At 52.6% G+C, this 125,082-nt stretch overlaps 42 protein-coding genes across 42 annotated transcripts in view; 22 read left to right on the top strand and 20 right to left on the bottom strand.

Annotated features, from left to right (window-relative positions):
* The window catches only part of BO72DRAFT_135329 (transcription initiation factor TFIID subunit TAF2), a 4,449-nt gene extending 2,902 nt beyond the window's left edge, over positions 1-1,547 (top strand). Inside the window, exons 2-4 of the mRNA XM_040939132.1 lie at positions 1-17; positions 69-860; positions 929-1,547. The exon at positions 1-17 is cut by the window's left edge and continues 352 nt beyond it. Of these exons, the coding sequence (XP_040800447.1) occupies positions 1-17; positions 69-860; positions 929-1,282 (1,163 nt within the window). The 3' untranslated portion in view covers positions 1,283-1,547. The remainder of the gene's footprint in view (positions 18-68; positions 861-928) is intronic.
* On the bottom strand, positions 1,433-2,460 carry BO72DRAFT_448952 (putative small nuclear ribonucleoprotein SmG). Its single transcript, XM_040944908.1, has 5 exons — positions 2,359-2,460; positions 2,213-2,284; positions 1,982-2,056; positions 1,871-1,903; positions 1,433-1,794 (listed from the first exon to the last, which is right to left on the bottom strand). The coding sequence occupies exons 1-5, from the start codon at positions 2,386-2,388 to the stop codon at positions 1,768-1,770; spliced, it is 237 nt and encodes a 78-aa protein (XP_040800446.1). The 5' UTR covers positions 2,389-2,460; the 3' UTR covers positions 1,433-1,767.
* A 199-nt stretch (positions 2,461-2,659) lies between these two features.
* BO72DRAFT_469328 (uncharacterized protein) lies at positions 2,660-6,223 on the top strand (the record flags this gene model as incomplete). The annotated part of the gene is made up of 7 exons (XM_040946952.1): positions 2,660-2,738; positions 2,809-3,957; positions 4,319-4,501; positions 4,563-4,915; positions 4,981-5,262; positions 5,328-6,081; positions 6,135-6,223. The coding sequence occupies 7 exons, from the start codon at positions 2,660-2,662 to the stop codon at positions 6,221-6,223; spliced, it is 2,889 nt and encodes a 962-aa protein (XP_040800445.1).
* Positions 6,224-9,997: 3,774 nt separating this feature from the next.
* Positions 9,998-11,567, top strand: BO72DRAFT_497205 (uncharacterized protein; the record flags this gene model as incomplete). The annotated part of the gene is made up of 2 exons (XM_040948682.1): positions 9,998-11,203; positions 11,343-11,567. 2 exons carry the CDS (start codon positions 9,998-10,000, stop codon positions 11,565-11,567), a joined length of 1,431 nt encoding a protein of 476 aa, XP_040800444.1.
* Positions 11,568-11,874: 307 nt separating this feature from the next.
* Positions 11,875-15,014, bottom strand: BO72DRAFT_486803 (putative bis(5'-nucleosyl)-tetraphosphatase). Its single transcript, XM_040947956.1, has 7 exons — positions 14,619-15,014; positions 14,307-14,548; positions 14,014-14,042; positions 13,736-13,809; positions 13,443-13,457; positions 13,050-13,305; positions 11,875-12,972 (listed from the first exon to the last, which is right to left on the bottom strand). Exons 1-7 carry the CDS (start codon positions 14,693-14,695, stop codon positions 12,010-12,012), a joined length of 1,656 nt encoding a protein of 551 aa, XP_040800443.1. The 5' UTR covers positions 14,696-15,014; the 3' UTR covers positions 11,875-12,009.
* A 12,411-nt stretch (positions 15,015-27,425) lies between these two features.
* Positions 27,426-28,182, top strand: BO72DRAFT_135086 (uncharacterized protein). Its single transcript, XM_040939131.1, has one exon. It carries the CDS (start codon positions 27,521-27,523, stop codon positions 28,055-28,057), a length of 537 nt encoding a protein of 178 aa, XP_040800442.1. The 5' UTR covers positions 27,426-27,520; the 3' UTR covers positions 28,058-28,182.
* A 7-nt stretch (positions 28,183-28,189) lies between these two features.
* On the top strand, positions 28,190-30,204 carry zfpA (putative C2H2 finger domain protein; the record flags this gene model as incomplete). Its single annotated transcript, XM_040941367.1, has 2 exons — positions 28,190-28,694; positions 28,754-30,204. 2 exons carry the CDS (start codon positions 28,190-28,192, stop codon positions 30,202-30,204), a joined length of 1,956 nt encoding a protein of 651 aa, XP_040800441.1.
* Positions 30,205-31,179: 975 nt separating this feature from the next.
* On the bottom strand, positions 31,180-32,494 carry BO72DRAFT_135036 (dihydrodipicolinate synthase family protein). The gene is made up of 2 exons (XM_040939130.1): positions 32,431-32,494; positions 31,180-32,295 (listed from the first exon to the last, which is right to left on the bottom strand). Exon 2 carries the CDS (start codon positions 32,222-32,224, stop codon positions 31,283-31,285), a length of 942 nt encoding a protein of 313 aa, XP_040800440.1. The 5' UTR covers positions 32,225-32,295; positions 32,431-32,494; the 3' UTR covers positions 31,180-31,282.
* An 822-nt stretch (positions 32,495-33,316) lies between these two features.
* Positions 33,317-35,282, top strand: BO72DRAFT_497200 (acetyltransferase SAS4-like domain-containing protein; the record flags this gene model as incomplete). The annotated part of the gene is made up of 2 exons (XM_040948681.1): positions 33,317-34,076; positions 34,141-35,282. The coding sequence occupies 2 exons, from the start codon at positions 33,317-33,319 to the stop codon at positions 35,280-35,282; spliced, it is 1,902 nt and encodes a 633-aa protein (XP_040800439.1).
* Positions 35,283-35,642: 360 nt separating this feature from the next.
* Positions 35,643-38,199, bottom strand: BO72DRAFT_511269 (neutral amino acid permease). The gene is made up of 8 exons (XM_040949394.1): positions 37,549-38,199; positions 37,383-37,469; positions 36,994-37,325; positions 36,788-36,928; positions 36,548-36,735; positions 36,257-36,454; positions 36,039-36,182; positions 35,643-35,975 (listed from the first exon to the last, which is right to left on the bottom strand). Exons 1-8 carry the CDS (start codon positions 37,719-37,721, stop codon positions 35,889-35,891), a joined length of 1,350 nt encoding a protein of 449 aa, XP_040800437.1. The 5' UTR covers positions 37,722-38,199; the 3' UTR covers positions 35,643-35,888.
* Positions 37,637-38,199, top strand: BO72DRAFT_135018 (uncharacterized protein). The gene is made up of 2 exons (XM_040939129.1): positions 37,637-37,765; positions 37,828-38,199. Exon 2 carries the CDS (start codon positions 37,881-37,883, stop codon positions 38,139-38,141), a length of 261 nt encoding a protein of 86 aa, XP_040800438.1. The 5' UTR covers positions 37,637-37,765; positions 37,828-37,880; the 3' UTR covers positions 38,142-38,199.
* Positions 38,200-39,028: 829 nt separating this feature from the next.
* On the top strand, positions 39,029-40,816 carry BO72DRAFT_528559 (putative MFS transporter). Its single transcript, XM_040950193.1, has 5 exons — positions 39,029-39,233; positions 39,322-39,936; positions 40,018-40,254; positions 40,324-40,407; positions 40,461-40,816. Exons 1-5 carry the CDS (start codon positions 39,077-39,079, stop codon positions 40,628-40,630), a joined length of 1,263 nt encoding a protein of 420 aa, XP_040800436.1. The 5' UTR covers positions 39,029-39,076; the 3' UTR covers positions 40,631-40,816.
* Positions 40,817-42,254: 1,438 nt separating this feature from the next.
* Positions 42,255-43,547, bottom strand: BO72DRAFT_431038 (HVSL domain-containing protein). Its single transcript, XM_040943123.1, has 3 exons — positions 43,185-43,547; positions 42,824-43,052; positions 42,255-42,731 (listed from the first exon to the last, which is right to left on the bottom strand). Exons 1-3 carry the CDS (start codon positions 43,453-43,455, stop codon positions 42,302-42,304), a joined length of 930 nt encoding a protein of 309 aa, XP_040800435.1. The 5' UTR covers positions 43,456-43,547; the 3' UTR covers positions 42,255-42,301.
* Positions 43,548-45,773: 2,226 nt separating this feature from the next.
* BO72DRAFT_497196 (uncharacterized protein) lies at positions 45,774-46,534 on the top strand (the record flags this gene model as incomplete). Its single annotated transcript, XM_040948680.1, has 2 exons — positions 45,774-46,352; positions 46,415-46,534. 2 exons carry the CDS (start codon positions 45,774-45,776, stop codon positions 46,532-46,534), a joined length of 699 nt encoding a protein of 232 aa, XP_040800434.1.
* A 1,493-nt stretch (positions 46,535-48,027) lies between these two features.
* Positions 48,028-50,301, top strand: BO72DRAFT_134820 (ER oxidoreductin). Its single transcript, XM_040939128.1, has 3 exons — positions 48,028-48,391; positions 48,485-50,049; positions 50,110-50,301. Exons 1-3 carry the CDS (start codon positions 48,278-48,280, stop codon positions 50,231-50,233), a joined length of 1,803 nt encoding a protein of 600 aa, XP_040800433.1. The 5' UTR covers positions 48,028-48,277; the 3' UTR covers positions 50,234-50,301.
* A 381-nt stretch (positions 50,302-50,682) lies between these two features.
* On the top strand, positions 50,683-52,669 carry pex13 (peroxin PEX13). Its single transcript, XM_040944907.1, has 3 exons — positions 50,683-50,931; positions 50,992-51,489; positions 51,543-52,669. The coding sequence occupies exons 1-3, from the start codon at positions 50,880-50,882 to the stop codon at positions 52,307-52,309; spliced, it is 1,317 nt and encodes a 438-aa protein (XP_040800432.1). The 5' UTR covers positions 50,683-50,879; the 3' UTR covers positions 52,310-52,669.
* Positions 52,670-56,033: 3,364 nt separating this feature from the next.
* On the bottom strand, positions 56,034-57,248 carry BO72DRAFT_361833 (uncharacterized protein; the record flags this gene model as incomplete). Its single annotated transcript, XM_040940749.1, has 4 exons — positions 56,034-56,254; positions 56,383-56,464; positions 56,598-56,841; positions 57,094-57,248. Coding segments are annotated over 4 exons (702 nt in total), but the record flags the coding sequence as incomplete, so codon positions are not given.
* Positions 57,249-59,358: 2,110 nt separating this feature from the next.
* On the bottom strand, positions 59,359-59,780 carry BO72DRAFT_134423 (uncharacterized protein). The gene has a single exon (XM_040939127.1). The coding sequence runs from the start codon at positions 59,687-59,689 to the stop codon at positions 59,405-59,407; it is 285 nt and encodes a 94-aa protein (XP_040800430.1). The 5' UTR covers positions 59,690-59,780; the 3' UTR covers positions 59,359-59,404.
* Positions 59,781-64,514: 4,734 nt separating this feature from the next.
* BO72DRAFT_134256 (beclin 1) lies at positions 64,515-66,622 on the bottom strand. The gene is made up of 2 exons (XM_040939124.1): positions 66,445-66,622; positions 64,515-66,370 (listed from the first exon to the last, which is right to left on the bottom strand). Exons 1-2 carry the CDS (start codon positions 66,527-66,529, stop codon positions 64,821-64,823), a joined length of 1,635 nt encoding a protein of 544 aa, XP_040800429.1. The 5' UTR covers positions 66,530-66,622; the 3' UTR covers positions 64,515-64,820.
* A 178-nt stretch (positions 66,623-66,800) lies between these two features.
* BO72DRAFT_134360 (Myb-like DNA-binding domain protein) lies at positions 66,801-69,108 on the top strand. Its single transcript, XM_040939126.1, has 3 exons — positions 66,801-66,837; positions 66,908-66,990; positions 67,098-69,108. The coding sequence occupies exon 3, from the start codon at positions 67,248-67,250 to the stop codon at positions 68,925-68,927; it is 1,680 nt and encodes a 559-aa protein (XP_040800428.1). The 5' UTR covers positions 66,801-66,837; positions 66,908-66,990; positions 67,098-67,247; the 3' UTR covers positions 68,928-69,108.
* A 263-nt stretch (positions 69,109-69,371) lies between these two features.
* On the bottom strand, positions 69,372-70,915 carry BO72DRAFT_380144 (putative cysteine synthase; the record flags this gene model as incomplete). The annotated part of the gene is made up of 5 exons (XM_040941373.1): positions 69,372-69,553; positions 69,613-70,232; positions 70,285-70,403; positions 70,459-70,518; positions 70,601-70,915. The coding sequence occupies 5 exons, from the start codon at positions 70,913-70,915 to the stop codon at positions 69,372-69,374; spliced, it is 1,296 nt and encodes a 431-aa protein (XP_040800427.1).
* Positions 70,916-71,091: 176 nt separating this feature from the next.
* Positions 71,092-73,045, top strand: BO72DRAFT_448929 (class I SAM-dependent methyltransferase). The gene is made up of 3 exons (XM_040944906.1): positions 71,092-71,524; positions 71,607-72,577; positions 72,639-73,045. The coding sequence occupies exons 1-3, from the start codon at positions 71,185-71,187 to the stop codon at positions 72,846-72,848; spliced, it is 1,521 nt and encodes a 506-aa protein (XP_040800426.1). The 5' UTR covers positions 71,092-71,184; the 3' UTR covers positions 72,849-73,045.
* Positions 73,046-73,106: 61 nt separating this feature from the next.
* BO72DRAFT_406102 (putative acetamidase) lies at positions 73,107-75,812 on the top strand. Its single transcript, XM_040942309.1, has 7 exons — positions 73,107-73,853; positions 73,933-74,045; positions 74,150-74,373; positions 74,472-74,749; positions 74,851-75,029; positions 75,140-75,446; positions 75,554-75,812. The coding sequence occupies exons 1-7, from the start codon at positions 73,340-73,342 to the stop codon at positions 75,664-75,666; spliced, it is 1,728 nt and encodes a 575-aa protein (XP_040800425.1). The 5' UTR covers positions 73,107-73,339; the 3' UTR covers positions 75,667-75,812.
* Positions 75,813-75,860: 48 nt separating this feature from the next.
* Positions 75,861-80,577, bottom strand: BO72DRAFT_469311 (uncharacterized protein; the record flags this gene model as incomplete). The annotated part of the gene is made up of 6 exons (XM_040946951.1): positions 75,861-76,622; positions 76,656-77,033; positions 77,073-77,471; positions 77,626-77,883; positions 78,550-80,286; positions 80,407-80,577. 6 exons carry the CDS (start codon positions 80,575-80,577, stop codon positions 75,861-75,863), a joined length of 3,705 nt encoding a protein of 1,234 aa, XP_040800424.1.
* Positions 80,578-81,050: 473 nt separating this feature from the next.
* On the bottom strand, positions 81,051-82,252 carry BO72DRAFT_448922 (nucleic acid-binding protein; the record flags this gene model as incomplete). The annotated part of the gene is made up of 3 exons (XM_040944905.1): positions 82,173-82,252; positions 81,582-82,106; positions 81,051-81,500 (listed from the first exon to the last, which is right to left on the bottom strand). Coding segments are annotated over exons 1-3 (975 nt in total). The 5' UTR covers positions 82,175-82,252.
* Positions 82,253-82,933: 681 nt separating this feature from the next.
* BO72DRAFT_380186 (uncharacterized protein) lies at positions 82,934-85,829 on the bottom strand (the record flags this gene model as incomplete). Its single annotated transcript, XM_040941376.1, has 7 exons — positions 82,934-83,221; positions 83,278-83,988; positions 84,039-84,815; positions 84,872-84,903; positions 84,958-85,180; positions 85,234-85,648; positions 85,705-85,829. 7 exons carry the CDS (start codon positions 85,827-85,829, stop codon positions 82,934-82,936), a joined length of 2,571 nt encoding a protein of 856 aa, XP_040800422.1.
* Positions 85,830-87,054: 1,225 nt separating this feature from the next.
* BO72DRAFT_448920 (uncharacterized protein) lies at positions 87,055-89,401 on the bottom strand. The gene is made up of 2 exons (XM_040944904.1): positions 88,760-89,401; positions 87,055-88,685 (listed from the first exon to the last, which is right to left on the bottom strand). Exons 1-2 carry the CDS (start codon positions 89,066-89,068, stop codon positions 87,441-87,443), a joined length of 1,554 nt encoding a protein of 517 aa, XP_040800421.1. The 5' UTR covers positions 89,069-89,401; the 3' UTR covers positions 87,055-87,440.
* A 913-nt stretch (positions 89,402-90,314) lies between these two features.
* BO72DRAFT_134034 (DNA-directed RNA polymerase II subunit RPB7) lies at positions 90,315-91,310 on the bottom strand. The gene is made up of 4 exons (XM_040939123.1): positions 90,876-91,310; positions 90,737-90,817; positions 90,503-90,672; positions 90,315-90,442 (listed from the first exon to the last, which is right to left on the bottom strand). The coding sequence occupies exons 1-4, from the start codon at positions 91,122-91,124 to the stop codon at positions 90,433-90,435; spliced, it is 510 nt and encodes a 169-aa protein (XP_040800420.1). The 5' UTR covers positions 91,125-91,310; the 3' UTR covers positions 90,315-90,432.
* Positions 91,311-91,781: 471 nt separating this feature from the next.
* On the top strand, positions 91,782-92,863 carry BO72DRAFT_134012 (2-hydroxy-palmitic acid dioxygenase MPO1). The gene is made up of 4 exons (XM_040939122.1): positions 91,782-91,968; positions 92,041-92,064; positions 92,126-92,185; positions 92,247-92,863. Exons 1-4 carry the CDS (start codon positions 91,936-91,938, stop codon positions 92,697-92,699), a joined length of 570 nt encoding a protein of 189 aa, XP_040800419.1. The 5' UTR covers positions 91,782-91,935; the 3' UTR covers positions 92,700-92,863.
* Positions 92,864-94,622: 1,759 nt separating this feature from the next.
* On the top strand, positions 94,623-96,276 carry BO72DRAFT_448917 (F1F0 ATP synthase subunit alpha). The gene is made up of 4 exons (XM_040944903.1): positions 94,623-94,680; positions 94,740-94,860; positions 94,928-96,181; positions 96,249-96,276. The coding sequence occupies exons 1-3, from the start codon at positions 94,649-94,651 to the stop codon at positions 96,179-96,181; spliced, it is 1,407 nt and encodes a 468-aa protein (XP_040800418.1). The 5' UTR covers positions 94,623-94,648; the 3' UTR covers positions 96,249-96,276.
* An 802-nt stretch (positions 96,277-97,078) lies between these two features.
* Positions 97,079-98,391, top strand: BO72DRAFT_379932 (methylenetetrahydrofolate dehydrogenase (NAD(+)); the record flags this gene model as incomplete). The annotated part of the gene is made up of 4 exons (XM_040941365.1): positions 97,079-97,275; positions 97,452-98,085; positions 98,157-98,246; positions 98,308-98,391. The coding sequence occupies 4 exons, from the start codon at positions 97,079-97,081 to the stop codon at positions 98,389-98,391; spliced, it is 1,005 nt and encodes a 334-aa protein (XP_040800417.1).
* A 161-nt stretch (positions 98,392-98,552) lies between these two features.
* On the bottom strand, positions 98,553-99,839 carry BO72DRAFT_448914 (signal peptidase complex subunit 2). Its single transcript, XM_040944902.1, has 3 exons — positions 99,678-99,839; positions 99,238-99,536; positions 98,553-99,130 (listed from the first exon to the last, which is right to left on the bottom strand). Exons 1-3 carry the CDS (start codon positions 99,721-99,723, stop codon positions 98,831-98,833), a joined length of 645 nt encoding a protein of 214 aa, XP_040800416.1. The 5' UTR covers positions 99,724-99,839; the 3' UTR covers positions 98,553-98,830.
* Positions 99,840-99,936: 97 nt separating this feature from the next.
* BO72DRAFT_448913 (ER membrane complex subunit EMC3) lies at positions 99,937-101,250 on the top strand. Its single transcript, XM_040944901.1, has 5 exons — positions 99,937-100,085; positions 100,160-100,193; positions 100,261-100,624; positions 100,703-100,864; positions 100,955-101,250. The coding sequence occupies exons 1-5, from the start codon at positions 100,036-100,038 to the stop codon at positions 101,146-101,148; spliced, it is 804 nt and encodes a 267-aa protein (XP_040800415.1). The 5' UTR covers positions 99,937-100,035; the 3' UTR covers positions 101,149-101,250.
* A 5-nt stretch (positions 101,251-101,255) lies between these two features.
* Positions 101,256-102,238, bottom strand: BO72DRAFT_448911 (uncharacterized protein). The gene is made up of 3 exons (XM_040944900.1): positions 102,222-102,238; positions 101,560-102,146; positions 101,256-101,497 (listed from the first exon to the last, which is right to left on the bottom strand). Exons 1-3 carry the CDS (start codon positions 102,226-102,228, stop codon positions 101,405-101,407), a joined length of 687 nt encoding a protein of 228 aa, XP_040800414.1. The 5' UTR covers positions 102,229-102,238; the 3' UTR covers positions 101,256-101,404.
* Positions 102,239-102,434: 196 nt separating this feature from the next.
* Positions 102,435-106,111, top strand: BO72DRAFT_430975 (MET18/MMS19 family protein). Its single transcript, XM_040943122.1, has 6 exons — positions 102,435-102,612; positions 102,705-102,978; positions 103,052-103,149; positions 103,212-103,351; positions 103,404-103,592; positions 103,664-106,111. Exons 1-6 carry the CDS (start codon positions 102,531-102,533, stop codon positions 106,052-106,054), a joined length of 3,174 nt encoding a protein of 1,057 aa, XP_040800413.1. The 5' UTR covers positions 102,435-102,530; the 3' UTR covers positions 106,055-106,111.
* A 584-nt stretch (positions 106,112-106,695) lies between these two features.
* BO72DRAFT_486777 (uncharacterized protein) lies at positions 106,696-111,264 on the bottom strand. Its single transcript, XM_040947955.1, has 6 exons — positions 110,984-111,264; positions 110,907-110,927; positions 110,793-110,849; positions 110,635-110,733; positions 110,230-110,547; positions 106,696-110,177 (listed from the first exon to the last, which is right to left on the bottom strand). The coding sequence occupies exons 1-6, from the start codon at positions 111,032-111,034 to the stop codon at positions 107,139-107,141; spliced, it is 3,585 nt and encodes a 1,194-aa protein (XP_040800412.1). The 5' UTR covers positions 111,035-111,264; the 3' UTR covers positions 106,696-107,138.
* Positions 111,265-111,561: 297 nt separating this feature from the next.
* BO72DRAFT_448906 (uncharacterized protein) lies at positions 111,562-113,995 on the bottom strand. The gene is made up of 3 exons (XM_040944899.1): positions 113,621-113,995; positions 112,972-113,106; positions 111,562-112,852 (listed from the first exon to the last, which is right to left on the bottom strand). Exons 1-3 carry the CDS (start codon positions 113,697-113,699, stop codon positions 112,011-112,013), a joined length of 1,056 nt encoding a protein of 351 aa, XP_040800411.1. The 5' UTR covers positions 113,700-113,995; the 3' UTR covers positions 111,562-112,010.
* Positions 113,996-114,586: 591 nt separating this feature from the next.
* Positions 114,587-115,802, bottom strand: BO72DRAFT_133751 (GPI anchored serine-threonine rich family protein). Its single transcript, XM_040939121.1, has 2 exons — positions 115,343-115,802; positions 114,587-115,287 (listed from the first exon to the last, which is right to left on the bottom strand). The coding sequence occupies exons 1-2, from the start codon at positions 115,487-115,489 to the stop codon at positions 114,748-114,750; spliced, it is 687 nt and encodes a 228-aa protein (XP_040800410.1). The 5' UTR covers positions 115,490-115,802; the 3' UTR covers positions 114,587-114,747.
* A 1,742-nt stretch (positions 115,803-117,544) lies between these two features.
* BO72DRAFT_363052 (uncharacterized protein) lies at positions 117,545-118,150 on the top strand (the record flags this gene model as incomplete). The annotated part of the gene is made up of 1 exon (XM_040940757.1): positions 117,545-118,150. A coding segment is annotated over one exon (606 nt), but the record flags the coding sequence as incomplete, so codon positions are not given.
* Positions 118,151-118,641: 491 nt separating this feature from the next.
* noc4 (ribosome biosynthesis protein NOC4) lies at positions 118,642-120,713 on the bottom strand. The gene is made up of 3 exons (XM_040939120.1): positions 120,109-120,713; positions 119,842-120,047; positions 118,642-119,781 (listed from the first exon to the last, which is right to left on the bottom strand). Exons 1-3 carry the CDS (start codon positions 120,514-120,516, stop codon positions 118,746-118,748), a joined length of 1,650 nt encoding a protein of 549 aa, XP_040800408.1. The 5' UTR covers positions 120,517-120,713; the 3' UTR covers positions 118,642-118,745.
* On the top strand, positions 120,668-121,891 carry atp4 (F1F0 ATP synthase subunit 4). Its single transcript, XM_040943121.1, has 4 exons — positions 120,668-120,834; positions 120,907-121,361; positions 121,441-121,663; positions 121,715-121,891. The coding sequence occupies exons 1-4, from the start codon at positions 120,804-120,806 to the stop codon at positions 121,738-121,740; spliced, it is 735 nt and encodes a 244-aa protein (XP_040800407.1). The 5' UTR covers positions 120,668-120,803; the 3' UTR covers positions 121,741-121,891.
* Positions 121,892-122,866: 975 nt separating this feature from the next.
* On the top strand, positions 122,867-124,562 carry BO72DRAFT_380132 (tetratricopeptide repeat protein; the record flags this gene model as incomplete). The annotated part of the gene is made up of 6 exons (XM_040941372.1): positions 122,867-123,499; positions 123,574-123,613; positions 123,686-123,779; positions 123,853-124,159; positions 124,284-124,348; positions 124,532-124,562. 6 exons carry the CDS (start codon positions 122,867-122,869, stop codon positions 124,560-124,562), a joined length of 1,170 nt encoding a protein of 389 aa, XP_040800406.1.
* Positions 124,563-125,082: the final 520 nt, after the last annotated feature.

Here is a 125,082-nt window from a genome sequence, read left to right as displayed (position 1 = left end):
ATAACTCTAATAATGAGGTGAGCCTCCTACCCGTAGTCATTCATATGTATATGCTCATGGTGTCGCAGTATTCGGACAATTTTTACGTCGCGACATTGATGGAGTCGCTTTGCCACGCGATGCTGGGAAAAGTCGAGTCTCGAATGGACGACCTCGATGATTTCGATATGGATCGTGTGCTTGAGACCCAAGCAGAGGATCAATTAGAGAAAGACGCCATTGCAGAGATCGATAGATACAGAAGAATGGACGAATGGTCCAGTTCTTTCCAGAACATCTATTCTCGCGCCGCATTACGTTGTCAGATGCAACTTATGAAAGCCAACATATCGAGTCTCGATATGATGCAGTTCTTGCCTTACACACGAGCTGGCACTTATGATCTTCTCCGCCTCGCCGCATTCGAATGTCTTGTCGAACTCGATCTATTCCGGAGCCCCGAACTTCTGCGGTGGTTCATATTCACCATGTCAAACGATTCTTCCGCTTTGATTAGGCGACGACTCCATGGCTTATTCGGCAAAGCCCTGGCGCCTGTTGCCTTCGGCCGCGATGTGAACCAAGAACAACCCGCTGATGCCGACAACTTAATTATCGAGCAAGAATCCTCAACTGAAGTCCGCCAAGCGGATCTTGCACGGAGACAGACCGTTACCGGAGCCTTGGGGGCTTTGAAAAACGAAGTATCAGGCGATCAGCTCCTGAAAGAATCGCTCTGGGCTGCATGCAACTCTCCATACATTGGGGTACTGGAACTCTCCGAGTTTACTGATCTCTGTCGAGTCTTATATGACGCTGTCACAACCCGTATGGTTACCCTGAAGTATCCTCGTTACTGGGCTGTGAAGCATCTTGGAAGAGTGAGTCCTACCAGCGCGCCAGCACACACCGCGCACAGCGGCTAAGAAGTCCCGCTAACACCACATAGGGTCGATTACACTTCTTCCGGTCGAGCAAAATCCGGACAGCGCTTGCTCCATCGAAAGATTCTACTGCTGCCAAGCGCAAGCGCGAAGACCAGGCGATGGCACCGCCTCCCCCTCGCATTACATTCAAGAGCTCTAAGCTGGGTTCCAGTGCAGCCCCCTTCAGCCCGAGACCGAGCCCGAAACCGAGCCCGAAACCGAGTCCGCAACCGACGCCAAAGTTGCACATTCCAAATTTACCCTCCCCTGCGCCCCAGGCGCCGGCACCGAAGACAGCAACTGCTCCCTCAACACCATCTACGCCCAGTGGTGGGGGGTTCAAACTGAAACTGAAATTCGGCCAGAAGCCGAAATAGTCTTTCCCAAAACAAACTCGATACCATCATTTGCCTAATTCGTTATCTCATTGGGACTTCGGAAAGGGGTCAGGTCAGGAGACGCATGGCGCGGGGTTGCATGGATCATTGTTATCTTTTTTGACAATTCTATATTCTAGAAGAACCATCACTCTATTCTGGATTATTCTTAGGTGATAGATAGTACAGCCGCCTATCTGTTGGATTGGGATTCAGGCTTTGCAAAGGAAAATGATGATTAGTATGGCTGTTAAGGATCATCTCTCCCAGCAATTTTCACCCTCACGAGATTCCACCTTCGAGGCCTTCCAAACATAGTCCGTAATGAAAATTCTCGTAGCCAGAGAGTCAAGTACATGAAATGTACTCGATCATACCATGCGAGCAAACCAACCCGTGAACTCCTTATTGCATTTCAAAACAATCCCACAATGAAGGTATAAAAAGACATTTCAATTTCAGTTTCCCGCCGCCTCTGACCTCTCTCATTTGTCGCTTATACGCTCCAGAGCCTAAGTAACGCACGTAAGTTAGTCAATGCGACCACTGGATGACAAGAAGGGATGAGACGAGGATAGAAAGACCCACCTCAAGCATAACAACGGAGTTGCCGCGGATGACCTATGAAACATTCCCAATATCAGCTTTTCTTCTGGTCCTGATCTAAGTCTTGGAGTCAGGAGGTCCGAGCTAACATACCACCATGCCGATAGCGACCTTCTCACCACCTTGCTTCTCTTCGAAAGACTCATCGAGCACAATGTTCATGAATACCTGCCATGCAGCCCGCCGTTAGCGACATCCCTCTCAAAAATACAAGAAGAGGCATTTGGGACTCCGCGTGAGGAAACAAGCATCCAGGGGTCTTTTCTCCGTGCTCCGTGATGCCTCCACCCCATGATGGAATCAATCAAGAATATAAAAACGCACATCGTAGCCGCGCAGGATACCGATGACTTTGCGGTTGCCGTTCAGTTGGCAGAATACCCGCTTCTCCATGTACTAGATAGAGAAAAAGACCTTGTCAGCAAATCACGATTCAGGGATAGATTGGAGCTCGGAGTAACAGATCATACCTTCTTCAATTCCGGCTGAGCTTGAGGCATTTTGGGCTGATTTGATCGGGTGGATCGTCTATTATGTCCCGCTGTCGCGTTGCGGACTTTTGACGTACAGCGAGCGGGCGGCGGAGGAGGAGGAGGAGGAGGAGGAGGAGGGATAAGCTGGCCCGGATAAAGGTTGTTCCCGGGGGAAGCTTCCAACGAAAGAAACCGGGGGCGGCGGAGGTGGAATCAGTGACGCCAGTGCTTGTCGGAGGCCGCTACTGTTGTTATCCTGGACGAGGGAGAGGACTTATACGGTCGGGATCTGTTTACAATGAGCTCAAAGGTTGCTAATCGCCGAAAACCTCGCAAAATCGGAGGAGATGACGAAGATAGCGATGGCGGGGAGCAAGGTTCGTTGTTGAAACATGCAAATACTGCTTTAACATTCTAGCAAGGACAGTGGGATCTGACTAGTTCTAGACTCCGGACCCGTTGTCAAGCGCCCGTCGGATTTCAAAACGAAACAAAAGTCGAAATTGCGTCTCTCCTTCGGTCCCGGCGAGACGTCGATGACGGACAACAGCGGCGATGGTGAGGATGAAAGTGAGGTAGTAATGCCAAAGCGACATGGCTTGGGCCGACGGGTCTTGGAAAAGAGCGCCTTTCAGAGGTCATTAACGCCGTCTGGGGCTGGCAATCCTCCTTCCTTGAGGGTTGGACCCGAGCAAGATCGGCCGAGCTATAGTCAGGACTATCTAAAGGAGCTGCGCGAGTCGACCCCCTCGACCCCGAAGGCGACAAGCACCGAGGAAGAGGAGAAGAAGGAGAAGACGATTGACGTGGCTGCCAAGTTTGGAGAAGTGATGAAGGTATCAGCGCCAGCGGCCATCCCCAGTGAAGCGGAGATTAGGGAGAAGAAAGCTCGGAGAGCACGTCTCGCTAAGGAACATGGGAGTCTTTCGACCACGGAAAAGGACTTTATCTCTCTTGACGTTGGTGGCGATGATGATGATGATGAATGGGATTTACAGGGTCGACGGGAGCAAGCCGAGGATACCAGATTGGTCCGTGACGACGAAGATTTTGCTGAAGGATTTGACGAGTTTGTGGAAGATGGTCGCATCTCCCTTGGAAGGAAAGCAGAGCGCGAACAGCAGCGACGGCAACGCGAGGAGATGCGAGAACTTATCGAAGACGCCGAGGCACTCTCAGAAGAAGACGATTCGGATGTGGAAGAAAAGGCGGCCTACGAAGCTAAGCAAACACGAGCTGCGATGGGCAACAGTCATCGGGACAGTATTGGTCGGCCAAAAACACCACCTAAAGTTACCTCGCTTCCGCGTCTTGCTCATTCCCTTGAGCGACTACGTATGAACCTCGCCGTCCTGGAAAAGTCCAAAGCCCAGATGGTCGATCGCATGGAAGAGTTGCGGAAGGAGAAGGCCGACATAGCTGTCCGCGAGGTGGAGATCCAGGTCCTGATAAAAGAGGCTGGCGATACCTATGAAAAGCTCAAGCAGGAAGCTGAAGCATCGTCAGGTGTCGAAGGCAATCAATCAGCAGCTGACGACTTTGCGAACTCCCGCGGTTTGGAGGGCCTGGGCACATCAATGGCACCTTCGACGGCAAGTAACTCGGAACAGGAACCCTGAAGGCGTGACTACTTTATTTGTTTCTTCGTGTCTGGATCTCGTCCATTGTTCTTGCCCTGACAGACCGACAAGGCCCTAGCTGCAACACTTCTGTTGTCAAGCCTTTGCTCATTATCCTACTGTCCATCGCATCATGACCGCATGTTTATCTTTCTGTGATACCCACCCGCATGAAAACTACTCTATGCCTTGTTGACCCGGTCGAACATGGCTCCGCCACTCTTTCTCTCTTGGTTCCATCAACCGTTGCGTAAGACCGAGTGTGTTGAAAAAGAAAAAGAAGAAACTGCCCCGTAGGCCAGCCTATTCGCATCTCCGCTTTGCTTCCACTGATTAAGCAAGATTTAGATGTCAGCGAAGTGTTATACCGTTCATTGAATCGCCTATCGACGAGACAGATGGAGAGCTTCCTCACCTCTATCATCATTCTGATGCAACTCCAATTGAATTGTTCCTTGACCTCTTCTTCGTTGCCAACCTCTCAACTTTCACAGCCACGCATGAGATCAACAATGTAGATGGTTAGACTTGAGATTCCCCCTTAACAGCTCGTGTTGACCCTGATCTAATGAGTCCTGGCAGCGTTGGGGGCATATGTTGGCTTTCTTGGGGTGGTCTGGTTCACCTGGCTCCAAGTGACCTTGTTCGATATTCGATTCGCTCGCGACTCGATCTTTGAGCGAATCTGTAAAGCTATCCAAATGGCCGTGATGGTGGAATTTGCGTCAGCAGGGACTCGATTTACCACACAAGTGCAAGACGAGAACATCTGGGCATTCCAGTCATTGAGCCTGATACTCGGTGTCAGTCGGCTTCTACTTTCTATACAATACACTGTCGACGCCGTCTTCCTGAGCAAGCGTATGAGGTCTGCGTCTAAAAGAATTTATTTTATCGCCGCAACCTTATTTATCACGGGTTTCATCTACTTCTGGGTAAGCACTCAAAATATAGAACATGCATCGGCATGAGGATGATTGGGAAACTGACCTGTCACTAGATGTACTTTGCCTTTCGCAGCCGAGGTGTGGACGGCACATATGCCTGGATTGTTTGGTTCGTTCTGTTCGCCATAGAGATGTGGGTAGTCATGGGGACGTCTTCTGTGAAAGCAGGGATCGGTCTTCAGGACACTCATCTGAACGTAAGGATGGGGCTACTAACCCTGATAATTATCGGTGAGGGCGTCATCGCTATCACAAGGATTGTTAACAAGACAGTCGGACCGGGAGGATGGACCAAGTGGTCGTTTGCCCATATTCTCGGCGTTACGACTAGTGTGGTATGGATCCAGCCATGCTCTTCCCCGTCGAGTCCGAGACATGCTAACTACTTGGGAATACTTAGTATTTTCTATGGCAAGCGTACTTCGATCTCTCCCCACGGCGTACCATGGGCAAGTTTTCTCAGCAGATCTGGGCCCAGCTCCACTTTCCGTTCCATGTCGTTCTCATTCTTCTGCTCGAAGGCTCTCAGATCCTTGCCTTGACTCTGGACATCACTCTGAAGCTCAAGTATCTGACTGAGACGATATTATGGACCTGCGAAGAGCCAAGACCCATGGCAGAAGAGGCCATTCATCTGCTGCGCACGACCATTGCCGATATGGAGATCAACTACAGCCGGGGCGCGATCAATGAACAAATCTCGATTTCCCAACTGTTGGACGATCTTCCGTATCAGCCACTGTGCCCATCGGATGGGCCAGATGACTTCCCTGCCACTAGTGACCTTCTCAGTAATTTGGTCGGAAATGTTACAGCGGCTTTGTTCTCCAGCATGGGTATCATGCCCTCCAAGAATGCAGACATTGGATCGATGGGTAGTGATCGGTTACTGCGAATGTACATGGAGCTCCTTAGCTTTGTCTATATCTACTACTTTGCGGTGGCAAGTCTGGCCATGCTCTTCTTTGCTGCATCCGTCTTGTTGACGCGTCGCCATGCCCGCGGTATCTGTGCTGCTATCAGTGTGGCAGTGCGGGTCTGTTTTGGGATATTCTTAGCCGGTCTGATCGGCTTTTCCCGGCACTTTTCGCTCGTTTACTCGTTCATGACATCTCCGGCTATTCTGTATGCCTTCACGCTTATTCTTCTCACTGGTAAGTCGAGATCCCCTCTTTCCGTGCAGTTGATTTACTAAGCCATGTCACAGTGCTCCTAGTTGATCGATTTCTGGACCGTCATGGTGAGCGCATCAAGCCCCAAATGGGATGGAAGCAGTCAATCGAAGCTCTTTGGTAGCCATTTCGGACGATGGAGCTGCAGGAAGGCTTCTGTGACAATCATTTCTACATCATTTCTAAGGATGACTGTGACAAATACAGTTCATCCCCGGCTGTCGCCACTTGTGTTTGCAAAAATCTATTCCTATTCCATTCTATTGTGGGTCATTGTGGGCAAGGGCCACGGGTGGAGCACAATAGGTGCAGTATTGTAGCAGTAGAACCTGTGTCTCAGGCCGTAGTGATTGCACTCATCTGATAGATGACTCCCAACCCGCCGTAACCTTGTCCCTCATGATCAAAGAATAAGATGACACGCCACTCTCGCAATGGTCGCGACGGCTAGGATGAATGATCCGTTAGCAAACTGGGTAGTCACCCACGGGAAGAGACATGAGAGATCAAAACAGTCTCGTTTGAAGTCCCCCCCCCCAACCTCCCCATCAGTGCTCTGCTTCGTAATTTCTCATATCTCGTAGAAAGATAACTGAGAGTTGGGACAAAGGGAAAGCAAGAAAGTAAGAAGCACGCTATCGGTCCGCCTTTCCCCCATCCCCGGAATCATTGGAAAAGCAACCCGAGCAAGAGGTAACAGTCCGATGGGACGGAGAAAGTCCTCCCCAAGGATGAGTAATGGGGAGAAAACGAAAAAGAAAAAAAAGACCACAAAATTAAACACGGAAGTAGCAGGGGTCCCCGGACTTTGGGGTTGGAAATGAAAAAAAAGTACGGTATTGGTTCATTCCCCTGCCATTTCTGTGTTTTTTTGTCTACATTACATAAAAATTCTTCGAACATGTAGTGAATCTGGTAAGTAGGCTTCCAAGTGGACTGGTAGCTATACCCTACGTACAATCAAGAAGTGACCAATCAAATGTCTTCCTCCAGGCATAACGACTATGTCCTACGAGTAAGTACACCTGGCGAGTACTATCATAGGTACTATGTACGACTGTAGACTACAACTACCCATGTACAGATACCCTGGCCGTGTCACCATTGGTACCCAACGCCGAAAAATTGCTCAAGGGAGATTGAAACCAAGAAAAGAATCAAGTGGGATAGGCAATGACAACATAACTGTAAGAGAAAAACAAATGACCCTTCGAAGAAAACGAATCGAGAAGAGAGATACTGGACCCAAGGAACCCCCTTTCCCGGGCCCCGGTGGGGTGGGCTTGTTGGCATGCCCGCGGAAGTTTCTCAAGTTCATCATCTGCAGCACAGGGTTCCTTTACTCGCTTCCGAGGATGGTCTCGGTCTGGGGTCTGGGGTTGGATGATGAATAGATAGATAGATAGATAAAACGTGATCACCAGCTTTATCATGGGATGGTCCCGAGGACAGGGATGGGGGAAGGGGGCCCAGCATGGCCAGGATCAATGATCCTAGAAGCGGAGAAAGAGAGTGAGAATCTATAATTGGTAGTAAGTCTAGTGAGTGAGTACTGGGCGGGGCGAGGATTTGGGGATGGACGAAGGAAGGAGCATAACGCCTACCGACAGGCGCCGCGCCGTGGCCCCATCAGCGCCAGCATCAGTGGTCACTAAGCTAATAACAAAGGTAAATGACGGCGGGTATGTAGAGCGGGAGGGAAGGAAGGAAGGTATGCTGAATAGGGCCACCTACAGGTGAGCAGGCAGGCAGGCAGGCAGGCAGGCAGGCAGGCAGGCAGGCAAGCCAATTCAAGCCACAGACAGACGGGCATCCAGACCGTTCCTTCGCATCGTGAACGGGGGGCGCTGAGAAAGAATCGATAGGCCGAGCGATAGGTCAACAGCATCTCATCTGGACCTTTGGGGGGGGGGGTTAGTCTAGTCTTTCGTGCGTGATCTGTCTATCTGTCTGTCAACCCACCGGGTCGCAAGCTCCGACTGTGTGTATCACCGTTGGATTGTTGCTGATTGGGTCGGGAAAGGCAGGGACGTTTGAGGGCGGGTTGGATGGAGGGATATGGGCTATATCCTGGCTGAATTTGGTTTGGATCACGGGAGTTCATACGCGAAAGAAGGAATCCCCTTCTTCGAGAGAGCTCTGGTTTTTTAGTATCCTGGGTTTGGACCACTCTTTCCCCGTCCATTCCCCTGTCACTGGCCATGGGTTGGCGATCAAGATCGGAATTGACCTGCAGATGCAGGAACGTTTCGTCGTCCGTTGTGGAGTGGAGGGAGGCTTGGGGGAGCAAGAGAGAAGCTAGAGCTGGCCAGTCGACAAGCGACCAGAAAGTAGTAGAAAAAGCAAAAAAAATATCGGATCCATAGAGATCTATTCACAACACAAAGAGAGGGAGACCAGGTACGCTGGCAGATCTACCGGGGAATTGTGGTGAATTCTCCGATCAAACGTCGCGGTGGATGAAGTAAGGGAAGCGGACAAAGCCCTATATGTAAGTATCCGAACTGGTTGCCAGCACAGCCAAACCAACCACACCCAATCACAGATGAATCCCAGGTTAATGACAGTGGAGTCTCATCCTGGGTCCCAGAAACCTTGAAGAAAATGCCCTTGACAGTTGGAAAATCCTGATTCAGATCTGACCAATCGACTATCGATCCTTGCCAGTCCTGTTCTTCGTCGCCGAACGCCACGAGATGATCTTCTATTCGGCTTATGACCCTCCTTCCAGATGAGTTCCATGGTTGAGCCTTCCGTGCGGGAGCTTGATATGAGGAAGAGCTGGAATGAGAGCTTGGTCGTCGAGGTTTTAGGCCTTTTCGGTCGGATTCCACGCCTTTTCGGCAAGCCATTCAAGGGGACATGCTTCAGTCCTCAACAACTAGGCCGGGGAAGCGGAGAGAGGGGACAAGGAAGGTGGTTCCGGAAGTGTGGAGGGACCTCAATACTCATATCGCAGCATCACGACTGTCAGGGATATGGAATTAGAGAAGGACTTAAGGGGCACATCGCTTCTGCTCTTCCTCGATGAGCTTAAAGACTGCCCTGGACATTTCTCGAGAGCTACTATCTTTTTTCTTCAAGTGTCAACGTTCGCGTGTTGGATTAGAGACGGTGTCTTGAGCTGAACGCATTGTATATTGTGACGACCCCATTGCGTCCGCTGTGCTGGAGCCATAACACTTGCCACAAAGAGCGTTGACAGTGGACTGAGACATTGTTCGCTGTTGGACCGAGTGGCGGAAAGTGACCAAGTCTTGGATACCGGGCTGTTCCTTGTCCCTTCCATTATCATTCACGCCCACTGCCATCTTTCTCCGTGCTTTTTGTTTCTTTCGACCGAAACACAGCAGGGGCTAGCCTTTCGATTGGGACTCGTTGAGGGTAAAGGCATTGCAACTGAATCTCGCCTCCGAGTGCGACAGACCAATCGCCTGGTCTATGTTCTGAGTAAGTTGACCGCAACTCTTCAACAACAAGTGAAACCTCACCATATGGAGTTCGATGTGCTGAGTGACTGCATCGCTGCCTGCAGGTGCCCTGACTCGCCCGACAACGCGCATGATACGACATCTAAGTCCAAATCTCGCTATTCCAGGAGAACATACGAGCAGTCAAAGACTGGAGCGGTGAACTGAGCAAGGAAGTGGAGCGTGGCATCTTAAAAAACGCCGCCTATCTTTCCTCGAGAAGCTCGTTAGCTAAAAAGCAAGTCACCTGGCAAGCACCTTCATTTAATGTCACGCTCTGGCAAATCTTGCTGAAGGTAGGTTGAATACACTCCTGTGTTTTGTCAGATATTCTGCGAGTTGAGTCTGATACTGTTACCTGATCAGCCCTGTTGTCGGAGTCGCAGCGTCCAATGAAGGTTGACCAGCGTTGTTCGAAAATCATCGAAATGACAAACACCTATATGATGATCTCAGACTCGATCAAAGAGAGAGAGATCTCCTACTGGTCGATCTTTCCTTCTACACTCGATTCGGCCAAGCGTGAAGAGCCACCTTTTCACGGTCTTCCTCTTCCGACATTAGCGGAAGCCTGTTGCTCGTACATGCCTGCCAAACGGAGTCCCTTGCTAACAGACTGCAATCAACTTGAACACCTTGGGGTTGTCTCAGAGCCGCTGCAGAAGGCACCTGTGGCTTGTTCTCCGGCTGTATGCCTGGACGATGCTTCTAGCGCTGCTAGTCCTCCGAACATCAAATTCGACACGAGCACCGTGGCCAACGAGCCGTTCTTGTTTCCACACAGAGCTTTAAGCTCAAAGCAGGACCTGGTTGCTTCTGGCGTTAGGGGCAGTGAGTGCCTGCCCGCCGATCACCTCATTAGTGTCGCGCATCAAGAGCCTGGAATAGCCACCAGCAACAACGATGCTGAAGTCCCACTGCCGAAAGTCGAAGTACCATGGGATTATAGCTCCGTTGTGACATTCAACGATAGCTTTAGAAGCGCAGAGGAGACGAAAGATACCACCAGTGCTCTCACCTGGTCCATACCTAAAGTTTATCAAGTGGGATGTGCAACGCATTCGAGGGATATCAGCCACGATGAACTGGCATATTCCTCACCTTGTGTGTCCAGCGCAACAGCCCATTTATGCAATGATGACCTGAGTGGTACTTTCGACCAGCTGATTTCAATGCCGGATCACTCTCCAGATGACAGTTTTCAGTCCAGCCATGACGGGTGGTCGGACATTCCAAGTCCATTAGCTGGAGTCTGTCCTGGCAAAACAGGCTATCCTGACATACTTCCGGTCCCGGAGAGACAAATGACAAGTCAGACACCAACCTACTATCAGCCTCTTCCGACATACTCTTATCAACATCAGGACTCGTCTACCTTTGCTCCTTCACATCATCCGCTCCCCCCTCCATTCCAGCCGCAGTTATCCCCAGCCAACGGACATGTAGCGATTGGGATAGGAGGCGCACTCAGAGAATCCACAACGCGCGGATCCGATGCCAAGAACAAGCTCTTGATCAAGTACAAGCAGCAAGGCTTTTCGTACAAGACCATCAAGGAGGTTTGCAACTTCGCCGAGGCCGAATCCACCCTTCGTGGCAGATATCGGACTTTGACCAAACCCAAGCACTCCCGAGTGAGAAAGCCGCAATGGCAAGATAGAGATGTAAAGTTCATTGATCCCCACCCCCCTCCCTATTGTTGGTTGCGTGATTCAACTGTGAGCATAATCCCATATATTGACCTTGAGTTTCTTACGTCCGTTCCTGTTGCAGATTCAACTTCTTTGCGAAGCGGTGACTCGGTTGGGACACGGCCGACAGGTGTCGCAGTGCCCGTACCTCTTCGATTACCAGTCTCGAAATCCCACCCTCGCTCAGCCGCCGAAGGTATCCTGGAAACAGGTGGCGCTCTATATATATGAGAACGGAGGCTCATACCTCTTTGGAAATGCAGCGTGCAAGAAGAAATGGTGTGAGGTGCATGATGTGAAGTGTTGAGTGAGAATAGAAGAAAGGAAGGTTGCCGTTGCCCGGCGGAAGATGATAGATGGCCCGGCTGACTGACTGACCGGCTGGTTTATTGACATTGCCGGTTCGCTCTTTCCCGGCAGGAACATGGGGAAATTATTTCCTGTCTTTCAGTCTGTCTGTTCGCCTTGCTCTGTATGACTGGATTGGAAATAGAAGAGGGGGGAGGGGTCTCAAGTGTAGAACTACGATGTAGAAATCGCTTGCGTGGGCGGTAGGGGGCCATCTATACAGCCAATTTAGCAGTCAATCTACTCTTATATACTACAGTCCCTTTCCGAAAATAAACCAATGGTATTATATCTCTATCACGTAAAAGTAGGTAAGACACAAAAGTTTACTCCGTAGATATGTGCAGATTCACTGATGCATATGTGACTCATCTAACCAAGCTAGCATAATGCTTCACACCTTATAGCTGCGAAACCTCCGGCAGTTTCAACTGCGGAAAGCCAATCGTCGAAAGTACGTTGCTCAATGACTGCGGATTGCGGCGCAACTCGGTCCATTCGGCCTCGGCCTTGACCATGAGGGTTCCGGCCAAGATGGTGCCGTTCAGGGCGACCACTCCAGCCTCGGCGACATCCGCACTGGCGCCAGGTTCAACTGGGACGTGTGCGCTTTCCCTTCTCCGGGGGCAGATGATCATCGAGGACTCGGTCATGGCGAGATTATAGCTGACGGCGGCGGGGCCGGTCGTCTCTTGGACGCGGCGATTGCTGTTGCTGCTGTTTGTGGCAGCTGCTGCAGCTGCAGCTACCGCAGCCCTGTACAGAGAAAGATATGTTGCGAAGAGGGTCTCGCTCGAGGGGTTTGGCGGCAAGGGGAGCGCGAAGTGGGCAAAGGGAACTCGATCCGACCGCCGATAGCCACCAGACCCGCCGGTGGCTGCCGGTTGCGCGGTGGCGGCGACAATATCTATCAGAGGCCGCCAGTCGTCCGAGTGCTCCTGTTGTTGCTCCTGCTGGGCCATCGCTTCCACGGGAAGGAACTGCAGGTGCCTGTGCGGTTGACTCGCGCCACTCTCGTCGCCCGAGTTAAAGAAGGCGAACAGCTTCCTGTCGCGCGCGGAGGACGGAGCCTCTGCTTCGGCCCATGCTTTGACACAGGCGTAGGCGGCTGCGAGGTCTTCCTTCTCCAGAAGATCCGTCTGGGCTTTCCAGGCTTTTGTGGCGATGATGAAGTGGTTGGGAATCACGGGAAATTTGTTGAGGACCAAGAAATGGGTCGGATTTTCGCGGGGGATCTGAGCTATTAGAAGCTCCGGTGACGGGTTCTCGAAGGGATCGAACTTCGGTCCGCTAGGGTTGGCGTTTTCGTTCTTCGGGGTACTCGTTGGCTTCTTTGCGAGAGCTGGACAGTAACGAAGTTGATACTAGGGCAAGATTGGGTGAAGGCGTCAGCAAAGCTTGCGCGTAGCCCAGGGATTGATGGCACAAGGACATGATTTACCGGTACCCCCGAAGCATGGAGTGTCACGAGCTGGGTTGGAGAAAAGAGGAGATGGCCAGCATCTTTGGCGGTTGTGAATCGTCGACTGACCAGAGCCGGAAGACTTTCCGAAAGACCCAGTTGCATAATGCCGAATGTGTGGTGTCGGATGCTGTGTTGCAGCTGCTGCAGTCCTGGCGGAGTGTTGAGTTGGAGAATGGCAATGACGACTTCCTCCAGCGCGGCGGGATGAGGCAAGAATGCGGGGCAGGAACGGCTAGCCGAAAGGAGATGTTTGGATGCAGGCACGGAAATTCAGATTGCGTCCGGTATACAATTATCTACAAGCATGATGCATTGATATAGAACAGAAAAGACTATAATCTGCTTTCAGAGACTGTCATTTCCATCTACCATGTGGTTGCAAACCTAATTTACCTCCAGCATATCTAGCAATCTCCAATCTACAAAGATCGACCACGTGCTCATATTTCGAAGTGTGATAAAAAAACACAGGAAAGACAACTCATAAATCATGAGCGCCATAGCTTGAGTTGCATGTGGGGAATGAATAGAGTCTACACATGTCTAGGCATATCAAACACATTTTATGCAGTGTGGTTATGTGTCGTGGTGAGCACTGGCCACAATATACAAAAAGTGCGGAGAGCACGATCTCGCTGCATAAATCTTGGGCGCTCTTGTACATGACAACTCGATCAATGACAAGGTTGCTATTTACACAAACTCTCGAAGCCATACAGAAGACAGTTCTCCAATCCTATATTTCTGTTTAGAGCACTAGATAAATCTAAAGCCCTGACCAGTTCACGGTCCAGCACATATACAATGACGTCACTTGCATCTCTTCTTTCGACACACCTAGTAAGTATTCCCATGCTTCAACGATATGTCATGTCCTGACTCTATCATCATCAACTCAGATGATGCTGTGATATCTCACCCATCGTAGAGTCCAAACTACCTTGAATGCTTCCAGAACATGGTCTGGAGCTGTTCTCGTAACCTATAATAACCTATACTTAAACCTCAGCAACGGCCCCCACCAGTCACTGTATCAACCACAACTCTACGTGTTAATATGTCCAAGAATCCAGAAACGGGATGCAAAAGGAACCTGAACGCTCTAGCAATGCATCAAGTCATGTAAATACTGCACGTCGTATGTGAAAAGGAATGATCACCTTATGATCTACGATTGGAACTTCACACACATATTGTGTATAGTACAGTACATACAGTACATACAGTACATACAGTAGGCAATGCAGGTCCAATCCGGCGCGGCCGAACCAAGAATTTGGAATTGGCTCAGCCAGCCTCTTCCCACCCCGTCGACTGCACTTAACCCCAACAAGTATGGCTCGTGCATCCTTGCTCCATTTTCCCTATCGGCGCGGCCGGGGCGTTCCCACTTGCCAGTCATTTGCTCTTCCCATCCCAGAGCACGTTTACCGGGGATTAAGCCTAACCCCCCGGGTGCCCGCCCTCTCCCGCGTCTGGTTGCTGATAGTCAGTTAGCTCCCTCTTTGGCCATGTGTCACTCACACTAGACTCGGGATTTCTTACACTTGGAACTGTGGAGAGTCGACAGGTGTCGCTGATCGCGATCTTGGTGATAAGTGGGACCCCATGAACTCCATCATGTTTTCGTCACCATAGTTAGGTAACCAGATGATCCCCGAGGATCTACCTCGATCATCCAAAGAGTGCAGTAGTGAGTGGACATACTTTACTCTTTCGTGTGCTCATGTACAGGACTTGCAGGTATCTGCACCCAGCAGCAGCAGCAGCAGCAGCCAATCAGTCAAAGATTGGCAAGGTATAAAAAGAATGTATGGTTCGGCATCTGCCGTTGCATACAGCAAAGCACTTAAGTCCTTTGCAGTCTCAAAATGGGCGGTTGTGGCAGGGGTGCGGTGAGTTCAGCCACGTCTTCAGCAACCGGAGTGACGTGGTGTCAATCAGTCAGTCAGTCTGGAGCGTTGTTTGTGTGTGGATGAGGCTCTTTGTATGACTTTAATGCTAATGTATCATTGTTCTGAGCCCGCTGCCCCTCCCTCGGCTTCGTTTTGAGAAACAATGCTTTGACCCACGAGTATAGCCCCCTTCAATGGAGACTTTCAGAATTGATCACGAGATAAAGAGGGTCTGGACAGTTCTGCTTCAGTGGGACGGATTTTCGGCCGTAGTTGAGGTTTGTTCTCCTGTTGAATTATTCCACTAGTTTCCCGTACGGGTTCATCATCTGATGCCTAGTACAGCACAATCATGATGGTTTAGTGCCGCTCAGGACTACTAAAGTATGGCAAAGATGGCGCGAAAGTCCAACTCTCTTGCCCAAGCGAACCATGGTTATGGGATCAAGCCTTTACTTTGTCAACACCATGCACGATCAATCCCAACCACAGCAAGGAACCTGGCCCCCGTCCTTGTTGCAATCCACGGAGATGATGCAGATTTGTTGATCCTTATTCACCAATCCGTCCCCATCATCCTACCAGAAAGGGGGAGGGGGGTCCCAGGCAGGTAATTATTTTCGGGATCCCGATCGTTGAGTGTTATCAAGTGTACGGTAAGAGAAGTAATGCTGATTGATTTGTTCTTCTGCATCGCTTCCCTCAATCTCCCATTCGCCGGACGGACATTCTGCTGTGACCCTCCTCGTAAACTTGATTGGCCTCTCCTCCTCCCCAGTCTAAAAGACCTCGTGGCATTGACAGCTGCGTGGCTTGAAACGGATGGGAGAGGGCCACCCAACCAGTCGGTCATGATTTCCTACTAGCATCGGAATGGGGCCAAAGGCTTTTGCGGCAGACAAGAAGGGGAAACTCGGCCCCGGGGAAATAGGACCCAGCAAAACTCAACGCGAGGGATGAATTTCTTTCGGCCGGTGGATGCCATAGGTTATGTACTCCATACTCCGTAGTGTACCTGACATCGGTTCATACTTTATTCAACGAGCCGAGCAGTCCAAGGGTCGTAAGTCACTCACAGTACTAGTCGCTCACGCGCTGGGTCCCATAATTTCCAGATGTACTGAGTCAAACACATCAGTGCCCACAGATCCATTGTGGCACACGGACAAACCCACCCTGCTACACTCCAGTCTTCACCCCCAGACCCCAGACTTCTTTTGTCTCTCTCCTGATCTTCAACCCCCGATGCTGGTACATGTAGTATCCACCAGGATAAGAATCCTGATAACTTTGTCCTTACCTCACGGAGTAAAGTTTTGATAGAACATGATTCGCTTGTGTCCAGTCAATCCCTACCTACACCTTTGTCTCTCCATGCTTGGGAGGTATATTGCTTTTTATTTCTCCTCTCTAATCGAGGAGAAGAATGAAAGACGATCATGCATGATGTCATGAACACATCTAGAAGATTGCGTGTGGTATACCATGATAAAAAAAACGAGTCCTCAGGACAAGCTCTAATTGTCCCATCCATCACATGGTTGAGGGTCTAGTCTACTCGGTACCTAGGGCCCAGTAGTCTTCACTGGGCATCCATTTTTGACATCCGGCCCTAGCGCCAACCACTGTTCGACGGTCCACGGTGCAGTGGGCGCCTACCAAAAGAAGACCTACACCTACGGACCTTCGGGACCGAGACCCAAGTCCCTGAATCTAGACTCGGTGATGACCAACATACCCATAACACAAAGACCATCCCGCCAATCGTCCCTTCGCGACCCGCGAAAGTTCGCTACTACATAGTAGGTAAATTCAGAATCATACCCTTCTCAGGGTCTTCGCCAAGGAGCGAGCACACAGCCAGTACGATTATGAGTTAGGAGTGGTCCTCGCTTCGAGGTTCACCCATAGTCCACCATCTGTTATCGAACCATCACTAAGGCGATTTAGTTAACTAACGTCAACTGGTACCTTGGCTCTCAAGCCAAAACAAGAACAAGCTAACCTTGAAGACACTGATTGATACCAGATTTGGGGCAATGATTCTGAATCCCGCGCTCTTTTTAGTCTTCTAAATTAGGGTTAGCGCGTTGAGTCTCGGGGATGCCGAACAACAAAACCCAGAGATACGGACGAACGTATTTCTGACGTCCACCATAGGGGAGGGGGGGAGGAGGGGGGCCCGGACCGCAGATCCTTCATGCTCTGCCTTTTCTTGTTATCACGATCGCGACGAGTAGACTATAATCACTACCTCTCTTGAGGACCCGCGAGTTCAGAATTTGTTGAGTTTAGTACTAGTTTCCGGGAGTTTCAACTCCAAAGCTCCCAGCAGTTCAAGCGGGTAGAGAGAGAGAGAGAGCCAGAGAGAGAAGACAGGATGGTGTGGGGTGGGGGGGGGGGTATATGGGTGGTTCGGGTTCCACAGGGCAGGATTTCTTAGTGCAATACCTCCGGGTGACACCGCTGGCCTCTTGGTGTAAAATACATGCCGCCACTAAGGTTAAGACTTAAGAGACAAAACAGACTAGAGAGGTCCAGCCAAGTGGTGTGGCAGTGTGGCAGTGGTGGCATCTGCTTTCTCTCAGTAACTTGACTTAGCCTCGCTCTCTCGCTCTTCCTTTCTCCGAGAATCTCTCCTCTCGCGAGATCTCGGCTATCCACAATCGGAGTTCGCCAGACTCGTGGTCTGTAGACTAAACTACACTATACACAAGTCTTAGACGCAAAGGAGAAAATGGGTCCCTGTCCCACGCTCCGTTATCCACCTTATTCCCAGCGGTCTAGCCCGCCACATGGTTCCTGTGCTTTGTTGAGTACTCCGTACACTGCTCGACTAACTGAATCTAGAGCCGTAGCATTAGCACTACCTCATCACTTATGGTTTCCCATCTCTTCTTCCCTTATCTCAACAACCAAGCCACACATGTACTGTACAGTCCATACGGTAACGTTAATACATTTATGCCCGGTATTAGACAATACATGGTACCATGCATACGCTGCATCATGCGTCTAGTATGCATGCATGACCTTGTGCTTGTATAGCTCCTGCTCCCCTGAGTACTCCCACACCAGAAGGGATTGGATCTCCATAGTACATACAGTACATATGGTATTTACAGTATTGTGTAGTTCTTCTGCAAAGAGTAAGTTGGTGGGCGGGGGCTGGGAATGTCACTCCGAACCCTAACCATGGTTCGAGTCGATTCTCGCATAAAATCGCGTAAAGGCCGGGGGAGATGTACAGTACACCAACTAACGATTGTGATACACCAACCTCGTATCTTGGGACTCGAAACCCTTGAAAACAGTGTTGGGGCGAGACAGATGGACGGCAGGTATCGCCATTACCAGATAAATGATTCAAAGGGGAGGGATCGGTCCCTAGTAGTCACTGACACCATCTAGATCTCCGGTGCGAGCGCATCGGGCTCAGTCTGGAGGATGCAGCAAAGAGCCAAGTGTTCGTACCTGTATTAGCGCGTGAACTATGAGCTCCGCAGGAGGCTGTGGGGGGGAGGGTCGATGATGGGCTTTGGTCGGGAGTCGAAGCGAAGCTTGAGCTTTGTTCGTTGTCTGTCCTTGCCACGGAAGAAAGCATTGGACATTGGCGCTTCTAGAGGACATGGAGCCCTAAACCCCGAGTAGAATGGCCTTGCGCGGCTTCTGCGCTGATGATGGTCTGGTGTCCTACTTTAAGGGAGTCAAATCGGCATACCAGAGCCTATGGGAGAAGCGCGACCGAACACGCAAAGGAGAATTCCATGATGTAGTTTATAGCTAATTAAGCCCAATTCCCAGGTTGTACTGTGCACCTCGAGGAGTGAGACACTCTTCCTGCAAAGGGCAAGCGAGCAAGGGGAGGCTAATCATGGTTCCTACAATGATCAGCATTTCATCCCATCTGGAAAGTATGTCGTCACCTCGCTTTTGCACAAGGAAAGCCTGGTTATACCCAGCACATTACCACGATCTACGGAGGCAATCCAATCTTGCCCTGCAGAGGGAAATAGAAACGCAATGCACAGAGAATCACACAAGAAACCAACCCGGGGCAAAAGGAGACCGACAATTGAGGGTTGGTTGTCCGTACTCCCCTCCCCCACTTCCTAGTACAGTGGAGACTTTGCTAGCTTCAGAGTAACATGCATCCGCATCGTTGGTTCTCACCTAGAGGAGGAAGGGGACTTTTGTACCACGATAGGAAGAAAATTCAACCTATGGACGGTGCGGTAGCGCCTTTTTTCGACGGGCCAGGATTTTAGACTTTCTATTGCTTTCCCACTTTTCTTTACCTGGCTTCCCAAATGGCTGGATGAGACGTTATACTGACAGCTTGTCCTGAGCCCTTTCCTCCTTGGAAGCCCTACGAGATGCGATGCGTGGCAACGATTGCATGGCAAGACATGCGCTGGGGTTACACGGACTGCGATGCGGGCAAAGTGATACAGTACTGATAAGTACAGTACAATGATATTATATGGATGCGTGCAACATCGAACTCCCAGTACCGCATTCTCTCCGCTTACTTTTCTTATTGTTGAAAGGAGGAGGCAATATACGGCATTTCGAATGCTATACGTAGGGAGAGGTTCAAGGAAAACTTGGTTGATGTCTTGCACAAGAAGAAACAAGAGCATACCTTATCACTATCCGTAGACTGGATGACCACGGGACATCTTGTTGATTAGGCCGCTTTCTATATTCGGTAAGATAAACAGCTGCCCGCCGCGGTGGTCGATCTGCCGATTACAGGTTTGCTCAAGCGTGGGGGGGGGGTTACCTGATTATAAGTCAGGGACTCGGTCTGTGCATGATGTGCAGGACCAATACCTACTTAAGGTACAGTACCTAGTAACTTAACCTCTGTCACGGCAAGACAAGTCAATAGAGCAATTGATCGATCGGGCCGCACGCAGGCAATTCAAAGCCCGTGGTCACCGACAGGACCCCGCGAGGGCAAAGAAACGACCCAAAAGGGAAAAAAAAAGGTCCACATGCATGCCTTGGTTGGTGGGACCGCGCGGAGTCCCAACTTGGAGGGACGATCGTCGGACAAGCTGCAGGAATTCAGGCGATGTCAACGCAAGCCCAGACACACAGTGCGTGTATTGGTACTCCATACAGCTAGGTAGCTACCTCTGTATTCTGGAGACCGACCAACCGTGCAACTACCATCAATTTAATTCTGAGACATTCGAGATCGAGATCCATCCGAATCATTTTAGGGGCTTTGGAAAGGACACAATATGGACTCATGGAGGCAATGGAAATCCTGCGAGCAAGATACGGTCGATACGGGGCAGCGCGATACCCGCTAGATTAAGGTGGAGAGAGGGTCTCGGAGTCTTGTCTGGGTGACGGAATCTCATGCAGGGGGAGGATCATGTGATATCATCGTTGTTTGGCATCTTACCCAGAACAGGATCTATAGGCGAGTCCTTTGAGCAACCCTGAAGGAAGGCAGCTGGAACTTGTGTAAGAACCGGGCCGGGTACCTTGACTCTACCAGACATCCAATGGAGATAACTGGGGTTGTTCGGACATAAGGTAAGTAATTCCGCCAGGGAAGAGGTGCGGGTGAGACGAAGGGCAGTAGTCATTGAGGAGATTAGCTCATACTGTAGGAAGTGTGCATGCAAAATTGAAGCCCGATCTTCGCCCCGCTTGAGTCCTGACACTTGACAGGTATAGCACGGATCTTGTCCATGATCCGACGGCGACAACAGCTACCTGAATCAGTCCGTGCTAGACTGCTAATGGCCTCATGAGCAACTGTCTCTAGACTATTTGCCTCTGATCTCTTTTGGGAATGATGTGGTACCAATCAGATTGTCTCATGAGCGAATGCAGGTGGTCCCCTATGATCCCACTAGCTGTCAATCCTAATTACTAACCGACGCATTTTCATATAGAACAATCTAAAATAGATTAACTCAACCCAGTAGTGTACTGCACTAGTAGGCTTAATCAATCCTCCAGAATAGTAATCAGACTGGGAGTGGTGATACGCCAATTGCTCCACTGGGGAACCCCCTAACTAGCGGTAGGCTCCGGGCCTTCCGAGCAGGGAACACTATGATCCCGGGGGGCAGCCTTTAGGCTGCCTTAGCAGCAAAGATGGTGGAGCTTCTTTCGCACTCCAATTTATGAGCCTTGAGCCTATGAGTAAGTCTAGTCAGTCAGTGATTAGTGAAAACTGGAGTGATGGTCGGGGAATCGGGGTAGTCCGTTTGGTTGTTAAGGGGAACGTGGGGCAAGCTTGATCGATGGACATCACGGCCCACTAACACAGCAGACTTTGGTTGAGCAGCTGTCAAAATACCACCCAGAAGTTTATATGGCGACCCTCTTTTTAATCTATCCCTATCGATAGATCCGAAAACGCAATTAAGCGATCGTCCGTGAGTGAGTGTGCCTCTCCCACCCGCAAATCGATCCAATAATCGAGCCGCGTGAGTGTGACAAATCATCTGCCATGAAAAGGCGAAAGCGAGAGAGCTCCAAGTTCTTGCAGTTTGCAATTTGTCTGGCCAAAAGCCCCCGAGTCGCAAAGAGCTTAGCCATCCCATCCGCGCTTCTCAGCGACCAGACCATTGGCAACATGCTTGTCAGAGATACCAAAAGTAGCCCATGCACCTAAGAAAGAATTTTCAGCACTGTGACGTTTCACGTCAGTTTCAAGAGCTGCACGCCCGGTGTTCTGGAAGCCTTTCTTGCGCGCTGACTGGCGATTCGCAGTACTATGTAAATATCAGGGGTCAGCATCCCAGCGCTTGGATAGATGAAGTTCCGACGGAGTATATCCATCCATGCGGATCTGCAGATGTTGTCAACGCGCTGGGTGCCCCAACACAAAGCAAAGAAGCATAACAAAGCCCCCGGGAAAGAACAAGCTGCTAGTCTAGTCTCTGTGAGTCTGTCTCGTTCAATAGTGCTATCTTTAGCCCGGACTTGGTAGCACCAACTAACTAGTAGGAGCTAGCCTTGCGGCGCTCTGGCGCTTGTTTTTTCTTTTTTTTTTCCCTTCCTCTCTCTCATATCACACTAATTGGTTGTCGGGTCGAATTCCGCCCATCATTAATAATCCTGGATCCCTGCAGAGTGCAGCCTTTTCTCCCCCTAATTTACCACTATATTGGCATTCGTATTTGGATACCGTAACCGTAATTGGGGGCCAAAATTCACAATATACTCTGGGATCGATATCGGTCGCCATGATACCGATGGGTATGTCCGGGTCCTTGTCTGCCATAGTGGAACTGGAGATAATTGAGGTGAGGAATGAGGTTGTATGAGGCACTGTCGAATCGGGTGCCGAATTCGGCGATACTGTGGTTATCGCCACAGAACATGAGAATAGGCTGTCCCGTTTTTTTTTTTGTTTCTTGGACATGTCTCAGTTGCAGAATAGCAGTTATTTGGAGTTTGTCCCGGCCAAGTTCTGGAGCGGGGTGGAGGAAAGAGGATCCATGCGACACGATAATGTTGGTCACCTCGTATGCAAACAGCGACCGATAAGCGTGAGGTTGTTTACCAGCAACTCGCGCTTGTATAACCCTTCGCTTGAATAGATTTCGTCATCAAAGGCATATACAGTACGTTACTTGCGAGTTTCATGCACGAATTGAGAACCTGGGGATGATACAGCTTCGCATTGTGGCGATCAATGGTATGACAAGCTACCCCTAACATTCTTCAAACAATGGCGACCTAGACTCTGGAGGTTGCATACAGCCTTGGTTGATGAAACAGATGGAAAGCAGGCTCAAATGGCCAATTTCCTTTTCTGGATTCGAGATAAATCCTGAGCTAGAGATGTGTGCCTGTACCTAGCAGGGAAAGGAATGATGATCTAATCAGGGAGCCGCAGACAGATCATCTCAAATCATAGGCATCTATTTCTACTTGAGACACCCAGCCCTCTTGGTGAGAACGCATATTGATTGTAATATCAAAACTTCATCATAAATAAACCATGGGGTCATATTGTCCAAACAAAGAAAGAAAGCTGCTAAGCTCTTTACGTAGCGTGGAAGCGAGCGGTGATGCACATTTCGCCCCCAAAGTCATACCCCTAACTGATGAGGATCATGGAAGGGGAGGGGAGGAAAGTCCGTCAGCATGGTACCTCGAAATTGTTTCTTCTCCTCCCCCCTGAAGCTGGATCATTTAAGTTACAATTGCGGTCGCAGGTGCCAATGCCACGTGCTGGGAAATTGCCCGAGTTGGCAGCTGTCATACACACCTACCTCGTGTCGATGTTCACGGACACAGCCGTTGCGGTCCACTCTGAAGTAGCGAGAGAGCTCGGGTCTACGATGGTCGTTTACTAAACACTTAGCGTAACTAGAGGTCTGTTCAACAGGAATAGAGATTTCCTCCCGTGCGAGAATGAATGCGTGATGATACTCGTACTTTGACGCAGATCAGGAGATGCTCAGGAATAACTTATTTCATCGGATTTACGTTTCAGATCTGCACGCCGCTTGCCTAGTGCAGGAATGACAGATTTGACTGACAGGTGATGCGCGCGGAGTCCGGAGTACAGAGAATGCGACGAGAGAGTTCTGGAATGTTTCAGGTTCGAAATGGCGGACAAGGGGGAGGGGAGGGGGATAGAGAAGGGGCTCAACAAGGGAATATTGAGTGGTTTCACCGAGTAGCAGGCAGGGTATGATTTCTGCCCCGCAGTACGGCTCCATTTTTGGTTTATTTTTTTTTCTTGCCACCAAGTGACCTTCAATCCCTGGGCTTCAAGGGACTACTCAATAGTACGTATTCATTATCTATGAGTGGTATCCTAGCGTGAACAGCATCTAGACTGTTGACCAAGAAGCTTGGCGGTTCCTGGTGGTCACAAAATAATCAAGTCAGAACTTCGGGCAACACCGAGACGAGACTATGGTATGGTGGACTGTATAGTTGCATAACAATGTTATTTATTTGATAATTGAAAAGGATAATATGGGTAATAACATAATAAAGTAACAACAAGGATTATCTTCTCAACAAAGCCGCATGGAAGCGTCGATGATGTTCTAGCGTGCTACTCAGCACCTTCAAAGGATTGGGATGCATGCATGCAGTGAGTGGATGGGGCATTTTGCTGGACCTCTCAGGGCTGCTGTCCGCGGGGCTGGTGAAGCTTCCCCCTACGGTTTCAGATTTCCAGGAAAACACCCCTCCGGGGGGAGCGATGGGTCCATTTCGCGATCAAGCGGTGAGAACAGGCCGACTGCGCCTCAAATGAGAATCCCGGGGCCCGTCATGCACGGGGATCTTCCAATGGTAAGGCGGGGAGATCCGCCGACTGACACATCATAGGCTGTTGAAGTGTGGCTCAACCCAGAGTGTGGCGCTAAATCGGTATCAATGGCACGATCTTCACCGCCGACCCTCCCTCGCTTTGATGCTCTCTCGGAGAAGAGCGTCGGCAACACATCCGCTCGGTTTGAATTTTTGACGATGATGATGATGATGCTGGTCATGATGTAGGTACTATGTCTATTGTCTGTGTGCTAACCTGCACGTGCATACTTGGCAGCAGCTTTGCAGATTGTTGTTTACTTCGTACTTTACCTACTATAGACAGTACTAGTGATACCATCCGGTCGCTGTCGAGGGAAATCCCCCCTTTATCCTGCAGGATGAGTTGATTTTGTTGGATCCCAAGGCTTTGGTAGCTACAAGGGCTGTAATCATCCTTGGTCATTGTTTCTTGTCTTTGATAGTATGACTGTAGTATTATCAACATAAATCATTGAGCACTATTTCCCCTCCAATTTGCATCATAGCGTAGCTGCCCTAGAGTGTATCCTCTCTCTGTGCCGCTTTCCGGACTGACAGTCTGCAGCACTCCTGCTGAGCCACACTAGACCCGCACACCCCGGCAGCCTCAATTTTGACTGCTGAGCATGAGTACGTCTGTCATGATTGCTGCCATGATGTCATTTAGATGATATCACCCCTTGTCTGTTTATTTCTCGAAAAAAAGATATACTTGGCAGAAATACAGTACCAGAATAGAGGAGATCCCGAGTCTATCGCAGTCATAATACCCGTTTTCCTCAAAAGAGTTCGGTTGGGCCCCGCCAGAAGAATCAAGATGAGCATGTGACCCTTTTGTGACGGGCAAATCCTTAGACTGTCAGACCAGTACACTTACAGAGCTTGTTGCGGCTCTGAGGGTAATTAATGGCGGCAGGTTCGTCGGCGTCCACTTTGGGTCCAAAGTGATTCAGAGGTCTGTCCCACGTCCCGGAATCCGGAAGTACTGTCACTCACTCACTGGCACTCTGGGATCATTGCAGCCCGGTGATTGGGCCACTCGTCTGCTAATCCAATGACGCTTCATTTCACCATCCTTCGCAGTCGGCCAATTGAGTGGTCAGGATCCGAGATGCACGTTTTCTTTGTGACGGGGTGGAGCTGAAACTAAGATCGTCGACAGGCCCATGAGTTCCAGAGGTTGGCGAATTGTGCTCGGAATTGACGGCCAAGGCCGAGATCCATCTGCCCTAGTGCTTTGCGACTAGCCTCATTCGAGGAACTCTCTGGACTCGCCCTAGTTAGTTAGTTACCCTACCTTACTAATTTACTAGTGGAGTGAGGATGATCTGAAGTCTGACCCGAGTTGACGGGACGATGTGCCTACTTGTAACATGGGGCCAGGATTGACATGTCAATCACGGGCAAAAAAAAGATTCAGACAGATGACTTCAGGACACGGTGTGAGGGAGAATGTCGCCGGTCAATCTTCTCTTTCGGTTTTTGGGTTGGACAATTCTCATGGACATGGACAGGAAACGTCCGACAACATACAATTTACTCGGTACCATTGTAACGAGTATAATGAATGGTCGACTACCTACAATGAATGAATGCTATTCTCCCCCAGCCGGGCTCCTGTCATCACGATAAATACTCCAGAGCCGACCAGAGCGCGGAGATGTCAGAGATAGTTTAATCTCAACCAATAGCGCGGTCTCCAGGACCATAGTCTATATTCAAACGGGCCATCGGCATAGCCAAGCTCTTGTGAAGGGATGGTACTATCTGTGCCACCACGGACTTCCCGACAACAAGATGCGGATACGAATGTCAAGCCCGCATCCAAGTCCGGCGACCCCGTGTGTGCCTGCAAAATGGGTCTCACCGACTCACTTTTGAATGTTTCTCTCTCCTCATGCTAGAGTTGATAGTCGAAATGCTTCTGCTAATGCCTAGAAGCCTTTTTCGACCCCCAAGGAAAGAAGGTGTAGGTAATCATGATTGAAACAATAAACACATAAGATCTTCAATTAAGCATAACAGATAAAGTGCATGGATGACGATGGATTTGGAAAATACCTGGTAACCACCACCACCGAGCCCAATGATCTTACATAGTAGGAGGGAGGAGGGGATGAATGTTTTGGACGAGTCGAGTTATCTCTCGATGTTCAAGATTGGTGGGTCTGATTTCCATATGGAAATTTTTTCCCTCTCCATCTCTTTCCTCTTTCTCCTTTTGTCACTTTTTGTGTTTGTGAGTTTGTAACCCCAGAAAATTCTCCCTAAATCCGCTTACGTGATTATGAATCTTTTTTTCCGATCCCCCCTCCCCCTCCGATTATCAATCGAGATTTCCCGATCCTATCCACCATTTGCTGCCGGGCTGGCCTACCTCGTTCTACCGAGTATAGCAGGGAAGTACTGATCTACACCCCAACAAAAGTAGACTGGAATTATGGTTCATGACAAGCTCGGATCGTGTCGGGAAAGAAGAGAAACAGGGAGCGGGAAGCAGAAATAATTCAAATTGGATTAATCATGGACCAAAAATCGAAATGACATCTTCTTGGTTGATATGATCGCTAAATGAAGCAAAAAATCATAAATGGTAAAAAAGAAACGAAGATTCGACCCGACGGTGTTCTAGGCAGGCAGTGCAAGAGAGCGAGAGAGCGAGAGAGAGCAAGAGCAAGAGCGTCACAACATGCAGGAAGGCAAGCAAGCAGGCTTAGCGGTAAAACCGGCGTAACGAGAGAGAAGGAAGAAGGAGCCAAAAATACCAGGCTCGGTTCACTGGCTGCCCTGCCCCTGCTTCTTTTTACTGCTGCCCGGCATTCCCCACTCATCCTTCTTGCTTCGATTTACCCCTGTTATTTTTTTTTATTTTTTTATTTTTTTAGTTTTTTTTTTAAATCTTTTGCTTTTAACTTTTCTTTTTCTTTTTCTTTTTCTTTTTCTTTCACATTACTGTACACGGGTTGGTCGGTCTGTTCGGTTTCCTTCCTACCATACTCCGTACTGTCTGTCTGCCGTACTGCCCTCCTCCACCCTCCACTATCCATCATCATCATCGACGGTATCATCCACAGTCCACACGCTCACATCCACCCACTGCACCCACACCCACCCCAGTCACTTTCGATGCGCGCTAAGAAATGACTCCCCTGGCCTATTCTGTATACTATGAATGGTCATGGTTTTTATTTTAGCGTGGTTTCTTAGTTCGTGCGCAGTAGTTGGTCAATCCCCCCCCCAAAGCCAGTCTTATCCACAATGAGCGCAAATAGTAGCATTCAACTCTCTTGTAGGGCCAGCAATCACATAACATTTAACAATGCTTTTACTCCCTCCTTCCCTCGTCAACTTTCTTCTCCAGTCTATATCATTGTTTTCTTTTTCTCTCTCACCCCTCTCTCCCGATTTATCTTTCGGCCCTCGCCCTCACTTGTCTTGAGTGTCGTTGTCAACTTGTTGACATCGTCCCGGTATAGACATACATCTCTTCCCACCACCAACGAACCTTCCCTCACTTTGAACTCGTTGTCACTCCTCACCACCCACCCTGCGAATTGCAGCGAGGTACAAAGAGCGTCTATCGCACATCCTCGCGCATTGTATCCACGGGTTCCGCTCTGTCGTATCCAAGGAAACAGCATCAGGAATTGTAGGTTCCCCCGCGCGGCCCGGTCCCAGTACCGTACCTACCCCGAAACTCAATCACCATCCAGTATGAGACCTCAACAATCAGTGACCTCAACTGACTCAGTTACCCTGCAGACCCAGTGCTCGCTCTTACATACTCGACCCTAGTCGTCGGATTCATTGCCTGCATACAGGCTACCACTGCGCATTCCTTTTCGGACGTGCCTGCACAACATGCAGAGTCAAGATTTCGCCGATTTTGTCCTCTGTCCGGCTCAATTCACCACCGACAACAAGAAGATGCTAGCCCTTGCTCTCGATTCCACCAGACAACGGCAGACTTCCTACGTCCCACAGCTCGCAATGGACTCCACGTTGGTCGACCCGTTCGCCTTCCCAATGGAAGGCATGTGTGATTATGGGCAGACGCACGATTCCTCCGTCGCATTGCAACCACCCTATTATGACACTCCTGCCATGTACTCGGACGCTTTCGCTCCTCTCCCCAAGACCTCCAGCTTCCCTGCAATGCCCGTCACACCTCCTTCTCTTCCTCTTTCCGCCGATCACTTCATTCCTGGTCTCTCTACCGCTTCAGGACCTTCTATCCCGAGTGCCTCATCGTCCGCCATGGGGTCACCCCACTCAGGAACAGCACATTTCATCCAAGAGGAGTGGATCCAGACCACGAACGGTCTGGGACTCGCCGACGCCCTCATGGGCGACTTCTTTCCCAATGAGTATGTCAGCGGCGTGACGGACACGGATGATTTCTATCAGAAGAAGTGGATTGAGAATTGTGTCGGTTCGTGCTTTCCCGTCCACATAGATTTTGTTCCTCTGCTAATCATGAGTGATGAACAGATCCTTCAGTAATTCAGCCCAACTCCCAGCAATGTCATCTTTCACCACCCGCCATCTCTTTTTCAGAGGCCTCCGAATTCATGATCGCACAGGACAGCTTCTTCCCCCAATCTCCCAATCCATCTCACTACCAGCTTGCAGAGCCCTATTCCACTACACAACCCTTTCCCCACCAGCAAGCTGAGTTCTCAGCTGCTTCTCCCGTTTCCACCGTTTCTCGTTCACTTCCCGTCTCCGCATATCAGCGAAGACCATCCGTGGCTTCGGTCCGGTCTCGCCTGTCTCAGTCCAGCCCGGCGTCGAGCAGCCTCGACTCCGATGATGAAACCAAGGAAAAGGGCCGATGCCCTCATCCCGACTGTGGACGATTGTTCAAGGACCTCAAGGCCCACATGCTTACTCACCAGTCCGAGAGACCTGAGAAATGCCCAATTGCAACTTGCGAGTACCACATCAAGGGGTTCGCACGCAAGTACGACAAGAATCGGCATACACTCACCCATTACAAGGGAACGATGGTGTGCGGATTCTGTCCGGGATCTGGGTCGCCCGCTGAGAAGAGTTTCAACCGGGCGGACGTCTTCAAGCGTCATCTGACTTCAGTGCATGGTGTTGAGCAAACGCCACCCAACTGCCGCAAGCGAACCCCCGTGGCTTCCATCGCCAAGAATGTGTCTGGTCATAGTCAAGAGGCTACTGGCAAGTGTTCTACGTGTTCCATCACCTTCAGCAATGCACAAGACTTCTACGAGCATCTGGATGACTGTGTGCTACGCGTGGTGCAACAAGAAGAGCCTAGCGAAGCCATCAACCAGCAGCGCCTTGCCGAAGTCGACTCGGACGAGGAGGTGAAGAAGACTATGGAGAAACACATGCTACTCGACACGGCTGGTACCGTGGATCGATTCAGCGACGAAAATGACGACGATGACGAAGACTTCTACGAAAGCCCCAACCAGCGGTTGGCTAAGAACTTCCTGAAGGTTCCTCGGGGTAATTCCACCGCTCGCGTTATCCTGGGCAGCGGCAATGCCGTCACTAAACCCTCAGCCAACAACAAGATGCGTGCGACGGCGACCAAGCGGCGGAACAACCGTGACCGGTACCCTCAGTCGTGGGGATGCCCCAGCAGCAGCATCAAGACCAAGAAGCGCGTGCTTTGTGTCTTTGATGGTCAGCGTCGTCTATGGAAGGATGAGATGATGCTTGACAACGAGTTCGAAGTCCGGCTCAAGCTCCCAGGTGGCGCCGGAGATGGTACCAACCGGGAGGCATACGTGACCGATCTGGATGTTGAGACTTTGAAGCGTGCCGAAGGCGTGCTGAGTGCCAACGACGAAGAACGTGGGCCGTGGCTCAGCGGCCCAACCACGCAGATGATCGGTCGGCCAGCCGTCCCACTACCCGACGTCGCTTATTCGCATGAGAACCTCGACGAGCTGATGGCCTAAACCCATCCCTGCTTCGTGTTCTTTCCCTTTCCCATTCCCATTCTTATCTTATGTCTTTTGCATACCTGTGTCTCCTGGAAAGCGAGCCGACTGATATTTCTTTTCTTTATGTGGCTGTTTTTGCGTTTCAAACTCTTGACTGATACCATCATATCCATGTTCTTTGAGCCCCGTCTGTTTTGATTGATCTACTCTTTGGATCATGCTGTATTATATATATATCCAAATGGCTGAGAAGCACACCCAGGCTGGGCCGAGGGTCTTTTTGGGACCATGAAATGAAAAAAGAATCGGTGTCCCACTTTTACCACTTTCTCCAGAAAACAGTAGTTCTAGCTGCAATCAAAAATTCCTGCTTACACGGACAGCTCTGTCGTGTCTATAGTTCGAGAATAGCTGCCACCGCGAGGGCTCTGAAACCAACCCAACCCAAGCAAGTATAACTTGACCAGTCTCCCAATTAACTCCCCTCTTTCACCACGAATATTGCGTGCATCTTCGAGATAAGCTATAATGCTGTAAGCATGTCTACTCCACCCAATCCTCCAAAGACAGGGTAGGGTTGGAGTGGAGTCCTCTATCTCCCAAGGTCGCAGAACTTACTTCCACCCTCTCCTTCGCTCCTTTTGATCTTTCCACATCGTGCGATCGAATGACGCTTCGTGTCGTGCCCATGGATGAACACTGTTTCTCCGCTGGGGATTGCGCGCCCCTAAATGAACGTCAGCTTCAGCTTCAGATCACATCATCTCTTACTGGGGTGCACTTAGAAGATTTGGAGTTGGGGAGAGATGATACGATACAATACGAGCTGGGCTTTTGGCTGAGTATCTCGACAGAACTGGAGCGGGCCGTTTTGGAGTAGCACTTTTTACAACTACGATATGTATGTGTGTGTGTGTGTGCATGTGACCATGGGTTGTGGCTACGATGGGAAGAAAGAGGACTCTTGGTTTGAACAAAACAGATGGGGATGAATTGGAATTGGAGGCTTATGCTTGCTTGCTTGTTTGTGTGAAAATTAGGTGTATTGTGTAGGACGGGGGAGGAAGTCCCTGGTTGGACGAACAAATCATCCCTAAGCTTGCTGCTTCTCCAGCTGGCGCTCCAGCTCCATACTCTCGGCAAAGGATTCCTTGAGTGCCGTCACCTGCTCTGCGGCCGGCACGACACACGGCCGGCGGGGGAGGGCGCCGTAGCCGCGGTAGGACTGGAGGGCGCTCTTGACGGCGACGAAGCCGCCCTGGATGGCGTGCCAGTCGGCGCGGGCGACGACGGCCTGGAGGCGCTGGGCATCTTCGACCTGGCCGGCGCGGTACAGGTCGAAGACGCGGACGCAGGCGCGGGGGATCAGGTTGGCGACGCCGCCGATGACGCCGGCGCCGCCGGCGACGAGAGTCTGGAGGGTGAAGTCGGCGGAGCCGCCGAAGGTCAGGAAGCCCGGCTTGGCCTGCGCGGCGACGCGGGCCAGCTTGCCCGTGTTACCGCAGGTGAGCTTCACGCCGACAATGTTGGGGTGGGCGGCCAGGGCGAGGATGTCATCCGACGACAGGTCAAGCCCCGACGAGGCCCCCGGGAAGTTGTAGATGAGCACGGGTACCGGCGAGGCCGCGGCCACCAGCTCAAAGTGCTCGCGAATGGTCTGGGTCGTGAGAAGGGACTTGTAGTACGACGGGGGCAGGACCAGCACGTAGTCGCCCCCCGCTGCGGCGGCGTCCTGGCACAGTTGGATGGTCTCCCGGGTCGAGGCGGCGCCCGTGCCGACGATCAGGGGCTTGGAGGCGGCACCGTGGGCGTCCAGGGCCCGTCGGGTGGCGGCGGTGATCTCGTTGCGTTCCTCTCGCGAGAGGTGGACGGCTTCGCCGTTGCTGCCTTGCACGACGAGGCCGGTGACGCCGGACTGCGCCAGATAGGCGGCGTGCTGCTCGACGGTGGGGATATCTAGGTCTTCATTGGGGCTGAAGAAGGCCACGGTCGGGACGTAGATCCCTGGTGTGAGGGGACGAGGTGTGCGGGCCATGATGTATCGTGTCTGTCTGTAGATGGGGGATAGTTGCGGCGAGAGTTGCGATGAATTAGGTCAGCTCGGGTCTGTATGTTATCGCGCCGACGGCAGGTTAGCTTCCAAGGCGAAATAGATATGAGGGGACGAAACTTCGGAACAACAAGAAGGAGGGTGAAAGGATTTAAGAAGCACGAGAGGGGAGGGGAAGGGAAGAAACTCACATGGATCAGTTATCGGATTGAATGAATGAAGCCCTGATCGCCCTTCGTTGCTTTCTCCATCCACCCCCACGTTCTCCCCCACTTCAAGAGGCCACGGCGCGGGGGGATTTCCTCCTCTAAGCTTCGGACAATTAGGAATATGGAATCCAGTGCGGAAAAAGAATCTTCATCCAGGTCCCTGGAGGGGGTCTCCCCCACGTTTATCCTCGGAAACATGTGCGAGTAGCTCTGAATATGAGCATAAATGCATCATCTCCGCCCACAACTGGAGCGGAGAAGGAGGAGAGACTGGAGGATAATGTGGGGTGCATAGTTTCAATTGGTCCTGGGGGGGAGGGGGGAAGAGAACCCCTGTCTTCCAGGTCATCGAGTCTGTCATACCAGAAGTATTGAGAGAACAAAAAAGCGAATAAATGGATGGGTGAATAGGTGAATGTGCACAGAATGGATGAATTAATGTGTGAGGTGGTGAAGATGGTGAAGATGGTGAAGATTAGATTGAGTGAGAAGCAGAAGAAGAACAATACAGTAACTAAGTATGGTCACGTCTGAGACAGGTCTGAGACAGTACTCCCTCCCTCCCTCACTCCCTCCTTCCTCAATTATTACATACAGTTACTACGTACATTCCTCAAACTCTCTCGCCCTCTCACTTTCTCTCTCCCCCAAATCCCAGACTGCAACCTCCAAACCTTCAACTGCCTCGTTGCCTTTCTTGTTCCCCCCGAATTCTTCCGCAAGCCTACCCACCCTCATAATCAATTTGTCGGGAACGTGGAAAAGAAGGAATCCCAAGCTGCCTCAAGTCCCCCCGATCAGAACATGCTCCTGTCGCATTGGCAAATCTCCTCCTCCCTCTGAGCTCCTCCTCTCCTCTCCTCTCCTAATGTCCGCCCGTGTTTCACTGCCTCGACCACTCGATCCGCCGCCTGCCAAACGAGCTCGACTGCAGGAATCCTCTTCCTCGTCGCGTCGTCGCAAGAGCTCCCCCGATCTACTCGACGTCACCAACTCCCAGTCTCATCCTCGACCATCGCATCTTTCCTCGCCATCGCCCGCGGCCTCGTTGGCTCCTTCCCCGCACGCCAAAGTTGCATCTGGAGCGCAATCCCGGCGGGCGTTGACGCGCCGTCCGCTGGTCTCCTCCAACACGACCACGTCTCCCCTGTCTCCCAATACTCCGCGACACTCCGACCGTCGTCGCATTCTACGCCATGAGACGCCCGTCAATACTCTACCCTCATTCTATCTCCACCAGGAGCGTGAATCGCCCGATCCCCTAGACACCTTATCCCCCTCCGTCTCCCGTCGAATTTCCCCCGCCGGTCGCTCCTCCGCTCTTTCCTCCTCCGCCGCTGCCGCTGCCACCGCCGCTTCATCGGCCCGTCGCCCGCGCCGTCAAGCCCCGCCCTCAGCACCAGACGCAACACCCATTCAGGAAGATTCACCAGCTGCAGTCACACAAAGATCAAATCGTTCCACCCGCAGCGCGGTCGCTTCTCAGACGGCCGCTGAATCTCCTTCCAATGCGCGGGAGTCACGGCGCTCCCTCCGCTCCAACGACACAGGCTCTCGCGCCCGCAGCGAGCTAGCGGCCTATTTCCCCAACTATGAAGAGCTTCTCAGCCTGGAGCCGCCCAAGACCGGTATGTAACGACCGTCAATGATGAAGGTCTCCACGCACATCAAGGCTTACAATACCTGCTCCAGAATTCCTAGCTGGTAGCACCACCATCAAACTCATCGATGACCTTCCTGTTCCGATCGTTGCTCGAATAAAATCCAATTCAGAGTTAGATCTGGACCGTCCTTTCGGGAATCCGCTCGTCAACCTTTACAATTGCGAAGTTATTGCTCTACCCGAACCTCCTTCGTCCCCGTCTCCCCCCTCAGACCCTTCTGCCGACCCGATCCCCGAAGATCCCCTCGATGAGGGCATCTTCTTCCGCGCGCATCGTCGTAACGAGCGCCAGGAAAAGCAGCTCCGGAACATCGAACGCGATCGAGCTCAACATGAGAAGCAACACCTTGACCGTCTCCTCGATGAGCTTCAAGGTCACGACTGGCTCCGAATCATGGGCATCACTAGCCACACGGAGCAGGATAAGAAACTTTACGAGCCCAAACGCGACTACTTTATCCGGGAAATCTCCGCTGTTCTCCAGAAATTCAAGATTTGGAAGGAAGAAGAAAAGCGCCGTAAGGTAGATAAGGATAAACCCGCCGAGCAAATCACCGCCGATGCGAAAGAAGCAACAGCGACAACGACCACTGCCGCAGCAGCAGAAGACCGATCGACAGCAGATGCAGAGGGGGAGGGGGCTGCCGCTCACACCACTGCCGCAGCAGACGGAGGAGGGGGTGACGCCCAAAGCTATTCCGGTGACCCACCAGACCCCAACGACGTCGATGCCTGGGCTGCTCGCCAACTTCTTCAGGAGGCTCGGTCTGCAACTACTGCAACGGGGCCGACAGGCAAGAAACCCAGAACCACCCTCACCGCGCCCAAGCGGGCCACCATCACCGCATACTTCCAGAAGGCCGGCTCGTCCACGACGACAACGACGACGAGCACGACCACTGTTCCGCCTTCTCCTCTTCCCCCACCGCCGCCATTTGAACCCGAAAAGCCATTCACCTCTTTCTTCACCGATTCAGATACTTGCAAAGCAGCCCTCTCGGCCTACCGCACGGGCGCTCGGACGCCGTACGCCTTTGGCCATCGCATCCCGGACTTCCAGCCACGAGACTTCGAGCTGCCGCCAGACATGTTGACGCCCGAGGCCATCGACTCCTGCCGGCGGAAGAAACGGCGAATGAGACGGGCGAGTCGGGGTTCGAATGAATTGTAATTTTACCATACCATTAAGGGGGACTTGTTAGCGTGCTATACATACAACAACCCTCGGAACGCATAGACTGCTGACTCCATGGCCCGGTTTTCCCTCTTTCTTGCCTGACGAGCACATGTGCGATCCATGTAGGATTCAAACTTTCTTAACGGAATAGAACTAATTAATACCTATCTGCTGCGGCAGCCAAACCTGGTATGCTGGCTTGGGGGCGAAAGGGGACTTTTCTGCGTCTTACGACCCGTTTTAAAATCATATTCCCGGGTGTCTAGCGAAGGCTAGAGCTGCAAGGACTATGCAATTTTTTTACCGGAATGTGAATTATGTGCGGAGACATTCATTGACTCGATTCCAGTCCTCATTGCACTTGTGAACCATGAACCCTTATATACAGTACAAGTTCCGCGTGAGCGTCCTCCCTGACAGGGCGCCTCCTTCAGATACTGGCAGTCAATGTTTGGGAAAGAAAAAGAAAACCACGCAACCAAAGAAAATTGTATCTCCGGTTATAAGACGGAGAAGAGGCATCCCACTCGTCCGGCATTGTCGAGTGTAGTCGGATAGAAGTATGAAAGGTTAGTAGTACCCTTGGAAGTACCAGCCCTTTCAGGTCGCATTGTCCGCGCACGAGAAGCTCATACTACTAGGATGATCGTGGATCGCTTTGCCGGAGACATACAATCCCAGAAAGCACTATCGATGAGAAGATTGTCAGCCTGAAGCGTCGCTCGTCCGGGGAGTGGATAGTGTATGTACCAAACACGCAGCCACAATAAAACTAAGGATGTTGAGCATTGTCAGGGCGGTTTTGCGTGGCGATGAGAACCACTGGCCGCGGTTCATGTATAGCCAAAAGACGCCACTACAGCCGAATGTGAACCAGCTGGCGAAGAGGGCAGTCTAACTTGCTTGTTAGTGCTGTGCTTCGTAACGGAACAATGGCGAATTGCTGAGGGGGACAATGGGAGCCGTACGATCAGACCGAGCAAGTTGCTGAAGACAGGGATGGCTTCTGCGATGATCCACGCAGTCACCCACAAGCCCAAAGCAATACCGACCCAGGAGCTGATGGCAATCCAATCGCGCTTGTGGATCCGATCAGTGCCGCTAAAAACGCGCAAATAGATGTACTTGAAGGCGACGTGGCCGTTGATCACGCCAGCAATGATAATCTGGTTCAATCTATGTCAGCGACTGAATACTGCCAATGATCCGAGGCTGGAGCGATAGTCACTCACAGTGGGCAGAGCAACGCCATATGCAACCTTCGACACCATGGGGCTAGCGGAGCTCAAAGCAGGTGAGGCCACCTCTGCACCACCGTACCGATATATCACGACAGCTGCAATGATGTACAGCGAGATATCGAAAGTCTGCAGGAGGCATAGCGCCTTGGGGAAGTCCCGGGTATCCTTCAACTCCGCTGCTAGCCCGAAGTAGGCGGCATGTCCAGCTGGGAAACATGGTCAGCGCAGCTGAGAGGGGCGAGGTGGTCTCGAACTTACAGAAAGCAAAGACAATGTTGGTAATGGCGCCGAAGCCATGAGTGAGGTCAGTAGGTACAGTGGCTTCCACACCTTGTCCGGGATGCAGAATGCCCACGCCAAACATCGTGATAATCACCGCTGACAGAATGCTGGCGAAAGCTATTTCCAGATTAGCTGTCTGACCAGTGACCAGAAAGTCCACCGAGTGGGCACGGGACGCATACAAACGAACGAGAGCCAGGACATCTTGACTAGCGTACGAGGCAGCGAGCAAATGAATGAGATGATCAAGCCGACCAGACCAAAGACAATAGAACATGTCCCGTGGCCAGTGATGGCGTTCATAGCGATGATGAAGGTAAGCAGATGGCTAGCCATCACGAAAACTAGGAACAGAACCTGACCAACACCAAGGACCTCTCGGCCAATCCTGCCGGCGATCACCTCCCCTGCATCGGCCATGTTGCAGACCTGGGGGTATCTCCACTTGAATTGTCCGATCGCATAGCCAGTATAGGTTGCCAGCATTCCCAAGAGGAGTAGCGCAACGATGGAACTGTGTGGACTGTTAGTCGGTCTGATCTCCAACCCCATCTTCGGAGAAGAAACATACGGAGCTAGACCCAGGCTAGCAACAGCAGCAGGCAGAGACAAGACACCCAGGGAGACTGTTTCGGCCACCATGATAACACCGCATTGCCTAGTATGCAGCAGCAGCAATGATTAGTCGGACAAAAGGTGTGTAACGGTGCAGACGGAGATGGCATCATATCACATACCACCATTTTAGGACTTTGTACTTGACCTCTGCGAATTCCTCATCGCCAAAGGCATCCTGTGCCTTGGAGGAAGTAGAGACCTTGGACCTCTCGTCCACTTCCAGCGGTGTATCACCGGCCACATCCATCTTCTCCTGGTGCTGAGGAGTTGAGGTGTCTTGGGAATTGCTCATGGCGAACAATATAACTGATTAGGAAAAGGAAGTAGATTTGGGAAGTGAGTTCAAGAAAGAAGAACCGAGGCAATCTCGTCGAAGAAGCTAATCGAAGAAGCTAAAGAGTATGAACGGCTTGTCGAGTAAGAAGTAGAGAAGTCAAAGAAGTGTTCGGTAATGAAGTTGAGAAAGAGAAGAGGAGTAAGAGAAGAGAAGGGAGAAGGGAAGGTACGCAAGATTGGCCAGGAACCCACCGGGGAAGAAGAGGTCGGTTCCCAATCCAGTCTTTCTTCTCTTCCAATTCATTTCCTCTGCCCATTCATTCATTCATTCATCATCATCATCATCATCATCATCATCATCATCATCATCATCATCTCCTTACTCACACTCACCCTTGCCCAGTGGTCAATATCAGAAGATTCAGCTTGCCTGTGATAGATATACCACTACACATAAGCTTTACGCCCACGCGTGGCTGCAAGCATTGTAAGCCACCACAATGCAGCAACACTTACAGGCAATCAATGTTTGATTCAATCAAAAATCATGACTCAATGCGATTCCCAATTCAACGAGCGATCGCCTCGAGCAAGAACAATCCTGCCCGCACTCAAAGCAAACGACTTGGCATATGGTTCCACAGCATCGGTCCAGCTGCAGCTCAAGGCCGATCTTGAATCTAGAATGAATCCTTGTCGGACCGTTTTCCCGGCCCTCTGCTGCAATTTGGTCATTTGTAACACCGTCGGATGACCTTTCCACACGGGGCCATGCAAATCAGAGTTCTCGATGCAAGCTGCACTGCATCCAGAAGTCACCCGGTCCATTGAAACCCCCGACCTCCCTGCATTTCGACGGACAACACACCTACGCTTGCTGCGTTATGCAACCCATTGCAGTAGCTAGGGTTACGCTCCAATGTATGGTGTCTTTTAGAGAAGATCGGAGGATAAGACTGGCTTGGATCCTTCAATGCAATTGATAAGAAAAAAGCCTTCAAGGCGAGATCTCTTTGATGACCCTGGCGAGCGCTCTCCCGCTCGAGCGCCGCAGCTGCCTCTATCAAATTCAGCCTAATGCTCCGCACCCTATCCCTTGATCACGCTTATCACGCTTCACCGACATCCCCGATGATCCACTCCCTAAACTACCCCTCGCTTGGACTCAACAAAGAGGGATTTTACCCCTCAGTTCGCTTGGCTCTGACTGTCCTAGCCGCGTTAACCCACTTATGAAGCTCACCATGGCCCTGCTGCTGCTACTGCTGTAGCCTTGTAGACTGTGGAGCTTATATATGATCGTACTCAGATCCTTGTGGCATTCTTGACTGTAAGTCTCTGCGAGCTTAGCCATTGCGACAAGATCCCAAAATGAACAATTGCAGAGATGAAGAGCACGGCAAACTCCTCCCCAATGGAGAGGAGAATGCAACATCCCGAACGCCCCTCCTCGGCTCTAAAAGAGCACAGGATAATATGGGCAGGATCATGAGCACCAATTTCAGTGCGCTGACAGCTGGATTCAATGGTACAGTACACACATACGCATGCTCCCTCATACTCATGATTGAAGTATACCATGAATGCTAACACTTTCTTTCGTGGGGACGGCTAAGACGCCGCTCTAGGAGTTTTGATTCCTTATATCCAACTGACCTACCACGTTGGCCTGCTTCAGGTCTCCATGATCTACCTCGTCAACTTCATAGGGTGGCAGCTGGCCTCCTTCACCAACATCCACATCTGCTCACAGATCGGCACCGGCGGCACCCTGGTCCTTGGGGCCACCATCCAATGTATTGGCTATGCGCTGATGTTCTGGGGGCCCCCGTTCCCCCTCTTCGCGGCCGCCTTCTTCTTCACAGGCTGCGGCGTGGCCCTACAGGACGCGCAAATGAATACCTACACGATCACCGTGCAAGACGCCCACCGGTGGCTCGGGATATTGCACGCGGTGTACGGCGTCGGCACGATCCTGGCTCCGTTGATCGCCAATACCATCGCCGCGCGCACTCCGTACTGGCAGCACTACTATCTCGCTACAATGGTGGTCGGCGCCGTGAATCTCTTGTTCCTGGCCTGGACATTCCGACGGGGGCTTTTCAAGCCCAACAGCAGCAGTGCCAAAGGCAGCGCCGCTCGCGACCTGAGAGCGACGTTGACGAACCGGACAGTGTGGATTCTCAACGGGTTTTTCTTTTTGTATGTGGGCGCGGAGGTCACGGCGGGTGGTAAGTATTACATACCCTTTGCTGAGGAAGAGGTATCGTAGTTGCGATAATTATACATTGTGACTAATCTCAATCTTCTAGGATGGCTTGTCCAGTTTCTCGTTTCAGTGAGACACGGTGATCCCGAGAAAGTAGGCTATATAGCCTCCGCGTTCTGGGCCGGTTTTACCGTTGGACGAGTGGCTTTGGCAGACATCACGCACAAGTTTGGCGAACGACGGATGGTCTTCGTCTATATGACATTGGCTATCGCTCTACAGTTGTTTTTTTGGCTAGTGCCAAGTATAACAGTCAATGCCATTACGGTGTGCTTCCTAGGTAAGCATTGATTCATGCCAATTGTCTGCCAGGCATAGACAATGCTGACGCAGACAATCCACTACACAGGGTTTTTCATCGGGCCATGCTATCCGGTCGGACTTTACATTCTTACCAAGGTGATACCACAAGACCTGCACGTGGGAGCCATGGGTAAGTATCATTTGTGCAAGTAAACCATAGACACTAGGCTGATAAGCAAACAGGTTTTACTGCGAGTTTTGGACAGGCGGGATCTGCCGCTTTCCCATTCATGACGGGCGCCATAGCCTCGCGAGTTGGAGTTCAAGTCTTGCAGCCGATCATGGTGGGGTTGCTTGTTGGAGTTATCGCCTTCTGGTCCTTGGTTCCCAGGCAGAGTTCGAGGAGTGCTTGATCGGTTTAGCAAATACAGGAGACCTGAGACATCGCCCATTTGCCTCGTTGATATGTTAGCAGAGTCATTTTTCAAGGCGGTGAAAAGGTTTGTTGTGTAACGCTTAAGCATAGTTCAGTTGTATGCTTACGTGCAACCTGAAATGGAACGGGTCTGGTTGAGCGGAGGCTGTTAAGGCCATCGAACAAGCCGAGGGCTTGCTAGCAGCATGCCATATTCTTTGTACAGGCTGTGCTGACTGAGTGTGTAGCCAACATGATTCGAGTCGTTCGTCATAGGACTAGAGAGTGCTTAGTATAAGAGCATAAATTGACGCGTAACGAGAATTGCGAATGAGGGATATTTCAGAGAGAAGATTTTAGTCGTCATAGCCTCACACATCGGCAGATGGTATGGCGTTCCGACTAAGGATGACTGATACGATGTTTTCATCATAGAAGGTGGATGCAAAGGTAGTGGAACCGAGAAAAGCAAGGACTTACCGGCTTTAACAAGCAACGAGCTGGTTGCCTCTAAAGCGGACGAGCAGGATGTGTGTTGTCACAATCTCCAAGGCAGCTCAATCATCATAGGAAATAATCTTCCTTCCGGTGAACAGAGCCGCCCGCCTGGACGGATCCGCATAAGGATCGGAGGACAAACCACTCCGTCCCGCGGCTCCAGAGGAACCATGCTGCTGCTGCTGCCTCTGCCCACCCCCAGCATCGCCATAATCCATAGGCGAATCACCATCATCTCGCTGCCTTTTCTTCCCGACGGACGATTTCCCATGCCTAGGTGGTTCAGCCTTTTCGCTAGCACCAGCACCAGCACCAGCACCAGCACCAGCACCAGCACCAGCACCAGCCTCAGCAGAAACAGACGCGCTCTGCGCCACATCAGCACCGCGCTCCTTTCCGTCATCATCATCACGCCGATCAAGTGCCCTCTCCGCGCGCCGCGCCTTTTCTTCTGCTTCTTCATCCTCTTGCCGCTCCCTCTCCGCCTCCTCGCGTAGCTCCCTCTGCCGCAATAGCGCATGGATCTCACTATGCCGGAAAATCTGGATCTGCTCGTCCGTGAGGGTCCGTTTGACCCCGTCGGGGTAGTAGCCTAGTCCGTCATCATCTTGTTCTTCTTCTTCTTCATCATAATAGTAATAAGAAGACTGATCTTCGGGCGCGGAGGCGGTGGCAGTTTTTGATTGGGTCTGAGGGGCATGGGTCGCTAGGGGTGTTTGTGCTGCAAAGCCACGGCCTGGGAAGTGTTTGGCCTGGAAGGCTTGGAGGTCTTCCTGTGCGGGTTAGGTTGTTTTCGTTCTCTTTCAGTTTGGAGGACCGGGGGGGCCGGGATGGAGATTACCAAAGTTATGGGCGGTGGGGGGATATGGGATATGGACATTCTGTTGCGGGTTTTGTGTTTGTGTTTGTGTTTGGTGGAGGGCTGGGGGTGAGGGAAGAGTGAGTGATTGATCTTACTATGGTTTGGGTGAAGGAAGCAAAAGCTTACTAGCGCGGCGGGCCCGGCTAAGGAGGTCATTACCGCTTTGGGTGGTAATTTACAGGCTGTATGGTATATGACCGTCTGGTACCGCTTCTACCTGTAGTGCTCGAAGTACGGTATATGCGTACATCATGCATTCATTCACTCATCATGAATATTTACACTCCAAGAATTGATTATCCCAGAAAATCAGTTCAGAGGGATGCTCGAGATCTGGTTGCCTATTTTCACCTTTACACAGTCAAAGCCGACCTTGAGGGTGTGAAGCTCGCGCAGATCGATGTTGGCAAGCTGCTCTTTCTCTGCCGTCGAAGGCTCGGTCAGGCTCCAGGCAAGGGAGATGTGGAAGCAACCCGAGCAGTCGGTCTCGGTCTCGGTCTCAGGCTTCGTCTTCGCTCGCGAAGATTTTGCTGGGGTTGCAGTTTTGGCCTCCGCCGACAACAACGGCACAGCCTTCTCGTACAGAGGCGGCTGGTCGAATCGAGCCAACGCACGATTCGACAGTCTCAGCAGACGGTTCAACTCGTCATCCTCGGGGGTGCGCACCCGCAAGACATGGAACCACCGCGTCTTCTCGTAGTTGGAGACACAGTCCAGACTAATTGCTGTGGTGTCGAACCTGAGCAATTAGGTGAGGGTGTCAGACTGTGTCACAAAAAAAAAAAAAACACGGTATTCCGATTTTAGAACAGAAGGAGAGCAAATACGCACGGTGCGACATTGGACTGCTTCAAGGCGGATTGAAAGACCTCCACGAAGGATTGACGCTGCTCGGTCCGGAGCACCACCGGTCTTGATAGACTGATGTGGAGAGGCAGTTGGGCGCCAAGATCACTATGGAGCAGGCTGTGAAGCTTTGTTTTGCTCCCGCGGAGCAGCTGCTGCTGGATCTGCAGTATCACATCGCTCAGAAGAGTAAGCTCGGCTTTGGACGCGTACCCTGATCGTCGTGGCGCGCGGGGTTTCTTATATTAGCTTTTATGTCTCTCTTTCGTATTCGCAGCCTACAATAGGAGGAAGTAGTGGTGGTGGTGGTGGTGGTTGTTGTTGGTTGGACGGACGGACGACTTACATTCCAGATATAGATGCGTTGGCCAGTTGCCCTCGACATGAGGGATAACCCGTTTACGACCTCCATGAAGACTTGGGTCATCCCTGACACTGACCCGTGTGCTTGAGGCATAAAGGTCATGGAAAGCTGCTGGTAGCGGAGGGAGAGGAAGGGATTGGGTGGGCGGTGGCTTGGTCGTACAGAGCTTTTTGTTGGGTGGTTGAGACGCGTGGACTGGCTCTGAATCGGACCCTGACTCTGATTCTGACTCCGAGTATTGCACTAGGGCCATATCCAGCACAATCCACCGTCCTCCGGCGTGGCGCGACAAGAGTTGATCGGATCTAGCCTGCGAGATGGATAGGTTGTCTCTCAAGGTTTAAGTTTAGTTCACCAGTTCCGTTCAACGCGGGAGAAATAAGCGGGATCGGTTATGATACGTCTATGTAGTACGGTGGTTGATTCCGCAGCGGAAGTAGTGCCATGTCAAAAACCAACGTGCTCTTTTCCCAAGCTAACTTATTGGTGGTGAATAAGCGTGCTATTTTCTTTATCCTGCTTGCTTTTTCTGGATTATGAGGCGTCTGCGATCTCATATTAGGCCACCTTCTTCAACTACCGAGACAGCTTATTGAGGTAAATCAATCTGTGACGGTTCCACAGCGTACATATCACACATCGAGGCTCAGATGCAGCTAAACTGATAGGCAACACGAGTGGGTGCATATACAGTTTAATGTACTTCTTCTTATTGCGAGCGAGAAGCTTTCGTCTTGGGCCCAGACTTCAATCGCCGGGATGGGAGCCATGGAAAGGAGGTTTACCCGCTGGTTCTTCATCAAGCAAGCAATGTAGCTGTCATAAGCGGATGATGCGTAGAGAATATGCAAGGTGTTCTCGACTTGAGTGCATCATGAAAACCCTGCCCTACCCTGTTCCTGGTACCTGGAATCATGTATGATTCATTGGACCGGCCCTGAGCCCGGTGTAACAACGGTTTCCATGCATCATTCAGTGCAGGGTAGAATACGAAGCATGGCTAGACTCCAGACTCCAGACCCTTGAATCTCCACCCCAATGGTTATCGAGTTTGCACTGACAGGTCAGGCATTGACTTAGTGGGAAGATTATAGTAGATGGCGCGTGCATCGCTGCTGTGGCCGAGCTAAATCATTCCCAGGAGTTCCAAAACTTGTTTCAGCCGGGCTTTACTTGTCCTACTTGAGTATGGTTGGACCTGAGCCGCTGACACTACCGGCATACTAGCGATAAGCTTAAGGTTAAAAGCCCTGATGGGCTTGGGCCTGGATCAAGCGAGAGGTTCACTATTCAACCTCGAAGACCTCTTCTCTCGCTGATGTCAAGCTATCCCAACTGGAAGGTAACATCATGGCTCGGCTAGAAATCGAAAATTTTTCTCATGTGCGTCGTGCCCAACATGGCTGGTGATGATGTCAACAGGATTGGAACGTCAGAAGAGGGTCAACGTTAGTCAGCCAGCAATGCCAGTCAGAGCATACGAACGTGACGACAGACGGAAGATCGCACAGTGAGCAGCATTATTGCCACCAAGGTACCACATGAGCCACCCGGAGGAGGAGGAGGAGGGGGAGGGGCTATCCAGAGAGTCCCTCCGGAAGTCCCGTAGAGCCACTAACGCAGCACCGACCACGATGAGTGGTTCATGAAGGCTAGACCGGAGAGGTGCGGCGAGGCATCGGAAATTCGCCTCTGTTCCTTCGTGGGTTCTTTTCATCATCGAGAAGGGTCCGATGCAACAGAACGGGTCTAGTCTTCCGGCCCTATCCTGCAGCTAAACTGGAAGGGGAAGGCTTATCGATAAGCGTCTCCAGGGCCCCTCCCAGATCGCGTGGATCCACGGGAGCACTGCGCAGTATCATACGGAGCATACGCAACTTGTCACGTCATGAACGGCAAAAGAAAAATGATGAGGAGACTGACTGATACTGACAGGCGGTGCTGATGACTCTGATGGATGATCCTTTTCTATGAATACTTATGAGTACTTCATCTTATAGATAGATCGCTTCTTTTCTTTTTGCTCTGCAACATCTTTTTCCTTCTCCCTAAGATTCCGACCACTCCAACGACCACGCATACTCCTACTACTAATACTACGGCCCCTACCTCCACGCCTACAACTCCCATTACGACCAACTACAACCAATATTACTCTCCTGACACAACCTCCTTTCTTCCTCCCACCAATCCCCGTTACTCCTGTGACTCCTGTGACTGCGGGTTAGACAATCGACTCAAGGTTCACAGTCTATTGAACTATACGAACTGCCACGACTTCACCGCTTGCCCCACACCCGTTTTGAGTTGCGGGCTGCATCACGCAAGCTATTCACTAGTGACCAATACTATTAGGTGCCTACATACATTTATAGGCACGCTTCGAAATATTGACCGATATATATTACTCTCGAGCACGCCGGTTCAATATCCTTGAGTGAAGGCTCAAAAATCTCTCTTCCTCTTCATCTCTTTCTCTCTTTACTCCTACTTTTCTCCAACATGGCAGCGGTCATCGCCCCATCTTTTCCTAATCCACATGAGTCTTCCTTCCTTCATCCCAGGCACTCAATGAACCTGCTCGATACGGAAGTTGAGATGGGAAACCTTAATCCCTACCAACAATTCCTGTCTTCCTCCCCAGCCCCCGCCCGGACTCTGAATCGTCAACGTTCTACTTCATTCCCCTCAGTCCATTATTCGGGTTCTCCAGAACATCAGCCTGTCGAGCAACGACGTAGGAAAGCGAGTCCCAGTCGTCGCCATCGCTCGCAACGCCACGCTCGTACCCAGTCGCACCAGCCGAGGTTCTCTCGAAACTCGCAGTTGGTGAACCCCGATATTATTGATCGCCTGGACGACGCCGGAGTATATCAGTACCACCATGAAGGGCCCTACGATGCTGTCTACCCCGAGCGAAATGTGATCGACAAGCTCAGCCCGGTGGCCGCCCTGCGCGAGTCTAACGCAGAGGCCCTCAAGGCTACCCCACACGACAAAATTGTGGACTGCCTTGATAGTCATCGCCCCCTCGATGGTGTGGCTCATTACCCCCCAGGTCACACGGACCCTCAGGGCCATACATACGAATACGAGGAGGGAAACAACATGATGAACGACTACGGGAACTTTATGCGCTGTCCCGGCATGGTAAGTCACTTGTCTTGCGTACCGCGGTGTTGGTGAATGACCAGTCGCTAATCATTGGGCAGAAATTCAAGGATGAGGATTTTAAGAATGACCCCTTTTACAACACTCCTCATCCGAACCCATTTGCGAGTCTGCGCAAGAGATTCAGTCTTCGTCGTCGTAACCGTCGCGGAACGAATTAGAGTCAAGTTACAAGTATTCCCGCCGGACTATACCGGCTGTGACAACTGTGCTCCTGAGTCGATTCCAGGCTGAATCGCGAGCGCGCAAATGTCTGGTGACATGATCCCCAGAGGGAACTTGGATACATTTGCTTCCCCTGTATTTATATATACCATGTTGTCTTCTTTCTACCGGCCATGGCTCCGGTGAACAAGAACGACGACAATCTATGCTTTTTAATCGGAGTTGAAGCACGAAGTTAGCGTTTGGAGGGGCATCTTCAGTCGGTGGTCTTATGATTTAGGACTTTTTTTTTTGGTCAGCATCGGGATGTATTTTCGTTTGTTTTTGTTTTGTTTTAGTTTTATGTCCTGACTCCTGTGTCGGTCTGGTTACTTGACAATTTAAAATTGGACGACGTATCACTTGATTTGACACCGCTCATTCCGGATGGAGAAGTAGTTGATGGAAATGTAGTTAGTCTATAGGCGGGACCAGTCCAAACCTGGAGACACTAGTAGTAACCATACACCTGCCTGACACCTCATAAAGCTTGAACTCGGGGTCGCTCAGTAGCTTTCGTTCCAAGTCGAAGCGGCTGCTGCTATTGAAGGTCATGTAGCTCATGCAAGGTGTACTGTGCCGCATGCTACTCTATTAAGACGGGTCGCACCGGTACATACATACACTGAGCCAGACATGACAACTGCGCCGGTCAATGATCTTCCGTGCCGGGTAATGCGTCAGTCACCATTACTATCTCTGCAGTTTTGTCCTCTCTTTCAGAATTCCTGAAGCTGAATCACGGAATCAAGGAAGACCTTCTCCTCGATCCTGACAATAACCAGACGAGACAATAACTACCAGTCAGTGGTGGGGGCGGGCGTTAGTCTTGGCCCTGAACGCATCCCTTAACAATGGGAATACAATGGATAGAAACGACCTCCTTGTTTTCATGCCCGGGTCGATGCTCGAAAATACCTCCTTTCTTTGTCACAGGATCTCAATCAAATTGATCCATGCGATCGATGTATGTGAGGGTGGCATGCTTGGTATGGGCTGAGGTACGATCCGGGTGGGGTTTGCTCACTTGGCCGGAAGGAACTGCATACTCTAACTCTCTGGTATCAGGAGTCAGGATAATTAATAATGTGAAAATCTGGCAGAGACCAACAGGCACCGGAGTCAGGAGGTTCGAGGCGCAGGCGCAAGGCGATAAACCGATATCGAACCGTCGGAAGGGGACTCACTCTTTATTATGATTATTATGATTATTGATGACTACTTGCGGGTCATGCAACTCCGCGCCGCCACCGAGGACAGCTTGTCCACTTCGCAACAGCAACTGCAACCTCTCTCTCTCATTCTTTTTCTTCTTGACTGACTGACCTCACATCCCTCGTTCTCCCTTGTTTTAGTGATCGCGCACCAGTCCTTGATCTAACCCTCGTTTTGGTGGTGACTTTGATTGCAATTATTTGTGGCTCGGCCCCGCGAAAAGTGTCATTTGGCCTGAAACTGTTTACTTGCTCCCCCGGAGTACTTCGGCTCGACTTGCCCTTGCCGTTGATGATCTTCATGTGAAGGTCAATCCCGACTTCCAATCTCCGCCAACTATAGTCTATCCAAACAAACACATACCTGAAAGCGACCTCAGCACATTTTGCTGGGATCTCGCTTCTGCCTGTCGCTTCGGAAGAGCTCGTGCTCTGCCTCCGCCACACGCCCGTTTCCTGATTTCGGTTGCTTTTGCCCGCAGCAAGATGCGTTCTGCGGCCAAACTTTTCTACCTGGCTGTATTTGCCCTCTCTGCGCACATCAACGCTGAGAGCCATGAGGGCAAATCCGGCCTACAGTATGGCCATGACAAATGCGCGGTAAGTCGCAATACGCTTCTGGATTCTGGCTCATCAGCCGGCTTTTCTCGCGAGTCAATTGAGAGGCGTTGAGACTGATCGTGTTTTGTCTAGCTTGACCCTACCGCTATGGTGTCCGACGCCTGTGTTTCCTATACGACTCTCGATGCCCTAAACGATCAAGTCTATCCTCTCCTCCAGTCTATCACCCAAGAAACCGACTTCTTCTCATATTACCGTCTCAACCTCTTCAACAAAGTCTGTCCCTTCTGGTCGGACGCCAACAGCATGTGTGGAAACATCGCATGCTCAGTGAATACGATCGAATCGGAGGAAGACATCCCCTTAACATGGCGGGCAGAGGAGCTGAGTAAACTTGAGGGACCCAAGGCCGGCCATCCAGGTCGAAGGCAGCAAAAAGAGCGACCCAGTGATCGTCCGCTCCAAGGGATGCTGGGTGAAAACGTGGGAGAAAGTTGTGTCGTCGAGTACGATGATGAATGTGACGAGCGAGACTACTGCGTCCCTGAAGATGAGGGCGCCAGCAGCAAAGGAGACTACGTCAGTCTGGTGGACAACCCCGAGCGATTTACTGGCTATGCTGGTATGGGCGCCCACCAGGTCTGGGATGCGATCTATCGCGAAAATTGTTTCCTCAAGCCAACCTCCCAGCTGGAGCTGTCGCCCAACCCCCAACTGGGCAATCTTGAAGCCATGAACGACTTCCGCAGTGTGCTACAACAGGAATTGAAGCGCCCGGATCGTCTTCCCCTAGACAATGAGTGCCTTGAGAAGCGGGTCTTCCATCGCCTCATCAGTGGAATGCATGCCTCCATCTCGACGCATCTCTGCTGGGACTACCTCAACCAGACGACCGGGCAGTGGCACCCCAACCTGCAATGTTTCAAGGAGCGCTTGCACGACCATCCCGAGCGCATCTCCAACCTGTACTTCAACTACGCTCTGGTGTCCCGGGCTGTGGCAAAACTGCAGAAGCACCTGAAGAGCTACAACTACTGTACCAGCGACCCCGAACAAGATACTCAAACCCGGCAGAAGGTGTCGAGGTTGACTGCCACTCTTGCCGAGCGGCCTCAGATCTTCGATGAGAACATCATGTTCCAAGACCCAAGCGCCCTTGGTCTGAAGGAAGATTTCCGCAATCGCTTCCGCAATGTTAGCCGGCTGATGGACTGTGTCGGGTGCGACAAGTGCCGTCTCTGGGGCAAGCTTCAGGTCAACGGATACGGAACCGCCTTGAAGGTGCTCTTTGAATATGACGAGACCAAGAACGGCGAGAACCCCTTGCTGCGCCGGACCGAACTGGTGGCGCTGATCAACACCCTTGGTCGCATCTCCCACAGTGTCGCCGCAGTCCGGAGCTTTCACCGTGCCATGGAGGTCGGAGACGGCGAGGTGTTCTCGATCCCCGCCAGCATTGCGTCGAAGGACCGTGGCGACAAGAAAACCCGGCGCCTGCTCAAGGACGGTGGCTCGACGTTCTACTACGAGAACGACGATGAGGACTTCGTGTATATCTCCGAGAAGCTTCCTTGGGACCGGGTTCGCGAACGCCGCGATACCGACACCCTCTGGGATGATATCAAGGCCGAATTCTCCCTTGTCTGGGATACATATGTCTATGTGCTGAAGAGCTGGGCCAACGTTCCGAAGACACTGTAAGTAGCAGGCCCTTCACCCTAACAGGCTTGTCCTCATGCTAACTTCGCAACTTTTAGGGTTGAGATTATCGTGATCGAGATCGCCCGTGTGTGGAATTATTGGCTGGGACTTCCGGTGCCGCCACGCGCATGGAAGGTCCGTACTCCTCGAGCGGCCATGCCCCCGCGCGATGAGTTGTAGGCTGTCTTGCTTGTGGTCAATGTTGTAAACATATTCCTTTCTGCCTATATTGTGGGGTGGATGGTTGATTTTGCATCGTTTGGAGTTTTGGATTGGCTGGCGATATGCCACTTACTGTATTATAACTTACATAACTTACTGGGATGGAGCAATTGTTGTTTGCTGGTTAGAATAAGATATCCCTGATTGACCTGTGCCAATGCAATGCAGACGAGATAAATAAATAAATTTTAGAGAATTGAGTATAGAATGAGTAAGTAAACCGTTTGTGGATGAACCGAGACTCGGAGAAAGCCCCAGACTGAGATCAAATCAACCTCGGCCCAGCGGGTGGGCCACCGACCGAGAGACCACATGCAGCGGCAGTTCTTTTCTCCTCTTTGTGACTCCACCTTCTCTTCCCTCCACCTTCTTCCCTCCACCGCCCTCCCAACTCCATCCATCTTTACGTTTGGCTATCTCTCTCTCTCTCTCTCTCCCTCTCTCTCCTTCTCCACCCACTCCCCCCCCCATACTCAAAAACAACTACTGTCTTTTCCATCCTCTCGACTTCGCATCCCACTCCCAGTCTCGCCCCCCCGACCGGCCTCTCGCGGGTTACTGCCCATGCGAGACTGTTGAAGTACCAGCACATTCCCGCTTATCAATGGCCTCGGTTTCGCCACCCAAACCGTGGGAAAGAGCCGGCGCTACGGCTGGTAGGAGCACCACAAACTAATTTTTCCAGCTCGGTGCATTCTTACTGACCTCACCATCAGGATCTGTCGCAACCACTACACCCGCCACGGCTGGTCCAGCAACGATGACGGCCTCTTCGCCAGCCTCGGCCGCAACCACCGGCGCCGCTTCAACCTCCACGTCTGCCACCCCTGATCTCCCATCTCGCCCCGACACTCTGAATGCCGTCGTGAACCGCACAGCATCCAATTACTCGCCATATGGAGCTTCTCGGCTAGGCACCAGTCCCTACGGAGGCTATGGTGGCTACGGGGCCTACTCTTCACCATACTCTCGCTTCGGGACGATGGGGTCAATGTATGGCGGCTATGGAGGCTACGGCGGGATGTACGGCGGCATGGGAGGGATGTATGGCGGTGGCATGCCTGGAGATCCGAACGACCCGAACAGCCTGACCAACTCCTTCAGTCAAAGCACACAGGCGACTTTCCAAATGATCGAGAGCATTGTCGGTGCGTTTGGTGGCTTCGCCCAGATGCTGGAGAGCACCTACATGGCGACCCACAGCTCGTTTTTCGGTATGTTGCATCGTTGTCTTTGTTGGATTTACATATGCTGATGTTATGTGAAGCCATGGTCTCCGTCGCGGAGCAGCTTGGCAACCTCCGCAACACCCTGGGTTCTGCTCTCGGCATCTTCACGTTGATCCGCTGGTTCAGAACCTTGATCGCAAAGATCACCGGTCGTCCGCCGCCGGCGGATGCTACGGCTCTCACGCCGGCTGCATTCGCGGCTTTTATGAATGGCCGTTCCGTTGCCGCGACCTTGCCCGATGGCTCTCCCGCCCCGCCGAAGCCCTCGAAGAAGCCTTTCTTCATGTTCCTGATCGCCGTCTTCGGTCTTCCGTACCTGATGGGCAAGCTCATCAAGGCGCTCGCACGCTCACAGGAGGAACAGCGGCGTCAGATGATGCTCGGTCCGAATGGCGAGCCCGCGCAGCAGGCACCGCTTGATCCCTCCAAGCTCGACTTCTGCCGCGTGTTGTATGACTACACTCCCGAGGCCCAGGAAAGTTCTGGGATCGACCTGGCCGTCAAGAAGGGCGACATTGTCGCTGTCCTCAGCAAGTCGGACCCCATGGGTAACGCATCGGAATGGTGGCGGTGCCGTGCCCGGGACGGTCGTGTCGGATACCTCCCTGGACCGTACCTGGAAACCATTCAGCGCCGTCCCCAGCAGCAGGCCATCACTTCGGGCAGTGAAACCACCAGCCGCAGCAACTCGCTACGAGCTCACGTGACCGACGAAGTGGCGGACGCGACCGTCAAGCCCGAGTTGAAGGGCAAGATGGGCGATATCTCGCCGGAGAGCTTCCAGAAGAGCGCATTCTACTCCTAATCTCGACGTTATCTTCTGCTCGGCATTGTAATCTTTTTCTTCATTCACAGACAGCACGGACTGCGTGGATGCCGGCCCGGGGGCGCAACCCAGGTCGATTGACTTGACTGATTGACGACGTTTCCTCGGTGTCATTCTACGGAATTTCTTTTTTTTTCTAGCGTTCGGCATGGTTCATGGTTCAGATGTACTTCTTGCTAGTTGTTTTAGCGAAACGGAAGAGACGCACCGCACTTGTTTGTGCTCTTCTCGTTCTCACCATTGATTTCCTTGGGTGTTCAGATCGGTGTACAGGGGAGTAAAATTGTGTCTATCTTGCGAGAAGATTCAAACATTTCCATCGTGTTGGATGAAAGCGATGATTAGACTTGTCTTACGGGCTGAGAGCGTATCGGTGCGATGACTGTAGCTGTAGCTGTAGCGGTGCTCGTGGGACCGGTACAGTATAATGAGTGAGCAGCTCATGGAATCCCCCCTAACTACGTACTAGTCTCAAGACCTGGGACTCTGGCATGAAGAAGAAAAACCCTGAGGATGGGCGGGAATGACCAGTACAGATATCCCCAGTCAAAATCCATCCCATATCGGAGTATTCTCCACACTGGAACTGGGTATGAGTACCAGTACCGAAGGAAGGAGGGGTATACTTGGGAAGTCAAGCGGGATGGGATCATCCCACTGCACCCCACTTGACAGTCACAAGTGTGATATCCTCCGATACTGGTGCATGGGTGGTGGCGGTGGCGGATTAGAACCTAAGCCCTGGGGCGGTGCGCGCGGAGGGGAGGAGGGGGGGGCGGGGGTATGGGGTATTGTGTACAACAGTATAGTACAGTGCAGTACGGAGTACAGCCCATACAATCCTGGAAAGTGACTTCCAAGCTACCTAGGAATTAGTACCGGGACATCTCCCGCACTACTCATACTATAGCTCTGGCCATGTCCATGTCCATATCCATACCCATCTCTAACTGATGGTCTGCGTCGAACTACATCTCCAGCTCTGGTCTACTGAGTACAACGCACGCATTAGTTAGCAGTAAGCGCACTAGCCAAGTCAGTCACCGTGCGACGACTTTCGAAGGGGATGTAATCCGAGTCCGCGATGGACATTTACTTGTATTGAGTGGGAAATAGTCCGCCTTGCACGGGATGGAACCTGTAGAATCGAGGGTTTATGGTAGGGTAGGGTAGGCTACCTAGACACAAGTCCGTCAGTCACAATCACAGTATAGTATACAGTGCAAGAAATCCAAGCCCTAGTTATGCCTTTATCATTTCCCCGAACAAGCAAGTATAGTAAGCTACTATGCCCCAGTGGCCGCAAGTGCTGTAACATCTGATTGAAGGATAATGCAACCCATACCCTGGAGATTGGTGGTTTTCCTTTTTGCCTCCTGTCTTGAGAGTGGTTACTTACGCCAGGCCAGGCCAGGTATTCCTAGTGCCTGGTTGATATAGTGGTATCGTAGTGGTGGTCGTGTGGTGGGCTGAGATTCTCTTCCACCCAGGATCTGAAGTGGGCTGGCTCAGAGGGCGATCTCTTGCGTATGGCTTGTTTACTATGTACAGTACTTACTACAGTGGTGGGAGTAACAGCACAATACTAAGTAGGTAGGTAGGTAGGTAGGTAGTTGGGGTGGGTAAAGAATGCAGTCCTTTAATAATAGTACCTACAGTACTTAGTGTGAGTTGTGTTTGTTCGGAGTTCGCAGGATCATCACGAACGATAATTTGTTCATTTAGCAAGTTATGAGTTCTTCTACCCATTCCTTCTCGGATTTATAATCCTCATGAACGTTTTTGTATCAACTGTAATCTCTTTTTGAAAGTAATTTTTTTTTGTGAACGAAAATTCTAGATATCTTTTCTATGCACCCTTTCTCAAATTCATCCTTCCTTGTCCAAGGACTTGTCCGCTAACAACAAGTAGGGTAGTTAGGCCAATCATTCAAACTACGCAAGGCAAATCTAGTCAAGTAAAGTACGATAACTACAGTCACCCACCTCACTTTGATCACTTTGGTGGGATCAAGGTACATGGACCCCCTTTCTACTCCAGACTCTCCCGACACAAAGTACCCTTCCCTGTTCCCACCGAGCAGATATGATTGACCACTGATCGGCAGCTCGGGGCGCGATCAGATCGTCTTTACCTGAATACATATATGGACTGACTGCACGGGACAGTATTCAATTCAGCAGATGCCTTTTCTCTGGCACCAACCATCATTGATTTATCTTTAGCGATTCATTGGAGGTACTCAGGGTTAATCCTCTAGTACAGTATATGTATGTACAGACCGATTATTGCACTTGTGTGGGAGGCAGGCCTTGAGCACCTGCCGCCGGAGCAGCGCAAAAAAAAGTACCATTTTATCGCCCTGTACTTCTAGACTTGCGCACTATCCCACCCCTCCTCCACCGTCCACTCCCACATGTGTAGACCCCCTTTTGCCTTTTTGCTGCAAGCTGATTGGCGGACTTGGTTTATGCGAGAAACCGGATTTCAGGTCTGAATGTACATGCACCCTTGACATGGTTCAGTCTGGAACTATCATGCGTCAATGCGCTCGTCGGACTGACGAAAAGACTTCGGGCATGCTGATTCCGGTGGGTTCTCGAAAAAAGGTGAATGACTCGGCGGTGACCATGTCAATACTATCGCAAAATATTTGTGTAGGTCGAGACGCGAGGTATATTGAGGCGAACGTAAGAAGTTGTTCGGAAAGTGTCGATTGTAGTCTGCATGTCTGCGTTAATCCTTCTTTGCTGCTGTTGTAATCGATCTTCTTTCAGTCCGGGTCGGCTGTTGTCTGCCTATCCTCCCTAACCACCCTTCAATCGTAGCATCCTTCCCCATTCCCTGGGTAGAGTCTAACGTGCGTCGAGACGGCTCGAGCAACTCTCTTGGCAAATGCAGCATGTCTAGAGACTTGGCGTAAGTTGGTGTGGAGCATAAGGCATGGTGAGAAGACTCTCACGCCGGACCCGAACTTTGGCATCTCAATCGGTACGCAGCAAAGGCTGGCTGTCGATTTGAAGAGCCAGGTTGGTCGCTGCATGGCGCTGACTGGTCGGAATGAGTGATGGAGTGGACTGCAACTGTAGCCTTCGCGCGTGCTAGATACTTCACAAGCCAAAAACCTCACGCGATCAAGTTGGGTCTGATGGTGTCCTTGCTCTAGGCTATCCATCAATGGTGGCCGTCAGCTGAGTCGTTGGTGAATCGTTCAACGTGGTCATTAATAGTGCTTCGGTCCAGAGGCGTGAGGTAGAAGGCCGAGGCAACCGTATAGCAGCCAGTGACTAAAGCAGCAACCATTAGATAAACATACCAGCTCGGACCAGATGTCTCCCGTTTATCTTCTTAGGTGTACCAAGTCCTACACTAGACCTTTTCTCCCAATAAAACTAGACCATAGATGCTCTATATAGTAGGCAATTTGCAAAGTAAGAAAAAGGACATGTGAAGTTGTAAGTCTGACAGTGGGGAGTGATGCAGAACGCGAAGTGGCGATGAATTGGTAGTGATCACAACATCATCTGAAGCACAAGACAAGCTAATTGCCTGGGCTTAGAGCAGAAAGATGAGAAACTTGCATCAAGGGCCGGACAGTTTCCAAACATACATATCATACCATCGAAGGTGTGACTGGTGGAAGCGGCAGGTCATCGGCCAGAGGGGTATCGGCGATTCGAAGAAGGGATATTACTGTGATAGATCGTCATGCGGAGAAGTGAATTGAGACATGGTCTGGTCAAGCGTCCTGGACAGAGTCAAGAGTTGGCCTTGAAACACATCGAGCGCCTTCCAGTAGTCTTCGTCAGGGAGGGCGTTGGATAGCGGCTTGGGTGGCGCGGAGGGAGTAGGTGAAACCGGTAGAGGTTGGGCATGGTCCACTTCCGGCTCGGGGAGTGGCTCGAGCTTGAGCTTTTCATCGTCTGCATTTACTTGATTAGTTTAGCTCTCCTACCTAGAAGCGCGATGCTCGTTGAGACATGCAAACGGCATGGCAGGAGCACTGTAGGACAGATGCTACAAGGGCGGGGCGGGGCTTCCTCACGAAAACGAGATGGCGTTTCGGTCGAGGGCGACAGGGTCATAGCTCTCTCATCGGGCTCCGGTGTGTAGTATTCGATGTCTGTAGGGGTCTCTGTGACGCAGCATGAGCGATGCATACACAACAAGTCACTCGGGACCGAAAAGCTTACCTGGCTCAGGGCTGGTGGGAAGATTTTGGTGTAACTCTTGCTGCGTTTGCGGAATCGCTGGTTGATTCTCCACGCTCGGGTGGATGGTATGTGGATGGATGCTCTCACGAGCATCATCCAATTCCCAGTGGGTGCCATATCTACGGACAAAGCGGGAGATGCGCTTCGTGTCGACCGTCTTGCCAGCCACTCGAAACGCCGTCCGCTTGCCCTCTGCAGCTCGCCTTTGTTGCTTGCGGAGCATGATATGGACTTCTTTGGCCTTGATGTTTTTGCGAACATTCCACGCAGCCAGGCGGTCTTTGTATTGTTTTTCTCTATAAGCTTCCAAGTCAGGGGATGGTTGTCAAATGAGTGGTACTCATGGGTGGAGACTTGGGGAGAAAAAGCAAAAAGCGAGGACGATCAGCGCGCACTGTACCATCCTTTCTCTCGATCTTTGTTACAGATGCAGAAAGGGGGGGCTCTTGCACTGGCAGGGTCGGGGAGAGTCAAGACAGCAAGTGGAAGCATGACAGGCAGAGAAGTGTCAGGGGAGAAGACTGAGAAAAGGAAACGGAAGGCTATACGATGCTTCAAAGCTATAATTTTCGAGCATATATTGCCTCACATCACGAAGCTTCAAATGATCATCGCGGTAAAGACTTTGAATGATCTCCCGATAAGAAGTCCAATCCTCGGATTTTCGAGGTTTAAACTTGTTTTTATAGGAAGACGAAGAAGAGATGGTAGGGGTGGGTGTTGTCGTGGTGGTGTTGTTGGCGGTCGTGGAAGTAGAAGAGGTTGTTGCTGTTGCTGTTGTTGTGGTGGTGGTGGAGTTGTTGTTGATGGTGGAGGTAGTCGAGGGAATGGAAGAAACGGGAGGCAGGGAGCCATTCATCCTGAATTGGTGACTGCGTAATTTCTCCGCCTTACATACTCTGGATCCAGTCTGGACCCTTTTCGAATTGATGGACTGAAAGTTGCGCCTCCACCACAGTTAGTTGTCCTGAAAGAACGGGGCTGTTGCGGACTGTGGACTCTGGGACCAAATACTGGGGGGGGGAACGGAGGAGTGGATAATGGTGGTGATGGTGGTAAGGGAGTAGAAGTAGAGGCGTTCAGGAGCGGTAGCGCGGAAATGAGAGCCGAAAGAGGATCTTTTCAGTCGTGGCAGCAGAAGGAAGTAGATACTAAGAGCGATCCTGTAGATGTGGTCCGATGCAATGCCAGAAAGCGTTATCGAGTCAGTTGCGGCCGGGAAAATGGACGGAAGATACAATGATATAGTAGTTTTGGAGGCGATCAAGAGGGAAGCAAGAGGGGGGAGGAGGGGAAGAAGAAAGAAGAGTTGAAGGTGTCACGGTGTCGAACAGTCAAGGCGATGAAGCTTTGCCCCAGTCACCAGCGAGATTGGCTTGGAGGAAACCCCCCAGAGTGGATAGAAATCGGAAATAGTCGTGATGATAGTAGCTGTCACTCCCTCAGCATATAATCCACGAGATTATTGATTATTCCGGTTGCTACTGCTTTCTGAACATGCTGCAATTCGAGAAAACGGAACCAACACCGAAAAAAGAAACAGGAAAAGAGAAAAGCGAAAAGAGGAAACAGAAAAAAAAGAAAAGGAAAAGGAAAATGAAAAAGAAAAAGAGAAAAAAAAGAAAAACCCAGAAAAGCGATGGGAAAAATAGAAAACCAAAAAGAAATTATGACCCCAGTCACTGCAATTGTCAGGTCAGGTCGGGTCAAGTCTGGAGGGAAGGAAGGAAGGAAGGAAGGAAAGTTCTAGGTAGGTATGAACTGTAACTGAACTACCTACTATGGACTGGACTGGACTGGACTGGACTGTATGGACTGAGTGCATGAGTACTAGGTACTGTACCTACTATACTGTAGGTACCGCCCTGCTTCCACCAACTACGAACTGTCTGGAAGGAAGTTCGTAATAATGAGCATCCAGACTTCTCATTTAAGCTACAGACATTGAGCTAGAACTATGATTGTCTATCTTCCACTCAAACGCTGCCAACAAACAAAGACCGGCAACTATCCTTCCCTCCTTCATCCATTTCACGGTGGGAATACAACGGCTGAAGCCAGTGAGTTAGACCCTATTAGGTCCCAGGTGATTTGAGAAGGCTACTAGGTACCTAGTAGGTACTGGACCGTACAATGTTCTTGTAGATGATTGTCATTGGATAAGGTATGTCAGTCGGTATCTCATTGAATACTGGAGTATCTCGAGGACTCAGCTCAGTACTAGGTCGTATCAAGTGGAGGGGAGAGGGGAGATGTGAAAAGAGCATCCAATAACTAACTGACTGATGGATGGAAAGCAAAGAGGCACAGGGCAACCGGGGAGTGGTTCGCCGCCGGGGTAAGATCCACCCCGGGCCACTATTACCCGCGCTAGATAAAAAGTACGACTGCTGACTGGCGAGGCAGTAAAGACATCCGCTTGCCTGATGCGGCGACGTGCTGCTGGTGCTGCTGGAAAAGCCCGCGGATGTTGTGATCCCTGCTGCCGCGCCCCAATCACGGACCCTTTGGACATGGTCCGTGTACTTTTGTCACGTTCCCGTCTGTCTGCGGCGCCACCCCCCCTTTATCCTTTGAAAACATACGTACGTATGTATGTCCACGGTACAGCCAGTACTTGCCTCCTAACCTACTGGGTAGGTACCTAGTACTAACTTATATCCCGCCTACCGTTTCAGTGTGTCGAGCAACTGACAGACGGCAGACCTCTTACCATTTTCGTCCACTCTGCCGATGTCTGAGCAATGGGCAAATAGGTATCCTTAGTGGTGGGAAGAGAAGGAAGGAAGAACAAGAGAAAAGGAAGAAAAAAAAAGGTTCAGACCACCATGAGAACCTTCAAGCTGGGTATCAAACAATTCAAACAACTATTCTCACGCCCCTCCTTTTCTGAGGCAATGCGGAACATGAACCCTCTCCAAAGTGACAGACAAGAATAGACCCAGATGATGGTGATCCCTTCCAGACAGACAGTCCTGCGCCAATTCTGCAGGTGCATCTACTGGGGATCATAGTTCCGCTGCTATAGTTACCTGACTGTTGCTGTTGCTCGTCGCGCGTGCTTCTTCCGCAGATTCCTTTCCCTTGGATGAAAATCCCAAATCCCAAATCCAAAAGAACCAAAGCACAGTGCTTTTTATGCATGGCAGGGATCTGACTACGCTCACGACTGGATCGGCCAGTACTTAACTACTCCTTAGCCTCATCCTGGTCGGGTTGGCGCCAGAATCCAACCTGCGCTCTCGAAACGCTCTAGGGCCCAATCGGGCAAAAAGGGCCTGGACACACGCTGCGACGACCCAGCACTGCACCCACTGTCGGTTTCTATGAATACTCATCCCGAATTCAACCACAAGCATGTTCGGATCTTCATGGTTCTATCATTCCCGATAGATGAACCATCACTGCCAAACGCGAGCTACACAAATCATGGGAGGCTGTCAGGCATGATTCGAGGGAAGCCGCTGACCGGTGTGGCAAAGTGGGATCATGCCCCGATGGGGAGCTAGAATGAGGCCTGAGCTTTGAAGAGCAAAACCTTCAGGTTCATCGTCGCTGTGGCTTGGACGCTATCCAGATCCGGCAGAGACTGATAAGTGAGTATTATTCAATAAAAACTGCTGGTAAGTCATTTTCTTTGTCGTCATCATCCACTCCCCCCCCCCTTCCCCCCCCAGTCATCCCAACCATAATTAGTAACTTGATGTACTGTAACCGCTACTAAATAAATTATTCGAGAACTGGAACAGACCAGGGAACGTTCGGCCCGTCATGTTGGCGGCTCGGATCGGAGGTCCGCCCGTTGATTGAACCAAAAGACTTGACGGGGATGCAAACATACAAGACAGTACGTATGTACTCAGTAAGTTAGTGGATGAATGGACGAGTGGGCCATTCCTGTTCAGCTTACCGAATGGGCCTGAGCACCAATCCATCATCCATTTGGCATTCACCCATTTATCCATCCATCCATGATCCATTATTCTCTAAGTTACTCTTTCCCTCCTCCAGGGGGGGCGGGGGGGTGCAGTGGGCAATCCTCGTTCTTGATCTTCACTAACCGTACCTTACTTCGTACTCAGCAGAAAGTAAGTTCTTCTTCACCCATCATTGTCCTTCGTCTTTCTTCGCCCCCTCCCTCTCAACTCTAGCCAACTTTGGTGATTACCCTCGCCACTAGACTATGGATGAAAGCCTGCTTGGCTGCAAGATTTACAAACAACAAATTGAGAGTTGGGACTTTTGGTACTTGGTAACTGATGACATCAGCCAGGCGCATGGAGGGTCTCCGACCAAAGCACAGGCTAACAAAAGAGGATGGGTGTGGGGATGCCTTCTCCGGAGAACAATGACAGCCCATCGCCAATTCTCACTCACTCTGCGCCTACCTTCATGTCTAGTACCGGTACAAATCAGGAAGAATATTAACGGCTATCCTGTCATCAATCTTCCGATACCGCATTGCAGGAAAGGTCATAGGGTCAGGCCATTCCACCCCCGAAAGCATGGGTCTCGGTCTGCGAGAAGTTAGCTATTGTTTCCCCTGGCCTTTGCTTCCGTTTTACATTCTCCTTCCAACCCTCAGGGGGCCTTTCTTGATGGCGGATGCGAGCTGCCTCTTTCTCTCTCTCTCTCTCTCTTCTCACTGACCAGTCAGAAGTATTCCAGGAATTCGGCCGATGGGCGGCCATGTGCCACACACTCAGGGCTCTCGTACAGTTATACTACCTGTGCTCGCATTCAGAACTCAATTCTTAGAAGGCAGTTGCGGCCGACGGGGCTTCGTCAATTCCCATGAAGGGGAGTTAAATTCGCGCGCATTCACGAATTGACCTACCGGCCGAAGTATCAGTGGCTGGCCAGTAGCTGGCCACGGTTGACGGTAGATGAGATAGAATGGAACCGGGGGTGGGCGGAGGAGGGTAGCGTGAGGTCCTACGCGGAAGAATGCCGTAGAAGCGACCAAGAGGCTATCTACTGGGTGTCTAGTCTGTCGCTCGGCCGCAGGCAACTCAGCTCACATGCTTCGGTCGGTTGTCTCCTGTATCGGCTACACAGGTGTCCATGTCCAGAGTCAACGCCGGACGTTCGGTAAAGTCAGAGAATGCATCCCCTGTATCTGTATGAGGTAAGGTGGTCACCACCGACAAGGTGAGAAAACGCGCAGGTTCCTGATGACGAAGAACTATGCGTCAGCCACAGCGTGTCTCTGCCTTGCATTGATTGTTAGCTGCTGCTGCTGTTGTTGCTGCTGCTGCTGACGGCGATATAGCAAGAGAAAGAGAGAAGAGGGAGAGACTAAAGTACTACCGCGTCGAGTAAATCTTGACGGCGCTCAAGACTGACACTAAGGGCAGGCTGAGTGTACTCCCGAGGGCTGCATGTAGACATCCAGGGCCATGCAATTGATTGGCTCGTCCGGTCTCCTTCCTCACATTGTATGGGGTGCAGTAGATTAAATCCCTCCCTCCCGCCCATTTCCCATCCACGACTGTTACAAGTAGATTTGTTCCTCGCGTGAGATGTCCAGCTCCAGATCTCGACTTTAATTGCCCTGCTCATGTTACCCACCACCACAGTAGGCCCGGGGTACCGTACCTCGTTCGCTTCGTGGAGTACTACACGCGCCGACGCCGTGCGCCTGTCACCAAGTACTAAATCGGTTCTCCGCACTGATCCAAGCACAATCTCAGATCTCATCACGGGCCAATCTACCTGTCACTGAAACTAACCATATACTAACAACCGTCACGTCCGTCATCTCCAACCAACTGAGAACCTTACTCTTGAATACCCAAGTACAGTCCTAAGAAGCAACACTAACCAACCGCATAAGCACAACCCCAGCGTGCAAGCAAAAAGGCCCCCCCCCCATGCCCCATTATACCATCAACACATGCATCATCCTCCACTAAACCACAATCTCCATCCCATAGCACCACCACCGAAACCTCACGACCATCGTACCCAAACGACCAACCAAATACCAAGTAGCGTTTAGGGGCACCAGTACAGTACAGTACACAAACATCTAAAACCCAACCCACCACACCACACCACACCACACCACACCACACCACACCACACCACACCACACAAAAGCACAATCCCAAGCAAGGGCTTCTCACGCTCCCTCTCCCCGCCGGAAGCCAACAAAACATACTGCAGCCAGGAAAAGGCAAACGGCGGAGTCACAGAGGCCAGAGTCTGTCGAGATCGAGATCTAGGTACAGAGTAGTGTGAGCATGCTGATGCTGCCGGGCTACATAGTATGTTAGTATGTTTTACCTTGATTCAGTACATTGACTACGTATGTAAGTCAGTAAAGTCAGTAGGTGGATTTGCATATCGGGCCTTCCGATGGTTCCTCCGCCCATCTATGAGCAGGTCTGGGGAGTTACTCTACCGGGGTAAAGACTGGAATATGATGAGATCCCAGGTCTTAGTTTGTGCACGGCGTGTGTATGGGATTTGACGGGTGGGCTTTTACTCCCTACGTATCCACGGTGCTGTAACTGTACTATATACCTTGTTGTATTTGGGTGGATGAGATTTAGTTCAAACTTGAAACTGTAGTCTACGGTATCTAGTAAGTTTAGTAGTCTAGATCCCTTTGCGCAGTGCCTGCAGTGCAGTGCAGTCTAGACTGATTGTGTATTGAGTGGGTGCACCGGTGCAGGCGGTATGTTATTGTAGCGGGCAGGCCGGATGACCAGTAACTTTTTCCGGACATACTCTAACTTACCTTATCTGCCCTCTCTAGTGGAATTAGGTACTGGATCCCGAGAACGAGAAACAAGAAATGAGTCTATTTCTAACAATGGAACAGAGAGATCAAAGGGCGACTGACCTCGGACTCGGGAATCAAACAAACACCCCCAAAGGGGAAGGTGACCTGATTCGGGCGGTCACTAGCAGATCTCCAGATCGGATTCCAGGGCCGATCAGACCAGTAACTTACTGGGAATAACTTAGTAAGTACTCAGGGCTAAGCACAGTAGTTACCAGAAACACACTTACCAACCATCAGTGGAAGGAACCGCAACAGACTCGCCCTCGTGTTCCCCCCTTCTCTGACGCGGCCCGAAACGTTCATTCCCTTTCTCAATCACTACTTTTACAGAGATGTCCGAATGCCCGACTGTTGGAATTCTTGATTAGGAGTTGGATGATCGCTCTACGTACTGATCCACTAGTCGATCGCGGAGTGTAATATCCCATCTCATCCGAGAGTCTAATTGTGGCTTTGTTATTTTATAGTCCAGTGCTTGTCTTTGTTTTCGGGTTACTTTGTTCTCGTCTTGCTATGCACTAAAAAAAAGAAAAAAAAATGGGACAGGGCTATCTGAGTATACTCCATCTGTCTTCAAAGCGAGCTCTGATTGGAGGGTTACAGGTCCAAGTCTGCAAAAGAAATAATCACCGGGTACAGTGCCCAGGGCTGGATGGAGTGCTGTCCTTCCTGTGGAACCCAGGGAGAGGAGAAGAGTGAGGAACTGAGGCAGAGAGACTATTACTATCCAGACAAAGAAACTCTTGTCTCGCGAGTCGCTACAGATCAAATGTGTCAGGCAGGCAAGCAGACTAGAGGACGATCTCCCGTCCTTCCTCACATTGCTCGACCAAGGCAGCCAGCAGCCAGCAGCCAGTCCCAAGAATAACATTCAGAGAAAAAGTTATCAGCCATGCAGCGGCCCACTGCGTATCCCTGTTACGGACAAACCCTCTCTTCGATCCAAACCGGCTTTTCTGTTGATCCTCCTTTCTGCTGGGAAATTCCTTTTCTCCTTCTCTCACCGGAGCTTGCGTCGAGCGCTTGTCTTTTTCCTATCGAGGAGGACATCCCGCGCGATCTGGCCGTTGGCCAGAGACATAGACCTTAGAATAGTAAACGGTCGACGGAGCCTGACTACTGCGCGGTGGTGCTGATCACTTGCCAATTCGTAATGGGTGCAACGCTCGCTCACGGTGGTGCTACTGGAGTACAACGCAAGGCAGAATAAAATTGAGCCTAAACGCAGCACCGAAGACCCTGTTGCCATTGCCAGTCAGCAGGGGACAAGGGCTAGACAATGACTCGCCAGGCAGGGCGACTTCGTGGCAGTTAATGCGAGCTGGCCAGGAATTGACAAATACCACTTCGCTGAACGTCTGTAGCTAGCACCAGAGACAGCGTTGGCTCGGATGGATGGATTTAGACTACTGCTAGTCACAAAGTGCTTCGAGGGCTGCCCTCGCTTCCGGCCGCGGCGTCGGTCCACTTAGCCACATGGTCTCATTTGGTAGGAGAACTGGCGGCCTGCTCTCCAGCTGCAACGGCCGCAGCGGCCACGACAGCCGAGTTACTGGAGCCTGCACTGGCGATATTACTGGCATGGGCCAGTAAGAACTTGCAGCAGGTGAGGGTATACTTGCAAGCACGCGTCCAAGTCTCATCGTTCTGGTTGAACCCAAGCTTGATGCTCGCATCGCCAATCCGGTCCTTTTTGATCTCATATGGCAGCTTCAGACCGGTCACCGCGGTGGCCGTGTGACCTCGCCGATTCGAGGCCGCCGGCACCGGAGTCTTCTCCACAAACTCGCCCAGTTGACGTAGACATTCCAGAAAAGCCACCATTCCGGCGTCAAACCGGCGGTGAAGCCACGGCAGGTTCAGCGGCAGCTCGCCCGACGAGAACAGGTCCAGCGTGGTGACCTTATGCGCCATCGATGCCCCTGGGTTGCCTCCACCGATCACGGATTGAGCCGGAGATGTTCGGGACGGTTCGAGTCGGTCAATCCGAGACATCGAGCCCATCGGCTTGATTTGATACCCCTGGAACTGGAACCCCAGCTTGCTAGCAATGGTCGCCAGCAGCAGAGCCGTCTGTCCCCAAGCAGCGTTGATCTCTGGCCAGTCGACCGACGGGTTAGCCAAGCGACCGAGTCGCAACCCGTTGATTGTGCCGAAGTAGCCATCGTGCCCGATGCAGAAAGCATCATTGTAGACATTCGTCCTCTGTAGCCTCTCCAGCTGCCGGGAATCATGGTCATACTTCATGTTCAGCGCATCGCGTTCGTTCTGGAACTCGGAAAGCGTGAGGGCGAAGGCATTGCGATCCCGCCAGAACTTCTCTTCCTCAAGATCCAGCTGACGGGATTCATCCTCCAGTCCGGCGATCTCCTCATCTAAGGCGGCCTTTTCCTTCTCGAGGGCCACAAGCTCCGCAAAGGCAGCCTCCTCCGCAGCCAGCGTCTCCTGTAGAGACTGCTGCGCGGCGTCCAGCTCCTCCGTCGTCGGGACCGAGGACTTGAGATCGCGCAGAAAAGAGCTATATGCATCTCGCTCTTTCTTCGCGTCTGCCAGCCGTTTCTCCATCCCCTCCACTAGGAGATCGGTACATTCCAGACAGATAGGGTGATCAATGTCCGAACGGGCGGAGATGATGTCAAACAGCCGGGCGGTTCGTTCGACCTGGTCTGCAAACGACCCGTCGTCGATGTCTCCTCGACTATGGTCATGGTTTGCAGGGTTGCCGCCGGGCCTGATGCCGTGTGACGAGCCGTCGCCGTTCCCATTCGTCCCGGGGATCATCCCGTGAGGCGGTCCGACTTGCGACTCGGTGAGCATCACGAACGACATGTTCCCGCTATCGCCGCGACCGAGTCTCGCAGGATGGGGTTGATTGCGAGCCGCCTGCCGCGGAGGGGGGATGGATCTTCGGTTGTACACGGGGGCCGTGGATTGCTTGGACACCCGGTCGTAGAGCTCCCGTCGTTCTTGCGGGTAGCTCGGCTTGGAAGAAGAGTGGGCGCCATGTTCTGGGACGGATTTACCCGTAGAGCCTACAGAAGGCGTGCATGTTTAGTTAAGTGCTGGAGAGATACACATGGTGGAGGAATGTGATCACTGCACTTACCGACTAGCAGGTCGAAGGCAGCGGGATTGAGCGACTCGAGAGAGCCGTCCAGTTTGAGAGGCGTGCGGCAGTTCTGGCAATACATGGTTGCGAAGATGTTGACCACAACTTCTCATTCATCCTCGTCTGGATAAGTTGAGGGTATTAGCTCAGCGTGGAGAAGAGGAGGTGAAGGGAAGAGGGACATCAAGGGTGTTGTTGTAAGAGTAAGTGAACTGACTGACTGTTAAGTCGAGTGTAACCGTCGGTTCGGCAGGGGCAGACGAGACGTCATGCGGCACCCGGCGGTGGTGGAGGTGGTGGTGAATTGCGGGTGCGCGCGCCGCGTGTTTTTGGCGTCGTCCGCGGGGGCCCTTCAGAAAAGAGCTGGCATTGGTCGTGCTTCACCTCAAGGTAAACCACACCAGAACCCAGGCTGGCGACCGATGGTTTCGATTATCTACCTTCTTTGACCAACAATTAGTCCTCTGCCTTGTGCCACCGATTTGCAACCTCCCTGTCGTTGAATGAAAGCGCATACTCTCACTTGAAGAATTGACCGTCTATGTAGGCCATACTCCCCCTCCTCCTTTCGTTGACTCTTTCCTTATCTTAAACTGTGCACCTTCCCTTTCTAACTACAACCAGAGAAACACAAGCTAACAGTTCATAAGATTGAGCGGTGTTACTTCGAAGTCGCGACTGCACAAACCAAAAATCCTACATTCAGCGTCCCTGCTCCGCAGATTCAACACTCAACACTTCTTCTCATACTCTCCAAACCTCTGATAGCTGATACCAGCTTGCAACCTCTCTACAAAAAAATGGGGAGACCCAACAAGCGCGCCCGATTCGCATTACCAGTTGAACCCGAGGAAGACGGCGGGGGAGACATCGACCTCCACGAAGCACGGGCGCAGAACGACCAACGCCTGAAGTCCATCTTCGAGGGCATTTTCGAGAAATACGGCCGGGACTTTACGGACGTGGGCGATGAGATCGATCTACAGACGGGCAAAATCATTGTGAATAATGGGCATATCCAAGAACTAGAGGCGGAGGAGGAAGAAGCCGAAAATGATGACCCCCGTTCCACAACGACAAAACCAGATTGGCGGCGACTCGAGCAGGAGCGGTCTGTCGCGTCGGAGGAAGGAATCCTACCTAAAACTCGTGGTCATTTGTCGGGTGAGGAGGAGGCCGCGGGATTGGGTAATTATGAGGCTCCGGATGATGATCGCTCACGGCCTGTATCTCCCGTGCTGCCGTCGATCCAGGAACCGCAGGCTGGGTTGCGGATTCAGCACCACCCGGCGGATGGGAATGAAGATGCCGGCAAACGTGACTCGAATCTACCTAGTCATGATGACGACGACGACGACGATGGGGCTAGTGTGGACTCCTTGCTGGATAACACGCTACGCATCGAGAGCATCCTGGATCAATCAACCACCACCACCACCACCAAACTCGTGAGCGAAAAAGCAAAACCTGCGGCTGAAGCAACTGCCCAATCACACGGCAACAGGCGCAGTGAGGCGGTGGAGGAGCTATGGCGGGTGCCTGAAATCAACGCGAGCTTCTCCACGCCGACATGGAACAGGTCACGTCCGGCGGCGTCCACTGTGTATCGCGTTCGCTCGCAGTCTCCACCGGGAGCTGGCTCCCTATGGTCATTGCCTGAGAAGTCGCGACGGGCTCCACGGAAGAGCCAGGCAGGGGCAACGACGAAAATCAAACCGCAGCGGAAAGTCACCCAGTCGAGCCCCGTGGTCTGCGACTGGTCCTTCGCAGAAACCCCCGAAGGAGACGAGTCCGACGACCCGTTGCAGGAAGACTACGAACCGTCGCCGACTCCTAAGCGGAGCATCCATGTCCGCGGAAAGACACCCGTGAAAGAACATTATACGCCGCGTCAATTGAACTATCAATGCTCGGATTGCAAGCAGGTTTTCGTGCGCCACGGCTACATTACCCATTTCAGGGAGATTGCCTCCAGACCCTTCGACGGCCAACACGATCGGGCTGAGGTGACCCGCCGACTCGATACCCTGGTCAAAGAGCCCACTCCGAAGTCGAAGTCCAAGACTACCACATCTATCACACCAAACATTCTAACAGGTTCGCGCGCAAACGAACTAGTGGATGATAACTCTACTCCCACTAAGAAACGTGCTCGAAATGTCATCCAGCCCGATGAAGCGAGACTGATCATCACAATGAGACAAGTACAGGGGAAGAAATGGAACGAGATCCTCGACTGCCTTCCGCACACCAAACTGACCTCGCTTATCCAATGGAATCGCAATCACTGGAGTGATCGCCGGGCCAATCCACCGTCATTGTCCAAGCCTTGGTCGGAGGCCGAGCGGGCCGTTCTGGGCAAATTCAAAGAGCAACAGGGCCTCAGCTGGACCACGATCCGCGAAGGGCTACCTGGCCGACCCCATGCCGAGATCGAATTCGAGTTGTTGCAGCTCTGGGCTGGCACCGATACACTGTGATGCTCTTCAGCAACCATAATGATTGGACGGCAGGCTTGATCGGTCCCGACGAATCGAATAGCAGATGAACCACAACTGACTCAGGACCCCGATTCTGACATGCAGTCCGTCAGCGGGGCCGATCGGACCCGGCACGTCAAGTTTCCAGATCCCGAGATTCGTGTCGTGACCCACTAGGTCGGATGAAGCGAGCGATGGCGTTCTGCTATCATAGCACAACCGGATGAAACCGAGTAGATCTCAGACTGTCGGATTGGGCGGCAGCTGAACAAATTCTACCCCCTGTCAGACACTAGCTGCAGTAACCATAAGTGGAAGTAGCTTTTTGGCCTTCGCCGCCTCTCCAGGGATCAACCTTCTTCATGCTCTTGCCGTGTCTTTGTCCTTCATTGTGGACCCCGGCTAATTTTCGTGGATCAATTGTGGGCTTGACGTATCACGCGCTTACTCCTCATCCGTGGCATCCGTGGCATTTAACACATCTTCAAGCTTGGTATCAACCGCGCCCCCGACGTCTCCTGCCTTCGCCCAGAACCGTGAGAGATGGCGTGACCCTGAGTCGGACAGAACCGTCACAATTCTGTGGCCGGGGCCAAGCTTCATTGCTGTCTTGACGGCAGCGAAGCCTGTAGTGGGGTGGTTTAGCCACAATCCGGTGAACATAAGATCATTGGGAAAGACTTACAGTTTACGGCACTGCTACTACCCACGAACAAACCGTCCTTCTCTACAAGCCATCTAGCCATTGCCAAGGCCTGTGCATCGGTCACCCGAACAGCGTCGTTGACCAGCTCCTTGCCCGCTTCGAAGTTAGCTGTCACTCGGTTGATCCCGATGCCCTCGACAATGGTGTCCACCTGTCTACGTCGCCTGGTGCCTTCTCTTTCTTTGAGGTCGAACATGACCCCGTAACGGACTCTGTTGTACAGCCCACTGCCTTGTGGATCGGCTAGGACCACACTGAGATTGGGGATGCGCGGCTTCAGGAAAAGTGCCACACCGGAGATGGTGCCACCTGTGCCCGCTCCAGCAATAAAGGCGTCTAATTTTCCGTTACACTGAGCATAAATCTCGGGCCCTGTGCCGTTGTAGTGGGCTCGCCAATTGGCTTCATTCTCGAATTGGTCGGCAAAGAATCCTCTTCCGCTAGCGGTGGAGGATGCAGTTTGTTCCTGGGCAAGCGAGCGTGCGCGATTGACGAAATTATCTTTTTCGACAATGGGGGCCGGTGGCACGCGGTCCACTATCGCCCCCAGCTTCAACAACAGATTCGACTTCTCAATAGCCTGGTCGGATGGCATGCAGCTATGGCTGTGTCAGTATATGACTATGCGGTGGCTATCGACTTGATACGAACATATGGGCCAGGTAACCCTTGGCTCGTGCCAAAGAGGCTAGGGAGATTCCCGTGGAACCAGAAGTGCCTTCGTAGATGGTGTCCCCGGAATGAGGTCTTAGGAATCCGTGCTCTTCAGCCTGTATGGAGTGTGAGACATTTATCCCGGTATGTCATGGAAAGGACCTGCCATACAATTTGGATCATGCTCAGCGCGACCCGGTCTTTAGAGCTCTGCCCAGCTCCATTCAGAAACTAGATAACAAGTCAGCAACTTCTTGAGTCATTTTTTCTGTCCCCAAGACGTAGATCTGAGGTAGATAGGCAAATGACGTACTTCGGCCTTGCCTAATATCTCGCAGCCCGTCGCATCGGATAAGGATTTGATACGAAAGAGGGGAGTATTCCCGATGCAACCTTCAATGCCCTCGACGATGGCCGGTGGACCTGGTCTTGCGGCGAGAGTCTCGGTGGAGAGGTCCTCGGTTGAGAGGAGGTCCTCGGAGTCTGTCGCGGGCTGGGATTGACGACGGGCTTGATATTCATGGATGCGCTGTTCTATCTCGGGGTACACCAGATCCTTGAATCCAATGGTAAGAAGAACACCTGCGACGAAGGCAGTTCCAATGTAGAGATGAGAATGATCATCCATGATTGCGAAGAAGAGAGGGATCCAGTCCAGCCAAGAAATGGTGATGGTGATGGACGAGGGCGAGTTAACTTATTGCATTTGATGGCGGGCGGAAGAAAAGCTTGGACCCACCGTTGCGCGACCGCCGCCTCTCCGCCTCTCCGTCTCTCCGTCTCTCCTCCATCTCGTCTCGTGCTCTCCCCGAGCTTTCTCTCTTGCTCCTCTTTTTCGACGGAGTGCATTGTGCTACCGCCCCCCCCGCCCCACGAGCGATCATCTACCTCCTTCCCATGGACTCTCCAGTCCTCAATCAACTGCTTCGGCAGTTATTTCGACATCCCGCCTGTCAATCCTTCAAATCTACTCCTTCCCTCTCCGCGCGCCGACCGGGTTGCGTACGCCTGTCCCCATCCCGTCCGCACCACCGTCAACAATGTCGACCCTTCCTCCGGAAACTCCCCGCCAACAAGAAAGCCTCCAACGATGGCACGATCTGGAACGAGCGTCGCTTTATCACCAGAGACATCTCGGAGGAGTTGCAGAAATACCCGATGGTCACGGCCAAAGAACTCCGTCATCACCGCGAGCGGCCGCGGCAGGTGAAGATGTGGGGACGGGAGTTCATCGATGGTAAGGAAAATCGTCGTCGTGATGGCTGGCTGCTGCGACTGGACAACCGCTCTAACATACTCGGGTGCTCTCTCTCTCACAGACAGTTTGTACAATTTTCAATACGGCTACTTCGCCCAACATGCCACCATCTTTAGCCCCGGGGAGCCCTTCATCTTCAACGACATCGCCGATGGGCCCGCGTTTCACACCATGCTACGGAATCGTTATACGGAGTTCGAGGACCGGTTAGACGCAGCCGAGCCCGACGTCGCCCGCCAACTGTGGCACACCCCGACGGAGCTCTTCCAACCCTACTACGGCGAGACGATTGCTCGGTACCTGGTGTCGAACTATAAACTGACGCTGTACCCGTACCACGATCTGATCATCTACGAGATGGGCGCCGGAAACGGCACGATGATGCGGAACGTGCTGGACTACATCCGCGAGGTGGACTACGAGGTCTACCAGCGGACGAAGTACAAGATCATCGAGATCTCGCCGGCGCTGGCGAGTCTGCAGCTGAAGAACCTGATCGCGTCGGCCGAGTCGGCCGGCCACCGGGACCGCCTCGAGATCATCAACCGGTCGATCTTCGACTGGAACACCTACGTGCACTCGCCGTGCTTCTTCTTGGCGCTGGAGGTGTTCGACAACTTCTCCCACGACATCATCCGCTACGACCTCAAGACGGAACAGCCGCAGCAGGGCGGGGTCCTGATCGACGCGGACGGCGAGTTCCACGAATGGTACCGCGACTACCTGGACCCGGTGGCCGCGCGGTTCCTGCGCGTGCGGCAGGCGGCTGCCCGGCGCCCGTTCCCGTCGCCCCTGGGGCCAAAGTACATGCGGGCGCTGCGGCCGTACCTGCCGGCCGCGGGCCAGTTCTCGCAGCCGGAGTACATCCCCACACGGCTCATGCAGTTCTTCGACATCCTCAACAACTATTTCCCGGGCCACCGGCTGGTGGCGAGTGACTTCAGCTCGCTGCCGGACGCCGTGCGCGGGCTGAATGGACCTGTGGTGCAGACTCGGTTCGAGCGGCGCACCATTCCTGTGACGACCCCTTATGTAAGTCTGGTCTTGAGATTTAGTCTGAAGTTTTGAGGAACGTTTTCTGACTGGCACGCAGGTCCAACAAGGATACTTCGATATCTTCTTCCCGACCGACTTCAATGTGATTGAGGACATGTACCGGGCGATCACCGGCAAGTTGACGCAGGTGGTGAGCCACGAAGACTTCATGCAGCGCTGGGCGTACATTGCAGACACGGAGACGCGGAACGGGGAGAATCCGATGCTGACATGGTACAAGAACGCCAGCATGCTGATGACTGTTTGAGTGAGGGTTGGGGTCAACTAGGAGATGTACGATAGAAGATACCAAGCATGGCCTACTATCTTATCTCGGCGGTTATGGTATCCGGAACTCGGCAATCTGCAGATGATAGATAGCTGAATCTATTGAATGATTGGCGTGCTACAGTGGTTGAGGATACATTCTGACATACTCCAGAGTAGATAGTGATGATGCTGCCAGGAGTGGGGGGGAGGGGGGGGGTGCTGTACCCAATCTGATTGATTCATCATTATCTCCTATCTTTCACGAGTGCGGAATATTCAGATAGTTGTGTATAGCATTCCACTGGCAGGTAACTAACTACCTTATAAACTTCTCCGCATCAACCCCGCTCCCGTTCCATTGATTTCCCCTCGTTCCGCAACCATAACCATAAACTCCTCCACCACCCCCAACTATACAACTTCACTTCATTTCACAACCCAGACCACCCAACCACCAACAAACCCCACCAAGCAACAGCAAAAGCGACAATGACCCAAACCACCCTCCTTTCACCCCCAACAATCCCCACTATCCCCACCTGGAAACCCACCGTCTACGCCAAACGCCAGGCCCAACTCGCCGCCATCCCCGAGGCCTGGCGTCTTCCCCACCCCCCGGCCACCCCAACATCCCCCAAACAAGACCAAGACCAAGACCAAGACCAAGACCAAGATACCCTAACCACCATCCGCACGAGCGGCATCCTCACCGCGCAAGAGCTCGCCTGGACCGAAACCGCCGACACAACCGTGCTGCTCGGCGCCCTCGCGTCCGGGGAAATCACCTCCGTGCAGCTGACGACGGCCTTCTGCAAGCGCGCCGCCCTGGCGCAGCAGCTGACCAAATGTCTGACGGAGATCTTCTTCGACCGGGCGCTGGCGCGCGCGCGGTGGCTGGACGCAGAATTCGCCCGCACGGGCGGGAGGCCGCGGGGCCCGCTGCATGGGTTGCCGGTTTCGATCAAGGATCGGTTTGATCTGGAGGGGGTGGATACGACTGTTGGTTCGTTTTTTTTTTCCCTCCGGGGGGGACGAATGAATGTGGGCTGATTGTTCATGTCTGGGGCTCTGTCTGGGTGAAGGCTGGGTAGGACTGATAAACAAACCCGCCCGGAAATCTAGCTCGATTGCGCGGCTGCTGGAGTCGATGGGGGCGGTGTTGTATGTCAAGACGAATGTGCCGCAGTCGCTTATGGTATGTTCTGTTCTGTCCGGTCCCTTTCCTGGCACGCTCCCGGTTTGTGAGAATGTTGGGAGATGGTTGGCTGATTTAGGGCTGGTTCTGCTGGAACCTGGAAGATGTCCGACTCCTACAACCACGTCTTCGGACAATCGATCAACGCCTTCAACAGCCAACTCATCTCCGGCGGGAGTTCCGGCGGCGAGGGGGCGTTGATTGGCACCCGGGGCAGTGTGCTGGGGATCGGGACGGATATCGGGGGCTCGATTCGCATCCCGGCCAACTTGCAGGGGTTGTATTCGGTGTGTCCGTCGAGGGGGAGGGTTCCGTGGGATTGTTCGTTGTATGTTTCAACTCCCTTCTTTACTCTGCTTGGAGTTTTGTTTCTGGGCATGAGTGTCGGGGCATGGTATACAAAGACTAACAGTATGCTGCAAAAAGCATGCACCAACACTACATGGTGCCCCCCGTCGCCGGCCCGATGGCGCGCAGCCTCACCTCGATCGAGCACTTCATGGCCGCCCTGCTGGCCTCGGAGCCCTGGACCCTCGACCCGGGCTGCATCCCGATCCCCTGGCGCGCGGAGCTGGCCCAGCCCCCCGCCCACCGGAAACTGCGGGTGGCCATCATCCACGACGACGGGGTCGTCAAGCCGCAGCCGCCGATTGCGCGGGCGATGCGCGAGGTCGAGCGGAAGTTGGTGGATGCCGGGCATGAGGGTGTGTCTTGCCCTTTTTCCTTTTCCCTTTCAGTTCAAAACTAGATATCAAGCCCGTACCGTACACACCACCCCGGTCATCATACTTACTGGGAGAAAAAGTAATCCCCTGGCCCGCCACCGCCCTCCACGAAGAAGGCACCGCCCTCTGGACGAAAGCCATCCTGGCCGACGGCGGCCAGCACTGTCGGTACCTGTGCGACATTGTTGGGGAGCCGTTGATCGAGGGGATGGTCGTGGGGACGGCGGAGGATGAGTTGTCGGTCGAGGAGAGGGAGAAGGTAGGCTGGGCTGTTTCTGTTTCTGTTCCTGTTCCATCACCTCACCTATCAACCCTTCCCCCTTGCCCGAATCCCTTCCCATCATACACAAGTAGTAACGAGACGAAAAGCTCGAAGAAACAAAATACACCTACCAAGAAACCTACCTATCGCACTGGACGACCAGCGGCATCGACGCCCTCCTGATGCCCGTGACGCCCTGGGTCGGCTACCGGCCCAAATCCTGGGTCGTCAGCGCCCAGTGGCTCGGGTACACGGCGCTGTGGAATTTGCTGGATTACGCCGCGGTCACGGTGCCGGTGACCTGTGCGGATGCGGGGGTCGATCATCCAGAGAGTAACAGCGACAGCGAGATCAACCGGGCATGGCGCGAGCATGTGCCTCGCAATGAGTCGGATCGGTTTAATTATCTACAGTGTTGGTTTTTCCGCTTTCTTTTCTTGTGGTTCCCTTGGGGGGCTGGGGTTGGGGTTCTGGGGGAGGGCGGGTTAGGGTTTGAGATGGGCTAACATCATTTCTGGCAGACGATATCGATCTGGTCAAGGATATGCCGGTTACGGTGCAGGTGGTTGGGGGGAAGTTCGGGGAGGAGAAGGCGGTTGCTGTGGCTAAGGTTTTGGATGAGCTTTTGAGGTAGATTCTCTGCCTGGGAACTTGGGTATAATTGAGCTGTATGTCAACCTACATACTACATATATGAAGAAGACCGCTAGTATGCGGGATTCAGATTTCGACTTAGGGTGATGATGAAGTAGTAACATCATGAGATACTGCTAATGCGAGATATTATACAAACTATACCGATATGTACTCCACTCCAAAAAGCGCAACCTAAAGTTTCGCCTGCGGCTCACGCTCACGCTCACCATTATTCTGCCACGCAAACCCAATCTTCTTGCCGATCCCCGGCTCGACAATGACATTCACCACCGTGACCTGCTCGCTCGCGAACCCCTGCCGCGTGGCCTCGACCAGCTCCTCCTCCGTCCGCACAAAGAACCCCCGGCCGCCGCACATGGTCGCCAACATCTCATACCGGGTCTCATACAGCAGACTGGTCGACCGCAGGCCCCGCGTCCCCTCCCCGCTCGCCTTGGTATCATTCCGCGCCGTCTGATCCTGCAGCGTCGTCCACTCGGCCGCCGAGGTCGTGTCCCCGTGGTAGATGCCCGAGTTGTTGACCACGAAGATCAGCGCGGGGATGCGGTACCGCGCCAGGGTCTCGATCTCCATGGCGCTGAACCCGAAGGCGCTGTCGCCTTCGAAAGCGACGATTTTCTTTGGCTTCGACGGGGAGCAAGCTCCTGATGCTGCACCGGGCATCGCGTTGTACGCTTCATGCGCCGCGGCGATATACCCCATCCCCACGCCCATCGTCGCGTAGGTTCCTGCGTCCAGTCGCTGGCGCGGGTGGTCGACGCTGAAGATGGACCGCGAGATGTCCATTGTGTTCGCGCCCTCGGACACATACACCACGTCGCTGCCTGCCTTATGAGTCAGCTCGTCCAGCGTCGACTTGATCAGGTGGAAAGCCCGCTGGTACGTCATCGGGGCATCCTTCGGGGTCGGGCGGTTGGCTGCCTGGGCCGCGGTCTGTGTATTCTTCTTGATCGATGCATCCAGCACGTCCAGGAAGGTCTTGTCAGAGGCCCCACCAATACTAGCAACCGGAGCATAGCGCCAATTCGCCAGGGCGGCGACCAGCTGGTCCACGACCAAGGAGATGTCGCCGACGATGCCCAGCTCCGCGGCGCCGGCATTGCGCCCGATCTCCTCGGCACACAGATCGACCTGGATAATCTTAGCCGTGGGGGACCACTTGGGCGCCTCGCCGAAGTGGAGGATCCAGTTGAGGCGCGCGCCGAGCACGAGCACCACGTCCGCGTGTTTCAGCGCCGCGCTGCGCGCGCTCGACACGTTGCGCGCGTGCGAGTCCGACAACACCCCCTTGCCCATCGGGGTCGGGAGGAAAGGGAGCCCCGTGCGGTCGACGAGCTGGCGCAGCTGGGCCTCGGCCCGCGCGTATGCGGCCCCCTTCCCCACCACCAGCAGCGGCGCCTGGGCCGTCTTCAGCAGCTGCGCCGCCTTGAGGATTAGCGCCGGGTCGCCGCTGGCCTTGGGCGGCGCGGGCACCCGCATGGTCTCCGGCGGAGGCAGCAGCAGCCGATGGTAGTCCGCCGCAGCGGTTGCGCGACCCTGGATGATGTCGGCGGGCAGGTCGACGAAGGTTGGGCCCGGACGACCGTACCAGCAGGTCCGGTAGGCGTTCTTCACCGCTCCCGGGATGAAGTCGAGCGAGGAGGCGCGCACCGCCAGCTTGGTGTGTGGCGTCAGGAAGGAGATGGCGTCGAGTTCCTGGAAAGCGCCTTTGGTGATTGCGGTGGTCTCGGCCGAACCGGCCAGCACCAGTAAGGGGAAGTTGTTGGCGGTTGCATTGCCTATCTATTTTGGCGGAATTGGCTTTAGTTAGTACAAGAGGAGAGACAGAAGGGATGGCTTTGTTAGCACGAGAGGATAGATAGATATGAATTCAACAAAGCTAAGAAGTACAAATCACGTAGATAGCAGCACCCCCAGGGCATGGAAAACAACTCACCCCGGCCAAAGTATGAAGAACGCCCGGTCCTCCCACGACGAGACAGACACCGGGTTGTCCGGTCATGTATCCATAAACACTGGCGGCATAGCTGCAAGCCTGCTCGTTGCGGAAGGCCACGAATCGAATGCCCAAATTGATGGCCTCCTCGGCAATCTCCACGACGGGGATGCCGACGATGCCAAAGATCACGGTGACGCCGAGATCGCGCAGCGTCCGGGCGATGATCTGGGCACCGGTGACGGCAGCCATTATTTTCTGGGGAAGGGGGGGGAAGTGTGATTAAGAGCTTGGCAGCTTGGCAGGATGTATGAATGGATTTTAATTAATGTAGGGCTGAATAGTTAGCAGTGAGTAAATAAAAAGAAAAAAGGAAAAGTGACTGGCTGCTCAGCAGTCCAGGGAAAAGGTTGGGGTTGGGGGTGTGGGGAAAGAGAGATAGGCAGCTGCGAAGTGAAGTTGGACGTACACGGTAGTTACGAGTAACTTAACAATGGAAATAAATGGCCGAGGCACAACCCATTCATCGGCATGACGCAACAGCAACAGCCGCTTTCATGCCCGAGGCAGCCATACTTCAACACTTGCTTGCATGCTTAGTTCGATCAGGTCGGTGTACTCTCTTCAATTTAGAGAAGATCAAATCTCATGCATTCCTGATTATCTTCTGCAGCCGCACAACCCTGTATTGTATAGTCTCAATTGTTGCTGCTGCTATGCTGCTACCAATGGTATCTCATCTACCTACCCATCACCTCGTTTCAAAAGAACATACATACATGAATAAATCTTATCAAATTCAAACTCGCTATGCTTCCTGCCAGCAGAATCGCTCTAGAACTCGAATTCCTTCCGGAACACGTTGACGTCCATCCCGGCCACGACTTGATCGGCCAGGTCCCGCCGTCCCATCTGGCTGAACACCCGCCGCAGCGTGTCGTACAGGTTGGTGCTTTGGTTCTGGCTGACATGGAGCATGCGTTCCAGCTGTTCGTCGGCAATGCCTCCCTCGCCGCCGATGATCTCGCGCGCCCGTTCCCGACCCTCTTGCTCGACGACCCGATGCATCGACAAAGCGCCCAAAAGGTGCTGCGCGGCCTCCGGGTAGCAGCCAATGTTGATGCAGGAAACGCCCAGATTGTAGCGAGCCCGGACGAAGTTGGGGTTGATGTTCAGCGCCTGCTCGTACGCCTCGATGGCCTCCTCGGACCGACCGGAGTTGGCCAGCGTGGCACCGAGGCGGTTCCAGAGTAGGTGCAGCTGCTCCTGCTGATTTGTGGTTCCAGACTCCGTCGAGGCCAGCGCAGCCGAGAAGCAGTCGACCGCCTTGTCGTACTCTTCTGCGCAGTAGAACAGAACACCCAGACCCACCTGCACGTCCGGATCCATCTGCTCACCCGACGGAGACAGTTGAGCAGCCTGGATGAAGAGATCGGTGACTCGGTCATGGAGCAGCTGACGATCCGTGAACCCAAGGTCGGCGTCTTCGGATACATCCTTGGGATTGATGATCTGCGGGTACTTGACGGAGAGCCAGCGCTCCAAAGTACGGTAGGCGGTAGAATCGTAGCCCTCATTGGTGTAAGAGACGGCCAGACCCATGAGCGCATCCAAGTTGCCAGCATCGATCTTCAGGGCTTGCTCCAGAGCTCGGATCGCGGGCAATTCTTTCTCGTTCTGGGCCTGCGCGGTCCCCAGCATCGTCCAAGCCTGTACGTGCTGCGGGTCCTTCTGGACCGCCGCCTCGAAGGCCAGCGCAGCCAGAGACAAGTTGCCACCCTCCCGCATAATCTTGACACCTTCTTCGAATGGGTTGTTGACACTCTGGAAAACATTGTCTTCCTCGAACAGGTACTCGCCTAGTTGCGGGTTGCGGAACCGCGTGTTGAGGGTCTCGAATCCATCCCAGTCACCCATATCGCCCATGTGAAGGTTCTCGTCGATGTTGAAATCGGTCTCACCCTCCGCCAGTTTCCTATTTACTGCCGCCTCAGCTTGAACTCTTTGCCACACGTTTTCAAACGCATCGAAACTCTCCTCGATGGCGGTAGTAGTAGTGGTGGTGGAGGTGGTGGTGGGGACTGACCTGTCCAGCTCATTCAGCTCTGCCTCCATGGCTGCGTTGGCCGCATCGTCCAGCGTCTGGGTATCCGCCGTCTCCATCTCCGCGAACTGCGCCTCCCAGTTCTCGTCATCGAGCTCCACCATCCGCCCCTTGCCTTTGTCCTGCGTGACGGCCTCGGCCGGTTGCTGCTGCTGCTGCATGGCCATCGGGCCGAAGTTCTGATGCATCATCCCCATACCCCCAATGCCCATGTAGCCCATAGGACGCTGGTAACCAGCCAGCATCGGGGACGGGGCGGAGGCGACGGAGGGGTGAGCCGCCTGGGGCATGCCAGTTCGACTCTGTTGTTGGAACCGGGCGAATTCGGCCGGGTTGAATCCCGCGGGGGCGTTCATCATCGGACCTTGGGACCCATTAAAGGCGGCCTCCATCCGTGCATGCTCACCGGCATCGAACTCCGCCGCCCAGCCCGGAGATCCTGTCCGCGGGGGTGCGTTCTGGAACTGGTCCAGTTCACGTCTGAGTTGTTCCATGGCGAAGGGCTGAGGGCTAGCGCCCGGTAGTTGGCCGGGTTGTTGAGAGAATTCATCCATCATCTAACACACTCGAAATAACAATCATTAGTTGAATGGGAACCACGGCAGTGGGCCACGCCCTCTTCCCCGCGGGGAGGCTGAGGAGAGGGTGGGGTGTGTTTGGAACATGGAGATACCTACCTGATCTTGACCACCCATCATTCCTCTAGACCGCATGCCTTCCTGCATGCCTCCCGGACCGCGTCCGACGAGGCGATCACGTTGCAGGGACTTGTCATCTTGGACATGCTTTGTAAACTGCGTCAGCGGGTTTCCGGCTGTAGAGCACTCGGCGCCACCAAGGAACGACATGTTGTGGGAATATGTGCAGCGACCGCGCTATTCAGTTCTCACGTAGAACAGTTCATATGTTTTGAAAATAGGACAAGGGAGGACCAGTGGTAGAAGAGAGAGGGAGGGGGGGGGGAGATAAGAGGGCGAGAGAGAGAGAGAGAGAGAGTGGAGAGAGGAATAAGTGAGGAGACCCGCCCCGAAATGGCTCTCTAAGCACAGAGACGTGGGGTTTCGGCGCGGCTTCGCTGCCGACCGGCGGAAAGATACCGAGGCCCCCCGGAAGTCACGTGTGCCCTACTATTTATTTGGTTTCCTTTGGTTTCCATCTGTCTAAGCCTACGTGGTATGTACGGAGCAGGAAATGATGAATGGAATGGACTGTACGACATAATTCTGTAATATACATGAAAAGGATGAACTTGATATACACTCAAGACTATTACACCTCAATATAGGCCAAGTGGAATTAGAATCTGGGACAACAACTCAACCCCTACTCCTGCTGCTCCGGCTGCTCCTGCTGCTCCTGCTGGCGGGATTCAGGGTTGTTGATGCCCTTGTGCTTGGAGCTGTAGTCCAGGCGCAACTTCTTTCCATAGGGCATCTTCTGGCTGAGGGCCTCCATGGCATTGCGCGCACTCTCGAGGTCAACGAAGTCGGCGTGGGCGAAACCACGGGGCTGTCCGGTGCGGCGGTCAATCGCCACGCGCACATCGATGACGTTGACCACATCGCTGAACAGATCGTTGAGATCACGGTCGGTCATCTCGAAGGGCAGGTTGCCGATGTAGAGCGACTTCGAAGGGGGCGACACCCTGTGCTTCTTCATGCCGTTCTGCGCGAACATGACGCTGATACGACGTCCCTCGTAAACCTGCAGGTGCATCTCTTCGATGGCACGCTGAGCCGACTCGATCGAATCGAAATCCACATAACCGAATCTAAGTGACAGACAACCCCCAAAGTCAGAATTTGCACACGCGGCAATGTTTGGAATTCAGGACCGAAACTTGTGCGCTTACCCCTTGCTGATTCCCCGCTGGTCATGGATGAGGTGCACTCTCTGCACCTCTCCGAACTTCATGAAGAAACGTCTGAGATCGTCGCTTGTGACGTCGTAGAAAAGGTTTCCAACGAAAATGGTGGTCTTCGGCTCCGGCTCCTCCCTGGCGAAGTTTGATCTGAATCTGCGGGTCCCAGATTCGCCATTGCCAGAGTTATCCCGCTGGAAGGAACGTCGTCTCGGGGCTTCCGGGGCAAAAGGCTCATCAGCCTGTTCAGAAAAATTCTCCTTCTGATCGGCGTACTGCGAAACAGCCTCGACGATGCTCTCGTTGCTGGTCTCGGGAGACTGCTCGTTGGTGCTGGGAGCTACGGGCTTGTTCTGAGCATCATCGCTGTTCCACCGGCTTTGAAGCTGAGACTGAACGGGTCTGCTGGCGAAAGCAAGGCGCAAAGGGCTGGACGCGTTGGAGCGCGGTACAGAGCGAATCGCGACTCTGCTAGGAGCAATCAACAGCCGAGAGGCTGCCTGACGGAAGCAATACCTGGATAAATCCAACACTGTTAGACAGATACTAACAATGGCGAAAGGCAGTGATAACCAGACTCACATTCTTGTGTTTGAAAAACGATTAAATCTTAGAGGAAAGGATGGAAAAGGATGAAGTTTTCTCAACTCAAAGAATTTGTGGCAAGGCGATGCTTCGGGGAATTCAGCAACGAAAACTTCCCTTATCAGTTAGTCACGTGATGTTATATCAGCACACCATGCCTAATGTGTAATCGATCATTGGAGTTCGGGAAATTGCTGCGCCGGAATGCCTGTTGCCCGTGACTCAAGTATCTCCTGAAATGCATGCTACATAATCCAATAACTATAATGAAGGAAATAGCCAGACTAGACCTGAACATAGTCGGAGGAAAGACCGCTACGTTCTGTGGTTGTCTCTGTTTTCGCGACTTCAATGGAGTACGGTACGCTAAAATCTGCAGACGAGCATGAACTACCGACAACAATAAGAGACACCAATATAGAGTGTAGATGACTAGTATTTGCATGACCTATCGTGACGTGTCTTTGCGTAATATACATCCAATCCTCAATCGAATATCCACGCTGATTCAAGCGTAGAACACGAATATGATTATAGCTGTGGAAACCAACTAGAAAGAGCCCAGCCCAGCCTTTGAATCCAACCGCGTCCTATTCGCCATCCTGTGAAGCTAAAGATTAGTCCTGCAGAGCTTTGTAGCACGACACAAATACAATCCATATAAAATGAAATCCAGATTCCCGACCAACTTTTGATTCATTAAATGTAGTCAGATCCTAGAAAGGCAGACACGAAAGAACTTGAACAAACATCGTTGCTTAGGTTCCCGGACCGCTACTTGGGTTGTTGAGAGAGGATGGGTTGACAGGATAGCCTGCCGTCGACATGGCAACATTGCTGCCCTCGTAGCTGTTAGCATCAGGGGAGAATATGTTCGGGCCACGAGGCATAGAACGCATGCGGTCAGGACCGCTGTTTTGGGTGGCTGGCAATTGTGCTGAAGACAGAGGACTTTGACCCGGTTGTTGCTGTTGCATGTCTCCCGATGGCCACCATTGTGAAGGTATATCCATTGCTGAACTCTGAATATAGGTATCCCAAGCGTCCTATGATTGTGATCAGCCATGAATTCTTTTTTCAGGGGATTGATGGGTTAGCCTACCCAGTCCAGGTTCAACTGCATGTCGGGCACCTGCCCAAACATCGCGCTGAACGGTGAAGGTGCCCCCGGAATCTCTGCCGCGTTTGCAAAGCCACCTTGCATGGGCATTTGCGTGTCTGCCATCTTGTATGCAGGGTCGTTGAGCGTCGATTGGCTCGAAGCCATGGGACTCATTCCACTGCTCAGGAGCCCCAATGTCATTGCGGCGCTTTGTTTCTCATCCTGTGGCTCAAAGGCTGCTGCAGACGCGGTATTACTTTCTGAAAATCCCAAATTCAGCTTGGCAAGCATTACTCCCAGAGCTCCGGCAGCTTTCCATGCATCGATAGTCTCATCACGAAGCTCGTCCCAGATTTCTCGGGTTCGTTGGAGCGCAGCCACCATCTCATCCCGACGTTCCTTAGTCCAGGAGTAAGGATCACTACTGGTTCGACCCGATGCCTGGAGTTGCTGTCCATGATAAAGATCAAGGCAAAGAATGGTTGCAGCGAGCAAATAGTCGGAAGATCCAAGTGAGGTTAGCTTGTTGTATCTGCTGCGTAGACGACCTGTGGGCCGAGTCTCGTCATGAAGCATGGACTGAAATCGCAACAGCTCCATTGCAGAGTCCAGGCAGGTCCGTCTCGAGTAACTAAATCGAGGGTTCTCACGTGCTCGTACAAGGTATTGTCGATGAAGCACGCATTGTGCTTTGTGATACACGCTCGCAACCTAGAGATGGTCAACACTGCATAGAACATCTCAACAAGGACAGAACTTACCGCAAATCGTGACATGATCAAGTTTGGAGAGTCCAATGGGCAATCTTCGATAGGACGCACGAGTAGGTGCTCCGGGATCAGATCGCGAGCTTGACGAAGCTCCGCATCAAGCTCCATCACCTTGTCATAAGACGTTGCAGTCTGACAACGTGAAGTATGCTCGCTGACATGGCCGAAAGTGTACGTCAGCCGCGCTTTAGCAATCAAGAACGATATCGGCGTCGGTTCATTTGCTGGACGGGAAGGCGGAAGTTCTTGACAATTCTCATCAAAGTCATCATCATACAGATTTCGAGGGAGCTCAGTATCACTGTCAGTGGAACGGATCATGCTGGGCAACCCCACTTGAGAGGAGAACAATAGGTCCGCCTGCCGCACGAAGGTCCACACGCGACGCCGCATTTCTCCTTGAAACGGTGTGATGTTTGGGAACATCTTGGAGTCACGATGGTAGCCCATCCTCATAGCCAAGCGCGCGATCACTCCCACGAGAACCCACACTGACACATCTGCTTCCCTGGTTTGACAGAAGTCACCATGAAGGTGAAAGATCAAACTCTCAATGACGTACGGATATGGTTTGGTATAGTCGGCCAGCGTAAGACACTGGGCTACGAGGTTTCTGAAAGTTCCAGCCATGTCCAGGGACTTGCCCCGAAATTCCGGGGGTTCGTCTCCATTGCGATGGTACGAGAGCATGGCTAGTCGCATCATGGCAAACAGCATGCCAATCCATATCGTGCAAGTCTGGGAAGGATCTTCCCAATGTTTGTTGTACTAGCTGGGATTAGCGATACGGTAATCATGTAGGGTGATGGACAGATGAGTCTTACCTGTGTCTGAAAAGTGGGCCCATGAAGAATGTCTACTTCGGAGTGAGTACTGACATAAGGTATATGCAAAAAGCCGTCTGACTTACGTGTTGATGGGTCATAGCAGCTGAAATAGCGCGCGATCAGCATATCGGTCGTATATTTAGACGGGAAAGAAGACATAATTTCCGCCCGAGTCGCGGGTTTCATTGCCCCAAAGAGTAGAGCGGAACCTTGGACGTCAGTCGGGAGTTGGGTTGTCTTCAGCTTCTCCGTCTGCTCCTCGTATTGCTTCTTGTGAGTGGAGAAATAATTTCGCACTTCCGCAATCTGAAGCAGGCGTTAATCGCTGGCAATAGCTCTGGTGCGCGCAGGCAACTTACATCGCTGAGGACCGATGCCCAATGTACCTCACTGATATAATAGGACTTGTTGTTGTCAAACTTCATAATTCCAAACGACTTGGTGACCTGCTCGGTATCACTGTCCTCAGGGCCGCCAGGTGTTTCATCTTCCACATCTATATCGACCGTGTTCGGTACAGACCCCGTGCTGCTGCTATTGCCGGAAATCGCAGCCATGGCCGCTGCGGGGCCTGCAGACTGGGAACCATTAGTCATGAGCGATAGGACGAGGCTCTCAAGTCGATCGATCCTATTCTGCATATCATCTGGAGAGCTCGCAGCTGACGGCTGCGACACATTCTTTTTTCGCACATTTGCTTGGGCGTATGAGCACGAAGTCGCATCACCACGCTTGATGCAGTTTTCGCAGGGATGGGCACGGTTGCATTTCAGCCTGATGACTCCACCGTTAGCACAAATGAAAAGGTGGCCAGCGAGGCAAGTGCTTACTTTCGATGCCGACATGGCGCACATGAGAGGGGAACTCGATTTCTCTTTCTGATGACTCTGAATTGTCCTTCAGGTGAGAATGCGCCAGCGCTCGACGAAGTTGTGGATGGGGGTGTCGGAGACATATTGAGCTATATTATAACAATCACCTGAGAAACAGTGCTTGCGAGAGTCGCCCGGACGAAAAATGCGGGGGGAGAAAGAATGGCCTGCCCAGAGACGACTATTGAACCTGCTGAGTATCGCGTAGGATTTCGGCGCCAATATGTCTAAGGGGATCTGGTCCGGACGCTGTAGAGGTTGGAAGTCTGTCCGGTCGACGGCGCAAGTTGTCAATGAATGTAATGGACAATATGACAAGACTCAAGTAATCGGCGCGCAGCCCTCTGAAAGTCTGCGAGCGTAACCAGAATCCGCTCTGTTTATCAAAAGCCCTTATTGCACAACAATACTCGATCCCAGTGGTTTGACCGCGATCGTTGCGCTGAACGCGATTGAGCAGGCTTATGGTACGATCGAGGGGCGCGCGGCGATGGGCGACCGAAGAAGACCGCTGTCCGTCGGGGTTGAACAGATTTGGAAGACACGGGCTAGTGTTGAGTCGACCTTGAAAACAACGGCACAAAGAATCGCGTTGCACACGGATCGAAACGAAAAGAAAAGAAAGTGCCGAACAACAAGACGAGGAGGAGGTAGAGAAGAGATCCAATGAGGGGCACGATCGGCGAACTGCCTTTGCGGGTCGAACTTGGGAGAACGAAAGGCAAACAGCCGGTCAAGCCGGGCTTATCGAGTTTAAGATTATATCAGTGATAGACAGAAGAGAGAAGAGGCAAGCCCAGGTTGGTCGATACCTGAAGAGGCACGTAGTTGGAGTTAGTAGAATTGAAGTGAAGAAACGACTTGGCGAAATAAAGGGTAGTTACGGAGTGGTAAGAGTAGGATAGGTAAGATAGGTAGGATAGGTGATTATCTCCGTTATCACCTCGAAGGCGGTCAGTATGTAGGCACACACACAGCTGACGTAAAGACAGTGACTGAGTCAATCACACGCAAGTGAAGTGACGGATGACAAAATTCAAAGTATACGTAGACTGCATCTGATAAACAAGACCGAAAGGCAAAGTGGAAATGCGGTGCGGTTCGTTAGTTACTACGTAGTGAGAGGGGACAATAAGTTAACTTACTCAGAACTAGACCATGCAACCGCCCGTCTCACGGAAACCCCGACAGGTCACTAAACGTGGTTGGCGCGCCGGCCATGCTTACTACTGCATGAGTTGAGTCGGTTGACTCACTCGCTCGGACTCCAAAACCAATAGATAAGCAATGACATGGATTGAGGACAGGCAGCTAAGGTACAGTAACTTGGAATGGTCTTGCACACATGTTTTCTCTACTATACATTGATTGTATTTGCATTCTGCCTCACAAGGAATCAGGATAGTAGTTGACCCCATATCAAAATGCAGGGAAACGCTGTCACAAATACTAGACAAAGATTCGGCATGCAAAGATACATTGCTTGCAAAAGTAAGAGTTCCTCCTATCGATAGCTACGGACTCTCGGTTCTTTTCTGCTTCCGTATGTGGATGTTGGCCCCTGGTTTACTCCGGATTCGCTTGGCTTACTCTCAAGGTATACTCAAGACTTGGCGAAAGGTCTTGTTGTGGAATGGGTATATGCATGGACTGAGCAATGAAGCACCGCGCAACGCAGCTTAGCGATGCAGCGATCAATTTTCAGCACCGAAGTTCCAACTCCGCTGGTTGTGGTTTCTTACGCTCTGCCGCTGAGGGGGCGCCATCTTCGTGGGTTCAGGTGACTGGTCATAGGTATCCCAGGATGGCTCTAGCGCCTTAACGGCCTTTTGACGGTCTCCGGGAATAGGCTTTCTGTTTTCCGCGTTGCGCTTGCTATCGCGAGGCGACTCGTCGGCCATATCCCAGTGAGTCTCGAGCTCCTTCTTACGGTTGGCGCCATTGTTGTTGACTCTGGAGAGGGGCGCATTTGCGTTCTGGGAGAATTCATCGTCTTCCTTGTTGTCGAAAAGATGGTTCTTGTAAAGGCCCAAACCTTTGTTCTGGAATGAACTGATAATGCGGCCGCCTGGTCTCTCTTCGGGAGTCTCGGTCACCGAAAAATGAGTTTCAGCATCAGGACGGGGGTGCTGCGCCCGTGATCGAACTGGGACGGATGTAGGTTCCTGCTCATCATCGCCCCAACCAAAGTGGCGGATTTCCTCTCCTCGAAGTTGACGCTTGGGCTTTTCGGGGGTCACAAAGTCTTCAAAGTCCCAGTGAGGGGCCTGACGAGACACAGGGCGCCCAGGCTTCTCATGGACCTCCCGAGTGCTGTTATCCCCGCCAAGCTCAAAGTGGTCGTAACGTTTGGGGTGAGCCTTGTACGCAATCTGCTGGAGTCCTTCTTTGGTGGCGGCCTCATCATGATCGAAGATGCGCGAGGGTTGCAAGTTCTTGGTACCGGCCTTAGGGGGAATTCGCTTTCTGGATGGCGACGCGTCGGGAGTATCGTTGTCGAAGTCACCTTCGGTACTGAGGAAGAGCTCGCCGTAGTCACGCGCTGGAGGCTGGGCAGACGCAGGAGCACGCGGGGCACGCACAGGTTCTCCTCGGTCCTTGCTGTCCTTGCCTGGCGAGAGAAGTTCAAATAGGGAGTCAGCGGCATGAGGGTCCTTGATGTACTTTTTCCCTGGAGAGGCGATCTGGCGCTCCGGAACACGCGCTTTCTCCTCCGTGGAAGCAGGTGGGGCAGGCGCAGAAGCTGACCCCGGTCCGTGATCGCTGGGACTCGATGAGATGGCAGATTTGAGAAGGCGAAACTGGTCTTTGGCATCACGAATGGGCCAACCGCGAGCACGCGAACCGATCACTTCGACTTGTTTCAGTAACGAAGCTTGGTCCCAGTAGATGCGGACATTCTGGATCTGCTGCTGAGCATTGAAGCGAACAATGTGAACCTAGATGCATTCAAGTATCTGTTTAGTTTGGCACGGTCGTATGGATAGTGTACGGGTATTGAGCGCATATTTACCGTCGGAAAGGTAGCGACATGATCGGCCAGGAAATTGTCGTCAAGCTGAGGAAGGTACGCCCCGCCGCCAGACACAAATTCCAGAGTAGTTTCAATATCCAAGCAGAGAGAGTTGGTGCTTTCGAAGGCGTCCAGAATGGTCTCCGACTTGGTCTTAACGATGCGCTGCTGTTTGCTGAAATGGCTGACAATCGCAGCGTCACCGTCTACCTTAGTAGTGGTCGTGATGTAAACGAGGGACGCATCGGTGGCCAACGGAACCGACTTGGGGTTGGTCAGGAACCGGCTGTACACATCTTTCAAAGACATGATTTCTGCGACTGGGTTGGTTGAGTTTCAGAAACGAATGTAGAGGGATGCGGGGGAGATTCGGGAGGGAGAGGACAGAACACAGCCGGATGCTGTTGGCGGAGGGAAAGTGTGAGTAGAAAACGGCAAGATGTGGGGGGGAAACAGAGGTCAAGAGTGAGAAACTGGAGTAGCGAGAGAGAAGGAGAGAGTCGGTGTCTGAGATGTGAAAGAGAGTAGCGTAGTAGTGTCTGTGTATGTACAGTACCTGGTTAGTAGTGCTGAGGGACCCCCAAAAGAGAAGAGGGACAACAGCGCAGGCAGTGTGTAATGGAAGTCGTCAAGTCAGTGTAGGACGGGGAGGTGCAGCCGATTACTAGGTAGTCCCAGTCCACTCCGTCCTGATTCACATGCGTAATTTGGGCCCATGCTCTGAGGGCTTCGGTTAGAACACCTTCCTCCATGTTTACATATTTAAGGCAGTGAATGCTGTCAAAACACATTTATCTCCATCCAATCCCAATAACTACCTACATAGAGTACGGATCAGTGCTCCCTAAGAACACTGTCAACCTTCTGGTGTATCGAGAAATCCCCATAACATCAGCAGGATTCAATACTCCCATTTCCTGCCACGGACACGGACTGGGGAAATTGCCTGCGCACGGCTCCGATGATGGAGACTGGACACACCAGCGTTTCACATTCCGTTTCTCCGGCAACTGGTGATGCATTCGATCACTCCCCCACAAGCACAAGCAGCTGCATGATTAACACGCTGAGTGCAATGCGGGCATCTTCTCTCGTTTAGTTCTAGTAGTCCTTTGTGTAGTACAGTGCTTATACACTGCATACTGGGTGCCTACACCTGAACTAAGAAGTAGATCCACGACACAAACAGTCATTTCTGATCTATTTAATTATATCCAAGTTACCCCTCCCATATTTGATTTTGACTGTACAAAACAACGCTTTTTCTTTATAAAAAATTACGTAGCCGATCACGGCTCCGAGCCAGCCACCATCCGTTCTCGTCGTTCTTGTTTTGTCTTGTGTTGCCTTGCCATACACACAATAGCCATGTGCGAGACCGATGCTCCTGCGACGAGGCAGCCCTGTCCGCCTGCGCGGGCTTCTTTGCCAGGATAAGCAAGATACCATCCCCCCAAATGATATCCCGCTTGGAGAGACTGTTCGATGCGTTTCTGTAAGGCCTCAGCAAGCGCACCGTCCGGACATCAAGTTGAGTCGATGATGCTACGGTAGTCTCTATATAGCGATGCGAGTGGTGGTACAACGGGCTAAAGAGTTCAGACTTCCTTCGCAGCGGCTTCAATATCCTCGGATAGAAGAGAAAGGAAGAGGAGATTCTCAACCCAAGCAAACTACAAGGGTCTGGTGGAAAGTGATGCGCATCAGTAGACCGTTCATCCGTAGTGATAGGCCATAACTCACCCCAAGAAATCCTCTTTGATTGTACCAATGGCGTTGATTGCCGCAACGTCCGGCTTCACACCCAGGATCTTGAGCCGCAGGCTCGTTCCCTTCTCGATCACCTGGTCTGCATGATCCGTATACTGGGGCGGTACCGTGTTGGGTTCCCATTTGATGTCAGAGGGAATGTTCTTTTCATCAGTCCGTTAGCGTTCAAGTTCAGACCACCCTCCGCACGCTTAATGTTCGGTATACCTTTCGCGCAATGAACACAGACAACGGCCCCGCCAGAGTGAAGATCCCAGTAGGTTTGACAGAGGTTACAATCGCATCAACCTGCAGTTTCCACGGTCAGCGTTGAGGTAAGCCGGGCGGGCGACTCTTCGCAACGTACAGTCTCGCCTCGGAACGGTTTCCAGATGATCGCACGGTATTTGATCGTGTACTCCGCTTGTCCGCTGCCGGGCAGCACACGTCCTTCGCCGATATCTACCATGTCCATGACGCAGATCACAAAGTGATCGCCCGTACACCGACCTTCCTCCTCCTCATTTAACCGGGTGATGAGATATTCCCGCATGTTGGGTCCGAAGAAGGACGGATGCAAGGTAATAACCTTGACTTCTTCCTTGAGGAAGAACATGATGTCTGATCTTCCTTTTGCTTTCCAAGATTGCACGCGCGATGATCGGAGGTCGAAGATGCGGTTGACACGAAGAATGGTACCCAGTAGCGTTGGTTATCAATGTCTAGGTCGGAGCGAACGAAAGCGCTTTTAGTCGCTTTAATGGTTTGAGTGAGACGGAGTCAATATGCAGGAATCGTGTAGCGATTGTGATCGTGGTGCTAAATGCGCAAAGAGCAATGGCAATTGACGCTCAAGGATTAGTATCAACAACTCGTAGCGCGCGTAAAATTTGGTAGAAGACGTGTTAAACAAAGAACAATGCAGAGGTGGAGTTGAACAAAAAAGTGACCCCGGTCTGAAAGAGAACTGAAGGCAGCCCACGGAACTTCAAGAGCGACCAGGTGATTTGACTCCGCTGTCAATCGAGCGACAATCACCGTGTCTGATCCGCGGGAGCTCGCCCGAGTCACATGACGAGGGCGGAGGGTAACGTGAGTTACCGTACACATACACATCATGACGCCCAGGGTGCTGGATTGGTGGGTAATCTGCTTCCTCGTGAGAGAATTTCAGTACCTCGGAGGTACAATCATGAGACGAAGGGTGTAAGAATTCACAATATCCTCGGCCCTTGTTGAGTCTCTGTACAACGAATGACGTTTGCACAAGCAACGAACGGTTTGGCATAAAATGTCTTATCCTTCCACCTGATCAGGCAACACCTTGTAGTGGGGAGGAAAAGTAGCTTCTCGGTCTGGATATCGGTCTTCTCCATCTCACTGCTCTTCGCCTTGCCCGACAAGACCCCTGCATCTTCAGTGTCACCATGGCTTTGAATCTCGAGAAGCAGCTACTCTTTGTGAGGCCCATTCTGCGGCACCCGCCGCCCCTCCGGTCAACAGACTCAGTCGCTAACTAAAACATCTTCCAGTATGGCGCCTACCACAATAATCCCGTACGTGCAAAGCTCTTCTATATATCCTCGCAAGGCTCAGTTCCTGACTTTCTTCTTTCAGGTGAATGTTGCGATTCACATGACATGTGTGCCGATACTTCTCTTCACTGGCATTGCCCTGGTATGACACTCAACCCCGGACAACACAGCAACAGACGCCCTGATAACGTGCTACTTTCTAGGCATCTAACACACCAACCCTCATCCCCACGCCTGAGGCTTTGCAGGTTGAGAACCTGCCTCTCAACCTTGGGACGATCGCTGCCATAGTATACTCGACGTTTTACATCCTTTTGGAGCCCGTAGCAGGGGCCCTAGCGACGCCGCTCATCATCGGCAGTGCAGCCGGTGCGAATCACCTTCTCAGTACCTACGGCACGAGCGCCAACTACTGGTTTGGTGGCATTCACGTGGTTTCGTGGTTGGCGCAATTCGTCGGCCATGGTGCCTTCGAGAAACGGGCCCCTGCACTGCTGGATAATCTGGTGCAGGCTCTGCTGCTCGCTCCCCTTTTCATCTGGATGGAGATTCTGTTCTTCTTCGGGTATCGCCCTGAGCTGAAGAAGAGGTACCATGAGAGTGTGAACAAGGAGGTCGCGGCATTCAAGGCTCAGCAGAACAAGGCAAGCAATTGATCGGACCGCAAATCCAGTATGAGAGCCATAAGTGGTCCTTAGTCTTCGGTGGTAATCAAGGTTGTCTGGCTATTTCCAAAGCGACAATAGCGGTCTTTCCAATTTGGCAGCATGTCTACAAGGTGATGATGGAACGTCTGAGTGCAGTAAGTAGTGTTTTGAGAATGCATGGTGAAGTCCATGACAAAACTTTGTCTGATGGTTGGTACCATGAGTGAGTTGCAGATTCTCAAGTAAATAAAGCAAATGTTGTCTGAACTGGTAGGTTCAAGCTACTGTACTGGAGTAGGAATCTTAGACCTCAGGTTAAAGTGGAGCATGATGTAAGTTACTGAAATCGGAAAAGGATTGGAGGGGGTGACAGGGTTTGCTGCGGCAAGGTTCGGGTTGGCACCCAAGGGCCATTGAGCGACGCCAGTAACCTACTCCGTAGAGGTACTAAGAAAGGAACTGCAACCCATGAGAGAAGATAGATAGAGAAGAGACAATCTAGAATAGAAAAGAGGCTGTGAAAACGACGTCTCAACCGATTGACCGCCTGGAAGGGTTTTTCCGTTGTAGGCATGGACAGCACAGTAACTAGTAGATGGAGATGGAGACGGGGAAAGAATTCCCACCGGAACAACCGGTCAAGCAAAAAGCAAGGCAATTTTTGGTTTGGTGGCACTGGCACTGTCACTGGCACTGGCTGGCACTGGCTGGCACTGGCTGGCACTGGCATTCGTGGGCAGCTACTAGACTAGCAGGGCCTCTGTGCTTGCTGCAGTGCGCGGGCTGCTGCGGGCGGTTGCTGCGACGAAAATGCAGATGAGTAAGCCAGCCAGCCAGCGAGCCAGCAGTATCCGCAGATCCGAGAGTGAGAGAAACTGAAATACAGTGGAAATGAAAATTGGGAACGGACAGGTGGCCCGGGAGAGCCTAGTAACCAAGCAACCAGCCACGGCGTGCTAGGTATGTTTCAACCCATTTATTTTTCTGAAGACCAAAGTATAGGTTTATCTTACGGGGACTAGAATCATTCAGAAGAATAGAGATGTAATGTAAAGGTAAAATCAGATAGACGATCGTTTTGTACAAATAAAAAAATAATAAATACATCACCCGGCGTTTTCGTTTTCTTGGGGACGGGTGGGTTGTCCCGTGAGCGCACTAGGGCGGCTTCGGAGGTTGGTGAGGCTCGGCAAACTAGGATTAGTGCCAGTTCTGAGAGAGAATCCCTCCCAACCCCGACGACAAAGCTCTCCTCTCCTCCATCCACAATCCTTTCTCCTCTTCTTCCCTTTCCCCCCCTCCCCCCCCAATTACATCTCTCCTTCAGAGAAACCACTCTCCCACACCTCTGAACCCTTTTCACAATGTTCAGGAACGCTTTGCGGCAGTCTAGCCGCACCGTTGCGGCTGCCTCTGCCACTGGCAGAATCGCTTCCGTGAGTCTCATCCCTGTCCCAAGTCGACATCGTCCATTCAATTCGACCTTCTACATCGGGGAAGTCATCTCAATGATACTTCCAATCGCCTCTCTACCCATCGCAATGCATGCTATCAGCTTTTGACGCGTTTTGACTGCGTGGTTGTGGTGTTGACAAATTTTGCCTACGTCTTCAGGTTCGCGCCGCTGTTCCCGGCCCCATCTCTGGTGCCTCCAAGCAGATCCGCTCCTATGCTGCTGAGGCCAAGGCCTCTCCCACTGAGGTCTCTTCCATCCTCGAGCAGAGAATCCGTGGTGTTCAGGAGGAGGCTGGTCTTGCCGAGACTGGACGTGTCCTTTCCGTCGGGTACGTGACGAAATCCCTCTGGTGAAAAATTTGGACGCGCCTTCAATATCATCGAATCCATCGAGAAACCATCGAGAAACTATCCAAACTTCGGCCGTCAACATTTCTATCGGGGGAATCCTACCCAACTAACACGATTATGACAATAGTGACGGTATCGCTCGTGTCCATGGCATGACCAACGTCCAGGCTGAGGAGCTGGTCGAGTACGTGCACCCCCTTACTACTGAGAAAATGATATATCAGGTCACTAACAATTCCCCAGGTTCGCCTCCGGTGTTAAGGGTATGTGCATGAACCTCGAAGCCGGCCAGGTCGGTGTTGTGCTTTTCGGTTCCGACCGTCTCGTCAGGGAGGGTGAGACTGTCAAGCGTACCGGAGAGATTGTATGTTACCATTTGAACCCGATTTTCAAGCCATTTGACCCGGATTTATGCTAATACCTCCAATTAGGTTGATGTTCCCGTTGGTCCTGAGATGCTCGGCCGTGTCGTCGACGCTCTCGGTAACCCCATCGATGGCAAGGGTCCCATCAACACCAAGGCCAAGAGCCGTGCTCAGCTCAAGGCCCCTGGTATCTTGCCCCGTCACTCCGTCAACCAGCCCGTCCAGACTGGTCTTAAGTGTGTCGACTCCATGGTCCCCATCGGCCGTGGTCAGCGTGAGTTGATCATTGGTGACCGTCAGACCGGTAAGACCGCTGTCGCCCTCGACGCTATCCTCAACCAGAAGCGTTGGAACAACACCTCCAGCGACGAGAGCAAGAAGCTGTACTGTATCTACGTTGCCGTCGGTCAGAAGCGTTCCACCGTCGCTCAGCTCGTCAAGACCCTTGAGGAGAACGACTCCATGAAGTACTCCATCATCGTTGCTGCTACCGCCTCCGAGGCTGCTCCCCTGCAGTACCTTGCTCCCTTCACTGGTTGCGCCATGGGTGAGTGGTTCCGTGACAACGGCCGCCACGCCGTCATCATCTACGACGATCTCTCCAAGCAGGCCGTCGCCTACCGTCAGATGTCTCTTCTGCTCCGTCGTCCCCCTGGACGTGAGGCCTACCCCGGTGACGTTTTCTACCTCCACTCTCGTCTCCTCGAGCGTGCTGCCAAGATGAACGACAAGCACGGTGGTGGTTCCCTCACTGCCCTCCCCGTCATTGAGACCCAGGGTGGTGATGTGTCTGCCTACATTCCCACCAACGTCATTTCCATCACTGACGGCCAGATCTTCTTGGAGGCTGAGCTGTTCTACAAGGGTATCCGCCCTGCCATTAACGTCGGTCTGTCCGTCTCCCGTGTCGGTTCCGCTGCCCAGGTCAAGGCCATGAAGCAGGTCGCCGGTTCCCTGAAGCTGTTCTTGGCTCAGTACCGTGAGGTTGCTGCCTTCGCCCAGTTCGGTTCCGATCTCGATGCCTCCACCAAGCAGACCCTCAACCGTGGTGAGCGTCTCACCGAGCTTCTCAAGCAGAAGCAGTACTCTCCCATGTCCGTCCCCGACATGGTTCCCCTGATCTTCGCTGGTGTCAACGGTTACCTTGACTCCATCCCCGTCGCCAAGATCCTCACCTGGGAGTCCGACTTCCTTGCTCACCTCAAGAGCAACCACCCCGAGATCCAGGAGACCATTGAGAAGGAGGGCCAGGTCAGCAAGGACCTCGAGGCTCAGCTCAAGGAGGTCATTGTCAACTTCAACAAGTCCTTCAACGCATAGGTGAGCAAATGGCCTCTGGGTGATTAGTCCACCGTGTACTGTTTTTATCCTGACTCTATCTGTATAGACAAGATAGCTTGTACAATTTGAGACCATTGTTTTGTTTTGTTGTTAAAACCCGGAGCTTCGGATCGGTCGAACACGGCGCTGGATGTAACCGCATCTTTCCTGATGGTATACCCATCTGATATTCTGTAGCTATGACGCAAGGTAAAACGGTGGGACGAGGAAGGCAAAAAGATACGATTAATATCCTGTACGTTTAGATCTTTTCGCGCGACAAATGAAAGGGGTAGTGGGAACAGATTCAATGACTTTGGATCCGGAATGGTCCAGCTGGTCTTTGCCCATGATCCCGCCATTGTCTACATATATGCAGCCTGAATATGATTTCTTTTGTTCCTTTGACCGGCTTGCCAGTCTCTCCGGTGGGGACTGTAATCGAAGCCCCAATCTCCAATCTTGTCAATAATCCGGGGTAAAGAAGGGGGCAAACGTAGAGGGCGAGATCGATTTCGGCATCGAAGGAGCAGACATGGACCGGGCACGGCATTGCCGCGCATTGCCCCGGTTTCTAATTACTGTCTGATTCTGGTTTCCATGTGGTAAGAGCTTGGGACCAGATTCTCCACCAATTTAGTTCGAATATCTGCACTACTAGATACTTCTTGCTCAGGCTAATTCAATTCGTAGAATAGTGCGCTGGTCCTTCAATGACTGGCTCCGATGGGCGGCCGAATGCGGGCATGCCTTTTTTTTTATCGATAAGCGAGCGGCGGTCTTTCCATCCCAAATTTTTCTTCCATACCCCTCCAACCATAGTCCATCTCAATCCACCCAAAAGGCTACCAATCGACTTTGTTGAATTGTTTGCACAATTTCTCTATCATCGCCCAGATGGCTTCTGCTACAAACTCGGCTCCGGCCTCCTGCAAGGTCATGCTTTCCAAGCATGTTGCCAATCGCCTGCTCGAGGAGGTCCAGGAGGGTGTGAAGATGCTTGAGAAGCCGCCTCACCTGGTCGGATTCCTTGCAAACAACGACCCTGCGGCTTTGATGTATGCCCAATGGACGGAGAAGACTTGCATCGAAAAGTGAGCACTCTTTCCCATATTCTTTTCGTTGGGCGTCTCCGTTTCTTTCTTCTGAAGCGTCGCCCCTATGACTCCCCCAATCTGCGATGTCGGAGCCGGTGCGGCAAGCGGTGGCATCGGGGGTCATATATGAGTCACGTCGTAGCTAATGTAGTCTTTGTTTCTTTATCGTATAGTGGTTTCCGCTACTCCCTCCGTGAAGTTGCCCGGGACGATCTCGAGCAAGCCATCCTCAATGCCAACGTCGATCCCGATGTTGACGGCATCATCGTATACTACCCCATCTTCAACAACCGCCAGGACCAGTACCTGCAGCAGATCGTCGACGTATCCAAAGATGTAGAGGGTCTCACCCACCGGTACATCTTCAACATGTACCAGAACATCCGCTTCCTGGACCCGGAAACCAAGCGTCAGAAGTGCATCCTCCCCTGCACTCCCCTGGCCATCATCAAGATCCTCGAGTACCTGAACATCTACAACACGATATTGCCCTACGGCAACCGTCTTTTCGGCCACACCATCTGCGTGGTGAACCGCTCCGAGGTGGTGGGACGCCCGCTCGCCGCGTTGTTGGCCAACGATGGTGCCTGCGTGTACAGTGTCGACGTCAACGGCATCCAGAAGTTCACGCGTGGTGAGGGCCTGAAGAAGGGCAGACACGAGGTCGTGGAGCTCGAAGGCAAGACCCTGAAGGACGTTGTGCCCCTCTGTGATGTTGTCATCTCCGGTGTCCCCGGTGAGAAGTACAAGTTCGACACCAGCCTTCTCAGAGAGGGTGCTGTGTGCGTCAACTTCTCCAGCGAGAAGGTATGTTTGCCAATCGATCCATAGAGGTCTATCTTTATACTGCAGATATATCTGACATTGATGTGAAACAGAACTTCGGACCCGAGGTGAAGGAGAAGGCGTCCATCTTCGTGCCTTCCACTGGAAAGGTGACGATCGTTGTCTTGCTTAGAAACCTGTTGGTAAGTAGGACATTCTCGCATCATCTTGATGAAGAGTCCAGCAGCTCACCGTTACACACAGAGACTCATCCAGAACAAGAGAATGGATGATGTGAAACCCGCCGAGGCCACTGAGCGCCCGGGCACTCTGGAAGCTGCCTCGTAAAAAACCCTCAGTGGCGATACCTCTTTTTCATTCCACAAAAATACAACACCGAGAGACGATATAGCAGAGTTAGCCATAGATTTCTTACATTCCTCTATGCTGTTTGAGCTTGATGAACCCTTCATGTAAATCACCTTGTCAATGCGACACTGTTGCGCTGTTTTGATTATGAGCATTTGTGGATTGAAAAGTCTGGGAGGGGGGTAACCCTAGCGCTACAAAGACAATACCGTTGAATGCATGCCATGGAAGGTGGTTTTGTTCTCAAACCCCAGTCAAGCTACTATCGCAAGAAAACCCCGCAAGATGAGATTTGGAAAAGAGAGCCTGACATCACACCAGATACAATCCCAGACGTTGCGCCATTTTGACATGCAGATCCAATCACCCCAGATGTTTCTGTTTGTGGTAAAAAGGAGGGCTTATACGTCATGTTTCTTCACTTCCTCTTCGTCGCACTCTTGCCCCCTTCAACCTGCTCCGCCTCCTGAACAGCGACATGACTCGCAACACCGCCAGTCTTCCTCTGAATCTCATTCGCCGCAAGCCGCAGAATCTCAATCTCGCTCGCCAACCAGTCGCGGAGCGGCTGGATGTGGAACGTTCCGTCGGCCGCAAACCACTTCGTGAACGACGTTTCGATCTCTTTCTCCTGGATGACCTTGCCCGCCGGGGACGTGTACTGAACCTTGAGCTTGTAAAGCGGGGAATGCTTCTTGACGGAGGAGCGGATTATGATCTAAAGTTATCGTAGCAACAAAACAAGCATTAGCCCCCACATACAGACACTCTCGAATGGTTTGGTTTCTATTCCATGCAATGGGGGCAGGGGTCCAATGAACATACCGTTTCACCCGACTTGCGCTTGCCTCGAAACACCTCGCCCGCCTCGACGGCCCAGATCCAGTATGTGAGCAGGGAATTGAGAATGAAGTACGATGCGACGGCCGCCAGGATCCACGGCGAGCGAGTCGCCTCCCACTTCAGCATGCGGTCTGCGTAAAAGGTGAACCCGGCGATGGCGACGGCCGCGTAGCCCAGCACCAAGCGCACGTTCAGCATGGTGTTGTCTTGGGTAAATCGGTAGGGTTGCGGGAGGGTGGTGAGGTGCGGTGCCAGGGCATCGTCGGTGGTGGATTTCAGATCTGATCGTAGGGCTGTTAGTATGAAGTGGCTTCAATCAACGATGTAGCCTTGATCACAGAGGGAGTGGGCAAGCTGTTACTGCTGCAGTGGGAGTATTCGAGCAGCAGGCTTATGAAGTAAACATGCATGCATCAACTAACCATTGCTCGAATAAACAGGCACCTTGGGTGCCTCTGCGGACGACATTGGTGAGTCCCCTTTTTGGTAGGTCAATATACTAGCAATTCTTGTAATCCAGAGGGCTAAGCTTCTGGTAGTTGACGTTCCTTGAGATAATTTGAGAGGTGACGCGGCGGTCTTTGTCGGAGTTGCGGCGAGCTGTCCCTTTTGCAAGCTAAAGCGGCATGCGCCAAGGCAGTAAGGCCGCCGCCGCCCGTCCACCCCATCCAACTTCCGTGGGGGAGCTTCCCCGTTTCCCTCAACTTAGTTCACTCAGCTTCTTAGTTCGAATTGAGCGACGAGATTTCCCCCTTCTCTTGCAACCACCTATCAGTTCAAATGGCATTGCAGGGGGTAGAGCAGACGATCCTTCGGGATCCCGCTCTCTTGTACGTCGTTGATCCCCAACTCCAGACGAATTAAGGAACCTGGCGTGGGCAAGTCGAAAGCTGACTCGACCTAGCTATTGGATCGTATTCCCCATTACGATTGTCATGGTAAGCTTTCGTCAACCCTATTTGACTACACTACCTTCTTTCACAAACCGCTAAGACTTCGATTAAGATCCTCACCGGTATCCTCCGCCACTACGCCACCGTCCTGATGAACAACCCGCCGAAACCCGCCGCGACGCTGGCCGAATCCCGCGAACGCCTGGGCCTCATCCGCGGCGTCAACTTCCGCAACAACGCCTACGTGCTCAGCCCGGAGTCGTGCGAGATGCGCCGCAAGTACCTCATCTCCGCCTACCAGGAGGGGGCCTTCCTGAAGGACCCGGAGAACCGCGGCCAGCCGCCGGCGAACCCGATGACGGATCCCGCGGGCATGGAGGCGATGATGGGCATGATGAAGGGGAACATGATGATGATGATCCCGCAGACGTTGATCATGAGCTGGATCAATGCGTTCTTTTCGGGGTTTGTGATTTGTAAGTTCTTGTTTTCTAGTTTACTCCTTTGTGTGTGGTTGTCGGGCTCGAGAGCTGACTTGGGGGGCCGATGCAAAGTGAAATTGCCCTTCCCTCTTACCATTCGGTTTAAGTCGATGCTACAGTCCGGTGTGATGACTCGGGATCTGGATGTGAGATGGGTGTCGAGTCTTTCCTGGTACTTTTTGAATCTGTTTGGGCTGCAGTCTGTGTTTGGGTTTATCTTGGGGAGCGATAATGGTGAGTCAAGTTCTCGGCATGCGACACGGTTTTGTGTTTGTGTAAGGGTTAATGGGAATGATTTGTGCTAATCGATGGTATGCAAAACAGCTGCCAGCCAAATGGCTCAACAGATGGCTGGTATGAACCCTGCGGCCGGCATGAACCCTTTCCAGCCGGGTCAGGACCCCGATAAGATGTATCAGAATGAGGCGGAGAACCTTGCGGTCATGGAGCACTTCTGCATCTTGGATGGAATTGAGGAGCGCATCCTGCAGAACTATGGCTCCAGCGAAGCCTATTAATGTGGTCGTTCTCCGAGGGTGTAGACTTGCTTTTGCTGTGGTAAAGCTCACAATGTCAAGCTCGTATTTAGTGTGATGACGCAGATCAAGGCAATTACTTTGTTCTTTCAGAGATGTTGTACTACTATCAAACCCTAAATGTCAATACATGAAAATAGTGGCTGTTCATCATAACTACTTTGAAGGGTCGTCACTGCGGAAAGTCGCTCGTTCCGCAATATATATCTACATCCCAGCCTTCTGCCAGACGCTATACCTAATGATAATTGATCACTCCATCAAGAACCCACACCTCTCCATTCGAAACCTTCTCGGCAATACTATCAACCTCGACATCACCCGGTTGAATCTGTCCCACACCGAAATTAGCCTAATCATCTAACCCCCGATACCAGGTTGGGAAACACCTACCCGAATCTTATCACCAACTCTGGACCACGTCAACTTATCCCCGGCCAACGTCTCCGCCTCTTCCCCTTCCTTCCAGGGACTCGTCCCCACTACATGGGCCTTGACAAACCGCTCTAGATTCCGGGTGGCGCGATCCTGGCCCTCCTTCCCCTCGTACGCCCGCGCCTCCCCAAACCGCGCGATATCATCCGGATTCTCCCACGGCTTGCGCGGTAGCTCCTGGATGGCGCTGTTGCGCGGCGCTAGCACGGTGACGTTGTGGGCGGCGTCGTCGAGCCGCGCCTCGACGGCCTCGAACTGGCGCGTCAGCGAGGCGAAGACGTTCACGCCCCGGGTCTTGGGGAGCACGTCCGAGAGGATGATTCCTTTCCCATCGGTGTTTCCTGTGTCTTGGGGGTGGTCCTCGGGCGGGAGCACGACGTTGGTGGAGGGGTTGCTGCCCATGACTGCTGCTGCACCTGCTTGGAGGGGTAGTTGTCGGTGGTTGGCGAGCCACTGCTTCAAATCGAGGGTATCGCCTAGGCGACGATGAGGTCTCTCGCCGAGTGGGCGGGGAAGGCGCTTGCGAAACTGTAGGTCCCAGGACGCTGCGGAGGCGGTGGGGATGAGTGTTACTGTGAGTAGAAGAACTAGTAATATCAAGGTTATTCTCAAGTACAAACTTTGCATCTTGACATGGATGGTTAGTTGCTGGTGGTGGTGGTTGGAGATATATAGTTTACTGTCTATAGTTGCCAACGGGTGGTCAGCGGCGCGCGCGGGCCCATGACGCAACGGGGCCAGCTGGCGAACAACCCACACGTGATATCTATCGATAAGGGTCTTAGCCTGACAGCGTCATGTTTCCGGTCGCGGAGTTTAGCAAGAGCGGGGAGTGGGAATTTGAATCTCCCCATGCAAGTGACAGTATAACTCCTGGTCAATCTTGCGCAAATACACAAAACACGAAAAGATAACCCCACGCATCCAGCATGTCGGCATTGCAGACTTTCCTGCTGGTCGTGGACCACGATAAGCAGGAGGCCAAGCAGATTGCTGAACGAGTTGCTCAAGGTAAGTTTTTCTGTGAAATTTCTCACACACTCTCTCCAGGAGACAGGTCGGGTAGTGAGACTCTGCTAACTTGCACTCACGAATAAAAAAAGATGTGGAGAATAAGAAGACGACACTCATTGAAGTCGTGCAGTCGCTAGGGGAATATATCAACGATGACGACCCAATTCTTCGCGGCAAAGCGGTTTCCTACCTCACCGCGATCATCAAGGAGCTGCCCGCCAAGTTCCTCTCGAGGCAGCAGATTCAGGTTCTGACGACTTTTTTCTGTGATCGGATTCAGGATGGAGGGGCGGTTGCCGGGTTGGAGACGTTGCAGAAGCTGGATCGGTTCAATAAGCCTCTGGCTGAAGAGGTTGCTCGGGCGTGAGTTCTTGCTCTTCCCGAGTTCGAGCAATGTGCATTGCATGGGGCAGAGGGGGGGCTGACTTGCGCACAGGATCTTTGAACAATTTGAGGAATTGCAGTCTCGTTCCCAGTCTCAACGATTTCAAGTCTATCAGTTGCTGAACGAATTGATGCTGAATTACCGTGGCGGTGCGTTTTGGAGACCATCCTATCTCTCGGGGCTACGGGCAAGAGCATACTGACTAGTACAGCACTTCATGATATGGGAGACGAATCCCTGGTTGGAATTGTGGATCTTGTTACTGGCGAGAAGGATCCCCGGAACTTAATGATGGTGTTTTCCATACTCAAAGTGGTCATGGTGGAATGGGACATCTCCAACCATGCGGAGGTACGTGCTGCATGGAATCTGCTGGGCCGTCTGCCAAAGCTGACCTCTGAAGCTGCTGTTTGACTCGGCCTACAATTACTTCCCTATCACCTTCAGACCCCCACCGAACGACCCGTACGGCATCACGGCTCAAGACTTGAAGGACCGCCTGCAGGACTGCATTTCCTCAAACAGCCTCTTTGCGCCGCACTCTATCCCTTCTTTGCTGGATAAGCTGGATTCGACTTCACCAAATGTCAAGGTATGCTGTCTACGGTTTGGGTGAGAATTGTGGTTTGGGTGAGAATTGGCTTCAGGCTGACTTGCTCACAGAGGGACGCCCTCAATGCTTTGATCGCCTGTATCGAGTCGTACGACCCTAACACGGTGTCCCGCTATTCCATCACGATATGGGAGACCCTGAAGTTCGAGATCCTCAACGCCCAGGAAGAATTCCTCTCCGAGCTGTCCCTCCAGGTGCTGACGGGTATTGCTAAGCGTTTGTCGGAGGGTGTCTCGCAGATCTCTGATCAGTTGCCTCTTGCACAATATTTGCGCCCAATCACCAAAGAATGTAACGAGCAACTGCGGGAGCCCCAACAGAAGCAGGCAAAGCCTGCTCAACAGATCCTCGGCGCTATCTCCTCTGCTTCCGCCCCTGCATTCACGCTAATCATCCAGGCAGTTGTGGCGCCTCTCTTGACTATTTACCAAGAGGCTGACGGCATCGCCAAGCAACGAGCTCTCCTCGATACACTAAGCGTTCTCTTTGACTCCTCTATCAAGGTGTTCGGTGAATGGACCTCGCGCGACGCAGAGGTTGCTTTCGAGAACCCTCTGTTGGAGTTCAAGGATCAGTTCTCCGAGATCTTCGGCCAGGCGTTGATGGGTGCTATCAAGGAAGAGGTCTCGTTCCGCATCTCTGCGTTGAAGGGCTTCCTGCGTTTGTCGGTTCTGCGCGACTTCTTCCAAGACAACGAAATTGGCCTGTTTGTGCAATATCTCGACGAGATCCTTTTGAAGGAGGAGTCTGTTGGCCGTGACGACCTTAAGAAGGAGGCGATCGTTGCTCTGACGGAGATCTCCAAGCACAAGCCTCGCTTGATCCTGGACATCACGTTCCCGGCATTCGTGGCCACGCTACCTGACTCGGTCGAGGAAGCGGACAGCGGCTACCTGAACACCCTCGATGTGCTTGCCAAGATCAGTGTTGAGAAGGACATTTTTGAGACCTTGGTTCGAAGATTGCTCAGCAAGCTGAACATTCTGCTGCAGCAGGAGCAATCGGGCTCCGTGAAGTACCCCCGTGCGATCCTCCTCACTATACTTTACGTTATGAACCAGAGAAAGATGGAGGAAGACCCGAACCTGGAGTTCTATTATGACAAGATCGTGGCCAGCCTGTGCCGCAGCGCCGCGGTGACTGCTACCTCAACCACGACGTCAAACAACATCCTCAGCGACGCCACCGTCCTTGACATCCTCGGACGCGTGTGCAACCTCCTTGTCCGAGCTCTGCCCAGAAACAAGCAGGACGAGATCGCGCAGAATGTCTATACACTCTTCACATCGGCCGCGGAGTTCCAAGCGGTGCCCTTCGCGCCGTCGCCCAGCGCCGACCAGAAGCGTACGATGATCCTGTCGACTTTCATTCTCGCGGGGCTCCCAGCCGACGTGCAGAACCTGCCCTACACCACCAACCCCAACATGTCCGCTCTCCTCACCGACATCGCCACCCGGGCCACTGGCGAGACGGAGCTGGCGACCCAGTACGCCTTCCTGCGACACCTGGCTCTCCTGGCCAACAAGTTCCTCCCCAAATCCGACCTCCCGCTCGCGTCGGACCTGTTCTATACCCTCCTGCCTCCCGGCAGCGAAACCAACAAAGTAGCTCCCGGCACGATCCACACCCTCTTCTGGCTCTCCAAGGGCCTCATCCTCCGGCTGGCCCCGACGACCACCCAACTCCTCACCTCCCTCCTAACCCTCGTCTCGTCCCCGGACGAAGAAACCAGCCTCACCGCCGCACGCAGCTTCTCGATCCTCCTACGGGACGATGAGATCCTCTCGGCCACCAACGGCGCCAATATCCGTCTCCTAAGCAAACAACGCGTCTTTACCACCCTGACCCCGCTCATCTCCTCCCGCATCCGCGAAGTCAACATCTCCACTTCCTCCTCCACCACCCCCCAAGAAACCCAAGAAACCCACCACATCAAACCCGCCCACCTAACAGCCCTAAGCGGCATCCTCTCGACCATCACCCCGGACCTCGTCCTTCCCGAACTCCCCACCTTACTGCCCCTGCTCCTCCAATCCCTCGACCTATCCACCCCGCACTCCACCCCCGTCCGACTCGCCACCCTCTCCACCCTCGCCGTCATCATCCGCGACAACGGCGTCCCCGTCATCGACAAATGCGGTCACGTCCAGAGCCTCGTCACCCGCCTCCTCGCAACAACCGCCTTCACCCCGGCCAACCACCACCCGAAGCTGCGGGTCGACGCCCTGACCTGCCTGTACCTGCTGGCGCAGGCGCCCACGGACGCGCCCGCGCTGGCGCGCGCCGGCCGTCTTTCGCCGCTCCTGGCCGTCAAGAGCCAGGTGGTCCGGGCGCTGCGGGCGGTGCTGGATGATCCCCGACGGGACGTGCGGAAGGCGGCCGTCGATGCGCGCGCCGCCTGGTTGAGGGGCGTGGATGATGCGCCGGAGGAGGAGGATTGATTTCCCTCTCTTTTTTATTCCCTAAAAGGTCTGTTCAAGCGCCGGGGGGGGGGGGGGGAATTTGTTGTGCTAGAGTGCAGGTTTGTTGTTTGTATATGTGAACCCCGGCTGGATTATAGATTTAAGAAAGATTCGAGGGTATCGTCTACCTGTAGTATGGTTTGATGTCAGGTGGGATGGGGGAAGGTGTACAGCATAATAACTGTACATGGATAGAATACTGATACAAATACAAATACAAATACATAGGTGTTTATAAAAGTGCTTAGAATTCGGGATCCTGTCGTCTAGGACCCAGGGCTCATGGCGTATGAAGGATAGATACATTTACAGTCAGGGATTTAGAGGAGCATGGTTGTTTTATGAGTACTTCAGGTGAAATCGGGTATATGGTACTATCGACTAGATGATAGCAGGCTCCCTTCGACTGTGCAATCGTCAGGATTATGGCATGATCCTCAATTTGATCACCTAACCTGACGTCCTCCGGATCCGTTATTCAGATGCTAAAAATCAATGTGCCAATTTGTTCAATGGAAGTATGAGGGAAGCCAAGTGGAATTGCAAATTGTGAACTTGGAACTATTATCAACCCGCCCCTCTCCCTTATACCCATCTACCCAAGCCAACCAACACCTACTGCAGGGACAGCATTGAACCCCAACCCCGGCACCCATGAATCTTGTAAATACAGCCTGGCTTCTTCAACTCCCCATCTTCGCTGGCATTGCGGACCCCCAGAAAGAGACCCCAAGATCCTGCTCTCAACGCCCCGTGTTAAACCACTAGAAGTCTCAGCCTCCTTACTGATCAGCCTCCTTGCTGATGGGAGAAAACTTCCTCCTCTTGGCCGCTGACACCGTAAAAGACCCAGTCCCATCACTTCACTTAAAGCAAAGCAGAAAAGCCAGCATGCGCAGTATCGGATAGCAAGACGGGGAGAACAACAGAACAGGCAGCCCGTGTCCCCAAGGTGCCCTCGTCGTCAAATCAGTCCACTGTCCTTGCCATGTACGAGGAACGAGGACCCTTTCGAAGAAGCAACCCCTACCACGTGACTCAAAAGAAAAGCTCAAAAGCTAGACTACCAATACTCCTGCGGCGAAAAGATATCAACCTGCGCCGGGTACCGAACGATCCCCTTGGAATCCACCCGGGCACCTAGAGTTTCCTCACTGCTCTGCGAGTCATCATCATCACCTCCATATGACATGCCGACCACGCCACGCGCCCGAGCACTGCTTCGCAACGAGGCGGTGGTGGTGGTGAGAGGTTCAAGCGGGACGTCCATCCCGGGTCGAGTATTCCAATACCCTACCGCGTCGATGCGCTGGATCACCGTCCTGGCTAGACGGAGCATATCTCCGAGACCGGCGTGACCGATGTCTTTGGCGACGGCACTGGGAGTCTCGTCTTCGGTCTTACCCTCGTTCGTCGCTGTGTCACGGATCAAAGCAGCAGCGTCGCGGCCGAACAGGTCAATTCCGCGCCAGTCAGTTGTGGGCTCGCCAACTTCGAGGTCGGCGTTGGAGTTAAGAAGAGAGTCGATCGCAGGACTGACCAAGGAGACCTCATACCACAGTCGGCCGTTGTTCACCATCTCCGCCGGTGCTGTGGCACGAGCTCGCTTGACTTCTGGCTCAGTATAGTGTTTCCCGAAGAGCAGGTCTTGCACTTCAGTAATCTGCAGGAAGATATGGGAAGTTGTATTGATGTCATCCTCATTAAGAGCCTTGTCAGGACTTGTAGTCACAGTAGCTGAAGCCTGCTCCCGAGCAATACGGGCAGCAGCCTCGTCGCGTTGCAGATGACGGTGGCGAGTCCAGCGCCGCATGTACACCTTCTCCAGTGTCACTTTATTCTCCATCTCAGTGGGCAGACGTGTGTAGATGCAAATGAGGTTGCGATCCGGTTCGACCCATATGCTCTTGGCGAGATGCTGGGCGATCTGTTCAATATCCGGATTGCTATCGCCAACAAATCCCGTCACTTGATTGACCGACATATTGGCATCCCATGTGTAAGCTGGAAAGTGAAAGGTGACCCCTCCCAGTTTTTTTCCCGGCTCCCGAACGCTGTATCTCCCATTTTCGTCGATGACTACCATGTAAAGTTGATTAGATCGGGTGCGGAAATGGAATTCATAGGACACGCAGTAATCCGTGTAATCCTGCTCAAATAGACGAGGTTTGCCATCGGCTTTGGAAGTACGGATGTCCAAAATATGGTCAATATCGGCACCAGAGGTCGTGAGTCGCTTTATGAACTTGGTGGTTGGAGCCGAGAGACCGGACTGTGGACGAAACAATCTCGTCCAAGCGTCTGCAGTCAAGTTTTCTTGTCTGTAGGACTTCGGAAGAAGGGGTACCAGAATCAGACCGAATTGCATCTCGATGTTCATCGCCCCGGGAAAGCACGCTGCCGAGTCGAGGATGGGGATAATAGCGTCATAGAGACTTTTCACCTGCCGTTGAATACCCTCGTCTTTCACTGGAGCTGGTTTCGGCACGACCAAGGCCTGCACAGTGACGCTTGAAGCTGGCTTCTGACCTTCAGGAGATTGGACGGACTCTTTCTTCGGCTTGCTGATGCCCCAGGAATCTTCAAGTGTCGCTTGTCTTCTTGCCTTGGCCTCGGCTTTGCTTTTAGCAGTGCTAGCACTCTTCGGACTCCTGTGCCGGGTGTTATGGAACTCTCTGGAAGTGACCTCGCTGGAAGACACCTTTTCCGAGCGCTGAGCTCTCTCCAGATCTGTAACCATAGCTTTTACCCATGCCTCGTTCGCTTGACTGCGTGAGGCTGCGGTATTCGGCTTTTCGTCTGCAGTGGGAAGCACTTGAACGGCCGCTGCATTGTAGCTCTGACGCAAAGCATTGAGTCTCTCATCTTGGCTTATCAGGTTGCTGCTGCGCCAGGAGGTGGTTTCCAGGCCAGACCCGGATTCACTAGAATCCAAAAGATTGCCAACCCCAGTAGTCAACCCGGCAAGGTCGGACGTGTTCTTGTCCAGCAAGATTGTAGTAGCGGAGCCACTGCCGCATGATGAAGATGCTACGGGAAGCAGTGCGGGCTGGTCGAAAGAAACAACTTGGGTGTTGGTAGTGTTGCTTACTGGTATGTCGATATCGATCAATTGATTCTGACGGGCGGCCTTCCGTAGTGCGGCTGGACCAGTGCTGGGATTACCCCGTCTACCGAAGGCCCGTTGTGGAGATAATTTGGCAAGACCGTACTTGGTCGAATCAAACTTTGACGATATAATGCTCCGATTGTCCTCCGAGGAACGCGCTTGGGCCCGAGCTTGAGACTGGGAGTTAGGCGCCTTAGCCTCCACCTTGACGCTCTGCAAGTCCTGGTCCCCATTCTTAACATCATACTGCATGACCCAGCGTCTACGGGGTGAAAGATCGTTTCCCTCCAGATCCGTAGAAGTTGGTCTTGTTTCCGGGAGCGAGGGAGTGGCCTGTGCCTTCTGCTTGGTACCGCCTGGAGCAACCCTGCGCACTTTCACACCGGCAGGTCTCTGAGGCCCGGTTGCTTCGGACCCATTGCGTTGTGCACGGGCAGGAGTTCTGGGAACAGGAGCCTGGAGAGTTGGAGCTGGACCTTGAGTACTGAGAGTCTGGTTGATACCAGGAGCCACGGATTCCTGCTCAGGGATATCCTTCTCTACTCGCGCTCCTTCAACGACCCACTGGTTCACCTGCTTCGCTTTCTCAACAGTCAAGTAAGGGTGCAGCGAGGGTGGGACAGCTATGGTCATCGCATTGGTTCTCGGGATAGCGCTTTCAGCCAATTCATACACTGTATCGTATCCCTTATCACTTCCAAGCGGCTGGAAGGTGAAATCATTCCAGATGCGAGATTTTCCGGGGTCGTAAACAAGATGGGGTGGGTTTGCCAGATTGGTAGGTAGTTTCAACGCGTGAGTTTCTCCGTCGATTGAGTATTGTACCGAAACATACATCTCACCAGGATCGAGGTGTGGGTCGATAGTCGGATCTGGTAGAACTCGACGCTCGGCAATCGGGTTCAAGGTATTGTACTTCACGAGACGATAGCGCAACGCCTCGTCTTCCGGCGCCACAAGAATGTTGGTCGTGATAGGACGCTGGACATATGCCTAGCACACCAGTGAGCGGGTGTGGCTTCGAAATGTCAAGAAAAGGACTTACCAATGGCTTCTCAACCCTAGTAAGCTTAGCCAGGGCGTCATATACATCGACTTCACTGGTACCCGTGACTTGAATTCCCTTTGTATCGTCGAGCATAGTTATCTCGGTTGAAGTGAGGTCGGCAATGCTAGCAAGTAGTTTCCTGGATTCGAAGGAGAAGCACCCCACTCCGCCATTCTGTGATAGCCAGAGTTTGGTTATATGGATAGATGAGGTTGGGATCAGTTCGCAGCCATCCTCAAGGGATAGGTTCATTTCATCCTCATTGCCGTGGCTCTGGAGACTAGATGTCATATCTAGCTGGTAGATGCGTGGTTCCTGCATCGAAGGCATGAAGTTAGTAGATGAGTCGGTCAAATTGCAAATGGCCAAGATGACAGGAGACAGAAGGGGTCACAGCCTAACATCAAGCAGGTCTTTGTATTCATTGCCGGAAATAGTACTGGAAACAATGCCAGCGATTTGTTTTGTGTAACGATCCACGGAACCTTCAATGGCGATGATCTTAAAGGGTGAATAGGTCAGCGAAGCTCAGCTAGAAGGATGCCACAAGTGAAGCTTGCATCGTAAAGTTTGAGATATTCAAGATGGCAATCCGGTTGAGATGTCGCAGTCCTGACAGAATTAAGTTAATAAAACTGAGCCAGAAGACTGATTAACAGCACGTCATACTTGACTTCTTCACTAATTTCTCGAACCTGAATCAAATTGTTAGATCAGCATAGTCTTTCTTGTGAATACAGCGAATCCTTACACCGATAGGCTCAAAGCCCCATATAGAGGCGAGCGCCAGGCGCTGTTCCATCTCGGCAACTCGACTCCAACGAAAGCCAGAAGCGAGGCCCGCGGGCGACAGCAGACACGTACGCGAGGCAACCCTCGACCCTAAATGACAGTTTTACAAAATCAATGTATGAAGGTTGTGGCAGCCAAAACCAGAATAAGGGTATCGCGTAATGAAATCGAAGTGATAGTAAGAAAGAGCGTAGGATGAGGAATATGGGAAGAGAGAAGGTGGAGGCAAGTGGGAAGAGGGAGGAAGGAGGGGGGAAAGGGAAGGGTAGGAGCAATAAACAGTGTTGGTCTCACTGAACTGTGAACCCCAGGCGACAACCAGGCGACAACCGGTCAACAACCGGTCAAGTATGTACGACGACACCGCGCGATGACGGTGCGTGATTGCAGTGCGCGAAGACACTGCAATCAAACAGGAAGCGGATAAATGCAGCCAACGGTTAATCCTTTACCTCCTTGCCGTCAAGCAACCAGATGGTTTGGCGTTCTCAGAAGTGCAAGACAGAACATATTAGCATGATGTTTTATATGAATAGACGGGCATCTATCAAAGTATACTGAAGTATATTGTAACTGGACAGCACTGTACTTTGAACAAGATAGTGGCAAGTAGGGACATGACGGTCTATGTTTCCCAGGGTATCAAGCACTCCCAAACTCCTTATATCTCCCAGAGATATGCCAGGGAGCAAATATGAATAAAATAACGGTGGGTAAGAAACAGATGAAATGAAGGTTGGAGATGAAATGGGAAAAATAAAGAATACAAGAATGGAATGCAGAAGATGCATATTTCATGGTCCCCCATCACGACTGCCATGTCGACGCAGCGGATTTGAAGGGTTTTCATTGGGATGCTGCTTGATTGCAGGCTCGAGATCTTCCACAATCAAGGTGGTCAACGTGCCCGCCGTTGACCTGAGCCTGTCAATCCAAGGGGCCCCTGGCAAAAAATATTGCTTAGACCGTCATAGACTCGGGAATATTCATTGGGCGTCTTTGACTTGCTGCTTGAGTTGAATGACCCACTTCATCTTTCCTTCGGTCTCTTTCAGCGAAGTCAGGGCGGCATCGATCTTGGCATTGTCTTGCCGGCCCGTCTCAATCAGCGTTCGGAGATCTTCGTCTTGCGTCCGCTTGTAAACCTGGAAATTGGCGTACAGCAGGTCGAATCGCTCTCGGTTGAGCTCAATCTCCCGGTCCTTCTCCGCCATGATCGCATCCAAGCGCTCCAGCTTGGTGTTCTTGTCGTCGAACTGCTTCTTCATGGTCGTGATATCATCCCTGATCGACTTGAGCCGTCTCTGCTGTTCCGCTCGTTCCCGATGTGCCGATTTGGCCAGAACATCGTACTGGGTCCGCGAATGGTTGGAGATCTCCTGCAACTCGGCGCATTTGCGGTGGAAATCGTCCCGGGCGGAACCCATCAGTTGATTGACTTTCTTGGCCTCGCCCTCCGCCTGAACCCTCCGGTCCTTCTCGGTCTGCACCTCCGCGCGTAGCTCGTCAATCTTCTTGTCTTTCCGCACGATCGCATGGAGGTTCGTCTCGTTCGCTTGCTCGAGGTTCCGGAGACGTTCGGTCATGTTCTGTACCTGAACCTTGAAGGCGTCGTTCATGCGCTGCGTCTCTTCGGCGCGGGAGCGATAGAGACTACACTCCCGAGTCAAGCGCGCGACTTCTTCTTGAAGGTTATGGATAACGCGCCCGGACTTGCCCGTGGCCGCATGACCGACAGCCGACGACCATTCAGTTGCCGGGGGATCTTGGTTGGTCTCGTGGTTCGCGAAGCCGTTGGTGCCGCTGGGGGACGTGGGTCTCACGGGTTCTGTTTCGCAATACGCATAACTGGGGTTAGCCCCTCGGTAGATTATGGGGGAACGATGCGCCGTTGGAGGGTCTATCCAGCCGACGCTGGGTCGCAAATCCAGACGGAGGTAAACGTACCTGGGGAGGAATCGGCGGGCGGAGCACCATTCAGCTGGTTTGGGGTAGAGATTTCATTGAAGAGTCCATTGTATTGATGCATATTCAGCTGCGTTTCCACATGGGGAAGGCTGACACGAGGCGCTCGACGGGGATCTGACGTAGGCAGCGAAAGCATGTCCGGGTCAGCATGGGTGGTTCCTGGCTTGGGTGACTTCTTGCCCCGACCGAATCGGGCCATTCCGACCATAACGGGAAATGGGGTGGAATGTCACTTTGGGTTCTGGGATGAAGGTGATAGCGCCGCAATTGGCAAAGGTGCAGGAGAAGAAGAGCGGAGCAGGAATCCGAAGCAGGAACCTGCTCCAGAGAAGGAAGAGGGGAGTGAACCCAGGCCGGAGAACAGGCGTTTTGTTGGGCCGCAGTAAGGGGAAGAAGGGAAGGAAGGCAATTTGGATTTTGACAACCAGCCCGGCCCCGATCCTGTAAACACAACCAAGCCAAACCAAACCAAACGCAGCTCACAGCGCACACCCACCCGGGGGAAGTCAACAAAGAAATTGTTGGAAGGGGTGGAAGTGGCAGGGAAAGGGGACGAATGGTGCGGACGACGACGATTGAATGGCGACGACACAGGTCGAAAGAAGGGGGAGAGCAGAAAAGCACATACCACGAAGTGGATCAAGGCTTGATTGCAGGAGATCTGCAGCAGGAACAGTTAAATGATGGTCAGTCTGATGCTTATTCATCGCCGAGACATCACAAATATTCTCCGAGGGGGGAGTTGCGGGTGGTGGACGAGGGAGAGGGACGTGCTGGAAGAGGGTGAAGAAATGCAGCAGAAAAATCGATCGATGAGGAAGTTGGTCTGTAGGTACGGATGTAAATTGCTTCCCAAAACATACCGTCACTGTCCAAGCACAACGTGGGGTGGCGCCAGCACAAACTGGGCTGATTAATCTGAAGATCCTGGCAGGTCCAGTAAGAATAGATAGACACTGAAGAAGGAATGATCCCAAAGCTGGTAAAACTAGTAGTTTAGAATAAACGAAAGGAAGACAGAAAGAAAAGAAGAAGAGGAGGAGGAGGAGGTGGAGGAAGAAGAACAGAAAGTAAAAGAGTAAGTGAGAGGAAGTGTAGTCTTATTCAAAGAATAGTATGGAGTAAGTAACTTAGAAGATGATAGATAATGAATGACTGGTAACAATCAAGAATCCTCCCACTAAATGAATAATATGATCGATCGGCTGTCAAGTCTAAACTCTCATTGCCGCCACTAACTAGGTAACCAACTCAACTGGTCAACTAATGACCGGTCATGTTCAAGACACCCAATCCTTTGTCTTCTTCCCTTCAAGGTTTGGTCTGCCTGACTACCGTTCGGAACTGTCATCTACAAACAAAGTACAATTCAGTCCTGTCCGATCATTTATTAATAGCAGCGGCAGCGGCAGCACTGTGGATTATTCAATCTGATCGCACAAAAATCGAGCACTTTGAGGGCGTCTGGAGCTGATCTGCAAGCCCAGTCCGGAGAAAAGGATTGTGGCTCACTCTCGGCCCGACCCCTGTGGTGTCTGGAAAGAGATATATATACACAACAGAAGGGAAAGAGAAGCAAAAATGAAAACCTCAACCAACGCCTGTCGCCCAGAGCAATCCCAGCACCGCTCGGTCTCATGCGAGTTGATCTGAAGAAGAACGATTAACCTAGGCACACACGAACCAAGTTCTGACAACCAAGTAGAACAAAGTTCGATGTCTGCCAAGCGCACCCGGGAAGTTCGTCCAAGTCTACTAGACGAGGTAAACCACCATGGCGAGAGCACCCAACACGAAGCCCATTCCCGTCGCGCGAACAGAGGCAGCACCACTCTGCATATAAGCAGCCATAGCAGTCTTGCTGTTGGCGGCTCCGGCTGCATTCGCACTGGGGTCGTTGGCGGCATTGACGGTGAAAGTCTGGCCATCATTGCCCTTCTGGACTGTCTGCATCTCATCGTGAGGGGCTGTGTCGGTGGGGTATGCAGTTGCGGTCGGGGCTGCAGGGCTAGGAGCTGGAGGGACAACCGAGGCTACCAGCGTTGTTGGGCTGGGTTTGAGGACTGGGGTGGACGCAGCCTTGGTAGCTGGGGTAGCTGGGGACCCGTCGGTGACCTGTAAAAGCCCCGAGTAGTTCACATAGCCGTTCTGCTGGATCTGGAAGGCATAGTCGTCGCCGTTCTCTATCGTCGAGTCCGGAGTCCAGGTGAAGGAGCCTCCCTGGGCATTGCTTGCCAGGGTCTGGACGGTGTCCAAGTTCTGAGAATTGCCCTTCCGCAGTGTGACGGTCACGGGCTAAATTAAGCGTTAGCGAATGGAAAACAACGTCAAGGAGTGGTAGCAGCCGTACAGCATCCGAGTCCGTCTGCCACTTCAGAGTGGTAGGCTGGCCAGCATGAATGACCGAGGGCCATTGGGTGAAAGACAAAGCTGCTTCGGCAATCCCGATCTGAGCCAGGCATGCGAAGGCCGCAACAAGAGAGTTTGACGCGCGCATCTTGATATTGAGTCGTGATAGACTGATATGAGAAAGATGATCTTCACGTGTTGAGTGCCTTGGATGACAATATTCCCGCTGCAGAGAGATTTCTGGGATGCAGAGCGATATCAAAGGAACCCGACTGAATCTTGTGGACCTGCTAGATATCGAAAGACACAGACTATGCCTTCTTCGCTGTGGTTAGTATCGAAAACAACAATACGTACCTCGTTGACTTGTCGGACCCAGGACTGGCGCGAAGTATCTGTGGTCGAGTAGGAGGGCGAGAGCAAGGTAGAAGACGAAAGGCCGTCAGAAGGCTTCAGCCAGAAGATAGATCTTTATTGACGACCAAAACAACGCGTTGCCAAACAATAGGTCTGCCTGAATGCCAATGGAGGCGAAAGGGCGCACATGCCGGGCTTGGTTTGTAGCATTCCTGAAGGAGGGCTCGTACCCGGCATGAGTACAACAACAAGCTGGGGAATGACTGAGCAGCACAATTACAAGGTCTACTACTGCTCGCTCGTGGCTTTACGGGTGGCGCTCAGGATATTAGCCCACAAGAGAGTGAGTTCATCATGAAAAGCTCGACTCATGCTGTACTGCCGACAATACCATCCGAGCAGCAGTGCTGGGAGTAGCTGTTTGTGTCATCCAGGTGCTGACTGGATACTGTCTACTGCCGTGTGGTTCGTTCTCTCAGAATGGTCCCTTGGATCGTCCAGGAATGCAAGCACTGCTGCGTGGCTCGTGATGATCCAGAGGAAGAAAGCACAGCAATGAGAGAGGTCAAGAGTCCTACTTCGCCATGAATGAGAATTGAAGAGCCGTCGATGGCATGAGCACTATACTATGTCCTTGTGGCACGTCATGGGAATAGGGTTCTGAGCATAATCACTCCCTCACTTCAGACACCTTGATAGGAGGTAGAAAGGCCTTCAAGCTGCCAAACACCACTTCCTACACAAAGTAGACTCATTGTTTTGATTTTCCACCTTGGGGAAAAATGTCAATGCGGGTGGAGGGTGTTTACCTGCAAGGGGCAACACAGCAAATGAGTGGAGAGAGCAGCAGATCAACCCCATATCAGCCACGATCGAGGCAACCTTCGCTCATCTTACCCCTGACCGATCATCACCGCTGATGAAGTCACCCGGTTAGCTAGCATGTGGTTCATGCAGGCCCGATCTTCTATACCAAGTCTTGGCGCATCGACAGGCCCCCAAGACGGGTTGCCGTTCAGGCACAGGACGTTTACGGCATCACCTCTGCTGAACAGACACACAGCAGACCTAAAGTCTCGCTTTGCCGACTCGCTCCTCAACCAAGCCAGACTTCTTGCGGAATCGCTCGCTCACTATCGGGACGATTTAAGAATCGCAACGGTGACATCTGCCCCCGAATCTCCCGATGCCGGCTGCCGATTACCGAAAGCGGAGATGCAGCGGACTTCACCTCCAGCACGCATTGCACGGGGTCGACTGCCAAAGTTAATCGGCTTTTCAGCCCGATGCAAGTTCATCAAGCTTCAATGATGGGTCCAGTGACCGGATGCATCACTGGGTCTTTCTCACGAAGGTTACTGTTGCTTTCCGAGTTCCCACTGCACGCTCGTCTGTTCCTTCCACGATGGGGGATGGGGAAGGTGAAAGAGAAAGAAAAGGACGACCTCAACCCTGATTGAGGATCCTGTCACCATGATCTCTTCTTACTCTCTCTCTGTCTCCTTCTCGCTTCGAAACCAACTACCATTCTTGACACTCTATATACCAATGGCGTAAAAAAAAGTCGAGTCACTCGTTAACATCTGCCACGCTCGTTTCCACACCCTCATAACCTCGTCTGTCGCTACCACCCAGACTCAGCTTTCGATTCGCCACTTCTCTTCTATGATCTGAGCCAGGACTATTTCAAAACCCAGCATCTGGAATGTTACAAGCAGGCATATCCGTGATACCTGTGCCCGGTGTATCATCATCCTCACCATCAACCTCCACTACCACACCAGCAACCCTAACCCACACCCCCTCAGCACCAACAGCCCAGAGCCTTCCATTGGAAACAGCCCCCACGACCCCAACAACCACCACCTCGCAAACCCAAAGATTCTACCGCCTCAAAAACCATGACAGCACCACAACGACCACCAGCAGCACAATCCCAACCCCAACGCCAACCCCCGCGCACCACCACCTCATCGAAACCACCCGCCGCACAGCCCTCTACACCCTGACCCTCTGCCGCAACGTAATCACGATCCTCGAGCTAACCCGCCTCCGCAAATCCCGCATCGGCCTGCTCCACTGGATCGAGTTCTGGAACCGGTACTACGGGCGGCGGTTCGGGCGCGCGCTGGCCGCGCACGTCACGCAGGCGCTGGGCCGCATCGACGCGCTGTTCCGCGCCGTGGCCAACGACCTGCACCAGCTGACGCAGCGGGTGCACCACGCCGTCGCGACGGCGCTGCACACCGAGCGCGAGATTCTGGGATTGCTCGAGCGCATGGAGGACGAGGTCGGGGTGCGGCGCCGGCGCCGGAGGAAAAAGGCCCAGGCGATTCTGGCCCAGATGCGCGCGCGGCTCGAGGCCATCCCCGTCAAGGTTAGTGATGAGTTGCTGGACGATCTCAAGCGCGGGGTGTTTGCGTTGGATGTCTACTGTGACTATTATCCGGGGGGCGAGGACGAGGGGTCGACGGGGGCCACGGCGGGTGTCACGGCGGGTGCTGCTGCTGCTGCTGATGCTGCGTGGACGGATACCCGGTATATCACGCGGAGGCCGGTGAGTACGTTGGCCGTGTCGGGGACGCAGGCTTGGTCGTCCTCGTCCGCGTCGTCCGGGTCCGCGGCGAATGGCGCGTGGATGTCGTTGTCGATGCCGGTGCATCTTTCCCGAACATTATGATCGTCGGCTGCGTCATTCGTCTGACTGAAAATGGCTCGCCCGTTTTTTTGCGATGAACTGATAGACTTTTTGATTTTTTTTTACCCTTGTGCTTCCTTCCCCGGTTAGGAGGGCAGCGATATTACCACTACCACCACACTCCTTCGTGCAATCATGCTAGTTAGAATGCGGATCTTGTTGCTTAGATAGAATAGATTAGAATTAGCAATTGCTTACTATCTTTCCCCCCTTCTGAAGTCCGGAGGGAACTACAATCCTTAAACAAGTGATGGAAGATATGGATAGAGATATATTTCTAGTTATGTACAGTAAGTTAGTTGATATCTTGCTTTTAAGTCGTAAACCCTGCGCCGCTTCCTAACCCCGCCTATGCAAACTCCCACAGCCCTCGAAGCAAACTGCCCGGCGCGGTATCCTCGCCGCCATCCTCCTCCAGCAGACGGTCTGTGAATATGCGGCGGGGGATCTGGTACTCGACGACGGGGATGCGCTTGAACGGCTTCTCCTCGGAGCCCAGCTCGGCCTGCAGCATGCCCTGGTAGGTGTAGTCGAGGAAGTCCTCGAGGTGGTAGAACTGCTTGGTGAACTGCTCGGCAAGGATGCGGACAATCGCCGCGACGTTGGGGTGGTAGTGCGACTGCAGGGTCTCGAGCTCCCACAGACTGCTGTCGAGGGCGCGGGAGCGGACGGGGTCGGGCTCGCGCGGGTCGTAGGGGTCGTCCATGCCGCGGGCGGCGAGGAGGGCCTGGCGGTCGGCGTCGCGGATGGGCCGGTGCAGCATGAAGGCGCAGGTAGGGTGCTCCTTGAGGAGGTTGTAGATGAAGGGGGCGATGGCGACGATGGCGGGCGGCGGGGCGTTGAGGGCGAGGCGGGCGAGGCGCTTGATGAAGCTGGCGATGAGGGCGGCGGGGAGATGGGTCGAGGCGAGGAAGGTGTTCATCAGGCGGAAGAAGCGCGACCGGTGCTTCGAGTGCAGCAGGTCCGCGTCCAGCAGCGAGTACAGCTTCGGGTAGAACTGCGGGTAGTCCAGGTTCTTCTCCTGGATCAGGTAGAACAGCCCCGACAGCGCCAGCAGCGAGGTCGCCCCGCCCACGTTGTACGAGTCCGTCAGGAAGTCCATCAGCAGCTCCGGCCGCAGGAACCACGGCTCGATGTTGTGCACCATGATCCGCAGCAGATGCTTGCGTTGCGTCTCCGACAGGGTGTTGCGCAGGATCGCCAGCCAGGCGTCCTGCGCGTGCTTCTTGTGCGACTTCGCCGACACCACCCGCTTGTTGCTCTGGCTGGTTTTCGTGTAGAAGCTCTCGAACTCGTGCTCGGGCGTGGGTATCGAGTCGCATGCCGACAGGATGGTGATCAATGTGTCGATGGTTTCGGAGCTGCGTGGAGTGCTTGCGTATTCACTTGAGACCAGACGTTAGCTTGATGAGACCGTGCGAGCGGTATGAACGGGGTTGCCATACGAGATCTGTATGAAGGTGTAGTAGCGCACGTCCTCGAACTCCTTGGCCTTCTCGATGAAGTCGGACAGCACCGCTTGGCCATTGTTGGCCTCCACAACCGCTTCCACGACGTTCTTGAATAGACCCGTCAACCAGATACCTTCTTCTCCGGGAAGATGTGTGGCGCGCTCGTTGACGATGCAGAGACACAAGGTTAAGGCGGTGTTCTATTCGACCGACATTTAGTATATTTCTGGGCACGTTGAAGATGGCATCGCAGGAACGAACCTGAGACGAAGGATCGCTCTCGCGAATGATAGAGAGCAGGGCTTTCTGATATTCCTTGAGCCGCTCCTTCAACCACGCAACAATAATCTTTTCGTTCTCGGCGGCCCGGCTTGACTCGGTCAAGTTTCCTCCCGCGATCAATCGACTGAATACACGACACAGAGCCAACGCAGCGGGGACATTCGGTTTCTTGGCAGATCCTTGGGTGGTGAGCTTGGAAATCAGGGTTGCGATGTTGTTGTAGTGCTTCCGCGATTCGGAGATTTGGTCTTCCAGCCGCTGGATGTCGGCCGTCGCATCGGCGGACTCAGTGTCCGCGACGGCACGGCGTTTCGACGAAGGCACGCCGCTTTCCTTGACATTCTTTCTTTTCTTGGAGGCCGTAGCCGTGGCGATCGGGGCAGGCATCGTGGACAGAATCGACAAATCGCAAAACGGGCGTTGAATGGAGGAGCGCTAGTCCACCGCAGGGCCACTTTTCTTTTCCGAGATCAACCATAATTTTTTGGGGATAAGAAGAGAAAGAGAGAATCTCCTGCTCCTCGGTTAGGCGGTTTCTCCGGCCCACGACACCAGCCCCAAAGGGGTTTAGTGTCTTCCGCACCGCCCAAACCGCCATCCCGAACCTCACTCAGTCTCCTCATTTCCGTTCCAAACCCATCCACACCCTGTCAAGGTTCCTGTCCATCGCTACAATGGCTTCGCGTTTGGCTAAGAGCACCCTCGGTATGCCCGCTCTTACTTGAAGCCTGGTCTACCCACTTGACATTGGCCATTAACAATTAACCCCTCCGCTAGGTGCCGCCCGGTTGCGGCCGACCCTTCCCACGCGCAATGTCGCTCCCATCACTGCCACCTTGACCGCGTCCCGTTCGGCCTCCAGCGTCCCTACTGAGGATCCCAAGAAGAAGGCTCAGTCCATCCTCGATGCTCTCCCCGGCAACTCCCTGGTCTCCAAGACTGCCACCCTCTCCGCCGCCGCCGGTCTGTCCATCGCCGCCATCAGCAACGAGCTCTACGTGATGAACGAGGAAACCGTGGCTGCTTTCTGTCTGCTCAGCGTCTTCACTGCCGTCTTCAAGTACGGTGGTCCTGCTTACCGTGAGTGGGCTGAGGGTCAGGTCCAGAAGCACAAGGACATCCTCAACGCTGCCCGTGCCGACCACACCAACGCTGTCAAGCAGCGTATGGAGAACGTCAAGGAGCTATCCGGTGTCGTTGAGGTCACCAAGCAGCTCTTTGCTGTTTCCAAGGTACCCTCTCCCTTGCTGCTCATCTCCGAGCACCCATCTCTGGCGTCGAGTGTGTGGGCCATTGCTGACGATGACGTAGGAAACCGCCCAGCTTGAGGCCAAGGCCTACGAGCTCGAGCAGCGCACTGCTCTGGCCACCGAGGCCAAGCAGGTCCTTGACTCTTGGGTCCGCTACGAGGGTCAGGTCAAGCAGCGCCAGCAGCGCGAGCTTGCTGACAGCGTCATCGCTAAGATCCACAAGGAGCTCGAGAACCCCAAGGTTCTCCAGCAGATCCTCCAGCAGAGCGTTGCTGATGTTGAGCGTAAGTTGATGATTTGTCCGTGCTCTCATCGGATACTAATATTCGATCCAGGCATCATGTCTTCCAAGGCTCAGTAAATGCACTCGACATGGATAGCTTTGCTATAAGACTCATGTACAAATTAAAGATCATTTCTGTTACCAGTTAGAAAAACCAAGTACCATTGGTCGACAATCATGGTATGCCAGTAAGAGCTTACGAATAAAGCTTCGACTTCAGCAATAATCCAAGATTATTAGTCGTAACTGTAACTTGACCGCTAGGACACCGAGTAGTCTGAGTCTGAGCTCTGCCTGCTATTGCAATTCTCAACATGTACCTATGACTTGCAGAGATAGACTTCCAGGCTAGCCATGCAACAATATAATATATGGAACGATCGAAATACACCTAACCTCATGACGAATACTAACTGAATGGACACAATGAATCAGCAGGGGTGTCTGTGCAACGACACGCCACGTACGTCCAGTACAAGCACTGCCATCAACGTCTCACCTCATCACTTTGAGTATTCAATATGTGACAAAAAGCAATTAAAACGCGATGAAAGAAATTGCCGCCAAGCCGACAGCCGGGGGTGAACTGGTCCAACCATGGGTTGGCTTTGGGCCGTGGATGAAATTCCCCTTATAACCACCGGGTCTTATTATTATGATCGATTCGATGGGATAGAAAGATTGACTGATGATTGTGGTTGGAACAGACTTTCTTTCTGCACCCTCAGCCTCTTCGAACCCCCCCCATTCCAGCGCTTATTATTTTTATTCTTGTTATGCCTGCTGCAGCCCGCCGCCGCACACCCCGAGAAGTAAGAGGTCAAAGAAGAGAAGGCTGGCAGTGAATCTCACTGGTTTAACTTCGACTACTCCTACTCCTGCTTTTCCGATCACTACAACTACTGCTACGTATAATCTTCAATCTCATCGTGCCTGCTACTTCCCTAATTCTTCCTCCAAAATCCCTCTCCCTTTCCCTCCCCTCTCCCCAAGGGGAAATCCCAACCCGGCAAGAAAAAACCCCCCCCGTCTCCACTTTTTCCCATTCCCTCCGCGATAAGCCGTATACTTCCGTGGCTCTTCTCCCCCGGGTTGCGCAACAATGCCACTTCGCGACAAGCTCCAACGTCATAAGGAATTCCTCAACACCAACACATCCACCTCTACCACCCAGTATGGGTCCACCACAGCTGGAGGAGGGATGATGGCACCCACCACGCCCGTGAACAGCAGCAATCCCACCGTCCCGCAATTCACCTTCATCCGCACCGACACCACCACCCAAGAAGTGATCCGCCCGCCCGTCTTCGAGGGTGATGCCCCGGACCCCTCTGCACCAACCACAACCACCACAACAGAACAACAACTTGCGGCTGTTTCCCCGCCGTCCTCCCACCATCGCAAATCCCTCAACCCCTTCCGTCGGTCGCGAGCTCCCTCACAATCCTCAGGCGTGACGTCCCCGCCGCGAGCCCGGGGCGAAGGCCGGCTGTCGCATCTGCTGCATCTCGACCGCGGCGGTGGTAGCGGTGGTAGCGGCGGCGGCGGCGGGTGGTCGCGGAGTTCGAGCTCCTCGTCCGTGAACGTCCCGCCGGATCTCCCGCGGATAATCACTAGTGGTGGGAAGGGGGATGGCGATGCTGCGGCGGCGGCGCGCGAGGATGTGGAGGCCGAGTGGGAGCGGCGGGCGACGGTGCTGGTGCAACGGAATCCGCAGTTCGCGGCGTGTTTGTCGCCGACCGGTTCCACCACGCCCACGGGGTTTGGGATGGACGGGGCGGTGGCGTCGCGGTCACGGAGTTCGAGTTGCAGTCGGATTAATGATCCGGATGGCGATGTAAGTTCTTGCCGTTCTGGGTGGGAGGATAACAAGGGGTTGTGTGGCTGACGCGGGACGCGGGGCGAGAATAGGTTAATATCCAGGAGGCTATTCGACTGCATGAGGCTGGAGGTATGTGTTCGTCCTTTGCGGGAGTTTTTTAGGGCTGTGCGGTCATCGCTAACATTGTGTGCATGACGGTAGATCTGGAACGATCCACTGAGATGTTTGGTCGCTTAGCCGATCCTGAAGGGGCCAACAATGCCCTCAGTCAAGTGCTCTATGGGCTTGCACTTCGGTAAGACCTGACTACGGTTTTCGTTGGCTCGGTGAAATTCATCAGTCTGACACTGACTGACCCCCGTTCTTAGACATGGTTGGGGATGCGCGCCAGACCAGGACAAGGCGATTACGTATCTGTCGGCCGCGGCGGCCAATTCGGCCTCGGTCGAGTCCGAGGCGCTCCAGGCCGGCATCAAGAAAGGAGGAGCGGCCAAGGGCGAACTGACGCTGGCGATCTTCGAGCTGGCCAACTGCTTTAGGAATGGCTGGGGCGTCAAGAAGGACCCCGTCGCGGCACGACAGTACTATGAGACCGCCGCCAACCTCGGCGATACGGACGCGATGAACGAGGTTGCTTGGTGCTACCTGGAAGGGTTTGGAGGGAAGAAGGACAAAGTAAGTTCCTTACCACTGGGGGCCGTTCAGCTCGGGCATCAAAATTTTGAGGCTCGTTCGCATCACTCTGGACTTTTGGGGTGGTCTCAATGGAGAAAAGATAGGAACTAATTTGGGGACATAGTTCGCGGCCGCCAAATACTATCGATTGGCGGAGGAGAAAGGGAGCAAAACCTTGGGAAATTCTTGGTAGGTTCTTACCTAGTAGTCTTCTCATCACCTGCAGCGGATGGGGGAGGGGGGCATTGATAGGCGCTCGTGGAGTTTTGACCGGGACGCTTCCAGCCAACCAACTGCCCGTTCCCCTCTTTTTGAACTACACTACCGAGTGAAATACTCAGGCTGACATGACGTTTTGATGGATGATGACAGGATCTGGAAGGACAAGTACAACCCGCATTGAGCGTGTTTCTATGGATTGTTGGTAAATTTGGTCCGATGACGACGGTCTGGCCCAAGCCCACGATCAGGCCGTGGTCTTTTGGGGGTGTGGAGCTGAGCGAGCTGAGCTGAACATGAATGAACAATTGATACCCTAGCAACAAGGCTGCGACTGAGACCGTCTCTCTCGGTAGCAGGCGTCAACAACGTGCCGTCCATCCCGCCTCACATGTCGGCATCAGGGGACACAGACTTTGCACATAGAGAGTGGACCTAGACTCAGTTACGACATGACCCCTTCACGTCATCTTCGCTTTAGACTTCACTACACTATACTACCTTTACTCCGCTGTAACGAACACAACAATAGCCAGTCTAGAGCAGTAGATAATGAATTCAGTCATCCTCCAACACCAAGAACCTAACCCATTTAATATCAACCCTAGTCTAAGGCTCATTCTGGCCACTAATCTCGAGTTTCGAGAAATCCCCAATCCTCGTCCTATGACCGTGTAGGTGTAGGTGTAGCCGTATCCCCACAA

This window comes from Aspergillus fijiensis (assembly GCF_003184825.1).
Source record: "Aspergillus fijiensis CBS 313.89 unplaced genomic scaffold BO72scaffold_29, whole genome shotgun sequence".
Lineage (NCBI taxonomy): Eukaryota > Fungi > Ascomycota > Eurotiomycetes > Eurotiales > Aspergillaceae > Aspergillus > Aspergillus fijiensis.
The sequence above is the reverse complement of the archived record's forward strand: the minus strand, read 5'-3'. Positions and strand labels throughout refer to the sequence as shown.

Coding starts and splice junctions, on each gene's coding strand:
- BO72DRAFT_448952 (XM_040944908.1), bottom strand. CDS start 2,388: ATGCCTCAAGCTCAGCCGGAATTGAAGAAG. Junction 1,904..1,981: donor AGGTCGCTATCGGCATGGTG/GTATGTTAGCTC, acceptor AATGTTTCATAG/GTCATCCGCGGCAACTCCGT. Junction 1,795..1,870: donor ACTCCGTTGTTATGCTTGAG/GTGGGTCTTTCT, acceptor TGCGTTACTTAG/GCTCTGGAGCGTATAAGCGA.
- BO72DRAFT_486803 (XM_040947956.1), bottom strand. CDS start 14,695: ATGATGGAGTTCATGGGGTCCCACTTATCACCAAGATCGCGATCAGCG. Junction 14,549..14,618: donor GACTCTCCACAGTTCCAAGT/GTAAGAAATCCC, acceptor ATCAGCAACCAG/ACGCGGGAGAGGGCGGGCAC. Junction 12,973..13,049: donor TCCATGCTTCGGGGGTACCG/GTAAATCATGTC, acceptor ATCTTGCCCTAG/TATCAACTTCGTTACTGTCC.
- BO72DRAFT_135086 (XM_040939131.1), top strand. CDS start 27,521: ATGAGCGCAAATAGTAGCATTCAACTCTCTTGTAGGGCCAGCAATCAC.
- BO72DRAFT_135036 (XM_040939130.1), bottom strand. CDS start 32,224: ATGGCCCGCACACCTCGTCCCCTCACACCAGGGATCTACGTCCCGACC.
- BO72DRAFT_511269 (XM_040949394.1), bottom strand. CDS start 37,721: ATGAGCAATTCCCAAGACACCTCAACTCCTCAGCACCAGGAGAAGATG. Junction 37,470..37,548: donor TACAAAGTCCTAAAATGGTG/GTATGTGATATG, acceptor GCTGCATACTAG/GCAATGCGGTGTTATCATGG. Junction 36,929..36,993: donor GTCCTGGCTCTCGTTCGTTT/GTATGCGTCCCG, acceptor ATCTGGAAATAG/CTTTCGCCAGCATTCTGTCA.
- BO72DRAFT_135018 (XM_040939129.1), top strand. CDS start 37,881: ATGAAGTTGAGAAAGAGAAGAGGAGTAAGAGAAGAGAAGGGAGAAGGG.
- BO72DRAFT_528559 (XM_040950193.1), top strand. CDS start 39,077: ATGAACAATTGCAGAGATGAAGAGCACGGCAAACTCCTCCCCAATGGA. Junction 39,234..39,321: donor GCTGACAGCTGGATTCAATG/GTACAGTACACA, acceptor GGGACGGCTAAG/ACGCCGCTCTAGGAGTTTTG. Junction 39,937..40,017: donor CGCGGAGGTCACGGCGGGTG/GTAAGTATTACA, acceptor TCAATCTTCTAG/GATGGCTTGTCCAGTTTCTC.
- BO72DRAFT_431038 (XM_040943123.1), bottom strand. CDS start 43,455: ATGGCCCTAGTGCAATACTCGGAGTCAGAATCAGAGTCAGGGTCCGAT. Junction 43,053..43,184: donor AACGCATCTATATCTGGAAT/GTAAGTCGTCCG, acceptor CACGACGATCAG/GGTACGCGTCCAAAGCCGAG. Junction 42,732..42,823: donor AAGCAGTCCAATGTCGCACC/GTGCGTATTTGC, acceptor CTAATTGCTCAG/GTTCGACACCACAGCAATTA.
- BO72DRAFT_134820 (XM_040939128.1), top strand. CDS start 48,278: ATGCGTTCTGCGGCCAAACTTTTCTACCTGGCTGTATTTGCCCTCTCT. Junction 48,392..48,484: donor ATGGCCATGACAAATGCGCG/GTAAGTCGCAAT, acceptor TGTTTTGTCTAG/CTTGACCCTACCGCTATGGT. Junction 50,050..50,109: donor GCCAACGTTCCGAAGACACT/GTAAGTAGCAGG, acceptor CGCAACTTTTAG/GGTTGAGATTATCGTGATCG.
- pex13 (XM_040944907.1), top strand. CDS start 50,880: ATGGCCTCGGTTTCGCCACCCAAACCGTGGGAAAGAGCCGGCGCTACG. Junction 50,932..50,991: donor AAGAGCCGGCGCTACGGCTG/GTAGGAGCACCA, acceptor CCTCACCATCAG/GATCTGTCGCAACCACTACA. Junction 51,490..51,542: donor GACCCACAGCTCGTTTTTCG/GTATGTTGCATC, acceptor TGTTATGTGAAG/CCATGGTCTCCGTCGCGGAG.
- BO72DRAFT_134423 (XM_040939127.1), bottom strand. CDS start 59,689: ATGCATAAAAAGCACTGTGCTTTGGTTCTTTTGGATTTGGGATTTGGG.
- BO72DRAFT_134256 (XM_040939124.1), bottom strand. CDS start 66,529: ATGTATTGCCAGAACTGCCGCACGCCTCTCAAACTGGACGGCTCTCTC. Junction 66,371..66,444: donor TGCCTTCGACCTGCTAGTCG/GTAAGTGCAGTG, acceptor CGCCTTCTGTAG/GCTCTACGGGTAAATCCGTC.
- BO72DRAFT_134360 (XM_040939126.1), top strand. CDS start 67,248: ATGGGGAGACCCAACAAGCGCGCCCGATTCGCATTACCAGTTGAACCC.
- BO72DRAFT_448929 (XM_040944906.1), top strand. CDS start 71,185: ATGGACTCTCCAGTCCTCAATCAACTGCTTCGGCAGTTATTTCGACAT. Junction 71,525..71,606: donor GGGACGGGAGTTCATCGATG/GTAAGGAAAATC, acceptor TCTCTCTCACAG/ACAGTTTGTACAATTTTCAA. Junction 72,578..72,638: donor TTCCTGTGACGACCCCTTAT/GTAAGTCTGGTC, acceptor ACTGGCACGCAG/GTCCAACAAGGATACTTCGA.
- BO72DRAFT_406102 (XM_040942309.1), top strand. CDS start 73,340: ATGACCCAAACCACCCTCCTTTCACCCCCAACAATCCCCACTATCCCC. Junction 74,046..74,149: donor ATGTGCCGCAGTCGCTTATG/GTATGTTCTGTT, acceptor GGAACCTGGAAG/ATGTCCGACTCCTACAACCA. Junction 75,447..75,553: donor TCGGTTTAATTATCTACAGT/GTTGGTTTTTCC, acceptor CATTTCTGGCAG/ACGATATCGATCTGGTCAAG.
- BO72DRAFT_448920 (XM_040944904.1), bottom strand. CDS start 89,068: ATGTCTTTGAAAGATGTGTACAGCCGGTTCCTGACCAACCCCAAGTCG. Junction 88,686..88,759: donor ATGTCGCTACCTTTCCGACG/GTAAATATGCGC, acceptor GAATGCATCTAG/GTTCACATTGTTCGCTTCAA.
- BO72DRAFT_134034 (XM_040939123.1), bottom strand. CDS start 91,124: ATGTTCTTCCTCAAGGAAGAAGTCAAGGTTATTACCTTGCATCCGTCC. Junction 90,818..90,875: donor AACCGTTCCGAGGCGAGACT/GTACGTTGCGAA, acceptor TGGAAACTGCAG/GTTGATGCGATTGTAACCTC. Junction 90,673..90,736: donor CTGTGTTCATTGCGCGAAAG/GTATACCGAACA, acceptor ACTGATGAAAAG/AACATTCCCTCTGACATCAA.
- BO72DRAFT_134012 (XM_040939122.1), top strand. CDS start 91,936: ATGGCTTTGAATCTCGAGAAGCAGCTACTCTTT. Junction 91,969..92,040: donor TCGAGAAGCAGCTACTCTTT/GTGAGGCCCATT, acceptor AACATCTTCCAG/TATGGCGCCTACCACAATAA. Junction 92,065..92,125: donor GCGCCTACCACAATAATCCC/GTACGTGCAAAG, acceptor TTCTTCTTTCAG/GTGAATGTTGCGATTCACAT.
- BO72DRAFT_448917 (XM_040944903.1), top strand. CDS start 94,649: ATGACCAACGTCCAGGCTGAGGAGCTGGTCGA. Junction 94,681..94,739: donor CAGGCTGAGGAGCTGGTCGA/GTACGTGCACCC, acceptor ACAATTCCCCAG/GTTCGCCTCCGGTGTTAAGG. Junction 94,861..94,927: donor TCAAGCGTACCGGAGAGATT/GTATGTTACCAT, acceptor ACCTCCAATTAG/GTTGATGTTCCCGTTGGTCC.
- BO72DRAFT_448914 (XM_040944902.1), bottom strand. CDS start 99,723: ATGTCGTCCGCAGAGGCACCCAAGGTGCCTGTTTATTCGAGCAATG. Junction 99,537..99,677: donor GCCTGTTTATTCGAGCAATG/GTTAGTTGATGC, acceptor CCCTACGATCAG/ATCTGAAATCCACCACCGAC. Junction 99,131..99,237: donor AGCGCAAGTCGGGTGAAACG/GTATGTTCATTG, acceptor CGATAACTTTAG/ATCATAATCCGCTCCTCCGT.
- BO72DRAFT_448913 (XM_040944901.1), top strand. CDS start 100,036: ATGGCATTGCAGGGGGTAGAGCAGACGATCCTTCGGGATCCCGCTCTC. Junction 100,194..100,260: donor TCCCCATTACGATTGTCATG/GTAAGCTTTCGT, acceptor ACTTCGATTAAG/ATCCTCACCGGTATCCTCCG. Junction 100,625..100,702: donor CTTTTCGGGGTTTGTGATTT/GTAAGTTCTTGT, acceptor GCCGATGCAAAG/TGAAATTGCCCTTCCCTCTT.
- BO72DRAFT_448911 (XM_040944900.1), bottom strand. Junction 101,498..101,559: donor GAGTTGGTGATAAGATTCGG/GTAGGTGTTTCC, acceptor GGTGTGGGACAG/ATTCAACCGGGTGATGTCGA.
- BO72DRAFT_430975 (XM_040943122.1), top strand. CDS start 102,531: ATGTCGGCATTGCAGACTTTCCTGCTGGTCGTGGACCACGATAAGCAG. Junction 102,979..103,051: donor GCTGAAGAGGTTGCTCGGGC/GTGAGTTCTTGC, acceptor ACTTGCGCACAG/GATCTTTGAACAATTTGAGG. Junction 103,150..103,211: donor GATGCTGAATTACCGTGGCG/GTGCGTTTTGGA, acceptor TGACTAGTACAG/CACTTCATGATATGGGAGAC.
- BO72DRAFT_486777 (XM_040947955.1), bottom strand. CDS start 111,034: ATGGAACAGCGCCTGGCGCTCGCCTCTATATGGGGCTTTGAGCCTATC. Junction 110,928..110,983: donor GGGGCTTTGAGCCTATCGGT/GTAAGGATTCGC, acceptor AATTTGATTCAG/GTTCGAGAAATTAGTGAAGA. Junction 110,734..110,792: donor AATATCTCAAACTTTACGAT/GCAAGCTTCACT, acceptor TCACCCTTTAAG/ATCATCGCCATTGAAGGTTC.
- BO72DRAFT_448906 (XM_040944899.1), bottom strand. CDS start 113,699: ATGAATAAGCATCAGACTGACCATCATTTAACTGTTCCTGCTGCAGAT. Junction 113,107..113,620: donor AAGCCTTGATCCACTTCGTG/GTATGTGCTTTT, acceptor TGCCTACGTCAG/ATCCCCGTCGAGCGCCTCGT. Junction 112,853..112,971: donor GCCCGCCGATTCCTCCCCAG/GTACGTTTACCT, acceptor ATTGCGAAACAG/AACCCGTGAGACCCACGTCC.
- BO72DRAFT_133751 (XM_040939121.1), bottom strand. CDS start 115,489: ATGCGCGCGTCAAACTCTCTTGTTGCGGCCTTCGCATGCCTGGCTCAG. Junction 115,288..115,342: donor GGCAGACGGACTCGGATGCT/GTACGGCTGCTA, acceptor CGCTTAATTTAG/CCCGTGACCGTCACACTGCG.
- noc4 (XM_040939120.1), bottom strand. CDS start 120,516: ATGCCTGCCCCGATCGCCACGGCTACGGCCTCCAAGAAAAGAAAGAAT. Junction 120,048..120,108: donor AGAGCGATCCTTCGTCTCAG/GTTCGTTCCTGC, acceptor TCGGTCGAATAG/AACACCGCCTTAACCTTGTG. Junction 119,782..119,841: donor TACACCTTCATACAGATCTC/GTATGGCAACCC, acceptor TCTGGTCTCAAG/TGAATACGCAAGCACTCCAC.
- atp4 (XM_040943121.1), top strand. CDS start 120,804: ATGGCTTCGCGTTTGGCTAAGAGCACCCTCG. Junction 121,362..121,440: donor AGCTCTTTGCTGTTTCCAAG/GTACCCTCTCCC, acceptor ACGATGACGTAG/GAAACCGCCCAGCTTGAGGC. Junction 121,664..121,714: donor GAGCGTTGCTGATGTTGAGC/GTAAGTTGATGA, acceptor TATTCGATCCAG/GCATCATGTCTTCCAAGGCT.